Source organism: Pristis pectinata, chromosome 15 (genome assembly GCF_009764475.1).
Source record: "Pristis pectinata isolate sPriPec2 chromosome 15, sPriPec2.1.pri, whole genome shotgun sequence".
NCBI classification, from domain to species: domain Eukaryota; kingdom Metazoa; phylum Chordata; class Chondrichthyes; order Rhinopristiformes; family Pristidae; genus Pristis; species Pristis pectinata.
The window spans coordinates 8,997,941-9,126,942 of record NC_067419.1 but is presented as its reverse complement, the minus strand read 5'-3'; the positions used below and the strand labels follow the sequence as shown (position 1 = coordinate 9,126,942).

At 42.3% G+C, this 129,002-nt stretch overlaps 2 protein-coding genes across 3 annotated transcripts; one reads left to right on the top strand and one right to left on the bottom strand.

The window, feature by feature from the left end:
- Positions 1-20,875: 20,875 nt before the first annotated feature.
- Positions 20,876-106,799, bottom strand: pnpla8 (patatin-like phospholipase domain containing 8). Of its 2 annotated transcripts, XM_052029816.1 has the most exons (10): positions 106,648-106,799; positions 91,608-92,831; positions 88,690-88,839; positions 79,154-79,305; positions 72,152-72,246; positions 57,416-57,587; positions 49,628-49,685; positions 43,933-44,127; positions 25,634-25,829; positions 20,876-21,758 (listed from the first exon to the last, which is right to left on the bottom strand). In XM_052029816.1, exons 2-10 carry the CDS (start codon positions 92,451-92,453, stop codon positions 21,484-21,486), a joined length of 2,139 nt encoding a protein of 712 aa, XP_051885776.1. In that variant the 5' UTR covers positions 92,454-92,831; positions 106,648-106,799; the 3' UTR covers positions 20,876-21,483. The 2 variants fall into 2 exon arrangements, with proteins under 2 accessions (XP_051885776.1, XP_051885777.1); XM_052029817.1 differs by lacking the exon at positions 43,933-44,127 and having other exon boundaries at positions 106,648-106,781.
- Positions 106,671-121,250, top strand: LOC127578533 (isotocin receptor-like). Its single transcript, XM_052030672.1, is given in 4 exon segments — positions 106,671-106,804; positions 115,687-116,081; positions 116,084-116,548; positions 121,054-121,250. Coding segments are annotated over 4 exon segments (1,191 nt in total).
- Positions 121,251-129,002: the final 7,752 nt, after the last annotated feature.

The following is a 129,002-nucleotide window of genomic DNA, read 5'->3' as shown; positions in this document are numbered from 1 at the left end:
AAGAAAAAAAAGACTGTGGGAAATGCCAGACCGATGTGTGAGGCATTTTATCTGCTAGTGTCTCGAGGGCCTCAGAGAATAAGTATTTGTAATGATTATCAAACACATTTTAATTGATGAGTTCAACTGCAAGTCATGCTCAGGTGGTTTCCAAACATGACTTGAATCTGATTAGGTTACATCTTGAATTTGGACTGCTGTCCAGTTTGTTCTTTTTTTGTGAATAATGTGTTAATTTTCTAAGATATTTCTCTTTCAGTTTCAGGTCAGTGGTCAGCTGACAGCGGCTGCCAATTCTGACACCCAACTCAGTGTGATGTTGATCTGTGGGTTTTTCTCCACCACCCAAGGCCGATTGTAGCTTTCAAACCAGTCCTCCGTATCTTCCCTGTTTTTTAAACTAATCCTTTTATGGCAAGCCCATGGGGAGAGGACAAGATTTCTTCAATTTTCTGAGCTCCACTTTAATATTTTCCATGGCAGAGAAAATTATAGACACGGAAAAGGTCGAGTGATTGTGAATTTAGTCACTTGATGAACTTCTTTACTGAAAATTAACGTAGCCAGTCAAAATTAATAGTGCTTCTTATCAAAGAACTTTAAATAGAGCAATTATTTTGGTGGCACAATGGTGTTGCCTCAAAGCCCCAGTGAAATGGATTCAATCCTGACCTCTAGCGCTGCCTGTGGGGAGTTTGCATGTACTCCCTGTGAGCGCGTGGGTTTCCTCTGAATGCTCTGGTTTCCTCCCCCATCCCAAAACATGTAGGTTAAATGGCTACTGGCAATTTCCCCTATTGTGTAGGTGTAGCGTGAAAGGTCATGGCTGTCATGTGACACCATTGAGTACTGGTCGAAAGCGACACCACTGTCAATCAAGGTCTGGCTCCACCCACTCATTAGCACACACTCTTGATCATTGGTTCCTGTGCACACCTCTTGTACCTGTCCATGACCTATTGGACCTGTTGAATTACCTGAGCTAGCTCCACCCAGCTCTCCAGCACTAAAAAGAATGCCACATGTGCGTGGCTCTTCCTCTTTTTGATTGCTGCCAGAGTTGAAACCACGCTGAGGGACCACTGGTAAGAGTGTGCGCTTCCACAGGGGTTTAGGAGCGTCTTAAGTAGATTCCTGGTAGTGTAGAGCTGATGCTTGTCCAGAGTCAAGGGGTTCAGGCACCATATTGCATTTTCACTGATCATTTGTAACTAGTTCACTGTGTGTGTGTGCACTTCACCCCCATTTCGACTCCCCTCACATTTCACGATCACCTGAGTGCATGTGAGTGTGCATCCGTTCCCATTCGTTCTGTTCCCGCGTTTGTCTTTGTAAATAAATTCCTTTTTTAAAATCCAAAGACTGTGTCCAGAGTCCTCTACCTTTGAGACCCCAAAGAACCTCTTCCTACAACAGTAGGTGAGTGGTAGAATCTGGGGGGGGGGGGGGTTAGTTGATGAGAATGTGGGGAAGCAAAGTTTACAGGAAAATCAGTGGAGATTGGGATTGGTCTGTGATCTGGCATAGACTCGATGGATGAAAATGACCTCCTACATTGTAAAGAAATATGTGGGTGGAGCTTTCGATTTAACATTTGGCTGTGATTTCTTTGCCTAATGTGGAAAGCAAAGAGTTGGAAAGAATTCTTCTCTCTTGCTTCATTCCACCACTCTATTTCCATAAAAGATGCATGCTTAATTCAAACTGTGCCTGTTCAATGGTTCTGAGTGACATCCTGTCCACATTTACCTCAGCCAAGGCATGCATCAATGTACTAAACTGATGCATGTGCTGCCATGTACCGTGAGACTTTGAGATGAGGAATGAATTCAAATCAGTTTCTCTTTCACCTTGCTGCCTAAATTCCCATGACTAATCACTTGGTTACAAATAGTTACTATTGCCAATTCCAAGTGATTATTCATGAGTTCAACAGAATGTCAACCGCACAACCGTGCTTTAAATTGAATGGCTTATAGTGGCCAGTGACAGAGTAGCAGTGTGGGGATCTCTCCTTGTAGCCAATTTAACAATGGATTGCACACTCCTTATGTCAAGAAGAACAAGCCAATTAAGCTCTCCTGGCGAGAGATAATCATCTGAAACTTAACTTGATAAGACCCACACAAGAATTAACTAATTGGTCCTGCATTTACATTCATCCTCAAACCAACTCCATCCTTCATTCTCTGACTCATATGTTGATGAGAAGACATTCAGCTGATGAAACAGGCAGCAGAAATTCACCCACTCGTACCAAATCTTCCTCAGAATTATAGAAAGGCTGTAATCTCATCTCCCTTTTCTCCGAGGTTCTATCCAGTACACCTCCCTTTTTCAGTCTATTGGGAAAAAAAGAACCTAGACACAAGGAAAATGATTCAGCCCACTCCATCATTCAAGATCCCACTTTGGAATTGATATGCCAATGCAACAATTGTATCTTTACTTCACACATTTTATGTTACATTTTATACTTGAAATGACACTTGCCAGTACAATAAGTTATTAATTAACACGGTAGAAAAATGTGAATGTAACTTCCAGGTAATGTGTAGTTTCAGTCACTGGACAAAAGTAGTATTAATTAGATTGTTATCATTAGAGGTTTAAATGAAAGTAACACTAATCAGTCAGATCCTGCAAGGGACAGGCAAATCAGTCCTGAAAGGGATATACAACCCCCTCACCATATTTTTCTTCCCACCAATCTATCTCCAGGTAAATGTGCATTGTCATTTCTTTTCTATTCCCTGATATATCTTAAGTCAAAAGCATTTAATGAATCAAATGCTTGGGATGAGGTTGTTGAGTGGGGAGTGGGAGTGGTTGGAGGAGAGAAGTATGCCTGATAGATGTCCATCTCTGAAGAAGACATCCTGTTCCTGCCTCAATTTGAATCTTTATTCGATGAGACAGTTTACAGGTAGAGTAATGAACAAACCCATTCACAAAATTATTGAAATTAGAAAATCAAATGGACCTAACTGTGTAGAGTTCAAGGGCTTTTATACAAACTCGAGTCACCATCATGATATTTTGTCCCATTTTTATCGTGGGGTGTGAACCATATATTGTGTAAGATAACAATGACTGTCAAAGACTATGCAGTGGAAATGGTGGCTGTGTGTGTTCTTTTGCGCTGGAGCTCAACAGTGTTACATCTGGGGTAGCGAAAGCTGAATCTTACAATCCATCCAAAGGCAAAAGGGCTATGTCTGAACTTGAGCAACGTCAGAACTTGCACTGAGCACATGCTGAGGAGGTCCTGCAGCACAAACACAAGGCCTTGTCCTTCCTCTGATGGGATTTAATAAGCAATATCAGGCAATTTTAAGTGAATGCAGAGATTAACACTTTAGAATGGAGATGAAGCAGCTGGACAAACTCTGCCAATTCACTCAGCTCACCGTCCAAAATCACATTGACCTTGACAGCAGCAACCAGAAAGGGAAGTATTTCAAGAAGCACCAATCAGATTTGACTGACGCAAGGCAGAATGCTTTCTTTAATATTGTAAAGAACCTGATGTTTCAGACTCCACATTACCTCATGGGAATAGTACATTGAATTTGGATGAAGCAATACTGGTGGCATGTCAAGATGTGCATTGCTATCTTGTGTTGGAGACAAATTGGCACTGGTGGCTCATATGGACAAGGAAGCTGCTGTGACTGTTGTGCACCCCTTGGTCCAATGCTTGTCATGCTGAGGTACACAAGGTGCTGTCTCCTTGTAATTTCAAGCATGAAGGTTTGAAGCATTTAAGTAAGTGAGTGAATCGCCAAGGTGTAGAAGGCTACGGATCAAGTGCTGGCAAATGGGAACGGTAATAGATGGGTACTTGATGCAGCGTTGACAGATGGGCTGAAGATCTTGTTTCTTTGTTATGACTAAGATCCAAGATCAAATGCATGTCCTTTTTAATCAGCCTAATCATCCCTGAACTCAAGACCCTGTCAGTAGGGCATGAGCAGGCTTCTTAAATCCTCAGGATCTCAGCCCAGGGACCTGAGTAACACCTCTAGGCCATCACTCTAGTGCAGTGCTCGGCTGTGAGATGAGACTCTAAAGAGACTTCACCTCTGCCCTCTCAGGAGCATCAAATTTCTTCTGGTGTCCTGGCCCAGCTGACATCAGTAAGGCAGATTATCTCATCATCTTCCCATTACTACTCGTGGGATCTTGCTGTGCACAAATTGGAGGCCACATGTCCAACAGTGACCATACCTTAAATGTACTTCATCAACTGGAAAGTACTTCAGAGTTCCTGAGGCCATAAAGAGTACAACAGAATTACAAATTCTTCTTTTTATTGAAATAGTGTGTTTGCACAAAATGCCTTGGGTTCCCAGAAAACTAAGGGTTGGCGGGGAGATATATTGTTCCCCGTGGTTCAGCTCACTACAACTTCCATCGTGGTACCATCGGAGTGGAAGCTGCTCTTGAGTGACAGTTTGCACCCAATGTTCTCCCACCTCACCAATGCATGGGACACTTGTGGTTCATACTTTGCCACTCCTTGTTCCATTGTGTGAATCATAATACCTTATATTATGGATCAAAGTCACTGCCTTTTGCCCACAACCCTGCCACCCTTACCACTCCTAAACTCCCTCTTCCTGGCATACTAGGAGCTGATAAAGTGGATTCAAAATACAACAACGTGAAAAGAGATTAGGAGAAAGATTGAAAATATCACAGTGAATATAATTCTAACTGATCTCTTCACCTCAGGTGCCAGAAACACCAAGAATCATTTTGTGCTGCCCTGCCTAGATTGATGATAGCTATAAAATCAGCTGTTAAGCCATTAAATCACGTGGCTCATTTCAAATCTGGGCTCCAGCAGACTCCTGTCTCCCTCATAAATTACTTGGTCTGGCACCCACACATTTTCCTGGACACACTGCGATTCAGATGCTTCCCGAATTATTTCAAAGTCTTCAGGCTTCAAAAATATTTGGAGAGCAGAGAAACAGCACTGTGTTCTTTAGGATGAGAGATGGAATTTACTTCCACCAAAAATAAACTTGCATTATATGCTGCAGTTGATCTCATTGCAATCAGAACTGTCAGAATTTATTTCAAAATTCACAACTTACCTTGTTATATGGCTGTGGAGATCACAAAAGCAAGGCAAAGCAGGCAAAAATAATTGATAGATTTTTGAATTCATGGTGTAATCTGGAGGATAACTTGATGCCACTGTGAAGCATTTAGGAGTTAAATCTTCTCTTGCAGATAAAAATGTATGCTGATGGATTAATAAACATAGTCCTTCAGAATAAATCAGATAAGGTTTATGGTTTGATCAGAATGGTGATTACAATTCGGGATTCAATTTTTGCCTGTACTCATGCTCAGAAAATATGCAGCCTTGAAAGGAAAAGTACATTTGGTTTGGCCAGACTCTGGGTAATAAACACGTAGATTGCAAGTGAGTAAGTTTTCAATATCATGCAGAAATAGGTTGGTTAGATTTGACAGCTCAGTAATTATTAAGAGAAGGGCAAAAGTCAGTTTTAAGCAGGGCTGCAGGAAGACAAAAACACAAATCACTTTCAGATAGCTTTTAGAAAGATGAGAATATCTCTTCTTGAAAATCAAGTGAAACCCAAAGGCAGGGTAAATTGTATCAAAAATAACCTTGATTGAAATACTGAGAAGCATCAAAAAAGGAAATAAACTGTGTGTGCATTTGAGTTCATGTGCAAGTGTGTGTGTGTACACACGTGTAGATATATATATCATTATGATTATTCGTGAAAATTGGGGACAGGCAATTTTGTGGGCAAAGACATTATTTCCAAAATGCCATTCAAACCAATAATACATGAAGCCATGCAGGGCTAAAGAAATGGTTGGACTCCAGCTTGTACCTCAGGAGTTTCAAAGAGTGAGAGGTGATTGGAATTAAGACAGAGACAAAGATTTTTCACTCAGTGGGTTATGATCCTATAGAATTCATTTTCTCAAAGGCAAAGGAAGCAGACTCTGAATATTTTTTGGACAAAAGCAGATGGGTACTTGATGAATAAGGGGTAGGCAGGAAAGCAGATTTGAGGTTACAATCAGATCAGCCATGATCTTTTTAAATATTACTGCTCATTTGTTAGTTCGTATGTATGTGTACTTTCAAGAGTCATTTGAAAAGGGAAGTACAAAGTGTAGAATGCTACTTGTATGTTGATGCTGAAGCAATTTTGGGTGTGGATCAACACAAAACTGGGGTCCATTTGGGTTCTAAAACATGTAAAATCCAATGGTAACAGAACGCTGTTACACTGCACATTCAACCCTCTCCCATGAGGCCAACTTCCAACCATTGCACTTGGCTGATGTGAAACTGGGCTCAGAAAGTGCTCAGGTGGCCTGTTGAATTTTCTGAGAACTTTGCAAGGCCCTTCTCAGATTAGGAGGTCACTCTACTCACTTAACATTTAAAAAGTGATCAGCTTTGATTAAAGCATGAAAACACAGATGTACAGTGTGTGATTTGGAACGACATATGCCTGGGGTTTTACCAGCTGCATGTTTGGCTGGGCAGTTACCAGATTCAGTTCCTAACACCATACAACAATTCATTGGTTTGCTGATGCTCTATTCAAATATTAGTATATTTACAATATTTCTATCAATAGCATCATTAAATCAAATCAGGAATTGAAAACAATCCCAAGTGAGCAACTCAGAACTTTCCAATCATTCTCTCTTCTCTCCTATCAAGCAAGAAGATACAGCAGCCTGAGGGCACGTACCACCAGGCTCAAGGACTGCTTCTATCCCATTGTGATAAGACTATTGAATGGTTCCCTTACACAATGAGATGGACTCTTGACCTCACAATCTACCTTGTTATGACCTTGCACCTTATTGTCCACCTGCAATGCACTTCCCTGTAGCTGTGACACTTTACTCTGTATTCTGTTATTGTTTTTACCCTGTACTACCTCAACACACTGAGTAATGAATTGATCTGTACAAATGGTATGCAAGACAAATTTTTCACTGTACCTCGGTACAAGTGACAATAATAAACCAATAACAATCACTATGAGCAACTATTGATCACTGCTAGTCTTTGGCTGAGGATCTTCTCAGATTCTTTCTGAAAGCTTAATGCATGCTAACCATGGCTAAATTGGTAGCAGTCCCTCCTCTGTGAGAAGGCTCCAGGCTTAGACTCCATTCCCGAGGCATGAGCACAAAAATCTAGACAGGTACTTTGGTGAACGACTAAGGTTGTGTTGCAGTGTTGGAAGAGCTGCCACCTGCAGGAGGTATTAAGCTAAGCCCACCTGTCTTTGATGGATGGAAAAGTTCCCAAGGTACAGTTAGGAAGAACAGCAGGGGTGTTCTCCCTAGTCTCCAGGGCAAAAGGTATTCCTCAATCCACATTTCAAAAACAGGTCATCTAACCACTATCTCATTGCTCTATATGGGAGCTTGTGTTGTGTGGATTAGCTGCCATTTTCCTAATATTAAACAACAATGAATATTGTTCACAAATCTTTTGTTTTTATTACATCCCAAAGAAATATAATAAAATTACCTGATAGATAGCTATTAGGCATCTGAGAAGATTCAACCTGTCCATGAGAATTCTCTCAAACCTCTACAGGTGCACTGCAGAAATTATTCTGACAGGTTGTATCTCAGCTTGGTATGACAACTGCTCTGCTCTGGACTGACAGAACCTGCAGAGAGTGGTAAACACTGCCCAGTCCATCACAGGCTCGTCACTTCCTTCCACCCAGTCTATCTTCATGGTATGTAACTTCAGGAAGGTCAATAGTATTGTCAAGGATGCCTGCCACCCTGGCCATTCCCTTTTCTCTCTTCTACCTCCTGGGAGGAGATGCAGGAGCTTGAAAGCACAAATGTCCAGACTTAAGAACAGCTTAAGAACTGCTATGAGACTCCTGAACCAATCACCTCTTTCCCATCCCCTTCCCAGTGGTGCTGCAACATTCTCATTTTCTTAACTCTACCTCTCTGTTATTCCAGTATTGTCACCTCAGCATTTCTTTTTGCACTACTTCAGATTGCACTACAATTTTGCACCATTGTTGTTTTGCACTTGTCACTCTATTTATTGTATTATTTATTATTACCATATATACTGTTTACCCTGTGAGTTTCATGCAAGCAAGGAATTTCATTGCACCTTGGTATACTAATCTGAGTGTGTGTGTGTGTATATGTGTTGTGTATCTTTGACTGCAGAGAGATTGCAGTCTGGCTCACTCAACATCAACACATCCTCGGCTTCCACTGGGTATCAGTGCGCTGTTTTCAGAGGCCATTTGACTCCATCCTCTCTCTGCTCCAGAGGCACAGAGGCCAAGAATAATGGGTAAATGCTGCCTTGGCTAGAATCATCTAACTCAGTACAATCCATGAATGAAACCTGAAAGCTTTGATAAATGCCCATAATTTCCATAATTGGCAAACTACAGTTCCCTATATCTTCCAAAATTACTGATGCAAAATACCTTGGTTGCTGGAAAATTTCTTCCAAAATCACAGCAGACTTAAAGCAGTTAGCACTATAGTAACCACTTTTCAGCCTTCTGGTTCAATAGTCTGTGAAATATTTTCCCCAGAGTGCCTGTGGATCAGTTCTCATTTCTAACTCCACTCTTGCATTTGCTGCTAAATAAACTTATTAGTTTTTTTTAAATGTCTATATTATTAACTTCCAATTTGTCAGTATATTTAAACTTCCCAATAGGTGAAATCAATGGAAGGATAGTGCCAGTGTTTCTCATTTTGCCACATTATGTCCTATTGTATTACACCTGACTGAATCACAACCCAAGATGTTACTGTGTACCACTGTACATTTTCCAAAATTAAGTCTATTAATCTATTATATCCATTTTATTTCACCAAATTGTTTAATTGCACCACCTTTTACTGCACTGCACCACATTTTTCATTTATCTTGAACATTTGATTGTGTTGGGTTTGATTAATAACAGTTTATATCAACATTTATTTCTTTTCCATTTTATTTATCTATCTATCTATCTATTTATTTACAGCATGGTAACAGGCCCTTCCGGCCCAACAAGTTTGTGCCGCCCATTTTTTAAATCCAAATTGACCCACGGGTACATCTTTTAGAATGTGGGAGGAAACCGGAGCACCCGGAGGAAACCCATGCAGACATGGGAGAACGTACAAACTCCTTACAGACAGCGACGGGACTTGAACCCCAATTGCTGGCACTGTAATAGGGTCGCGCTAACCGCTATGCTACCGTGCCAAATGTCTTCCTATTTTAGGCTTTTCACAGATTGAATTCATTCAAAAAATTAAAAAGTTCACTGTGAAGTACATTCAGGAATAAATGTTCCCTATCAAATCGAAAGACCAACCATGAATTTATGAAATGCATTTCTTATCACAAAGCATTTTTCAGCCGACTGAACCAATTCATTTGTATAGTTATCACTATAATGAAGCAAATACCACAGACTAGGCCAGTACTGTGTATCAGTAAGTGGCTAATGTTATGTTTGCAATACAACTGTACCAGTGAGAATTTACAGAACTGTAGCAGCAAGAAATTTACCCAACCATACTGGTATGAAATTTGCACAACTGTACCAGTGAGAAATTTAAGTTACTTTCACCCCTTCATAACTCATTCATTTTAATAAAAAGACCAAAAATGTTGGATGTGAATCTTCCTTTTTAATCCACAAGCCTGACCAAATTAACCTTATCATTCTGTCCACTGCCTAGGCGTCCCTGCTGATTCTAAAAGTACATCTAGAAACCACTGCCCTTCTCAGAGTGAAGCTCTCATTGGGTTTCAGTAAGAACACAGATTGCAGGGGAAGAGCTAAAACCCAAAACAGTATCACTGAAAACACAAGGTGACCAACAACAACAGTTGATGTAATATTCATAACAGCAGTTTTATTTTTAAACAATCTGCAACATGTACATAAAATTTTATCTTATACTTATAATGGCACAGAAGCCCATAGGGTACATGCCAGCTCCCAGGGAAGTAATCCCATTGGTTCCATTTCTCCTCTCATTTCCCTGTATCCTTACAACTGATTCTCTCTTTCAATATCCCTTTGATTAATTTTGCCATTAACCTACACCAAGGGATAACGTATAGAATCCAGTTAATCTACGGCACGTCTTTGGGATGTAAGGAGAAATGGAGCACTGGGAAGAAACCTACAGGAAGAACATGCAAACTCCATTCAGGCAGCATTCGAGGTAAGGAACAAATCTCGGTCCCTAGAGCACTAACTGCTGCACGACCACACCACCTTCATGCAAACTCACAATGCAGTTAAACGAGGATTGGTCTTCATTTTCCATCATTAGTTCCCAGGCACCATAGTTGTGTTGACAGATACCTACAGGCATGGCAATAGCAGCAGTTTTTAGTTTGGTGGGAAGGAGAAATTGAGATCCGGTAGCAGGACAGCCACAAAGTATTATGGAGCAACTGAGACAAAGTGAATAGGCAAAAATAATTTTCTAAAACTTGGTAAATTGCAAGAAGCCATATAACAAGCGAAAATATCAATTGGACACACTGAATACTGAGAGGCATGTAAGGGGAAGGGGAAGTGAAAGGGCATTGATAAAAATGAAACAAAGGTGTAGGGGGATATGGAGCCTGTGAAGAGTTAATCTGAATTCTCAGCACCTTAAGCAACTTCAGCCTTTCCTAGCTGTGATTGGGTAACAAGATTTCCCACCAGGATTGAGACAAGGAAGCAGACCATTGATCAGCTTTAAGTAACTTTCATTAAGTTGAAAACAAAATAAAACCAGAAAACAGTGCAAATACTCAGCAGGTCGGATAGCATCTACAGAGGGAGCAACAGAGTTAACCTTTCCGGTGGGTGACCTTTCGTGTAACAGCTTTAACAGGAAAGGGTTAATCCCCAGCAGAGGGCATGCATATTGCTGTCAACAAGGATGAATTGGCACTGTTATTTAATTTAGTCAAGGTGACAAGGCTCCAATCCCTTCCTGGAGTGGAGATTTCACTCTAATTGTGGCTCCAGTGAAGAGTTCCATGACTGAAATACAATGGATGATGTGAGTTTGGCCTATCTATCCACTCTTGGGTCAAATGTTCAGGTTGGAATCATTTTGTGAAGCTTTGTGTTACCAGTAGATGATCCCAGTTTGTGAAAGCAGCAAGCAGGAAGTTTTATCTTAAGATTCCTATTCACATTGGAGCTCTCGAATTGCATTTCTACTGCTGCTGTTGGATTTCACTCCCAAGTAGTAACTAACACACAAACAATGGCAGACAATGTCCCACACAGCCGCAGTACCTTATGCAGTATGTCCCACTCTCCACTCCACCATCCTGGGACACACAAAAACAAAAACAGGCAAAGCCCTGGTCAATTAAGGAGTAAAATCCTGGGAAATTCCACCTGGATTTCTGCAGACAATCAGAACTAACCTCAATTAAAGTGTATCGTGCTTAATGTTTGCACATGATGGTCTCCATAAAGCATGTCCCTGTTTGAAGAAATTAGCAAGTTGGTGCTCACTGCACTAATGGTTAGTCTGTTCCATGGCTTGACTATTACCTCAGATGAGAAGAACATCTCAGACAGAATGGACAACAAATGAGCCATTCAGCCCAGATAGCCGAGTTATTCTCCAAACAAGTCTCCCACCCTGCCAACCCCCACCACCACCAAACGGCCATCTAATTCTATCCTATATCCCATTCCTTTCTCACTCAGAAGCCTTCCTACCTTCCCCTTAATCTAAGCTGTTTGCTTCAACTATTCTTACATATTTCACACGCTGACCTCTCTCTGCGTATGATTCTCCAGAATTCTTTATGGATTTATTCATGGCTAGCATTTGTGAACCCTGGTTTTTGACCCTCCCTCAACAGGTAACACTGGGAGCTAAATCCAATAGGCTGCATAAGCAAGAGCAGTAATTGTGAAACACAATTAATCCACTTCTGACAGGTCAGCACTAACTTTGTGCTGATGGCTCATTTTTAATGATTTCAGAATCCAGCCAGCTCTGAGTGTGCTAGTCAGTAGCCTGACATACCAACAGGGCTGTAACTATGTGAGTAGCTAGCTTCTTGTAAAGTAAGTTTACATTGCTCAAAGCTAGCGTACATCTCTTAAAGAACAAACATCATGGAATCATAGTGTCAAACAGCACAGAAACAAGCCCTTGGATCATCGAGCCAATTTTGTCCAGTTCTGGCCCCACACTAGAGGAAGTTTGCAGTTGCACTGGAGAGAATGCAGAGGAGATTCAATGGCATGGTTGCCTGGATGGAAGACTTTAGTTATGGGGAGAGGTTGGATAGGCTGGGTTTGTTTTCCCTGCAGCAAAGGAGTCTGAAGGGTGACCTGATAAGAGGTATATAAAATAATAAGAGACAGAGAGAATAGTCAGGCAGAATATTTTTCCATGTTAAGGGGATTTGAAAACAAGAGGACTTAGGTTGTGAGGAGGAGTTTTCAAGAGGATTTAAAGGGAAACTGAAGGCATGGAGGAACAATTATAAGTCGGTCACAATGAAGGGCAAAACACAAACTGCTGGAGGAACTCACAGAGGGTCGAGCAGCATCTGTGGGGGGGCAAAGGAATTGTCGATGTTTCAGACTGAGACTCCGCATTAGGACACTGTTGTTTGATTCAACACAGCCATCAGCTCAGATGCAGACAGAAAATGTAAGAGACAGGATAGAGGGAGGACAGAATAGCCTTCAGCATGGCCTGGGGCAAGAACAGCTTGGATGCCAGTTTGCCTGAGATTACACACTGGTTCTGCAGCAGAGGGCCCTGATGAGGACTTTGATGTGCCAGGCCACAAATATTAGCTATGCACAAAGAAATGCTTGGGAACCTTACCAGAAAGCCTGTGCTTATTGTCAAGGACCAGGAAGGGCTTTGCACAGAGCTTCAAGCACATTCATTTTAGTTTGGAATTAGTGGCTGACTCTGTTTCCACACACAAAAATAGATAATACTGGAAATGCTCAACAGGTCAGGCAGCTCTGAAAAGACAGAAATAGTGTTAAACATTTCATCAGAACTTTGACCTCATCCAGTTAAGACAAGTGCACACCATTTCTCCAGCACCTCTCAATGAAGAATCAGAATCAGGTTTATTATCACCGACATACATTGTGAAACTTGTTTTGAAATATGGAAGTCTAAGGCTACACAGCATTCAGTGAAATCTAATAACCTCCCACCATTTTAATACTACCTCTCTGGAGATTAATCACACCGATTTACTTGTCTTTTTTTTTACTGAAACGACATGTATTGTCGATTTTATTGATCGGAGAGACTGACCCATAATCCCTGAAACCAATGCAGTTTAGAATAGTTATCTGCACAGAAGAAATCCATTCTCTGTTCTTCACCTTATAAACTTCAGGGGAAGCTGGAGATTTAAACTTTGATGAGGTTGTTTTTTTCAGATGAAGGTTTACATAGCTTAAAGTGGGAATACTCACCACTTTCAAATGTCACACAGGTAGGATGAAGAATATAGCAGCCCACCACATTACTTAGGCAGAGACTCATTGTGGTCAATGCACTCTCAGCATCATCTACAGTAGGTGTAGTACACTGGTATCCTGCAGAGTGCTGATTCATTATATTGCACGGTTTTCCAGTCCAAATGCTCAGGTATATGTAAACCTCTGTATTTAATAAAGATACCTGCTCAGGCTGTGTGCTGCTGTGCCCGGAACCTGGTGCTAATCGCCCTCATCCACTGGGGCTCCCATGGCAAAGAATCATCCATGAGGCTCCCTGTGCTGGGCAGGCTGGGAGTCATGAGACCCTACAGAGCTGGGCTATGGCCCAGGACTGCTGGGGGTAGATCACCTGTGTCCAACGGTGTCTCTCGTTGCCTCCTGTTGGATACGATGGAAGCTGCTGCCTCCTCCTCCCCAGACCAGAGATTTCCTGAAGGCAACACGCTCAACCTCCAACATGTCCAACGGGAGGTGACGAGAGGGCGCAGGATCTGTGCAGTCTGTCAACATACGGAGCAGCTGCTATCACTGTGTTGCCCAGGGTGCAGCCCTGAGCAGCTACACTGTTTGCCTTATCTTGCTGAATAACAGCCCCTCACAGGGCGCTTCTCTGCACACGATGCATTGCTGTAATAGCATCAGCAGGGGTTCACATCAGGTTCTGGGCAGTGCAGCAGCTAGCAGCAGTGGGGAGGACAGGGAATTGCATCCCGTTCCTTCTCAGCAGTAGGCAGCCACGCATCTCTCTCCAGGTTGCATTGACTCTTTCAGTGTTGATGCCATTTCCATGCTCATTCCTGGGATTGCATCCTGAGTGAGGTCCTGGTGTACGTGGAGGGTGAAATGCAGGCACTGCAATTTGTGGTCAGACTTGGAATGCTATTTTGTATCATCGCAAGATGTATAGTGGAGCCAGATCCTGGAGGTCCCTCAACAGAAGTAATAGTTCAGAAATGGTTTTGTTGGAAGCTGATGAAACAAAGTGCAATGAAGGCAAGACGCATTCACCAGGGAGGAAAGGTCATGTGGATTAACATCCTGGGGGATAGAAGAACAAAGAGACCATATTCAAGTAAAGGCTACACAATCTACACTGAAGTTGAAACAAAATTTGTGTGTCATAGCTTACATTGATTAAGAAAACTGCTTTAGACATTTCCAATTGTTACTGAAGAACAACGAGTTGGTCAGACCTGGACTGCTTACAAGTCTGATTATAAATCAGTGCGGAGTTGTCCGATCTCAATTCCAGTAGGGTACCGCAACCGTTCCTTGCATTCCAGTTTGGGGAAGATAAAAATAAAACAACATTCTCATTCTGAACTATATCCTGTGGAGCCAGTTAGAAGTGTGCAGACTGGACAATGAGATTGTGAAGTCCCTTCTGATAGAATAGCTGCAGACACTGTCAAGGCCAACAGAAATGAGTAATGTAAATTCAGGTTAGAAGGCTGAAGATATGCAGCAATGGCAAAGTATCCACATCCCCAGAAAGAGGGGGGAGGAACGGGCAGAAAAAAAGCACTGGTAAAGTCCTATTAGTAACCAAGAACACACATAAACATTATATTGTAGCAGCTAGCTACACTACTATAGAATAATGACACGGAGTCTGTTGCTTGGAGTCAGAGGTCGATTGCTCGACAGGGGCGCGGTGCGCCTTTTAATACTGAAACTCTTCCTGCGCTTCAGTTCCCGCGCTGACGTCATGCGCGGGTCACCTGACCTTCACGCGCGCGGGCTTTCCTAGCCCAACAATGGAGAAGAAAGAGGGCCCCGCACCATCTTGGGTCGGGGCCTCCGACGACGCTCGCGATCTTGGGAGCCGGTTCAATACTGGTAAGGTGAGTCGCCACATAACCTCCCCCCCGGAACCGGCGAAACCGTCGTGAAAACCAGAATTAAATAAACTATGACTTGGGTGGCCTGCCCCTAAGTCGCACTCGCTGGACCACTACCGGTTGGTCCCGGTCTAAATGAGCCGGCTTCAGCCGGTCAATTGTAAAAACCTCCTCGCGCCCCCCAATGTCCAGCACAAACGTAGACCCATTGTTCTTGATGACCCGGAATGGCCCTTCGTACGGCCATTGCAGCGGTGTTCGGTGCGTGCCCCTCCTGACAAAGACAAACTTACAGTCTCGGAGGGACATCGGCATACGGGTCGGGGCCTGTCCGTGTCGTGAGGTGGGTATCGGGGCCAGGTTGCCAAGCCGCTCGCGCAGCCAGTCGAGCAGGTTCTTCCTCTGACCCCCAAGGGGCTGGCAGGAACTCGCCCGGGACGACCAAGGGCATTCCGTAGACCATCTCTGCAGATGAGGCATGCAGTTCCTCTTTTGGTGCAGTATGTATCCCCAGCAGGACCCAAGGGAGTTCATCCACCCAGTTGGGCCCCTTAAGGCGGGCCATGAGTGCCGACTTCAGGTGTCGATGGAACCTTTCCACCAGCCCATTGGATTGCAGATGATAGGTGGTGGTGGTGATATGGATCTGGGAACTCCACAAGTCGGCGACAGCAGACCACAGGCTGGAGGTGAATTGAGCTCCTGAGGTGACATGGGCCGGGACACCGAAACGGGCCACCCAAGTTGACAAAAGGGCCTGTGCGCAGGACTGGGTGGAGGTGTCTGCGAGGGGAATGGCTTCAGGCCAGCAGGTAAAACGGTTGACAATCGTGAGGAGGTACCGCGCTCCTCCGGAGACTGGGAGGGGACCGACGAGGTCGACATGGCTATGGTCAAACCTCCGGCAGATAGGTTGAAAGTCCTGCAGAGGGACCTTGACATGCTGCTGTACTTTCGAGGTTCGGCAGTGTGTGCAGGACCGGGCCCATTCAGAAACCTGTTTACGCAGGCCATGCCAGGCGAACTTGTCCGACACTATCCGGACTACTGTCCGGATGGATGGGTGTGCCAGGCCGTGGATGGAATCAAACACCCATTGATGCCAAGCAGCTGGAACGATGGGGTGGGGTTTACCGGTGGAGATATCGCAGAGCAGGGTGCGCTCACCGGGGCCTACCAGTAGGTCTTGCAGTTGCAGGCCCGAGACTGTGGTGCGATAGCTGGGTATCTCCTTGTCCATTTGTTGTGCCTCTGCCAAGGTGCTGAAATTCACCCCCTGGGACAAAACTTGGATGGTGGGCCGGGAAAGTGCATCCGTGACCACATTCTTTTTCCCGGACAGATGGCGGACGTCAGTGGTGTGCTCTGAGATGTATGACAAGTGCTGCGGCTGCCGTGCTGACCAGGGATCTGAGACTTTGTTGAAAGCGAAGGTCAATGGCTTGTGGTCAGTGAAAGCTGTAAACGGCCTGCCCTCTAAGAAGTATCGGAAGTGTCTGATGGCCAGGTACAACGCCAACAGCTTGCGGTCGAAGGCGCTATATTTGAGCTCTGGTGGTCGAAGGTGTCTGCTGAAGAATGCCAACGGTTGCCAACGTCCTTCAATGAGCTGCTCGAGAACGCCTCCGACCGCTGTGCTGGAGGCGTCGACGGTGAGGGCAGTCGGGACGTCCATACGAGGATGCACCAACATGACGGCGTCCGCCAAGGCCTGCTTGGTCTTGACGAACGCGGTGTCAGCCTCCTCTGACCAAACAATGTCCTTGCTTCCGCCCGACAGGAGAGCAAACAACGGGTGCATGATGCGGGCCGCGGATGGTATGAACCGGTGATAAAAGTTTACCATACCAAGAAATTCCTGCAGGCCCTTGATGGAGGTGGGTCTGGCGAAGTGGCGGATGGTGTTGACCTTTGCAGGCAGGGGCGAGGCGCCGTGTTTGTCGATCCGATGGCCCAGGAAATCGATTGTCTCGAGCCCGAACTGGCACTTGGTTGGGTTGATGGTCAGGCCGAAATCCCTCAGGCGAGAGCAGAGTTGGCGGAGGTGCGTGAGATGTTCTTGGCGGCTGCTGCTAGCGATCAAGATGTCGTCGAGGTATATGAAGACCAAGTCAAGGTCGCACCCAACCACGTCCATCAGTCGTTGGAAGGACTGAGCAGCGTTCTTGAGGCCAAAGGGCATCTGGACAAATTCAAAGAGGCCGAAAGGTGTGATCAGTGCCGTTTTTGGAATGTCATCCAGATGCACCGGGATCTGGTGATAGCCGTGGACGAGGTCGATCTTGGAAAAAATGGACTGTCCGTGCAGGTTGGCAGTGAAGTCCTGAATATGCAGCACGGGGTACTGGTCCGGGGTAGTTATGTCGTTCAGGCATCGGTAATCGCCACAGGGTCTCCAGCCTCCGGATGCCTTGGGGACCATGTGCAGCGGAGAGGCCCAGGGGCTGTCTGACCTTCAGATGATCCCCAACTCCTCCATCCTTTTGAATTCCTCTTTCGCGAGGCGGAGCTAGTCCGGGGGTAGCCGTCAGGCGTGGGCATGAAGGGGTGGGCCCTGGGTGGGGATGTGATGCTGGACGCCGTGCTTGGGCAAGGTAGTGGAGAACTGGGGCGTTAGTACAGACGGGAACTCTGCCAGGACCCTGGTGAACTCGTTGGTCGACATGGTGACGGAGTCGAGGTGTGGGGCCGGTAGTTTGGCCTCACCCGAGAACGTTTAGAAGGTCCTGGCACGTACCAAACGTTTACCCCGCAGGTCAACCAGCAGACTGTTGGTGCGAAGGAAATCTGCCCCGAGGAGTGGTTGCGCAACGGCAGCCAGGGTGAATTTCCAGGTAAAGTTGCTGGTGCCGAACAGGAGTTGCACCAAATGGATGCCAAAGGTCCGGATGGCGCTGCCATTGGCAGCTCTGTGGGTGGGTCCTGGTGTGCGGTTGCGAGTCTCATGGCTATTGGGAGGCATGACACTGACCTCAGCCCTGGTATCTACCAGGAAACGATGGCCGGAACGCCTGTCCCACACATGCAAGAGGCTATCTGGGTGGCCAGCCGCCGTAGCCACCAGTGGCGGCTGGCCCTGGTGTTTCCCGGAAACCTGCATGGTGGCCGGCACCTGCGGGCGTCTGTGCCCCACCACTGGTGGTAGAAACACCATTGGTCGGTTGGTGCCTCAGACCTGGTGGTGGGTGGGGTGTGGTCGATTGCCTGGTCTGGCCTGCTGGGCCGCTGGGCACGTGGCGTGGCAACGCGCTCGACAGACACCCCGCTCTCCTTCTTCGCCTGCCAAAGGACATCAGCACGGGCAGCTACCTTCTGGGGGTCGCTGAACATAGAGAACATAGAACAATTACAGCACAATTCAGGCCCTTCGGCCCACAAAGCTGTGCCGAACATGTCCCTACCCTAGAAATTACTAGGCTTACCCATAGCCCTCTATTTTACTCAGCTCCATATACCGACCTAACAGTCTCTTGAAAGACCCTATCGTATCAGCCTCCACCACCATTTCCAGCAGCCCATTCCACGCACTCACCACTCTCTCAGTAAAAAACTTACCCCTGACATCTCCTCTATATCTACTCCCCAGCACCTTAAACCTATGTCCTCTTGTGGCCACCAATTCAGCCCTGGGGAAAAGCCTCTATCTACCCAATCAATACCTCTCATCATCTTATACACCTCCATCAGGTCCCCCCTCATCCTCTGTCTCTCCAAGGAGAAAAGGCCGAGTTCCCTCAGCCTGCTTTCATAAGGCATGCTCCATATTCCAGGCAGCATCCTTGTAAATCTCCTCTGCACCCTCTCCATGGCTTCCACATCTTTCCTGTAAGTGAGGCGACCAGAACTGAGCACAGTACTCCAAGTGGGGTCTGACCAGGGTCCTATATAGCTGCAACAATACCTCTTGGCTCCTAAATTCAATTCCCCGATTGATGAAGGACAATACACCATATGCCTTCTTAACCACAGAGTCAACCTGCGCAGCCGCTTTGAGCGTCCTATGGACTCGGACCCCAAGATCACTCTGATCCTCCACACTGCCAAGAGTCCTACCATTAAGACTATATTCCGCCAACATATTTGACCTACCAAAATGAACCACTTCACACTTATCTGGGTTCAACTTCATCTGTCACTTCTCAGCCCAACTCTGCATCCTATCTATGTCCCTCTGTAACCTCTGACAGCCCTCCAAACTATCTACAACACCCCCAACCTTCGTGTCATCCATAAACTTACTAACCCCCCCCTCCACTTCCTCATCCAGGTAATTTATAAAAATCACAAATAGTAAGGGTCCCAGTACAGATCCCTGAGGTACACCACTGGTCACCGACCTTCACTCAGAATAAGATCCCTCAACAGCCACTCTTTGCCTTCTGTGGGCCAGCCAGTTCTAGATCCACACTGCAATGTCCCCTTGGATCCCATGTCTCCTCACCTTCTCCATAAGCCTCGCATGGGGTACCTTATCAAATGCCTTGCTGAAATCCACATACACTACATCTACTGCTCTCCCTTCATCAATGTGCTTAGTCACATCCTCAAAAAATTCAATCAGGCTCGTAAGGCAGGACCTGCCCTTAACAAAGCCATGCTGATGATTCCTTATCATATTATACCTCTCCAAATATTCATAAATCCTGCCTCTCAGGATCTCCTCCATCAGCTTACCAACCACTGAGGTAAGACTCACCGGTCTATAATTTCCTGGGCTATCCCTACTCCCCTTCTTGAATAAGGGAACAACATCTGCAACCCTGAAGTCGGCATCCGCCAGCAGCAGGTGGATGTCGTCGGGTAACTGCTCTAGGAAGGCCTGCTCGAACATCAGGCAGGGTTTGTGGCTGTCTGCCAGGGCCAACATCTCGTTCATGAGTGCAGAGGGGGATCTGTCACCCAACCCATCGAGGTGGAGGAGATGGGAGTCCCGTTCGCGTCGGTAAAGGCCGAAAGTCTCAAGAAGGAGGGTCTTGAACTTATCATACTTCTCCTCCTCCGGGGGCGCCTGGATGAAGTCCTCGACCTGGGCTGCGGTGTCTTGGTCGAGGGCGCTCACCACGTAGCAGTACTTGGTGTTGTCCCTGGTGATCTGGCGAATCTGGAACTGGGCCTCGGCCTGGTCGAAACAGACACGTGGCCGGAGGGTCCAAAAGGTGGGCAGTTTAAGGGCTACTGCCTGTACCTCTTGTTGCGCAGACATCGTGGGTCCAAAAACGTTTGGGCCCGTCGGGGTCACCAATGTGGTGGCTAGAGACACAATAAAAACATAGAAATAAAGACATAGAGTCTGTTGCTTGGAGTCAGAAGTCGATTGCTTGACAGGGGCACGGTGCGCCTTTTAATACCAAAATTCTTCCTGCGCTGACGTCACGTGGAGGTCAACTGACCTTCCCGCGCGCGGGCTTTCCTAGCCAACGATGGAGAAGAAAGAGGGCCCCACGCCATCTTGAGTCTGGGCCTCCGACAATGCTCGCGATCTCAGGAGTCGCCACGATATGCTAATTTTAAGCTAGAAAGTTTATTGATATGCACAAGAAAATGGAATTGTACAGTATATTACAATTCTGTCAGGAAACATGGTAAATGAATTATTTGTTAAACAGCAGACTATGCTCAAGTGCCTATATTAATACAGTTTTCAAAATCTCCCGGCCGCAGAAATATTGTGAACTGCTGGGGGCTGAAAATTATGTGGTAGAACAATTTTTCAGGGTAAATTAACAAAGTATACTTTCAACCAGCATGATCGTGTTACTGCTTAAACCATGTTTAATATCATCACATCTATAAATATAGTTATGGCACAAAAGGAGAAATTAATCCAAACCAATGCAGAACAGACTCACTACAACCACAAAATATACTGAGCACCACATGAACATCAGTTGAAGACAAAGAAAGCAGCATTTTACAAGCATGAGGAGAATGAAACCTGATGTATAATCTATGGGATAAGTCACATCGGTATTTTAAAAAAAACAGAGCTAATTCAAGTATTAACTCAAATTCCTTACTGCTCTCAAGGTTTTAAGCATGGATTGAATTTCAGTATGATGGAATTACACTGATGTGACCACTAGCTGGAATCCAGAAATGTGAATTTTAATTTACAACTTGGAAGTCAGAGGAAGACCATCATACATATCTGTTTTTAATTTAAACCAATCAGCTACTTTCTGAAGCAAATCCTTCTCCTGACCAAGTATTTTAGCAGCCTTCTTGAGCTTGGGTTCATTCCGTTCAAGGTACCGTGCCCCATCCATTTGCAGCTGATTCAGCTTCTCCTTACGGTTTTCGTCCAATACTATATCCTCACTCATGAAAGGATTGAAACGGAAATAGGTGTCAGGAGGCAGAAGAGCATCGAGCATGGTATGAACTTCTGAAATAAAAGTTCAGATATAAGAAAAGGTAGTTTCAGAGAGAGAATAAGAATGGCAAGAACACTGAATCAGCTGGCACATAAAAAATTAAAGCTAAGTGTTCTCATTGTATTATTTTCACACTTGCGCACTTTTCAGCATTTGTGTCATGGGTTCAAAGCCAGAGAGTAAATCCACGACAGAACCTGCATTGTGGATTATAGGTTTGATGAGCCAAATGATCTTTTATTTCTTCAGACTCAAGAATATTTTACACACGAGTTACTTTGTCACAATGAACACTCCGAACTCTAATCAAGGACAGATTAAAGCCACATTTTGTTGTACTCCAGCATCTAACTACAGCATCATGATCAGTGCAACATCCTGTACAATAGCTGTCATTGTATCCAAAGGAGACCTGTACCATGTTGCACAATATTTTGATTAATGGACTTATGATTCTACCTCTAGACCATGGGGCAATTTTGTGGTCCTATTTGTTGATCTTTTGACTACAATTTATCCGTTCCATCTTCAAGGCCCTATAACATTGCCCTTTGCCCCATCCCATCTCCTCTGCTGAAATCCTTATTGGTACCTTTTTTTGATTCTACCTCCAACCATGAGCTAGGTTAAAACTGCCAGGGATAATGGCACTAAAAACTATTGCCATTGTCAGAACTCCTCACTCCATCTGTCTAATTGAATTCAAACCAGTCTGAAGAAATAAATGATAAAAGGAAGCTGTTGCCATCAGTGAACTGGAGCACTGAGAGGGTGTGGGGGGGGGGGGGGGGGGGAGGTGGAATCCACACATTTAACCTGTGCTACTACCACCTCTGCCATGGGGAGCAAACTTAGCAATGGCATGAGCTACGTAGATTTTCGGTGAGGAACTAATGCTTTGAAGAATTCTGACGTGGTTGTTGGAGTCAGCACAAATTTTATGTGTCATTCATGTCTGTGGTTGAGGATTCTGGGCTCACTGGTGATGAGGGTGGGGGAGGGATAGCACAAACAGAAATGTTCCTGACTGGCACCATTGAGTCTAAGGCAGTGGGAAAAGCTTGAGTGTATGGAGCAACTAGCCTATGAGCTGATTTACTGAACATTGCAATGCCAACCAAAGTATTACTCAAGAGCATAAGAAACAAGAAGAGAAGGCCAGTCACCCCTCTCGTTTGCTCTGCCATTCAATAAGAACATGGCAGATCCAACACTGGCCTCAGTACCGTATTACTGCTTTCTCCCCATACTGCTCACTTCCTTATAACTCAAAAATCTTTCAGTCTCCAGCTTGAATAGATTCAGTAACTCCACCTCCACAGCTTTCTGTGGTAGAGAATTCCAACGCTTCATGACCCCATGAGAGAAGAAATTCTTCCTTATGTGTATTTGAAAGGGTGACACCTTAATTCTGAAGCAGTATCTCCTAGTTTTAGAAACTCTCACTGTGAAACATCTTCTCGGCATCCACCTTGTCAATCCCCTGTAGAATCTTACATATTTCAATATGTAAGCCTCTCATTCTTGATATGGTCACCTGTCATTCTTCATTACCCCATTGAATAGAAGCCCAACCAACTCAGCCCTGCTCCATACGCAAAAGCCTTCATCCTGAGAATCAACCTGATTAACTGCCTCCAATTCAGGTAACATGCATCAACTTGCAAAGTCAGTGGTTGAAAATAATTTATCAGGCATTTATTATGGGAGATGAGAAGCTCCACCATATCATATAAAAGTTTTCTGTAGTTTTTAATGACAGAAACACAAGTAAAAGACCCTGTCCTGTTCTAAAATTTACAAATTACCATCAGCTACAATTATCTAAATGTGCCCATTCACAGCCTCAGGGGAGTAGAACAAGTTGTAAGTAAAAGATAAATGGAGACAGCCATTGGTATCCAACCCGTAAGCTCCAGACACCAAACTATCCATGGACAGAAATATGAACTAGCAACGATCGGCAAAATGACATAGCAGTTATTAAATTCATTATTACAGGTATATTTCAGTTTGACTTGCAACAAAGATCAGCATGCAATTCTGGAGAAGCATCGCACAATCAGATAAATGCAGCACTCATTCAATGAGCAGGACGTGTTAATGGATTAGTCTTGCTGCAAGCTGAATAATCAGATCTTGAATCCTAGATAGACTAATTCAAAGTGAACTGCAAATTAAATTATAAATTATATTCCTCAATACTGTATTATTGTGGAAATACTTCTTAATTGTCAATAAAACCATTCAAATGGAAAAATATTCTTATCAGTAATATGCACATATTAAAGTCATTTTGGATAGATCACTGAGACTCTGATGAAGTATCACAAGGCATGGTTTTAACTGAATTACACAGGAAGATTATGTGGTTGCTGAAGGATGGTATTATTAAAAAAAGACCAATGAAGGAACACCATTGAAAAATTGAATCTTTTGTGATAATGAAGATCAAGGCAGAAGTGAACTGCAATTTGTAGTACTGTTCTTGCATCTTGTTAATGCCTGCAAGCAATTGACATTTCTTCCATTTCAGCAGTCAGTTATCAATACTGAGTCAATTTCATTATTTTGTCATTATTTATTCAGTTTTCTGGTGCATCAGGGATTTTGTTTTAAAGAATGCTGTATTATATTTAAACCCAAGGAAAAATGGAAAAAAATGGAAAGTGTCTGATGCTTTTATGTCCAGTGAGACCCATTCACAATGAAGTTCCAGAGATTAAAAGAAAACGTGCCAGCCAGTCAATTACAATGAACACAATAATCTCAAAAGACTTGGTTAACATTTATTATCAAGATTTGTTGAAGAAACACTACCATTTTTTTGACAAGTCATTGGATAATAGTGGCCTTGGAAAAAGATAAGATTGTTTCCAGTTTTCAGAAGCAATGTAAAAGAAAAATGAAGGTAAGCATTGCCTTAAGGTAACTCATTACACCTACACACTGGTCTTTGAAACTCATTATCTCATGCCTGTTTGAGGTGTTATTTCGACTGACCAGTTTATTCTGAGTACTTTTTTTTTAGAACTGAAGGTTCAGAAAATACAGTTTGTTTTGCAGTGATGCCTTGCTGATGGCCAAATCCTAATTTAGAGTATCAAGATATCTTAGTGTAAGCAACCTCTGGCCTAATGCAAGTTAATGAGGCCATTGATTTTAAACTGTGTGTGTGGCACACTGACCTGTAAGACTCACAGGACTTTAAGGAAAAATATATGGAAGTAAAAGTGAACAACTCTTTTAAGTTTGGTATACTGCACCATTTATCTAACATGACAATAATTCAACAAAAGGAGGCAGGGATGGATCCTGCATATGAAAGGATTTAGAACGTTGAAACAACTAAAAGGTCGTTTAACATATTCTGAATTCAAATTATAGCTTCAAAAGCCTGCCAATGTTTAAAATTGACATAATGGCCATGAAATATTTTCATGTAGACTAGGTATCATAGGGTTCACAATACATACTTAGATTTTCATTGTGTCCACGTTTGTCCCTAATTTCATGAATCATTTCTCACTGAATCTGGTATGGAAAGAACCAAGTGAGATCTGTAGCTTGGAAATTCAAAAGGATTCCTCTGAAGTTATTGTAAAGGTTCACAGCTTGGATGTGCACAGATATGTAGTTTTTCCAATAGTCATCCCACCTTTTAACAACTCACCATTTTTAATTATTGTCAAAATGATCCCATCTTTTAATTTCATTTTAAGCTGTTTTAAAATGCATCCATTAGTTGGATAGATCTTTCACATATCTGTTATTTATACACTACGATTGCACAAGTTCAAAATTTCAGAACTCACTGTTGGCTGAGTCAATCCACTATTGAAGTCATTTAAAATTACCTTCAGATATTGGTCTCATAGTCACTAACCTTCTGTATCTGTGGCACTGCTTATTACGTTAGTCAGTTTTGTTTTGAGACTTGTATAAGTCACATTGATTTTCCCCAATGTTTCATAGCGTCCAGTTCCAAGAGAGATCACACACTGAAAGGGTGTGTTTGGCCAAAGGCGCTTACACTCATGTATGGCCAGTGCACAAGGATTGTTAATGAGCAAGCCGCCATCCTAATGGAGGGAAAAGGTAAAAATTATTTAATTATAATGACAACAATACAAATAACTACATACTGCACTGAATATTTACTGCTTTCTTTTTCCTGATATTACAAATTCTAAGGGTATACTTCCCTCTCATAGCAAAGATAGGTTGTGGAGTGCCCTGGCCTTCCTTTCTTTTGGGAGTCATTGGATCATCACCAAAGGTGGAAACATTGGCTGTTCCCATCACTCCAACCACAGGAGAACCTAGCCTTGACTGTCAGAATGATAAAATTGAAATTTTCACTTGTTATTTAAAAGACAGTGTTTTATGCCAAAAATCTGAATTGAATTTTTTAAAACATTTCCAGCAATTGAAAAATTAACCGGAAACCAGGATTAAAATTACTTCTGATCTCCTTGTTGATCCAATTAAAAAAAGACACCATTAAAAAGTCCATGGCAACATTAAGACTGAAGCAACAAAACAGAAACACCAATAAATCAGACAGTAAAGAATCTGAATGCCAATCTTGGATTGTAAGTACATCTAATCTGTTTATAGATGGAACACATAATGACATACTGTTCTGAAACACTCTTTAAGGACACTGCGTCAAAACTTTCTCAGAATGATTATAGATTAAATTTATATTTGACTAGGATGCATAGATAATGACTTACATTTATGTGGCTCTTGTAAACTTGAAAATTAATCCTAGTGACTAGAATTGTTGCAGCTCAAAGATCTCATAACATTACAATGTCAGAGGTGGCCACAGAGAGACTGAGGTAGTGGCCGTGGGGGAATTTGAAAATAACAATGAGAATTTTGAAGCTGAGGCATTAATGGACCAGAACCCAAAGTAGGTCAGAGAACTCAAAAAGTGATGGGAGACTAGGACTATCAGAAAACCATATAATTGTTGGGGCATAGAAAACAGCCATTCAACACATTGATTCTAAGCCAGTTGCAAGTAAAAGAATCCTACCTGTCCCATTACCTTGCACTTCCCCCCCATAGCTCTGCAAATTCTCAACCAAACAATTTTCCAATTCTAATTCTGAAAGTGGTGATTCATTTTATAGCCACCATCCCTACAGCATCAAGTCATTTATCACAGCCACTTTCTGGGAACAGAAATTTTTCCTGATGTCTCCGTTGGATCTCTTGCCAAAGATTTTAAATCTCTGTCCCCTAGTCTATGAACAACAATTAATGGGAACTGCTTCCTTTTATCTACCTATTTGTGCACCTCTTGAAAACCAGAGCTTTAAATGGGCTCAATTAACAAAAAGGTGGAAAAATATGCTAGCCAGGGCAGAAATAGAACAGTTGCGTCCCAATGGAAAAGGTGGTGATGAAATGGTTACAGTGGAGGAGCAGAGAATCTGAGGGACGGGGGGGGAAAGAGTGGTGGACAGGGGCGAGTGGCAGGCAGGGGTAAGGACAATGTTATTGAACCTTGGTGATGGAGTGGAAAAATTGTTCTCAGAAAATCATTACACAGGATTTCAAATTTGCAATTGGTCTGATTTAGCCTCCAAGTGGGGGATGGATTCAGTGGCCAGGAAATGGAGCTTGTGGTGAGGAGCCAAAGACACTATTCAACTGCAGTAAACAATATGCTGGAGGAACTCAGTGGGTCAAGCTGCATCTGGGGGAGGAAAGGAATTATCGACATTTTGGGTCAAAACCCTCCATCAGTCTTGCTGAGTTCACAAGAGTTCCTTCAGCAGATTGTTTGTTGCTCCAGGTTTCAGCACCTGCAGTCTCTTGTCTCTCCCACACTGTTCAATTTTTGCTCAATGATCCCAGGAAGTGCACTAAATTATCTAAAACTTCTGTCAATATGAAATATCTATCATACTTTAGCTTTCCTTATCAAATGTGAAGCACAGATATCTAAAACCTAATATTCTTCTGTTTGCCTCGTTTCAAACAAAATAAACACATCAGGTACACAATATCTGTGATCAAGTTTCCTCATTTCCTTTTTGAAATGATCCCCACAAAACACAACGAACAATTAAACTCCATTTTTCACTGAAAGCTTCAGCAAACCCTCATAAACAACTTAAGCAGACAGCCGGTTGCTGATATATTAAATGTTTTTATACTACATTTGATTCAGTTGCTATGTTTTACTTAAGAAGTGATGTGCAAGACAAGAGAAGTTCCATGTCAAACTTAACCATTTAAAAGAAAACAAACTGTATTTCCTTTGCCCTATATACCCAGTTCCTTGGGAAAGAAAATAATCCAAAACTGATCCTCATGAATTCTTTCTGTAACTGTGAAGAGAAATTTAGGGATTTTCTGGTTTTATATTTAAACTGATTAAAAGCATTATCATTAACCGGAATTTAAGAAAAAATTTGGGCTAAATCTCCTAAAGACTCAACAACTCCCTCTGTAACTGGATCCTTGACTTTCTGACCAACAGCCTGCAATCAGTGAGGAAAGGCGGCAATACCTCCAGCATGATTATTCTCAACACTGGTGCTCCACAAGGCTGCACCCTCAGCCCTCTGCTCCCTATATACTCATGACTGCATGGCCAGATTCTGCTCTATCTACAAGTTTGCAGATGATAACACCATAGTAGGCCGCATCTCAAATAACGATGAGACAGGGTACAGGAAGGAGATAGAGAACTTAGTGACATGACAACAACTTTTCCCTCAATGTCAACAAAAGAGCTTGTCATTGACTTCAGGAAAGGGGGCAGTGTACATGCCCCTGTCCATATCAATGGTGCTGAAGTCAAGAGGGTTGAGAGCTTCAAGTTCCTAGGAGTGAACATCACTAACAGCCTGTCCTGGTCCAATCACATAGACGCCACAGTCAAGAAAGCTCACCAACGCCTCTACTTCCTTAGGAGGCTAAAGAAATTTGGTATGTCCCCTTTGACACTCACCAGTTTTTAATCGATGCACCACAGAAAGCATCCTATCTGGATGCATTACAGCTTGGTACGGCAACTGCTGTACCCAGGACCGCAAGAAACTGCAGAGAGTTGTGGACACAGCCCAGTACGTCACGGAAACCAGCCTCCTCTCCTCTATACCTCTCGGTGAAGCAGCCAGCATAATCAAAGACCCCACCAACCCGGGTCATTCTCTCTTCTCTCGTCTCCAATCAGGCAGAGGGCACATACCACCAGGCTCAAGGACAGCTTCTATCCCACTGTGATAAGACTATTGAACAGTTCCCTCATACGACGAGATGGACTCTTGGCTTAAATCTACCTTGTTGTGACCTTTCACCTTATTGTCTACCTGCACTGCACTTCCTCTGTAGCTGTGTCACTTTACTCTGTACTGTTATTGTTTTTACCTGTACTACCTCAAAGCACTCTGTACTAACTCAATGTAACTGCACTGTGTAGTGAATTGACCTATATGATCGGTTATACAAGTTTTTCACTGTACCTTGGTACAAGTGACAATAATAAACCAATACCAATGTTTTCTATTTTGTTGGATTTCCTCATTCATTGCCACCAGAGGGTTTTTCTCCATTGACAAAGGCATTGGTTCTTGGATCTACTATGTTCACAGACTTGCACACAATAACTGGATGGCCAGAATGCTTTCAGACATAACCTAGTGTGGCCCAGTGCAGCAGAACAGTTAAAAAAAAAAGTGGGCAACATAATCAGTAAATGTGTTAAACTGGCAATATTAGCAATATGAACATACCCAATAAGAAATAAGTTTTGTGTGCAAGTGCATGCCTACGAGAGAGCAGGACAGTAGTGAGAATGGAGAGGTGACTACTTACAGCGACATGCAAAAGTTTGGGCACCCCTGATCAAAATTTCTGTTACTGTGAATAGCTAAGCAAGTAAAAGATGACCTGATTTCCAAAAGGCATAAAGTTAAAGATGACACATTTCTTTAATATTTTAAGCAAGATTACTTTTTTATTTCCACCTTTTACAGTTTCAAAATAAAAAAGGAAAAGGGCCTGAAGCAAAAGTTTGGGCACCCTGCATGGTCAGTACTTAGTAAAACCCCCTTTGGCAAGTATCATAGCTTGTAAACGCTTTCTGTAGCCAGCTAAGAGCCTTTCAATTCTTGTTTGGGGGATTTTTGCCCATTCTTTCTTGCAAGGCTTCTAGTTCTGTGAGACTCTTGGGCCGTCTTGCATGCACTGCTCTTTTGAGGTCTATCCACAGATTTTCGATGATGTTTAGGTCAGGGGACCCCCGTGCATAATAACAGTTGGAGAGGTGTTCTTTTCATGAAATTCTGCACCCTTTTTTCTCCAAACTTTCCTGCCTCCTCACCACAAAATTCAGCGTCAGAAGTTTGCAAAGGAACATCTAAACAAGCCTGATGCATTTTGCAAATGAGTCCTGTGGACTGATAAAGTTAAAATAGAACTTTTTGGCTGCAAAGAGCAAAGGTATGTTTGGAGAAAAAAGGGTGTAGAATTTCATGAAAAGAACACCTCTCCAACTGTTAAGCACGGGGGTGGATCAATCATGCTTTAGGCTTGTGTTGCAGCCAGTGGCACGGGGAACATTTCACTGGTAGAGGGAAGAATGAATTCAATTAAATACCAGCAAATTCTGGAAGCGAACATCACATTGTCTGTAAAAAAAAAGCTGAAAATGAAAAGAGGATGGCTTCTACAACAGGATAACGATCCTAAACACACCTCAAAATCCACAATGGACTACTTCAAGAGGAACAAGCTGAAGGTTTTGCCATGGCCCTCACAGTTTCCCAACCTAAACATCATCGAAAATCTGTGGATAGGCCTCAAAAGAGCAGTGCATTCAAGACAGCCCAGGAATCTCACAGAACTAGAAGCCTTTTGCAAGGAAGAATGGGCGAAAATCCCCCAAACAAGAATTGAAAGATTCTTAGCTGGCTACAGAAAGCGTTTAAAGCTGTGATACTTGCCAAAGGAGGTGTTACTAATTACTGACCATGCAGGGTGCCCAAACTTTTGCTTCAGGCCCTTTTCCTTTTTTGTTATTTTGAAACTGTAAAAGATGGAAATAATAAAGTAATCTTGCTTAAGATGTTAAAGAAATGTGTCATCTTTAACTTTATTCCTTTTGGAAATCAGGTCATCTTTTACTCACTTAGCTACTCACAGTAACAGAAACTTTGACCAGGGGTGCCCAAACTTTTGCATGCCACTGTACTTTCCAAGGCCATCTCTCTTCCCATATACAGATTATAATGCCTGAAGTACTGGGAGATGGGTATGGAGTTGATAGCAAGTCATGGGTGCATAACATACCAGTTAGAGTGGGGTTGTCAACTGTAGAGACATTTTTAGAAGATTTGTTCATGTGATGTTCTGATCATGTGACGGTTCATAATTCATGAGAGTTAAATTTGCTTTGCATCTATTATTATGCAAGTTCTTTTGGGCTGTAAATGACCATTTATTGGAGGAGTATGCATTGGTTTCATGCTTGTATTGCAGGGTGCTTGCGTGCATCTGTGCACGTGAAAACTTATTAACTGCATCCATAATACCATTATTCTGAAAATTCACTGCCAAAGGGTTTTGGCATTTGAAAATTTGTTGCAATGCCAAATGATTAATGGGTTTGTATCTCAAATAAAATTCTAGTACAATGGGAAATAACAATGTTTCTTTAACCATAACAAGGGCCATCTATAATGCATTGGTGCAGCTATACAAATAAATAACTCAACGAAGGATAAATTAAGAATCAATGTTAGGTTTTATTATAGCTCTGGGGTAGCTGCAGAAGGAGACATGGCAGATCATACTTACACCACGCATATACAGCATACTTGCCAATTAACTATCGTCCAGAAAGAAACAAGATTCACGGTAAAGGGAGAGTCTAAAACACGCTGTAAATTGTCTGCAGGACCTCACTCAAATGTTACCTGGATTATAAAATATCCATTGATCTAGCAAATGAACTGTAACATGGAATGATTAATGGCTCCAAAAAAAAATAACTTCAGGGCTCCGGCACCATGCATTCAATCCATAAGAGTCGAGAATGAATGGTCTGACATATTTCAAAAGAAAAAAAAGTAATTTGTGACAAATTACCCCCAAAAAATATTGTTTGCAGTAAGGAATGGAAACTACTGCTTATATTTGTATAATAAACACAATTCAAAACATATCCTATACTTATGGGACTAATATTGAAAAAATAGAACAGAATTATGCCATTGTAGCGGTTGCTACCGCGGAATAAAACAAGACTCTACTCGGAGAATTGCCAAACAGAACTGGTTTATTTTCCCACCTTGCGCGGGTCCCTTAAGGGAGAATGTTCCCGCCCAAAACAACCAGCAATGACGTAAGTCCTACGGCATCAGGACTTACCCGCGCGCGGGTTCTCCCCGTCGCTCGGAAAGACGAGGCCCGCCGCCATCTTGGGCCTCGTCGCTCCGACGCCGCGCGACCCGACTGCCGAGCCGGTTCGCCCGACTAGACGGCGAGTCGCCACACCATCAAATTTATATTCTCATAGCACTTTCTTTTTCCAAGTGCAGAAGTTTAAATCTCTACTGACCAAGCTAGAAATAACTAGTTTACAGTGTGCAAGAGGATGATGAATCTGCAAGATCACTACATCAGCAGCATTTTATGACCTGTCTCCTATGCATTTCCAATTGCTAAATCTCTTTATACTACTGTATTAATCTGGCTTTGTATTGAAAAGCATTCTAAATCAGAACAAAATAATAATCCTGGAAACCCCGCATAAAAGTAGAAGTGGCCTACAGATGTTTGAAAAGGGAAAGAAAATGTGCTTTCATCCATACTTTCAAAAACGTTCCTTAATTTTCAGGTACTACCATCCCACAAAAAAAAACAAAGTTACTTCATTGTTTTCAATCTGGATGGCAGTGGACTAGCCAACTGAAAATGTGACTGCACTTATTTTACAGGGAGTTTACATTCAAAAACTCACCATGAAAACAGATCCAGTTACATTTTCAACTGTGCTGTGTATTTAAATAACCGCGTTCTCTTCAGACTTTCCTCTGTCATGCATAAGACTACAAGCATGGATAAAATCAGCAATGTACCACAGCAGGAATGGAAACATCTGCTTGAAGTTATGGCTGCTATTACCAACATGGTTAGTGTTCCTTTTGTGGTTGAAAACTTCTGTAACTGAATGTACTTATTGAACTACAGATTAGTTTCTTCTGCTATTTTATGTGGCAGAACTAGAAAGACAAATGGAATACTGGGTTTTATTGCAAGAGAGATACGTTATAAAAATAGGAAGAATGCAAGTTGAAACCACACTTGGCATTATCGCATTTTTCTTTGGTCTCCTTATTTAAGGAAGGATGCACTTGCTTTAAAGGCAGCACTAAGAAAGCTCATTGGATTGATTACTGGGGCTGTTTTAATAGGAAAGATCGAATAGGCTTGGCCTTTATTCTCCAGAGCCCAGAAGAATGACAAATGAAATTGTTGAAAGACAAGGTTCATTGGGGGCTTGACAAGGCCGATGCTGCGAGGATGTTTTCTGTTTTAGAGGAATCTTTTTTTGAAATTTCAACCTCTTTGTCCTTTCCTTTTTAATCTTTTACTTGTCTGCAGCTACTGTGATCAATGAGTGCAGCAGTGACTACAAATTCTGTATGTATGGCCACAGAAGCTTAAAGTAGCAGGATAGGTCAGTAAAATGATTACAACACAGAAACACAGAAAACCTACAGCACAATTCAGGCCCTTCGGCCCACAAAGCTGTGCCGAACATGTCCCTACCTTAAAAATTACTGGGCTTACCAATAGCCCTCTAGTTTTCTAAGCTCCACGTACCTATCTAAAAGTCTCTTAGACGACCCTATTGTATCCGCCTCCACCACCATTGCCGGCAGCCCATTCCACGCACTCACCACTCTCTGAGTAAAAAACTTACCCCTGACATCTCTTCTGTACCTTCTCCCTAGCACCTTAAACCTGTGTCCTCTTGTGGCAACAATTTCAGCCCTGGGAAAAAGCCTCTGACTATGCAGATGATCAATGCCTCTTATCATCATATATACCTCTATCAGGTCACCTCTCATCCTCCGTCGCTCCAAGGAGAAAAGGCCTAGTTCACTCAACCTGTTTTCATAAGGCATTCTCCCCAATCCAGGCAACATCCTTGTAAATCTCTTCTGCACCCTTTCTTTGGCTTCCACATCCTGTAGTGAGGTGACCAGAACTGAGCACAGTACTCCAAGTGGGGTCTGACCAGGGAGCTATATAGCAACAACATTACCTCTCGGCATCTAAATCCAATTCCACGATTGATGAAGGACTACCATAGCCTACCATATGCCTACTTCACCACAGAGTCAACCTGTGCAGCTGCTTTGAGCATGCTATGGACTCGGACCCCAAGATCCCTCTGATCCTCCACACTTCCAAGAGTCTTACCATTAATACTATATTCTGCCAACATATTTGACCTACCAAAATGAACCACTTCACATTTATCTGGGTTGAACTCCATCTGCCACTTCTCAGCCCAGTTTTGCATCCTATGTCCCGCTGCAACCTCTGACAGCCCTCCACACTATTCACAACACCCCCAACCTTTGTGTCATCAGCAAAGTTACTAACCCATCCCTCCACTTCCTCATCCAGGTCGTTTATAAAAATCACAAAGAGTAAGGGTCCCAGAACTGATCCCTGAGGCACACCACTGGTCACCAACTTCCATGAAGAATACGACCCGTTAACAACCACTCTTTGCCTTCTGTGGGCCAGCCAGTTCTGGATCCACAAAGCAATGCCCTCTTGGATCCCATGCCTCTTTACTTTCTGAATAAGCCTTGCATGGGGTACCTTATCAAATGCTTTGCTGAAATCCATATACACTACATCTAATGCTCTTCCTTCATCAATGTGTTTAGTCACATCCTCAAAAAATTCAATCAGGCTCGTAAGACAGGGCCTGCCCTCGACAAAGCCATGCTGACGATTCCTAATCATATTATACTTCTCCAAATGTTTATAAATCCTGCCTCTCAGGATCTTCTCCATCAGCTTACGAACCACTGAGGTAAGACTCACTGGTCTATAATTTCCTGGGCTATCTCTACTCCCTTTCTTGAATAAAGGAACAACATCCGCAACCCTCCAATCCTACAGAACCTCTCCCATCCCCATTGATGATGCAAAGATCATTGCCAGAGGCTCAGCAATCTCCTCCCTCGCCTCCGACAGTAGCTTGGGGTACATCTCATCTGGTCCCAACGACTTATCCAACTTGATGCATTCCAAAAGCTCCAGCACATTCTCTTTCTTAATATCCACATGCTCAAGCTTTTCAATCTTCTGTAAGTCATCATTATAATCACCCAGATCCTTTTCTACAGTGAATATCGATGTAAAGTATTCATTAAGTACCTCTACCATTTCCTCCGGATCTACACACACTTTCGCACTGTTACACTTGATGGGTCCTATTCTTTCACGTCTCATCCTCTTGCTCTTCACATACCTGTAGAATGCCTTGGGGTTTTCCTTAATCCTGCCCGCCAAGGTCTTCTCATGGCCCCTTCTGACCTAATTTCCTGCTTAAGCTCCTTCCTGTTAGCCTTATACTCTTCCAGATCTCTAACATTACCTAGTTATCTGAACCTTTTGTAAGCTTTTCTATTCTTCTTGACTAGATTTATTACAGCCACCACGGTTCCTGTACCTTACCATAACTTCCCTGTCTCACTGGAACGTACCTACGCCGAACTCCACACAAATACCCCCTGAACATCTGCCACGTTTCTTCCATACTTTTCCCTGAGAACATCTGTTCCCAACTTAAGCTTCCAATTTCCTGCCTGAGAAACTCATAATTCCCCTTACTCCAATTAAACACTTTTCTAACTTGTCTGTTCCTGTCTCTCTCCAATACTATTGTGAAGGAGATAGTGATCATAATTCTATCTCCAAAATGCTCTCCCACTGAGAGATCTAACACCTGACCAGGTTCATTTCTCAATACCAGATCAAGTACAGTCTCTCCCCTTGTAGGCTAATCTACATATTGTGTCAAGAAACCTTCCTGAACACACCTAACTAACTCCACCCCATCTAAACCCCTTGCTCTAGGAAGATGCCAATCGATATTTGGAAAATTAAAATCTCCCATCACGACAACTTTGTTATTATCACACCTTTCCAGGATCTGTTTCCCTATCTGCTCCTCAATATCCCTGTTACTATTGGGTAGCCTATAAAAAAACACCCAGTAAAGTTATTGACCCCTTCCTGTTCCTAACCTCCACCCACAGAGACTCCGTAGACAATCCCTCTACAACACCTACCTTTTCTGCAGCCGTGATACTATCTCTGATCAACGGTGCCACGCACCCACCTCTTTTGCCTCCTTCCGTCCTTTCTGAAACATCTAAAACCCGGACTTGAAGTAACTATTCCTGTCCCTGAGCCATCCAAGTCTCCGTAATGGCCACATCATAGCTCCAAGTACTGATCCATGCTCTCTCATCCACATTGTTCATCATACTCCTTGCGTTAAAATAGACACATCTGAAACCGTTGGTCTGAGCGCATCCCTTTTCTATCACCTGCCTATCCTCCCTCTCGCACTGTCTACATGGTTTCTCTATTTGAGAGGCACAGAATGAAAGAGCAGATTGATTATTATACAACTACATTCAACACTGGTTAGACCACAGCATAGTTTTGATCATCACCTTACAGGAAAGATGCGATTGTACTGGAGAGAGTGCAGAGGAGATTGAAAGGATGTTGCCATGAGAGGAAAAATGCAATCATGAGAAATATTTTTATAAAGATACTGGTCAAGGACACTTACAGCTGCAGAAAGGGTGGATTATATAGAAGGATACATGGGTGGAAGTTAGGAACAAGAAAGGAGTAGTTACTCTACTGGGAGTATTGTATAGGCCCCCTGGTAGCAGCAGGGATACTGAGCAGCAGATTGGGAGGCAGATTTTGGAAAGATGCAAAAATAACAGGGTTATCGTGGGAGACTTCAACTTCCCAAATATTGATTGGCACCTGCTTAGTGCCAAAGGTTTAGACAGGGCGAAGTTTGTTAAGTGTGTCTAGGATGGATTCCTGACACTGTATGTTGACAGGCCGACAAGAGGAAATGCCATATTAGATCTAGTTTTAGGTAATGAACCGGGTCAGGTGACAGATCTATCAGTGGGTGAGCACTTGGGGGATAGCGACCATTGCTCTATAACCTTTAGCACTGTCATGGACAGGGATAGGAGCAAAGATGATGGAAAGATATTTAATTGGGGAAAGGTAAATTATGAGGCTATAAGGCGAGAACTTGGGAGTGTAAATTGGGACGACATTTTTGAAGGGAAATGTACTATGGAGATGTGGATGATGTTCAGGGATCTTTTGCAGGATGTTATGGATAAATTTGTCCCGGTGAGGCAGAGAAGGAATGGCAGGGTGAAGGAACCATGGGTGACAAGAGAGGTGGAACAACTAGTTCGGAAGGAGGCGGCACAATACATAAAGTGTAAGCAGCAAGGATCAGATAGGGCTCATGAGGAATAATAGAGTAGCAAGGAAGGAACTTAAGAAAGGGCTGAGGAGAGCAAGAAGGGGACATGAAAAGGCTGTGACGAGTAGGGTTAAGGAGAATGCCAAGGCTTTTTACTCATACGTGAAGAGCAGAAGGATGGTTAGAGTAAAGGTAGGTCCGATTAAAGACAAAGGTGGGAAGATATGCCTGGAAGCTGTGGAAGTGGGTCAGGTTCTCAATGAATACTTCTCTTCAGTATTCACCAAGGAGAGGGGTCTTGATGATGCTGAGGACAGTGTTGGTAAGGGTAATGTTCTAGAGTACGTAGATATCAAGAGAGAGGATGTGTTGGAGCTGTTAGAAAATATTAGGACAGATAAGTCCCCGGGGCCTGACGAAATATATCCCAGGCTGCTTCGTGAGGCGAGGGAGGAGATTGCTGAACCATTGGTTAGGATCTTTGAGTCCTCGTTGTCAACGGGGATGGTACCGGAGGATTGGAGGGTGGCGAATGTTGTCCCCTTATTCAAAAACTGTAGTAGGGATAGTCCACGGAATTACAGACCAGTGAGCCTTACGTCTGTGGTGGGTAAGCTGCTAGAAAGGATTCTACGAGATAGGATCTACGAGCATTTAGAGAATCATGGACTGATTAGGGACAGCCAGCATGGCTTTGTGAAGGGAAGATCTCGCCTCACAAGCCTGATAGGGTTCTTTGAGGAGGAGGTGACCAGGAAGATTGATGAGGGTAGTGCAGTAGATGTGGTCTACATGGATTTTAGTAAGGCATTTGACAAGGTTCCACATGGTAGGCTTCTTCAGAAGGTCAGAGGCCAAGGGATCCAGGGAGACTTGGCCATGTGGATTCAGAATTGGCTTGCCAGTAGAAAGCAGAGGTTTGTGGTGGAGGGAGTGCATTCGGATTGGAGGGCTGTGACTAGTAGTGTCCCACAGGGATCGGTTCTGGGACCTCTACTTTTTGTGATATTTATTAATGACTTAGATGAGGGGGTGGAAGGCTGGGTTAGCAAGTTTGCAGATGACACAAAGGTCGGTCATATTGTGGATAGTGTGGAGGGCTGTCGAAGCTTACAGGGGGATATTGATAGGATGCAGAGCTGGGCTGACAAGTGGCAGATGGAGTTCAATCTGGAGAAGTGTGAGGTGCTACACTTTGGAAGGACATAAACTCCAAGGGGGAGTACAAGGTTAATGGCAGGATTCTGGGCAGTGTGGAGGAGCAGAGGGATCTGAGGGTTCATATCCACGGATCACTGAAAGTTGCCTCACAGGTGGATAGGGTAGTTAAGAAAGCTTATGGAATGTTAGCTTTCATGTCGTGGTATCGAGTTTAAGAGCTGCGAAGTAATGATGCAGCTTCACACTTAGAGTACTGTGTCCAGTTCTGGTCGCCTCATTATAGTAAGGATGTAGAGGTGTTGGAGAGGGTGCAGAGGAGATTTACCAGGATGCTGCCCGGATTAGAGAGTATGGATTATGAGGAGAGACTAAAGGAGCTAGGGTTTTACTCATTGGAGAGGAGGATGAGGGGAGACATGATAGAGGTATACAAAATATTAAGAGGAATAGATAGAGTGGACAGCCAGCGCCTCTTTCCCAGGGCACCAATGCTCAATACAAGAGGGCATGGCTTTAAAGTAATGGGTGGGAAGTTCAAGGGAGCTGTCAGAGGGAGGTTTTTCACCCAGAGAGTGGTTGGGGCATGGAATGTGCTGCCTGGGGTGGTGGTGGAAGCCGATACATTGGTCAAGTTTAAGAGATTGTTAGATAAGCATATAGAGGAATTTAAAATAGAGGGATATGTGGGAGGAAGGGGTTAGATAGGATTAGGTGTGGTTTGAAGGTCGGCACAACATGGTGGGCCGAAGGGCCTGTATTGTGCTGTATTGTTCTCTGGTTCTAAGCAGCGTTGTTTTCCTTAGAACAGAGTGAAGATTGAAGGGAGACTTATTTGAGGTGTATAAAGTTATGAGGTACCTATTGGCTAAATGGGGAAAAAATACAATTTCCCTTAGCAAAGGGATCAAAACTTGACTTAAAGTAGTTGGTAGATGCATTAGTAAAAGGAAAAATATTTTCTCCCAAATTGTGGCAAGGGCCTGGAGCTCACTACCTGAAAGGGTGGTCAAGGCAGAGACCCTTATCAGGTTTGAAATAAAATGAATGTGTCCTTCAACAGCTATGAACTACAGGGGCACAGACACAGTGCTGGAATGTGGGATTAATCTAGCTCACTCATTTTCATCCAGCCCAGACAGAAAGGACTGTGTGATGACCTTCTGTGTTATGAACTTCTGATAATTCTATGAATTCCAGGTGAGAATCAGGCCAAACACAGTAACTTGATGGGCAGGCGGAAGGAAAGTAGGCAACAATGAGGAAAAGAAGATTGGCAAAGGTAAAGTGAAAACAATAGCAGTTAACATAAAACAGATCCCAAAAGTCTATGGGTAGAAGAACACAAGAAATTGAAGCAGTCAGCCTTCAGCCCGCTCTAGCATTCACTTTAGCCAGGGCCTCAGCACCATTTCCCTGCACCAACCCCACATCTCTCGATTCCCTTGATGTCCAAAGTTTTATCACTCCACGTCCTGAACATTCTTAGCGATTGAGCCTCCACTACCCTTTGAGTTGAACAAATTTTCCTGATCCCTGTCAGGATTGTGATTCCTTGTTCCCCAACCAGGGATATCCTTAATAACAGATTCTACTTAATTGCCTTACTATTTATGTTAGACCGACTGGTCTACAATACCTCCTTTTGTCACTCTCTCCTTCCTTTCGCAACGAGGTTACATTTGCTCCCTTGCAATATCATGAAAGCTATTCTGGAATGTATGCAACTTTAGGAGATTACAATCCATGTATCCACTATCTTCACAACTAACTCTTTCAAAATCTTGTTATGCATGTCATCATGTCTTTGGTATAAGGTGGTGAGATGTGCTTTAAGACCCCCAATAAGGCTAGAATACCTAGTAAGTACTTTGCATGAGTTTCCTGAAGTGAATGCTGATGAAGTATCTTTAGAAATAAAGGTTATGGATGTGGTGAAAATGAATAGGGCCGGAAATGTTGGAAATGTTAGCTGTGCTTCTGGAGATTCTGTCACCTGGTCTGGGTGGCTTGCTACAGCGGGTTGGAGGTTGCAGAAAGACTTGCTGCAATCTTTCATTCTTCTCCAGATCCAGTAAAGTACCAGGGGATTGGAAAGTGGCAGATGTCACACCCTTGTTTAACAAAGGGTGCAAGGACATTTCTAGTAACTACAGGCTGGTTTTCGTTATCAGTGCTGGTTAAGTTTTAAGAGCAATAATCAGAGAAAAAAATGACAGGTGGGTATTAGTTTATTAAGGAGAGTCAGCACAGATTTGCAAAAGACTATCTGAATTGTTCGATGAAGCAACAGGAAAGGTTGAAGCAAGTATGGTGGGTGTTGTCCATATGGACTTTAAAAAAAATCCAAGTTTATTTTACTTTCTTTATTAGTGGTATTTAAACATATTTCTCTGAATCAATGGTGCAGAATTCTAGCTGCTAGTCTAATAACTTAACCACCACCCCTCTGTCCAAGTTTGGGTTTGAAGAGATGGGGTTGTTCTCAGAGTAAAGGAAGAGGAAGGAGATTCAAGATTATGTCAGGCTTAGATCAGGTAGACAAAGAAAAGCTGTCCCCATAACCACCATGGAGTCCATCTGCCTCCACCAAGATAGCAATGACCAAGAATAACCCTGAAATGTCACTGACACGATATGATTAGGGTTTTTAACCCTAGTAAACTATCCAATTATCAGAGCAAATTTAAGGCACAGCCTTTGGATTCTGTGCTTCTGAGCTATACAGCACATTCACATACAAATGTGCAGTCAGTATTAGGCACAACAATTCTGCATGTTTGACTAAATCTCAAATTGAATCATTAATCAATGGATGATAGTTCTGCTAACCTGTTTGTAGTTTAGTAAAGAATGAGATCACTGAAATGATGACACAACAGCAATTACAGAAAGTAACTCCTGCAATGATCCACTTTTAAGAAAATCATATAATTTTGTTTATTTCATTTTGTGTGGTTTAGGTGCAGCCTTTCTTCACGAATGAAGACCGTGAACATTACGACGAGACTAAATGATAGTGGAGCTGCCCAAAGTGCTAAGGAAATGAGTTAGCTGTATCCATGGTAACCATTTTGCAACACCAATTGTAAAAATGCACTCAGCATCCATCAATGACCTAAAACAGTCCAAGAGAAGATCATAGTATTTACTTCAGAACTGGAATTGCTGTATTCTAATCTGCTTTTGTTTTGTCCTCGATGCTGAATTCAAAAATTTTAAATAGGATATCATTTTGCCAAAATATTTTTAATTACTCTTACAATATCATTTGATTGGGATTTGTGTGAGGGCTCTGTGAACATCCATTTAACAGATGAAACAAAAAGTTCATAATGTTTTAAATCCCAGCTTTTCCACTCATCTATCTCTTTGCAATTAACTGTGAGAAATGACAATAATTAAAAAGCCAAGGCATTAGTTAACACAATATGCATATCCGATTGAATTCAAAGCATCAAGATAACTGATAAGTACCATAACTCTCAGCCATTTATTTCTGAAGTAATGATGAACAGGTTATTTTATACAACAGTTTAATAAGGACCAAGTTAAAGGTTAAATCAGTGGAGAATTCTGGCTGTTTCCTTTCAGTCTTTAGGGTACTAACTTATGTCAGTTTAATATCTTACTCAAGTTGCTTATCTTCAGTCATATGCCTGTACAGTGAGTGTTGGAACACTAAGCAAAGTGCACATCAAAGTCAAATTCAAAACTGACCTTACAGAATGACTGTCCAAGTTGACTTCCCACAAGGAAGAGTGGCCTGAAGCTTGACTGAAGACTACCTCATTGAGGTTAGAAATGCCAAAATCTCAATTACTCTGTATCAGCAACATGACAAAATGTTGCATGCCAAAATGTGGCATCAAGTCAAAAGAGGAGACATTAAGACAAGTTTTAAGCAGTCTTCAAGGAACAGAGGCCAAGAGGTTTGGAGACAGAAATTTCGGACGGTGATACTGGATGAGTTTAAGGTAATGGTGGAACAGATGAAATGGGGATGTACAAAGAACCAGCAATAGAGGAGGAGGGGAGCATTCCAAGGTTATTGAGGGATGAGGCCAAGGAATAATTTCAACATATACCCAAGCTGAGATCAGAAAGTTCAACACATATCAGGAAGTGAAATGGCAACCTTTTTCTACTGTGTGATCATCTTAACCAGTGGGGTATCTGTAAACTCTTCATCTTTAACTAAACCTTTCGACTGGACATGGCAGAGCCAATGATATGAAAGTTGGCAACATCTTATTCCAGCAACAACCTGGTTTAAAGGTCAGTGTCAGCAAGCTATTTGACCATTTATAGTAATCAAGTAATCCCCAGCACCGACATTTCACAGGAGTTAGCAAACAGCAAGAGGCCAGGAGCCCTGTAATTTACTTAGGCATTCCAGGATGACTGGGGGCTCATTGTGATATACAAAAATCAAAGAATACTTTAGAAGGCACAGCACAAGTACAAAGAATATATAGGATTGAAACAGGCTTTTTGGCTCAACCAATCCCATCCTTCTAATGCACAGCACAACCCCCTTTTCCATCAAAAGCCTATTTTGTCTCTACTTGAATGCATTAACTAATATTTTCTTAATTGAATGCGGTAAAATGACAACAGATTGAATTACTGTACACTTCTAATTAACTCATCTTTGATTGATCCCATGGCACTATTCGAGGAGCAGGAGGGACTCGTTCTACTCAATATTTATGCTTAAACCAAATACCACGAAATTCATCAACAACCTGCTATTAGTAGGATCCTGCAGTATGTAAAATTTACTACTCTATCACCTACACAGCCACAATTATTGCACTTCAAAAACAACTCATTTGCTGTAAACTGCTTTGGAAACTGTTGATGACATGAATATAAATGTCTGTTACTTCTTATAACAAAATTCCAGAATCACTAACCAGGATCAATGAACAATGGCATATTTATGACTTGAAATTTTGCATTTTTATTTTTGGTTCAGTTCAAGGGTGTTTTTTTTTGTTTTATTACTGTTTAACAAAATCAGGTATAATTAGTTATTTAAAAAATCATCAGAGAATGCATCAACTCTCAGTTAATATAAAGCACAACCAGTCAAAATCGGGAATGATAACAATTACAGACAGGCAAATTATTTCTTCAGGAAAACCTTAATTTTCTATCACATATTCACCAACAGTTTTCTCTTTTGCTTCATTTCCACCTGTGCTTCCAGCCTCTCAAATGTGCTCACCACATTCCACAAACAAATGTCAGAATTGGTCAGTAACCTATGCAAGCATTTGGAAAACCACATGTGCTATTGTTAAAGCAAAATGAATGAAAACAAATTCTGCACAGCTGACATTTATTGCTGGCACAGAGTTTGATTGGAAGAAAAGAAAATGGATTTTCCAGGTTGACAGCAGGTTTTTTTTCCCCTCCCACTTTCAAAATAAAAATCGGTTGAAACTGAAAAATTCAAGACCTTAGTTCATAGCAACTAGCCATACCTGATGAAGGTCACTGCCAATAGCATATTCTTGGAAATAGCCGGGTGCAGCTGAAGATGCTCGGATTGCCTGCCAGAGTTTAAATTTACACCCACCCATATAGTGCGATCTTACACCAGGTAGGTGATTGTAGTTCCTGAAAACAAATGCTTTCAATGGTATCCCTTTGTTCACTATAGTGCTCACTGCTGCTACCTGCAAAGTAAACATTGTCATTATTTAAAAAAATAAATAAAGCTTTCATCTGTTTTTATAATTCATTATGTCCATTTTAGCAACTTATCCCTGTACACAAGGCAGTAATCTGCAGATCAGTTTTCTTTTTAATAGTCATTTCATCATATATTTTTAGGGGTAGCCTAACTTCAGATTCAGACACAGGGTTAATATCAACAAACCCTTGGAAATGAATACTGGAAAAAAAAACTGACAATAACCTCTAACGTGAGAAAAATAGGAGCTGACAAGTGATCCAGGAATACCAAGGCAGGTCTTCCACTATCTGTCAGATACTTGCAGTATCCCACTGAGAGGCCAGCTCCCAGCTCATGGCAATGCAGGACCTCTCCCTGCATGAGTGGCTTGCTGCTCTGACAGAACAGCTTTGACAGCCAGTGAGGCCTCATCCACAGGCTCGCCGGCTGCCATTTAAATTGCACATTGTGAATGTCCTCCGATTTTCAAATATTTAATAAATTGGGGCCAGCTAAAATCAGTTTTTGTTTAAACTTAAGGGACTAAGTTTATGAGCCAGGTTGCTACTTGGTGAATGTCCCTTTAAGGCACCTGGACAGTAGAGTAGTAGTGTGTGGTGTTATCTACAAGACAGCAAGACTATAATTGGAGCTGGACTGGCTGTTTGCACAGAGAGAGTCAAAGAGAGAGACACTGACTGCTGGTCTCTGTACCTATGGATGAGGAACAATAGATGTGTCTGTCATTGCAATCCATATATGGATTTTTGGAGCAATCAAGTGGAGTCCACTTTGTCGTTAACCTATACTGAAAGGCAGGTATTTCTGTGGGCGGCCACGTATCGAATGCTTTCAGGGTGGCAGATTTTTCGAAACAAAGCAATGGAGATCTTCGGAGATTGAGGTGTCGTATGGGTTCCATCGTGGAACATGTGGATTTCGTAAATTCTCTCCACATTCTCTCTACATTTTCTCTTCAGTCAATGGTGGTTTTGCAAAAGCCTTTGCTCACGTTCTACCTTATGACTTGTTGAACTGAACTTTGAGAATGATTCCTAGACTTGGGATTTGGGAATTAGCCACACACACAGAGTTTAGTTTTGGGGTTAATGTTTAACATCTAACGATTTCATTTTTCTTATTATTGCAAGTAGCTATTAATAAAATAGTTTCTAACACTTATACATGGCTCGTTGTGTTTCTATTGTTGCTGGTATGTAACAGCACACAGTCACACTTAAAATATGTAACCTAACTTAATCAAGTAACAAGCCCTCCCTGCAGCTTAAAAAGCTTTTTGCGTGTCTTTCCCTGTTCTGACGAAGTGTCTTCCTCCTGAAACGTCAACTCTTTTCATCTTCCAACAGATGCTGCCCGACCTGCTGAGCATTTCCAGCATTTTGTTTTTATTTTAGATTTCCAGCATCTCTCCTTACCTTTCTCCTGTTAGCTGAATTATCCCTTTGATTTCAATGGGCTTACTGTACTTACACTGGGTTAACCAGTGCAGGAACAATGGGCAGATTTACCAATATGAGAGTGGGGAAATCAGTGGAGATTTCCACTGCCCTGTTGAACCACAAGGCATAGCACAGGTATCTGTAGCTGTCACACTACTGAGTGCTACAGCCTCTATTCAGGAATAACACAGTTATGGGCAAATTTGTGTGGATCTCAGTGCAAGATAGATTCATACGTGTCGCTTAGTTTAAATACATACTGAGGCATTTTAGTAAAAGTTGATCAACAAATAATAACTTTTTGACTCAATTTTGGGCAGTCACTTGGGATCAAGGATGATTTGTTCCAGTTTAGTTCCATCATACTGCTGTTGATGCCAATCTACTCCAGACAGGACAAAGTACCAGCGGGTTGGGTGAGTAAGTAGTTTGGGAAATGATACGTTTCTTCCACACTGGGCTTTTGTGTGCTCCTGACACATAAATTCGAGGTAGTGACTAACACACAGGATGTTCCTTCTTCACTTTCAGTGGTTGTCGGCCAAGGATACCCAGCAGATAGTGGGGATATTGCGTTTTTAAGCTTTGAGAACATTTTTACATTTTTTTTCCCCTCTATCCACCTGGTAATCTCTTCCCATGTCAGAGTTCAGAACAGCGTCAGTTTTGGGAGTCTGGTGCCGGGCATTCAAACGAGCAGTTCTGCTCAAATGTGTTGACTGAGTGCAATTAAGACCTCAATAAGGGGACGTTGACCTGTGAGAGGACACTGATACAGGTTTGCTTATGCTGCCAGTGTACTTGGAGAACTTACCTCAAACTTGTCTGCCCACAGAAATAAGTCTCCATTTCATATTTTCTTCACACAAGACTTGATCCTAACCAGCCAGGTTCACACCAGAGCTAATCTCAATGCAGACTGGTGTCAAGCAAGGCAGAATCATTGTCACTTTTCTCTGTCTTTCTCACTGACATGTTGCACCTCACTTCCAACAAGCTTCCTGATGGAGTGGAAATAGCCCAGATGATCAATGGAAAGCTATTCAACCTATGCCACCTCAACTTCAAAACCAAGGTCACCCCAACCTTCGTGGTTGAAGCGCAGCATGAAGATAACTGTGCTTGAAGACCAAACTCCAAGCATCATCAACTCGTTCACTGAAGCATCCAAGAAGGGCCTTGCACTCAACATCTGCAAGCCAAAGATCCTCAACCAACCTGTCCAGCCTGTACAGTATTACCCTTTGATAATGATGGCTCACAATGTGACCATGGATAAGTTGGATCCATATCTGAGGAGCCATGTATCAGCAAAGGTAGATGTTGATGATGAAATTCACCATCACCTTCAGTGCATCAGCATAGCCTTTCGCCACCTGAGGGAAAGGCAGTTTGATGGTTTCAAAAGATTGTTGCTAAACCCCATCCAGCTCACCAACATTCTTCCAGGAAGGAAATCTGCCCTCATTACCTGTTTTGGCTTCTATACCTCTCAATGTGATTGACTCTTATGTGCTGTGAAACACTTGAAATACATGTGAAAATATTGGTTTGCTGTGAGTATTCTTTAAAGCAGTTGGCAGCTCTGATTTCACGACTATTACAGAACACTGGGAATTCCCTTGAACTGAGCCCTGACAGCAACCAATGCAAGAAAATGGGAAGCTCTCACTAGAGAGATTGCTAGATCTTCCTGAGCTTTCAAGGTCAGCAACAAGATCCTAGACAATGGCTTGAGGGAATAAAGAGAGCCAGATGAAAATTTTATTGCCATCCCTTAGATTCAAGGTCAAAACACATTAAAGCATTACCTGAGATATATACAACATTACACCTTCCACACACAATCTGTATCACACGTGAAAACTTGTCATATTTTATCCATACAAATATCTGCTTCTGAGGATCTTGTGGGTTCTGCAGTTGAGTCTGTGAACACTGGAGACACAAGAGACTGCAGATGCTGGAATCTGGAGCAACAAACAATGTTGTGGAGGAACTCAGCATCTGTGGGAGGAAAGGAATTGTCAACGTTTCGGGTCGAAACCCTGCATCAGACCCGAAACGTCGACAATTCCTTTCCTCCCACAGATGCTGCATGACCCACTGACTTCCTCCAGCACATTGTTTGTTGATGTGGGAACACAACTCTTTATTGATGCTGGCATAACCAATTTATTATTTCTCTCTAAATGGGAAATCAATTTAGCCCTCACTTTGTTCAGCATAAACATTAGCAGATGAAATCTTTCTAATTATCAACTAACATGGCTCTCCAGAATGCTGATGACACCAATTTCTCTTCCTTTAAATCTTTCTGCACTACTCAGTAGCCAATAACAAAGACAAATACTTTGACTTCAACACATTAGTTTTCCCTCCGTGGTTCACTAAGTGACTAAGTATATTGTTTTTCTGCTTGGAACGTTAAATTAACAAGTATCAAGAGCCCTAACAACCTTTGGCACCTGTTAAGTCCAGCAGCATCTTTACCACTGAGTTACTGTAGCTCCCTTGTCTTGGGGAGGGAGGATAAGATCTTGCAATTCAGTCAACTTGTAATAAGTAACTGTGCAATTACCCAAAGATACTGGAAGCAACAATGCTGACCATACATAGCTAGCCTTAAGTTTAAACGTTTGACTTAGTAATATTAAAAAAAATGTATGCTTAAAATAAATTTCCTTTAAAAAAAACCCCAACACAACTCATCTCTGTAGTTACATAAAAATGATTGATAGAACATGGGGGAGCATCGTGCTAGAGATAGGGCGTGCTACTTTTAGGGAGACGCATCTGGCAGTTGTTCCTTGGGGCTCCTTGCTTCAGAATGTATTTGGTAACATTGTGCAGAAGGTCAAGAATTAATCTTCACAACTGTCTATCCTAGATTTTACAATTTATGTTATGTACAGTGATTTCCCTCAGATCTTACGACCCACCAAATGATGTCACAATTCTCTTTGGAAAATATCACTCATTGGGATATAACACCAGACAAAACACTCCTGCAGGAAAAAAAGAGCCCATCTAAAAGGCAGCCCAAGATGTAATAATGGCATATGATTTGGTGTCGACATTTATAGGTTAACAGGAATGTAAAATTTTGATCAAGGCAAAATATTAACAACATATTTATAAAAAAGTCAGATGCATAAAGATTAAATTTCAATGCTCATGCACAAAGCAAGCTCCATGGGATCAAAGCTGAAATGCTAATCTTAAAATTCTCATCCTCAAATCTCTTTCAGCTACACCTCCTCCAAATTCGGTCACCTAAAGTTGCCCTTTTCTTGTATTATTTAGCCTAGACACTGCCATGTAATTGTCTTAATTTTTTTTTGTTCTAATTACAATTTTTTTATATATATCTGAAGACCTTAAGCAGCTCAAGTTTTGAGCTAGAAAAACATTCTTCACTGTTTAATCTATTTTGGAACATATGCCTTTGATATACATTACTGCTCAGTTTTATTGGCCACTGATTTTGAAAATTCTGTGTTCATTCCATTTTCTCTCCCCATGTTCATTTACTTGCAGTAACTGGGTTTTATTATGGTCAGGTTTCTACCTATACCTTCTGCATCAAGATTAGTCATGTACTGAAGTAAAATGCTATGCAGAGGAGCATTTACGAAAATCATCACTGCTAAGCTCATAGAACACAAGATAGGCGCAGGAATGGGTAACTCAGCCCTTCAAGTCTGGTCTGCCATTAAATATGATTATGGCTGATCTATTCCAGGTCTCACTGCCTCTTATGTGCCATTTCTCCATAATTCCCTGATCTTTCAAAGGTGTATCTGCTTCCTTGTTCGATACCCCCAGTGGTCCAGCCACAACTCTCTGGTGCAGACAACTCCAGAGATTCACCACCTTCTGCAAGATGACAAAATATCATTATAGTATTGATGAGATTCAAGGCCAAGTGGCTACTATAAAAATTTTTTCATGATGGCAATGGTTACAAGAGTATGCAATGTGTTAATGCACTTTGTCAACAAGCCAATCACTTTCGATCTGAAGTACAGACCAGCTCACCTTCGGGCTTTTTGGATTCCTTGCGGTTTGAATTAAAAGATCTTCACCCATTCTTTCCCTATAATCGAGAACATTAATCACAGTAAGAAACATCTTAACTTCAAGCTAAATTTCAATTACAAAAGACTTTGTGAACTGTATTACTGATTCAGTATGTACTCTATGATTCAGTATGTTCTCTATGTACTGTATGAATATGATTGACAAACTAATGTGACTGAACTGCTAAAGTTAGTTTATTCTTTTACTAATGTAGGTCTACAAATGGAAACAAAAAAATGCAGCTCAGGAGATTCTCTTCACCCTTAGAGAATCAAAATTTTTCATGCAAAATGTTTTTTTCTAACAGTTCGGGGATAGCAGGGAGTAACTGCGCAGGCGCGTGATGTCAGTAGCGCGCAAACAGTTTAAAAAGACCGCCATATCCAGCGGGCAGTGTTCGGAGTGGGCAGCTGAGTGAGAGGGAGCCTAGTGATTGGGCTTTGGCTCAACGGGCTTCAGCAGTAAAGGGGTAAGGCGCATGAGTAGCTGATAAGTAAAGGTAAGGTTTACCTGTTATTGTTATAAATTTTAAGTAGGATAAAACTAGGTAAGGAAAGAATAGTTCAGATGGAGGACATGGTGATGACATGGTGAGGACATGCAGCTGCGTGATGTGGGAGCTACCGGACCCTGCTGGGGTGCACGGTGACCACTTCTGCAGTAAGTGCTGGAGGCTGGAGGAACTTCGGTTCAGAATTCATGAGCTGGAGTCTCAGCTTCAAACACTGCGAAGCACCAGGGAGGGAGAGAGTTATGTAGATGCTGTGCATTGGGAGGCAGTCACCCCCCCCTTAGAGCAGGTACTTCTACGGTCCAGGAAGCAGATAGAAGGGTGACTGTCAGGGGAGAGAAAAAGTAAAAGAAAGGGAACAGGCAGATAGTGCAGAGGACACTGGAGGCTGTTCCCCTCAATAACAGGTTTTCTGCTTTGGAAGCTGTTGAGGGGGTTGACTTGCAGGGATCAAGCAGCAGTAGCCAGGTCTCTGGCACTGGGACTGGTCCTGCTGCTCAGAAGGGAAGGCAGGAGAAGAGGACGGCAGTAGTGGTAGGGGACTTGATAGTCAGGGAAACAGATAGGAGGTTCTGTGGAAGTGAGCATGAATCCTGGATGGTATGTTGCCCCCAGGTGCCAGGGTCCAGGATGTCTCTGATAGCGTCCATAGTATTCTTGAGCGGGAGGGAGAACAGCCAGAAGTCGTGGTACATTTTGGTACCAACGACATAGGTAGGAAGAGGGATGAGGTCCCAAAAAGTGAGTTTAGGGAGCTATGCAGAAGGCTGAAGAACAGGACCTCAAGGGTAGCAATCTCAGGATAGCTGCCAGTGCCATGTGATAGTGAAGGTAGGAATAGGAGGAGACAGCAGATGAATGTGTGGCTGAGGAGTTGGTGCAGGAGGGAAGGTTTTAGATTTTTAGATCATTGGGATCTCTTCTGGGGAAGGTGGGATCTGTACAGAGAGGACAGGTTACACCTGAACCCGAGGGGGGCCAATATCCTTGCATGAAGGTTTGCTAGGGTGATTCAGGAGGGTTTAAACTAGTTTGCGAGGGGGATGGAAAGCAGAGGGGTAGGTCAAAGGAAGACATGAATATGGAAAAGTCAGATCTAACATTTAGAGAGGCTTTGAGGAAGGAGAAGCAGAGTACAGGGGATAAAAGTAGAAAGGTGGATGGGCTAAAGTGTATTTACTTAAATGCAAGAAGCATCAGGAATAAGGGTGATGAACTGAGAGCTTGGATAAATACATGGAACTATGATATTGTGGCTCTTGCAGAGACTTGGCTGTCTCCAGGGCAGGAATGGATATTGAAAATTCCTGGATTCCTGGATTTCAGTGTTTTAAAAGGCATAAGGAGGGGGGGAGAAGAGGAGGAGGGGTGGCGTTACTGGTCAGAGATACTACTACAGCTGCAGAAATGGTGGATAATGTAGAAGGATCCTCTCCAGTGTCAGTATGGGTGGAAGTTAGGAACAAGAAAAGAGCAGTTCCTCTACTGGGAGTATTCTATAGGCCCCTGGTAGCAGCAGGGATACTGAGGAGCAGACTGGGAGGCAGATTTTGGAAAGGTGCAAGAATAACAGGGTTGTTATCATGGGAGACTTCAACTTCCCAAATATTGATTGGTACCTGCTTAGTACCAAAGGTTTAGATGGGGCAGAGTTTGTTACGTGTGTCCAAGACAGATTCCTGTCACAGTATGTTGATAGGCCGACTAGAGGGAATGCCATATTAGATCTAGTATTAGGTAATGAATTGAGTCAGGTGACAGATCTCTCGGTGAATGAGCATTTGGGGGACAGTGACCACTGCTTCCTAACCTTTAGCATTGTCATGGACAAGGAGAGGGGCAAAGAGGACAGGAAGATATTTAATTGGGGAAGAGCAAATTATGAGGCTATGAGGCTAGAACTTGCGAGTGTGAATTAGGATGACATTTTTGAAGGGAAATGCACTATGGGGATGTGGTCGTTGTTCAGGGATCTCTTGCAGGATGTCAGGGATAAATTTGTCCTGGTGAGGCAGAGAAGGAATGGCAGGGTGAAAGAACTATGGGTGACAAGAGAGGTGGAACAACTAGTTAGGAGGAAGAAGGCAGCATACATGAGGTGTGGGCAGCAAGGATCAGATAGGGCTCATGAGGAATACTGGGTAGCAAGGAAGGAACTTAAGAAGGGGCTGAGGAGAGCAAGAAAGGGACATGAAAAGGCTGTGATGAGTAGGGTTAAGGAGAATCCCAAAGCTTTTTTCACGTACATGAAGAGCAGAAGGATGATGAGAGTAGGTAGGTAGCACTGATAGGGTTCTTTGAGGAGGAGGTGACCAGGAAGATTGATGAGGGTAGTGCAGTAGATGTGGTCTACATGGATTTTAGTAAGGCATTTGACAAGGTTCCACATGGTAGGCTTCTTCAGAAGGTCAGAGGGCATGGGATCCAGGGAGGCTTGGCCATGTGAATTCAGAATTGGCTTGCCTGTAGAAAGCAGAGGGTTGTGGTGGAGGGAGTGCATTCAGATTGGAGGGCTATGACTAGTGGTGTTGCATAGGATTGGTTCTGGAACCTCTACTTTTTGTAATATTAAGTCATGGGTTAACCCATAAATTTAAATGGGTTAGCAAGTTTTCAGATGACACAAAGGTCAGTGGTGTTGTGGATAGTGTGGAGGACTGTCGAAGTTTGCAGAGGGATAGCGATAGGATGCAGAGCTGGGCTGCCAAGTGGCAGATGGAGTTCAATCCGGAGGAGTGTGAGGTGGTACACTTTGAAAGGACAAACTCCAAGGCGGAGTACAAGGTTAATGGCAGGATTCTGGGCAGTGTGGAGGAGCAGAGGGATCTGGGGGTTCATATCCACAGATCCCTGAAAGTTGCCTCACAGGTGGATAGGGTAGTTAAGAAAGCCTGTGGGATGTTAGCTTTCATAAGTTGAGGGATCGAGTTTAAGAGCCGCGAGGTAATGATGCAGCTCCATAAAACTCTGGTTAAACCACACTTAGAGTACTCTGTCCAGTTCTGGTCGCCTCACTAAAGGAAGGATGTGGAAGCGTTGGGAAGGGTGCAGAGGAGATTTACTAGGATGCTGCCTGGATTGGAGAGTATGGATTATGAGGAGAGACTAAGGGAGCTAGGGTTTTACTCTTTGGAGAGAAGAAGGATGAGGGGAGACATGATAGAGGTATACAAAATATTAAGATGAATAGATAGAGTAGACAGCCAGCGCCTCTTTCCCAGGGCACCAATGCTCAATACAAGAGGGCATGGCTTTAAAGTAATGAGTGGGAAGTTGAAGGGAGATATCAGAGGGAGGTTTTTTTATCCAGAGAGTAGTTGGTGCACGGAATGTGCTACCTGGGGTGGCGGTGGAGGCAGGTACATTGGTCAAGTTCAAGAGATTGTTAGATAAGCATATGGAGGAATTTAAAACAGGGGGATATGTGGGAGGAAGGGGTTAGATAGTCTTAGGCGTGGTTTGAAGGTCAGCAAACATGGTGGGCCGAAGGGCCTGTATTGTGTTGTATTATTTTATGGAATTAACTATCAAAGTATTTCCTAACTCCAAATTTCAATTTCAATGTATTGACTATCACAAATATTTATTTATTTGTCACATGTATATCAAACAGTGAAATGCGTCTTTTTGCATTACTGAGAATGTGCTGGGGCAGCCCGCAAGTGTCGCCACTCTTCCGGTGCCAACGTAGCATGCCCACAGCTCCTAACCTGTATGTCTTTGGAATGTGGTAGGAAACCAGAGCACCCGGAGGAAACTCCTTACAGACAACAGCAGGAATTGAACCCAGGTCGCTGGCACTGTAATGGTGTTATGTTAACCGCTACACAACCATGCTGCCCAATTGGTTTCATGGTTGCTAAATAAAGCTCGTAACATTCAATGCTTTTACATGCTTTACATTTTCGAGCAGCATAAGTATCTGTTACCAGACTCTCTCGATCTTCACTTTCCCATTGTTAAATTTTCTCTAAACATCAAAGGACAATACAACTTTTGTAAGAAAATTCATAGGCTGAAAAAGTATTGTATAAAGTCCACTGCTATTGTGCAAAATATTTTATAGCAATAAATACAGAACAGCAACATAAAAGGGAAGAAACTCTTGTATTCAAACCCTAAACCTGAGGGTAGAGGATTAATATTGCCAACTGACATGGCAGTTATGATCAGGATCACGCTGGAGACAACAATGTTATCTGCATAACAGCATAGGGTGAATGTTGGCCAATCAAATTTAATTTACATTCATGCCATCCAAAAATATGTTCATTTTCTACCAGAGGTTCCAAAAATTCTACCAGAGGTTCCAAAAATTCTGAGTTTATAATCATACAGACAGAAATTTGGAGTGCAGGTCATTCTCAATCTTGCCTCCCTTCTCAGGACAAGGAGGAAGGAGCACATCCATATTTCATTGATACCATTCTGAAGTTGGGTTTTGCCCATGACCAGCCAGTTTCCCTTTTGAAATATACAAGATCTTAAGGGAGGCATGACAGAATAGATGTTGAGGTATTTCTCCTTGTGGGAGAGTCTTGACTGAAAGGACAATTACAAAATAAGGGGACAGTTGTTTATAACTGAGCCGTGTCAGAATTTCTTCCTGCACATGGTGGTGAATCTCTGGAATTCTCTATCCCAGAAGCAAGATCATTGGAAGTATTTAAAGTAGTAGATGAATTTTTGAAAGATCTGGGAATTGAGGGCTATGGGGAACTGACACAGAAGATGAGTTGAGACCTGGGGCAGTTCAGCCATAATCATATTGAATGGTAGGGGAGGCTTGAGGGGCCTGGTGGTCCACTTGTGCTCCACTTTTCCTTTTTCAGACTGAAACTCCAATATCCGTCGTACCAATTCTCTAGTGGGACAGATGACAGCACTACCTCGAGTGTTATAGCACACCACATTGGGTGCACTGCCTTTCACTACATTGTTCCACTTTGCCTTTTAGAGAATCTTTTTCCAGCTGCGAGTTAAAAGATTTGGTTTTGCCATGTAAGGCAAAAATCAGAGTTTTATATACATTGAAAGATTTGGCTGCAATACTTTGTACCCTATGGACTGTGTGGTGGACCAAAGTTTTCATTATACAGGATCCAGTCATCCCCCATGCGTGCTAACTCATGATGAGGAGTTGGTTTTTACAAGCCCCTTGTTTATCCAGGTTACTGTTTTTTGTATGAAACCTTATATAACATGTGTAAGCAGGATATTGAACGACTGAGATGAAGCCAGAGGCAGATTCTGCATGCATATGAAGCATGAGGCATGGACGATCAGGAATAGGAACCCCAGCTTCTTTTTAACTCCTTGGATTGTTAAAAAGACCAGCCACTTGAATGGGCAAGGCACAGAAGTATACATACATAATGTGGACAAATGGAATTACTGTAGATGGGCAAAAAGCATGCCAAGGTCATAGTGGGATGAAGGGCCTGTTTCTGTGCTGTACAACTCTATGAGTCTCCTTCACATCCCAGTGGAACTGAATGCAATGACATGAAACCTCTCTGTATCCTCCTTACAATCCAGACCATCACCCAGCTTCACACCATCAGTAAACTTGTTCATCTTGCATTTATTTAATACCCTCATTCAAAATAGTGTGAACATTTGGGGCCCAGCACTAATCCCAATGGCATGCCAATAGTCATGGTCTCTAAACTGAAAAATGACACCTTTATTCCCATTATATTTTTTCTGCCCTTTAACTGATCCTCAATGTACCTCAGTATATTGATCACAACCCCATAGGTCCTAATTTTGTTTAAGAACTTTTTGTAGCACCTTACTGAGTGGCTTCTGAAAGTACAAAAATACCTCATCCATTGCGTCTCTCTTAATTATTCAGCCTGTTACAATTTCAAGAAGTTCTATCAGATCTGTCAAACGTTTTCCCTTTCACACATCCACGTTGACTCTGCCCAATCTTTTATCAAAAAATTGTTGTGTTACCATTTTGTTAATGGTTGATTCTCGCAATTTCCCAACTACTGACGCAAGGCTAATTGGTCTGTAGTTCCGTGTTTTCACTCCCCTTCCTCCTGAGGGCTTACACTTCCTGCCTCCCAGTCTGTGGGAACCATTCTGGAATCAATGGAATTTTGGAAGATGATTAATGCATCCATCATCTCCATGACCACCTCCTTCAAAAGCTCAAGATGCAAGTTATCAGGTCCTGGGGATTTATCACCTTTCCGACACTTTAATTTCTCCAACACTTTTTTGTTAAAAAACTCATTCTAACTTTTTTTTCAGCTCCTCGTTCACTCTAGACCTGTTCTGTACTACTTCCAGGTTTTGTGCATCTTCATCCATGAAGATACATGATTTTTAAAAAATAAATTATTTTCCCTTACTCTCCACCAAAACATCTCATGTCTTTGTCTGCAAGACAGACATGTTAACTTTAGCTAATCTTTTCCTTCAACTCTTTTCTTCAATTTTCCCTGTCTTTTTCAAAAGTTTAATTTCCAGCCTTGGTCACTTTGCAGCCACATCTCTGCAATGGCTCCTTAGGCTATAATTGGACCTATACTGGTATGCTTATATGCTTTGTCTCTTCCTAAGAGACTCCTGTTATCATTAACACTTTGGCTGCTCTACATTATCACCCCTTTTCTTTAAGTTACTAAATCCCCCCTCAACAGCACCCTCTTCCTTCTGTTTCCCTAACTAATTAGTTTAAAGTCTTACCCATGGAATAGGCTTATGACAGGCAGCCTATCATTTTGAGCCTTAAAGACTGCACTAGCTGTAATTGTTAAAAAGCAGCCGAAAACAAAGAGGGCACAGCTGTTGAGGGAGCTGGTAATGATGCAGCAGGTTTTAAAGGGCTGTTACTTTTACAAGAATGTGCTAAACAAAATGCTTTACTGGAGAACACAGGAAGCAAAATAAAACTAAATGCCAATGTTCCAAAAACATTCAAATTTGTCAAAAAATGGACGATTTAAAAAAAAGACCATTTCAGTAGGCATAGATTACATAATTGGCACAAGAAGTGCGATATGTGTTTGCCACAAATCATTAATTTCAACATGGGTCATCCTTATACTAACTCCTCGACCGCACAATCCAAAAGTCCTTCTTTAAAAGATATTAAATCACACACATACACTAAGAAGTTGGCACTATAAATAAGAACCTAAGTTGTTATACAGTTGAGTGCTAAGGTGAGAGATATTGGGGAATCATTAGAAGAAAATGCAAGGATATCTGATACTTACTTCAGTACTTTTTCCCATGGCTCACTCTCATAAAAGGCATGGCTCCAGCCCATTTTCATTGTTCCCACTATTACATTCTGTTTAAATACATCTGTCCCTATCTTTCGGTACATTTCCTCACAATCATCCAATGGAATCTGGAAAAACCCCAACATGAAGGCGAGTATGGCACCTGCAGATGACAAAAAAAACAAAGATCAGCTCAACTGCACCACAAATAACTGATCGTTCAATCTTGGATTTTAAAAGTTAAATATGAAAAACAATTTGAATTGTGCAAAGCAATCTCGGGAAGGCACAGAAGCACACAAGTTTGCATTGGCACATTACATACAATTGGCTAAAATGCAGCTTTTCCTAGAACAGATTGGAACCAATATGCTAAATGACCTACAAACAATCTGATGGAGGAACTCAGCAGTGCTCACTGACAACATGCAGCCTACTATTATGGTGATCAGCTTTCCTAACCAACTCTGCAAGAAAGAACACATAAGGGAGAAAAAAAATCAACTGGAATTTCCTTGCATCTTGTACAAGGGACCAACAGCCATTTTGGCCATGAGCTAACTGCTTGGAAATTGAATAGCATCAAAGGCCTTTCCCTTGCACGTTGTGGAGGTAGAGCAAAAGATTTAGCAAGAAAGTAGGTAAATAAATCATAGCAAATGTTGGTATCTGCTATCAGTGGTGGCTGGGGGACGGTGAACACAGGGTGGGAAGTCCACAACCTCTGGTTTGGGAGACTGGGGGTGTGCTCAGTTGTAAGGTACTGCTATTTTATTAAATTCAAGATTTTGCATATATATCAATCAGCTGTTTAAATCAAGGTGTGAAGTAGAGGCTGTGGTTTTCTTATCAAATAAAATTATGACAAAAGATAAACTTTTTTTTATTGGCAAGGTGTCAAGACACATGGAACAAAGACTGGTAAACAGAAGTGAGTTAGTGGAATATGAGGAGGCAACTGAGAAATTAAACATTTGACTTAGACAAAATAGTTGGGAACCACAATGATAAAATTGAATACAAAGACGAGCAGAGGAAATTCAGGGAACATTTTCTGTGAGTGGTGCTATAATATAAGGATGAAACTAAAAAGAGACTCAAGAGTCTGTGGACAATGGCCAACATGTTTAACTTCTGTAACATAATAATCAATAATCCATAATGAAGGATGTTGTGATGGAACACCACAATAACAAGGATTGGGAGAATCAACATGGATTTATGAGAGGGAAATCATGTTTCACTGATCTATTAGAGCTTTTTCAAGATGTGACTCATCAAATAGACACAAAGAAATTAGTGGATGTGATGCATTTAGATTTTCAGAAGGATTTTGATGAGGTTACAAACAAAAGGCTGGACAATGAGGTTAGAGCACAAGGAACTGGAGACAATATACAGGCATGGATTGAGAACTGCCTGCCTGATGGGTTAACAGACTGTGACTTTGGGTACTGTGTTGCCCGAGCATGGAACAGAAAAGAGGTCCACATCTCCTGTGCATGACAGGTCCAAATGCCTAACGCTCTCCATTATTTCCATCAACCTGTCCCTAAAAGATCAGCATCAACAGACGCACTGCTGCAAGAAAATCATTGTCAAGATTATCAAGGACATCACAAAGATAGCTCTTCTTAGACCACTTCAACCAATCAATTCCCAGCCTACAGGACCCATGAAGTGTCCACACCTTATGCCTTGAAATTAGCATAATTGGGTCCTGCAAAGACACTCACAGATTGACTACTAAGTAGAACCAGACCTGATGAGAATAACCAGGAGATCAAGCAGCAAATCAAATGCAAGCTGAAGTCATTTCTGGATTGGAAGCTCCACCATTCCTCAAGATAAAAGGAACAACTCAACAAGCATCCAAAGGTAGAGGTCCATCAGAAACCAATAACCTAAAGAACAGATGGTGACAGAGAGAGTGCAAGAGGCTGAGCAATGCACTGACAGTCATGACATGCACAGGTTCTTTGATACTTCAAAAGTCATCTATGGCCCAAATATCCAAGCCCCACCAAAAGGACCACTTCAAAATCCCCCTCAATTACAGTTTGTCCCTAAGATGAGTACCACAGAAGCAAATACTGGCTAACCGCGTGCTACCCGACCAGCAAGAAGTTGAAAAGTCTACAGTTCGTGACCAAGAATTCAAGGTCTTATCTTCAACATCTGGCAAGAGGAGAAATTCGCAGAAAATATCAGAGATGTCATAATTGTGAACATCTTCAAGGAGACAGGGCTGTGTATGGTAACTATAGAAGGTATTCCATGCTGTTGTTGCCACAGGAATAGTCAACACCAGGGTTCTTTTAAAGCGCCTCTTCCCAGCAACAGAAGAGCTGCTCCTGAGACCCCCAGTGGAGAGTCAATGGACATAATCGTCACTATGCCACGAAAGTACAGCAGCAGCAACTATGAAATGCAGCCTTTTTTCAACTTGACCATAGCCTTTGACTTCAATCAGGAGGGACTGTGGAACACCCTCCTCAAATGCAATTGTCCACAGAAAATCACCTCCATATTTGCTCCAAAATATGGTCAGGAAACCAAGTGCTATATTTCCAAGTTTGCTAACGATACTAAACTAGGTGGAATTGAGACAGGGGAGGAGGATGAAGAGACTTCATGGGAATAGAGACAAGCTAAGTGAGCAGAGAGAACAGAATGTGGAAAAATGTGACATCACCCACTGGTGCACAAAACAGAGCATTTTTCAAATATAGGACACTGTGTTCTGGGAGGGAGGATTGCATTCCTAGACAACAGATCACATCGTGACTTTCCGTAACATGAAGCCACGTCATCTGTGCATACGTCAAGAAACGAGTTGAAAAGAAAATGCATTTTGTGTTTATTTATTTACTTCTTTCACATAAATTTTGGAGAAAGTGAATTTTGTTGTGTTTCTCAAATTTTTGGGTAGTTATTTGTGAATTCCATAAGGTCAAATGTTCATTACCTGAATGACTCTAAAGTGAGGGTCACCTGTGAATGAGAGGTGGTGATATAATTTAAGGAACCAGGGTGTCCTTGTACACAAGTCACTCAAAACTAACATGCAGGTGTAGCAAGCAAGTAGGAATATAAACAGAATGTTAGCCTTCGTTAAGAGAGAATTTGAATATAAAGATGTCCTATTGTAATTATACAGCATCTTGGTGAGACTGGACCTGGAGTACTGCAGACAGTTTTGGTATCCATACCCAAAAATGAATTTATTTGCCATAGATAGTATGCAACAAAGATTCACCAGAATAGTCTCTGGGATGGCAGATTTACCATACAAGGAGTATCACAACAAGGGAGGACATCCTGGAGGGATTGTCTACTGAGTGTGGGTGGAAGTCAGAACCAGGATGGGAATGATCTCTCTATTGGGAGCATTCTACAGACCCCCCCCCCCCAAGAGCAGCAGAGACACTGAGGAGCAGATTAAGAGGCAGATTTTGGAGAGATGCAAAGATAACAGGGTTGTCGTCATGGGGATTTCAACTTCCCTATATTGATTTGCACCCCCTTAGTGTAAAGGGGATAGATGGGGCAGAATTTGTTAGGGTATCCAGGAAGGATTCCTGACACAGTATGTGGACAGGCCAACAAAAGGAGAGGCCACAATGGACCTGGTACGAGGCATTGAGCCTGATCAGGTTTCAGATCTCTCGGTGGGAGAGCATTTTGGAGACAGCAACCGTAACTCCTTGACCTTTACCATAGCCTTGGAGAGGAATAGGAGCAGACGATATGGGAAAGTATTTAACTGGGGAAGGGCAAATTATGATGCTATCAGGCAGGAACTTGTGAGCATAAATTGGGAACAGATGTTCTTGGGGAAATGCACAGTGGAAATGTGGAGGTTGTTTAGGGTGTACTTGTATGGGGTTCTGGACAGGTTTGTCCCACTGAGGGAGGGTAAGGATGATAGAGTGAAGGAACCATGGTTTACAAGAGACATAGAATGTCTTGTCAAGAGGAAGAAAGCATGGATCAGGCAGGGCTCTTTAGAGTTACAAGGTAGCCAGGAAGAGGCCTAAGAATGGACAGGAGAGCTAGAAAGGGGGCCTTGATGAGTAGGATTAAGGAAAACCCCAAGGCATTCTACAAATATGTGAAGAATAGGAGGATGACTAGAGTGAGGGTACGGCCAATCAGGGATAAGAGAGGAAACATGTGCCTGGAGTCAGAAGAGGTAGGGGAGGTCCTTAATGAATACTTTGTTTCAGTATTCACCAATGAGAGATACCTTGATGTTTGTGAGGATGGCCCACAACAGGCTGATATGGTAAGGCACATCAACGTGAAGAAAGAGGATGTGCTGGAACTTTTGAAAAAATATTAGAACAGATAAGTCACCGGGGCCGAACAGGATATATCCAAGGTTATTACAGGACACGAGGGAAAAGATTGCTGTATCTCGGCAATGATCTTGACCGCAGGAATAGTGCCAGATGATTGGAGGGCAGCAAATGTTGTACCTTTGCTCAAGAAAGGGAGTAGAGATAACCCTGGGAATTACAGGCCAGTGAGTCTTACTTCAGTGGTGGGCAAATTACTAGAGAAGATTCTTAGAGACAGGGCATTTGGAGAAGCATAGGCTGATTAGGGACAGTCAACATGGCTTTGAGAGGGGTAGGTTGTGCCTCATGAGCCTGATTGAATTCTTTGAGGATGTGACAAAGCACATTGATGAAGGTAAAGCAGTGGATGTGGAGTACATGGATTTTAGTAAGGTGTTTGATAAGGTTCCTCGTGGAAGGCTCATTCAGAAAGTCAGGAGGCATGGGATCCAAGGAAACTTGGCTGTGTGGATTCAGAACTGGCTCGCCCATAGAAGGCAGAGGGTGGTTGTATTCTGCCTGGAGGTCAGTGACCAGTGGTTTTCCACAGGTATCTGTTCTGGGACCCTGCTCTTTGTGATTTTTATAAATGACTTGGATGAGGATGTGGAACGGTGGGTTAGTAAGTTTGCAGATGACATGAAGGTTGGTGGTATTGTGGATAGTGTAGAAGGTTGCTGTAGGTTACAACAGGATATTGATAGGATACAGAGCAGGGCTGAGAAGTGGCAGATGGAATTCAACCGAGGAAAAGTATGAAGTGATACACTTTCGAAGATTGAATTTGAAGGTAGAATACAAGGTTAATGGCTGAACTCTTAGCACTGTAAGGGAACAGAGGGATCTTGGATCCACATCCATAGATCCCTCAAGGTTGCCGTGCAGGCTGATTGGGTTGTTAAGAACGCGCATGACCTTCATTAGTCGGGGTATAGAGGTCAAGAGCTGCAAGGTAATGTTGCGGCTCTATAAAACTCTGGTTGGACCACACCTGGAGTATTGTGTTCAGTTCTGGTCACCTCACTATAGGCAGGATGTGGAAGCTTTAGAGACGGTGCAGAGGAGATTTACCAGGATGCTGCCTGAATTGGAGAGCATGTCTTATGACGATAGGTTGAGTGAGCTAGAGCTTTTCTCTTTGAAGCAAAGGAGGATGAGAGATGACTTGATAGAGGTGTACAAGAAGATAAAAGGCATGGATTGAGTGGATAGTCAGAGACTTTTTCCCTGGTGAAAATGGCCAACACGAGGGGACATAATTTTAAGATGATTGGTGGAAGGTACGTGGGGGATGTCAGAGGTAAGTTTTTTTTTAAAAAAACAACATGGTGGGTGTGTGCAGCACACTGCCGGCAGAGGTGGTGGAGGCAGATACATTTAAGAGATGTGTACATAAGTGATAGAAAAATGGAGGGCGATGTGGGAGGGAAGGGTCAGATAGATCTCAGAGCAGGATAAAATGTCGGCACAACATCATGGGCTGACAGGCCTGTACTCTGCTGTAATGGTCTATGTTCTAACGAGAGTGTGAGTTGACCCAGCCTGTGTAGCCCAGAGGTTAGAACAACACATCTCACTCTGACCCATCCGTCTGTTGCCTCCTGCACCGTTATAATAAGGCACAATGCAACCTTGAGGAACAGCACTCATCTTCTGTCTGGGCATGTTGCAACCTTCTGGACTCAATTCAACAATTCAGGTAACTCGCTTTCTCTGTTTGTATCAGAACTGGTCAGTTTTGCTGAATATCGCCCATCTCTATTGGCTCTCTTCACCCTGACCTGCTGGGCATTTCCTACAGTCCCACTTTTTACAGCTTTTACTTTCCTTTGTGTTGTTTTCTCTCTAACTTCCCTCATTAACCTACAAATCAGATTGTCATAGAAAGTGCAGCTCAATACAGGCCCTTCGGCCCACCATGTTATGCCAACCTTTAAACCATGCCTAAGACTATCTAACACCTTCCTCCCACATATCCCCCTATTTTAAATTCCTCCATATGCTTATCCAGCAATCTCTTGAATTTGACCAATGTTCCTGCCTCCACCACCACACCAGGCAGCACATTCCATGCCCCAACCACACTCTGGGTAAAAAAAAACCTCCCTCTGATATCTGCCTTCAACTTCCCACCCATTACTTTAAAGCCATGCCCTCTTGTATTGAGCATTGGTGCCCTTGGAAAGAGGCTCTGGCTGTCTACTCTATCTATTCCTCTTAATATTTTGTATACCTCTATCATGTCTCCTTTTATCCTCTTCTCTCCACAGAGTAAAGCCCTAGATCCCTTAGTCTCTCCTCATAATCCATACTCTCTAAACCAGGCAGCATCCTGGTAAATCTCCACTGTACCCTTTCCAATGCTTCCACATCCTTCCTACAATGAGGCGACCAGAACTGGACACAGTACTCCAAGTGTGGTCTAACCAGAGTCTTGTAGAGCTGCATCATTACCTTGCGGCTCTTAAACTCGATCCCATGACTTATGAATGCTAACATCCCATAAGCTTTCTTAACTACCCTATCCACCTGTGAGGCAACTTTCAGTGATCTGTGAATATGAACCCCCAGATCCCTCTGCTCCTCCACACTACCCAGAATCCTGTCATTAACTTTGTACTCCACCTTGGAGTTTGTCCTTCCAAAGTGCACCACTTCACACTTCTCCGGATTGAACTCCATCTGCCACTTCTCAGCCCAGCTCTACATCCTATCACTATCCCTCTGCAATCTTCGTCAGTCCTCCACACTATCCACAACACCACCAACCTTTGTGTCATCTGCAAACTTGCCAACCTACCCTTCTACCCCCTCATCCAAGTCATTAATAAAAATCACAAAAAGTAGAGGTCCCAGAACCGATCCTTGTGGGACACCACTAGTCACAGCCCTCCAATCTGAATGCACTCCCTCCACCACAACTCTCTGCTTTCTACAGGAAAGCCAATTCTGAATCCACACAGCCAAGCCTCCCTGGATCTCATGCCCTCTGACCTTCTGAAGAAGCCTACCATGTAGAACCTTATCAAATGCCTTATTAAAATCCATGTCGACCACATCTACTGCACTACCCTCATCAATCTGTCTGTTCACCTCCTCAAAGAACCCTATCAGGCTTGTGAGACATGATCCGCCCTTCACAAGCCATGCTGGCTGTCCCTGATCAGACCATGATTCTCTAAATGCCCACAAATCCTCTAAGAATCTTTTCCAACAGCTCGGCCACCACAGACGCAAGGCTCACTGGTCGATAATTCCCTGGACTATCCCTACTTCCTTTTTTTTTTGAGTAAGGGGACAACATTTCCCACCCTCCAATTCTCCGGTACCATTCCATGGACAATGAGGACTCAAAGATCCTAGCCAACGGTTCAGCAATCTCCTCCCTCACCTCACGGAGTAGCCTGGGGAATATTCCGTCAGGCCCCGGGGACTTATCTGTCCTAATATTTTTTAACAGCTCCAATACATCCTCCGTCTTGATATCTACATGTTCCAAAACATTAACCTCACCAACACTGTCCTTAGCGTCATCAAGGCCCCTCTCCTTGGTGAATACTGAAGAGAAGTATTCATTGAGGACCTCACCCACTTCCACAGCTTCCAGGCACATCCTCCCACCTTTGTCTCTAATCGGTCCTACCTTCACTCTCGTCATCCTGTCTCTCAAGCCAGATAGGATTCTTTGAGGTGGTGACCAGGCAGATTGATGAGGGTAGTGCAGTAGATTTTCTCTACATGGATTTTAGTAAGGCGTTTGACAAGGTTCCACATGGTAGTCTTCTTCAGAAGGTCAGAGGGCATGGGATCCAGGGAGGCTTGGCTGTGTGGATTCAGAATTGGCTTTCCTGTAGAAAGCAGAGAGTTGTGGTGGAGGGAGTGCATTCAGATTGGAGGGCTGTGACCAGCAGTGTCCCACAAGGATTGGTTCTGGGACCTCTACTTTTCGTAATATTTATTAATGACTTGGATGAGGGGGTAGAAGGGTAGGTTGGCAAGTTTGCAGACGACACAACGGTTGGTTGTGTTGTGGATAGTGTGGAGGACTGTCAAAGTTTACAGAGGGATATTGATAGGATGCAGGGCTGGGCTGAGAAGTGGCAGATGGAGTTCAATCCGAAGAATTGTGAGGTGGTACACTTTGGAAGGACAAACTCCAAGGCAGAGTACAAGGTTAATGGCAGGATTCTGGGTAGTGTGGAGGAGCAGAGGGATCTGGAGGTTCATATCCACAGATCACTTAAAGTTGCCTCACAGGTGGATAGGGTAGTTAAGAAAGCTTATGGGATGTTAACTTTCATAAGTCGAGGGATCAAGTTTAAGAACCGTCAGGTAATGATGCAGCTCTACAAAACTCTGGTTAGACCACACTTGGAGTACTGTGTCCAGTTCTGGTCACCTCATTGTAGGAAGGATGTGGAAACATTGGGAAGGGTGCAGAGGAGATTTACCAGGATGCTGCCTGGTTTGGAGAGAATGGATTATGAGGAGAGACTAAGGGATCTAGGACTTTACTCTTTGGAGAGGAGGAGGATGAGGGAAGACATGATAGAGGTGTACAAAATATTAAGAGGAATAGATAGAGTGGACAGCCAGCACCTCTTTCCCAGGGCACCAATGCTCAATATGAGAGGGCATGGCTTTAAGGTAATGGGTGGGAAGTTGAAAGGAGATATCAGAGGGAGGTTTTTTTTTTACCCAGAGAGTGGTTGGTGCATGGAATGCACTGCCTGGGGTAGTGGTGGAGGCAAGTACGTTGGTCAAGTTCAAGAGATCGTTAGATAAGCATATGGAGAAATTTAAAATAGGGGAATATGTGGGAGGAAGGGGTTAGTCAGTCTTAGGCATGGTTTAAAGGTCGGCACAACATGGTGGGCTGAAGGGCCTGTATTGTGCTGTATTGTTCTGTGGTTCTATGGTTCTAACTTCCACCCATTCTGACTCTAGAGAGGATCCTTCTACATTATCCACCCTTTCTGCAGCTGTAATAGTATCCCTGACCAGTAACGCCACCCCTCCTCCTCTTCTCCCCCCCTCCCTATTCCTTTTAAAACACTGAAATCCAGGAATATTCAGTATCCATTCCCACCCTGGTGACAGCCAAGTCTCTGCAAGAGCCACAATATTGTAGTTCCATGTATTTATCCAAGGTCTCAGTTCATCACCCTTATTCCTGATACTTCTTGCATTTAAGTAAATGCACTTTAGTCCATCCACCTTTGCTACTTTTATACCCTGTACTCTGCTTCTCCTTCCTCAAAGCATCTCTATACGTTAGATCTGACTTTACTTCTTCTACTTCCTCCGGTTCCCATCCCCCTCGCAAACTAGTTTAAGTTAGTTTATGTGTAGCTTATCCCCACAGCAACCCTGGCCTCACCTTAGAGATACCTCCTTTGTCCTATCCATCCCAACCTCTGCAACTTAAAACTAATTTGTTTACTCTTCTGACAAATGGGCTTTGACCTGAAGAGTTAACTGTTGCTCTTTCCACAGATACAATCTGATCAGCTGGCTGTCTCCAGCATTGTCTGTTCTTGTTTCAGTATACAAGCCAACTTAGGCTCATAACTAAAGAAATCAGTCAGTCACAATCTAGTGGAGTGGATGACAGCGCCCAAGGGACCAACATCCTGATTCTATGATTAGACCACAGCTTCAGCATTCTGCCCAGGCACATAACAGAGATAAAAATTAAAATAGTAAAATGGGACTAACTGCAAATGGATAAAATTAAAATTAGGTCAGATATCCGAAAATTCATCGCAAGTTTTCAATAAGGAATGCATCAGGATGGAAAGACAGAAACAAAAGAAAATCACTGGAATTATTTAACAATTGTATGCTTTCTTTACGGGCAAATGAAGTCAATTGGGCAGATTATCCATGCTTGTTTGCAATTATCCTGTGAGTAAAGGCAGGCAAATATGGTTCAATATACTCCAACAAAAACTGAGGGAGGCATTGACTTAGTAATTATAGATCAGTTTGCATAACACAGTGCATTCACCACCTCAGGACATCTAAGTGCTTTAAATTAATGAAATGCTTTTTGCTTTGAAGTCAGTGAAAAAAATGTGGCAGCCAATTTATATCCAAGTTCCCTCAAACAGCAAAGCACAAATGAAAGAAAATACTTTTACCCGACATTGATTAAGGGATAATCAGAGGCATGACAACAGGACAGATATTCTGATGACTTGCAAGCTGCTGAGTTCCTCAGTTGCACACCATTTCTACCAGTACCCCAATCCCCAGTTACAAAAGGCAAGCAGCATTAGGAATGTTCATAATAGTAATAAATAGGAATGGATTTCATGTGAGAACTTTGAGGGAAAAGACTAGGAGAATTTTTTTAATAAACACACAGCCCGCCTGTTAAGAATAAACCACGTCAACTGATGTATTGTAACCCCTGGCGTCACAAGCAGCTGTTCTCCAAAACCAATTGTCTTCGTCGGATCATAGAAGATGGGCCCTTCAGCCCATTGCATCCATAAGAGTTGAAAAAAAGCAACCCAGTCTTACCTCAACTCCCAGAACTAGATCTGCAGTCCTGCAGATCATAACTCTTAAAATACACATCCAACTATTGTTTAACTGTGATGAGGATTTCTGCCTGCATCACCCTGAGGCAGTTCATTCCAGACCACTCCCATGCCCTGGATGAAAACATCTTTCCTCAAAACCTTCTAACAATTACTTGAATTTGGTGCTTCCTGGATTTTAACTCCTCTGCTTTGGGAAATAGGTCCATATTTCCATGCAACGTCAGAGGCCATTTCAGCCTATTAATTCTATGCTGGCTCACAATTTCTACCCCACTAATTTTCCCTGTCATCTACAGCATTCTCCCTTCATTCCTGTTCCCACCACCTCCCAGGTCCTACCATTTCCCTGCATATTAGTGGCATCTTACAGTGAACAATTAACCTATCAATCCACAGATCTTTGCATAGTGGGAGAATTCTGGAGTACCCAGAGAAACCCATACGGTCACAGGAAGAACATGCAAATTGCATACAGACAGCACCAGAAGTCAGGATTGAACCAGAGTAACTTGTGCTGTGAAGCATCTTTAATCATATATTTAACTCCAAATCATTTATGTATATAGTACAAAAAGTCAAAGACCGATTATCGAGGCCTGTGGAAACTGACTTGAAACAGTCGTCCAGTCGGGGAAAAAAAACAACTAACCTTGACCTTGTGATCCCTGCACTGAGTAATTCTTGCATCCTATTTGCCACTCTCCCTGCCTGGGTTTCTGCCAGACTTGCCACATGAGACTTTGTCAAAAGCCGTACTAAGTTCACATAGGCTACATCAAATACACTTGTCCTGCATCCAAAAGCCCCAAGTTTATTTCTGTTTCATAGATTATTTAGGGACTTGGGACTTCCTACTTATATCTACCTTTCACCACAAAGATAATAAATTTAAAATAAATATTACTCAAAACATCCCTTTATTGAAAGAGTTTCAGTTGCTCCCCAGAGAACCGTGAGCCAAGGGCAGTAACCACTTGGACGGGGAGGATGAGAGGTTGAGGTTTCCTCCTCCTCCATTAATAGAACTAAAGCTCAGTCCAGCCTTTCCTTTCCTGAACACTCTCTCCTCTTGGCCATACCCAGGTGACGTTGCAAACGGGCACAAACTCATTCAATCATTTCCTGCCTCTAGCAACGGTTCAACTTGGTGCTGCCTGCACTACTGGTCAAAGTCAAAGTCTAGTTTATTGCCATATGCACAAGTACATGTAAGCACAGGTGCAATAGAAATCTTAATTGCAGCAGCATCACAGGCACATAGCATCATATAAGCAGCATTCACAAGAAAAACATAAGTTAAACACAATTTGTACAAGAAAGAACATGAGGGCCAGGAAAGTCTGCTGGCACACAGATATAGCGGCACTGCAGCAGAGGCCCCTGCTGGATTGAGGAGAGTCCGCCCAGAAATGAGTAAACAGCTGCCTGTGTTGCAATAAAGCCCATAACTCCCAGCAGGCTATCACAAGGTATTCCCCTACTCATCTCCCAATAGTGCCATTACCAAAGAGGTCAGCGTCATCCTCAGGTTACCACATCATCTAACAGCTACATTTTTGACAGCGCAGCATTCTCTCAGTACCGCACTGAAGCACTGACCTAAATTATGTGCTCATGTCGCTGGACTGGGAAATGAATCCAAAACCTTCAGACAAGAGTGCTGCCAATTGAGACTTGGATGGCATTCCACAGAATGTATTTGAAGAATACAGATGTTATGGGCACCAGTCAGCACAGGATCAGAAGTAACAGATAGCAAAATATTTTTAAGCTTTGAACAGATAGGAATTCACTTAGATTTCCAAAACTATGTTTGACGAGTTCCACATGCAAGGCTAATAAGGTATATTTAAAGTAAATTGAGTATTTGACATTCATTGAAGTGAATCAAGAAATGTTAACAGTGGAGGTCTACAGGGATGTTTTCTCATATCCTGCTATTTATCACATTTGTGAATAATATAACAGCATTATTAAATTCCTTAACAGCACCAATCTCTGGTGGAAGAAATGACTATAATGCAAAATAGTTTCAATATGTGAGATTGTCAATACATAGTTTGAGACGTTAAAGATAATGTGGATGAATATCAGATCATGCATTTAAAGAAGAAGTAATTGTAAATGTAAATAAAATTTTAAACAGTTACTCCTTTCAATATTTGGTCCCTGCATTGGACCCAGGTCAAGGGATAAAGGTCTCGCTTGTCTGTCAACTGGATGGGTATAATTGTCAACCAGGTTTTCATTAGTTATCAACTGTGTTTTAAAAGCATCCAGTTGATATTTTAACCATGCAGGATATTAGAGGAACTGAGAGGCAAGGTTTTCCCCACACAGAGGGTGGTGGGTATACAGAATGAGTTTCCAGAGGAAGTGGTTGAAGCAGGTACAATTACAACATTTAGAAGACATTTGAACAAGTACCTGGATAGGAAAGGTTTAAGAGAAATATGGGCCAAATGCAGGGAAATGGGTCTAGCTCAGGAAGACGCCTTGTTAGGCATGGACGAGTTGGGTCGAAAGCCTTGTTTCCATGCTGTATGACTTCTTGGGGGCGAAGCAGAAAAGAAATTGATAATAACAACCCCACAAAGCAACTAGTCAGCATGAGACTGGTATTAAATGAGGTAAATGCAAAATTATAATTGGCCTCAAACTGTGAATGTCATTCTGATATTAAGATTGTACAGTTAAGATCAAGGTGGACAGTTTTGTTTACTTAAGAGGAACCCATTACAATTGCAGGCCAAAAAAGATTAAATGATCAAAGACCTCAGCAACAAAATTCAACTTTTTGGGGAGATACGAAAACAGAAGCCTCCCAGGTTGAACTGTTAACAACCAGTGCCCTCTAGTGGTCATGACAAGCACTTAACATGAAGTTTGCAGAATCCATTTTAAGTTGGCATCTCACTACAGGTACAACTAAGTTATAAAAGGTTTATCATATTACATGTAAAAATCACTTCTTCACATTTGACATTGGTGAAATGCTCGAATGTTAGACTCTGAAGAGAAACAACAACTCAGTTTAAAGCTATACACACAAAATGCTGGAGGAACTCAACAGGTCAGGCAGCATCTATATAGTTCCTCCAACATTTTGTGTGTTTTGCTCCAGATTCCAGCATTTGCAGAATCTTGTGTCTCAGTTTAAAGCTATCCAATTATACCAAGCAAACTTCTTTAGTACTAGTGGTGAATGGGATGAGGGACTGGCAATTTTTTTTAAACCAAACTTAGTATGCCGTAGTTGATCTTAGCAGCAAGAGCTCGTTTTCATTCAAATTCTTAAAGCAGTGAAATAGCTTTAAATATGTGAAGTTTAAAAGTGTAACCAGTGTAAATGATAAAGAGGACAAAGATATCATCACCCCAGCCCTCTTCACTACCTCTTTGGTCATTATGGAAAGGACATTGCCTAATGTAGCAAATCATAAGTAATTAAAAGGGTTCTAGTTTGCAAGAACTCAGCAAACATTAGCCACAGCAGATCCCAGTGAGTGTTGGAATCTGGAGCTGTTATCCTTGGAAATCACAGAATGAAGAATAAATGACAGAGCATAATTACCAGAGTCACCAGTTACATTCAAATTATCTGAAGCAAAATTTTAAATCAATGCCAGTAAGTTCTACTCCACAAAGATCAATGGCGTGTCATTTTAGGTGCAACAGTGGAAGTAAATTCCTTGGAACCAAAAATCATACAAGGAACAGTTTTATAATTGGAATACTGGGCTACAATGGACTCAACAACTTTATATCTATACTGATGCTCACTCAAGATTCGATTTCCACACCTCCTTGAATCTCCTCCCAAACTCACTCACCTGTGCTAACTCCACAGATGTAGTCAAAGAGTTGGTAGGCTTGCTTTCCTGTCAATTCTTCAAGTTTACGAAGGGTCTGAAGAGCAACCAGTCCCCTATGATAAAAGAAACATTTTAATGCTTTATATTGAAGTTCATGAATTCTTTGTAAAAACAAAAATAAAAATCACCAAATGTCAGTGTACCAAATGCTTGCTAGATTCAAATTTATTTTATTTACTGCAAATAAACATTGATTTTTTTTTAATGCTGTCAACTCAAGCTGTGCAAATTTAATGACATACGAGTTTCCATTGGTGAAAGCTTGAAACAAAGCAACTTTTAAGTGATCGTTAATCACAATGGCCTCAAACAAAGAGTTTTGGAAGTAGAATACCATGCACAGCCACTACAAATTACATTTCAGACAAGGGTATTTTATTTAGTAAAACACACAAAGAACAGAGCAGGTAATAACAGACAAAATGGTGAAGCAGTCAGATGGTCAAATGGGATCCACTTCATCTCAAAAGGAGTCTAGTACCCAAGTGGAGAGTCAACTTCTTAGCTCCCCAGGTTCAGTCCAATTACTAAAAAGCTCTACAAGGTCAGATTCCAGTAGTGCACAGTTCCCTAGCAAACTTCAAACAGACGAGTCTAGTCCACTGAGTCTGCCCCATCCAGAATCAGAGTGCAATTATTTGATTGTAGATTTGATGGTCACATCACCTACCAATTACATAGAATGCAGAACAGTAATTTCTTTCCACCAGGCATCACTCAATGCCACCTCCATGATTAAAAAAATTCCAAAAATATCTCCCTGGCCCTCAACCAAACTTCTCAACAGATAACTCACACCCATCCAAGATCAACAATGGAACTAAGGATGGCAAAAGCAATGCAGAAGATAATAAATTTTTAAAATTATGTCAAAGCCTTGGATTTTTAAAAAAATCCAAAATGATTAAATAGATAATGTGCCTGTCAAGTTTGATTTTGGCTTTTGGGCCAACAACCTGTTGCTTCAGATAAATAACTTATGCAGACAATCTGAATAAGTGACAATGTACAAGGACAGGTTACCCTCAGGTTGGAAGGGAACCAATATCCTTGCAGAGAGGTTTGCTCACTCAACTTGGGAGGTTTAAGCTAATTTGGAAGTGGGGTGGGAAACTCAGTAGCAGTGTGGCAGGTGGGGAGATTGACCCAAATGTAGAGGATAAAACAAGTCCAGTGGGCAGAGCAGGTAGAGGCAGGTTAGGAAGCACAGGGGTGCTGATAGGCTCAACTGCATTTATAATGCAAGGAGTCTCACAAGCAAGGCAGAGGAGCTGAGAGCATGGATCGGCATGTGGAATTATGATATTATTTCAATGATGGAAATGTAGTTGAGTGAAGGGCAGGACTGGCAGCTTAATATTCCAGGGTACAGAAGTTTCAAATGTAACAGAGTGGCATACAAAGCTGGAGTGGGAGTTGCACTTCTGATTAGGGAGAACATCACAGCAGTATGTAGAGAGGATATTCCGGAGGGATTGTCCAATGAGGCCATGTGGCTGGAAGTTAGGAATAAGAGGTGATCACTTTTCTGGGCTATAACATAGGCCTTCCAATAGTCAGCAAGAATTAGAGGAACGAATATGTAAGAAAATCGCTGAAAGCTCTAAAAGCAATAGGGTTATTGTAGTAGGGGATTTTTAACTTTGCCAACATTAACTGGGATTGTCCCAGTGCAAAGAGCTTAGATGGGGAGATTAGCTGCATCCAACATTGTCTGTCTATCTACATATTATCTCAACAAACTGAGAAGGGGCTGCAGTTGACGTTTTCTTTGGAAATAAAATCAGGCAGGTAGTGCGTGTCCATTGGGGAATACTTTGGAAACAGTGACCATAATTCTGCACGTTTCAAGTTAATTACGGAAAGGGATGAGGTTGGTCCTCAAGTTAAGGTCCTAAATTGGGGAAAGGCTGATTTTGATAGCGCAAAAGGCGACCAGGCAAAAACAGACTGACAGCAGATGCTTGAAGATAAAACAACATCTGACAAACGGGAGATTTTGAAAAGAGGGTTAGCAAGAATTCAGGTTCTGGTAATGTTCTGATAAGGGTGAAATAGCAAGATTAGGGAACATTGGATGACAAAGAATATTGAAGGTTACATGAGGAGGGAGAAAAAGAAAGCAAATATCAGGACCAGGCAACTGGAATCAAGTGAATCTTTTGAGGAATATAGTGTAGGAGAGTACATTAAAGGTATCAGGAGGGCAAAGAGGTCATGAAATATTCCTGGCAGACAAAATTAAGGAGAATCCAAAATCATTGTCTGGATTATATTAGGAGCAAGATAGATAGATAGGGAAAGAGTGAGTGACTTCAGGTTCCAAAGGATTAATCTATGTGTGGAGCCACAGAATGTGGATGAGGACGTAAGTGAGTACTTCTCATCTGTATTCACCAAGGAGAAAGACATGGAGGATAGCGAGTTCATGGAAGGGTGCATTGATAGTCTGCAGCATGTCATTTTTCAGATGGCAAAGGTGTTAGATATCTTGGAGTGCACGAGGGTGGATAAATCCCCAGGGCCAGATGAGATCTATCCCAGAATGCTACAGGAAATGAGGAGATTGCTGGGGTCAGGACAGAGATATTTGCATCTTCGTTAACCACAGATGAGGTACCAGAACACTGGAGAATAGCTTTGTTTTTCCTTTAAGGAAGGCAGCAGGGAAAAGCCAGTTAAGGACAGGCTGGTGAGCCTTGTCAGCAGTAGGGAAATTTTTGGAGAAAATTCTTAGTACATTTGGCAAGGTAGGAACCATTCAGGGATAATCAGCATGGTTTTGTGTACTTGCTGGGGGGGGGGGGGGGGGGGGGGGACACCAAAGGAAATTGATTCAGGCAGATAGGCAGACATTGTCCATGTGAACTTTAATAAGGCATTTGACAAGTTCCTACATGGTAGACTGGCCCAGAAGGTTAAGGTTGGCTGACTGGATGCAAAATTGGCTTGGTGATTTGAGGCAGAAGGTAGTGGTGGAAGGATGTTTGTCTAATTGGATGTCTGTGACTAGTGATGTACTGCAGGGATTGATGCTGGGATCTTTGCTGTTTGTGATAAATATTAACAACTTGGAATGTGAATGTAGGAGGTACGATTAGTAAGTTTGTAGATGGCATGAAAATTGGTGATGGTGTGGATAGGGGGAAGATTGTCCAAGGCTACAGCAGGATATAAATCAGATAGAAATGTGGGCTGACCTTTGGCAGATGGAATTTAATCTAGAGAAGTGTGAGGTGATGCATTTTGGGAAGTCAAATAGATGTAGGACATGTACAGAAATGGTAGGACACCAAAGAATGTTGATGAATAGAAAAACTTCGGGGTCCAGGTTCATAGTTTCCTGAAAGTGGCAACACAGGTCGATAGAGTGGTGAATAAGGCATATAGAATGCTTGCCTTCATAGGTTGGGGTACAGAATACAAGAGCTGGGACATTATGGTGCAACTTTACGAAACAGTGGTTAGGCTACATTTGGAATATTGTGTGCAGTTCTGGTTGTCGCACAGTAGGAAGGGTGATTATGCTGGAGAGAGTGCAGAGGAGATTCACCAATGACATTGCCTGAATTGGAGGACTTTAGTTCTGAGAGAGATTGGATAGGCTGGGCTTGCTAAGGCATTTGAGAGGTGACTGGATAGAAATATAGAAGATTATGAGGGTTATAGATAGCCCTCCTAAGGGAGGAAACAAAAATGACTATCAAAAACAAGAGGGCATAGATTTGTCAGAGGAAAGAGTTTTAAAAGGGATCTGAGGGGTAACCACCCCCCCCCCCCCCCCCCCCACCACCACCAAGGGCAATTGATATCTGTAACTCACTGCCAGTAGTGGAATCAGACATAATTACTGCACTTAAAATGTATTTAGACAGACTCTAAAATAGGCAATGCACAGAAGGATATGGTCCTAATGAGGGCAAACAGAATTAGTGTGGATGGGCTAAAAGGTCAGCATGGACATGGTGCACTGAAGGGCCCATTTCTACCCTGTACAGCTCTATAGCTTTAAATGCAATATAAACATGAATTTCATGTTTTTTTTGGAATGGGTCAATAAGTAGCTGTAATGAGTAGATCTTGTTTGGAATACTGATGTTGTTTAGAAGATTGACATTTTTATACAATTATTTTCCATAAAAGTTAGAACAGGTTTTGACTTTATATGAAAATTGAGACAGGTTTTGACTTTATATGAAAATTCCATCCCTATCCCATTAGGGAAGACCTGTTCAAACAGGTTTCCAATCTAGCTTTTGATTTGAAGGGCTTCAGGTTCATTTTCTAATTCACTTGAATGCATTTTGTGCCCTAAACATTATAACCAGAATGAACTCTGCAGAGCCAGAAATGCCAATGTTGCAAATTTCCACAACATCTACAACTGGTTGATTATTTTGGCTGGGGACACATGAGACTGCAGATGCTGGAATCTGGAGCGACACACAGGTAGCTGGAGGAACTCAGTGGGTCAGGCAGCATCTGTAGAGGGAGACAGAGATGCAAGGTTTCAACCCAAAACGTCAACAATTCGTTTCACCCAAAATGCTGCTCAACCCACTGAGTACCTCTAACAGTTTGTTCGTTGCTCTGTGGAGGGACATGGAGAGTCGACACTTCAGGTCAAGACCCTTCATCTGAATTGAAAAATAGAGGGGAAATAGCCAGTATAAAGAGGTGAGGGGAAGGGGTGGAGCAAGAGCTTGCAAGCGATAGGTGGATCCTGGTGAGAAGGGGTATTTTGGCTGCACAGCATAAAACTACAGAAAATCAACTGCTGGACTGCCGTAAAAAGAGTAAAAAAAGTCTTATTAGCTGGATGCATGCAACAATCCACTCACAGGCACAGAGGCTCATAAGAAGTGTAGAGTTGCCCACAGAAGATGCCCTTAGCAAAAGGAACAATACGCAGGAACAATCTGAATTCTAGCAATTTTCAGTGAGGCGTTTTCTAAAATGTGACAGGTTTGTAATTGCTGAGGAAGAATAGATGAGTTGTCACAGGAACATGTTGTACATTTATTCTCTGGATACAGTGTCTCTGATAAAGCAAGCATTTTTGCCCATCCCTAATTGCCTTGAGAAGGTGATGGTAAGCCATTTCTTGAACTGTTGCAGTCAATGCAGTAAAGGCAGTCCAACAATGCTGTTAACTAAGGAGCTCCAGGATTTTAGCCCAGCAACAAATTTCTTAATAAGTATACTGGATAATGTGGAGTTGGATGTTCCCATGCACCTGCTGTCCCATTCTTGGTGGAGATTGTGGTTTTTCTAGTTCACTTCAAAGAAGTTTTGGCAATTGCTGCAGTGTCTCCAATATTTAGAACACACTGCAGCCAAGGTGCACTGAAGGTGGAGGATATGTGGATTTCACTGGTTTATCAAATGTTGATCTGGTGAAGATCTTGGTTCTGGATGGTACAGAGATTCTTGAATATTGCCATACACGTTACCATCCAGGCAAGTGGAGAGTATTCCACTGTATTTCTGACATGCCTTGCCGATGTAGGATCTGAAAATCAGCCACTTACCACATCTTTCTTAGCCTCTAACCTGCTTTGGTAACCATAACGTTCAGATGGATGATCCACTTAATTTTCTGCTGAACGTTAATGTGGAGATTTCAGCAACGGTAATGCTATTAACTATTATTATATGCTCAAGACAAATCTTAAAATTTATTCTCTCATTTGACTGAGCTTCATTGCAATTAACCAATTTTCAATTGTTAACTCTTTATGGATTCATTTTTAATATTTCAAACACAGACAACAGCAATGTTTTCTTAACAAGAATCTTCCATCACTCATATATTCAGCGGAGAAGAAATCCTTTTACTAGAAGCAGACCAAGACTAAGGATAAAGAACTGCTAATTTCAAGTGGTACAACTCTTGTATAATAGGGATAATATACACACTTCAATGTTGTTATCATAACTTGACACACTTTGTCTCAGTGTGTTTGTAATGTTTTGATTAGCAGCACTTTGCATTCAAGTTTCAGTAAAAAGCAAGTACGTTCTGTTCCTCCTGTTGCTTCAAAATTAATACTGAAATTACTTGTTCAGGAATGGAAGAGCTAGCAGCAAATAGCTTCTAAGACAAAGCTACCCCCAGGGCTCAGTGAACTAACTAATGAAGAGGAATAAATCTCTCCTCCAACTGCATCGAACCTCTGCAGTGATTAAGCTACAGGGTATGAAATTCTTCATGTTAAGCATCAGTTGAATTAAATCCAGAGAAGAAACAAAAAAAATTAACTAAAATTTAGCTATAACCACTCCCTTTGCCCATGCTTAAATACATAATGTGTTTGCAGTTTGTTTGTAAAATGAGGGAAATATTAACATCGTTGCTTTTAATAAGCTTTTCTATGTTGCTTTAAGTAAAGCTGATGCTGAGTGTTGATTGCTTTACACCATTTAAAATTCTGAACTTCATGTGAAACAGGCTCCAACTGCTTTCCATAAAGTAGCCCCATCTTTACACTTTTTCCTCTCAAGGATTCTTAGTGTACATTTTTATACTTTTTAATACCAGCATTCCTGAGTGCATTTGAGCCTCATTGCCTATTTGTAACCAAATGCAGATACTTTTCACCACAAGCCCATACCAATGAGATTGCTCAAGCCCTGTTAACGCAGAAGCCTTACAGAGATGATTGGGAAATTACCAAACCATCAGTAAAAGTACAATGTAGTTAAAAATCTTCTTTTGACGACTGCATAAACATCACTACAAATTAAAATTATTTTGCCATATAAATCATTCAGGCAAAAATTAAACAGTATCAAAAAAAGATGGATATAACAAACAAAAAACTAGAGCTGCCAGAAAACCTGGGCACTATCTGTTCAATGAATTGGTCAGTCATATGTTATTTAGTGATGATAAAGGAGGAACATTACTTTGATGCAACATTAATAACTGCAATTTAAAAACATTAGTAAAATAATTACCTTGTTCCGCCTCCATCAATAGCCAAGACTCTAATACCACGGCCTTTAACAGGATCCGAATACCCAATTAATGCCAGAGTCTCTCTGACTGCACTCTGAAGGGTTTCATCATTTGCCTGCCTCAGACGTAACAAGCGAGGAATTAGCTGTTCCTGTTTAAAAATATAAGTTGTAGAAAATGGTTGAAGTATTCATCACAAGAATTATAATACATGTGTAATGGAATAAAAGTTATCTTTAGCTGGCTTTCAGACAATGTTGTATGAAACTTCGATGAAAATATTCATTGGAAAGGCAGCACTGATATTTTATGCAATATCTTGCAAGTGAATACTTAAGTACTCAAATATGTTCTACAAAATGCAATGGCAGGACTTAATGACAACCACTGTGTGTTGCAAAGGAGGCTAATATTTTTTGCTGAATTAGATAACTTAACAAGAGGTTCCTAATTTTTGACTGTGGGCCCATTTCTTAATTTCCTTAATTTCCATTCCTTATTTAAAGACCTTGATTAGTACTTTTTCTATTCCAAAAAGGAAAAGAAAAGAATGCAATGTACCAAATGCTCTGAGAATCACAGAACTGTACAGCACAGAAACAAACCTTACAGCCCACCAAATCCACACTGACCATTTACATTGATCCTGTGCTAATCCCATTTTATTCTCTCCTCATTCCTATCACCACCAGATTCCACTACTTCACATACACACTGGGGGCAATTTACACTGGCTAATTAGCCTACCAACCTGCACATCTTTGGGATCTGGGAGGAAACCTCGCACAGTCACAGGGAGAACATGCAAACTCCACACAGACGGTACTGTTGGTCAGGATTGAACCTGGATTGCCGGAGCTCTGATGCAGCAGCTCTGCTACACCCCAAATTACTAGACTTATTGAATCTAATTTCCCAGCCTTTGGTGAGATTTAGAAAGACCTCTATACGTCACTAGACTACTGTACTATACCACTCTACCATCTTTTCCCATTCTTTACAATATCACCAGCCTATTTAATCCATGACAATGCAGCATTTTATTAATATCTGGGGTAAATTAGGGTGGGGAGGAAATAGGGAAGACCCCATACTCAACCCAATGTGTGAAACTTAGCTCCCATACTTCCATTCTCATTTCATCACCTCCTGTTATTCAGGCCATGACCACAAAAGTAACAGCACATACAGCCAAAGGGCCTTGGGACTGACATTATGTGACTCAAATCTTTTAAGGCTTAGTTCTGGAATGCCAGTATCTAGAATGTTGTATCATTGGGTGTTTTCAGTTCAATTAACAAAAAGGCCCACAACCATGCCATTAGCATAACCGTAATACCAATTATTAATCAAGGAATGCAAACATGCAATCAGGAAAAATTCCTCATTTGCTGTTCCTATGGTGTTTCCCCACATCATCTGCATCCACATCCTCACAATTCCATTCTACTTTTAAGTAGCATTTCACCATAAACCTGATGCAGCAATCTAAGGGAGGAGATTGTTGAACCGCTGGTAAGGATCTTTGAGTCCTCATTGTCCACAGGGATCGTGCCAGAGGATTGGAGGGTTGCGAATGTTGTCCCCTTGCTCAAAAAAGGTAATAGGGATAGGCCAGGGAATTATAGACCGGTGAGTCTCATGTCTGTGGTGGGTAAGCTGTTAGAAAGGATTCTAAGGGATAGGATTTATGAACACCTAGAGAATCATGGACTGAATAGGGACAGCCAGCATGGCTTTGTGAAGGGAAGATCTTGCCTCACAAGCCTGATAGAGTTCTTTGAGGAGGTGACCAGAAAGATTGATGAGGGCAGTGCAGTGGATGTGGTTTACATGGATTTTAGTAAGGCGTTTGATAAGGTTCCTCATGGTAGGCTTCTTCAGAAGGTCAGAGGCCAAGGGATCCAAGGAAGCTTGGCTGTGTGGATTAGGAATTGGCTTGCATGTAGAAAGCAGAGGGTTGTGGTGGAAGGAGTGCCCTTGGATTGGAAGGCAGTGACTAGTGGTGTCCCGCAGGGATTGGTTCTGGGACCTCTACTTTTTGTGATATTTATAGATGACTTAGATGAGGGGGTGGAGGGCTGGGTTAGTAAGTCTGCGGACGACACTAAGATCGGCGGTGTTGTGGATAGTGTGGAGGGCTGTCGGAGCTTACAGAGGGATATTGATAGGATGCAGAGCTGGGCTGACAAGTGGCAGATGGAGTTCAATCCGGAGAAGTGAGGTGGTACACTTTGGAAGGACAAACTCCAGGGCAGAGTACTGGGTAAATGGCAAGGTACTTGGCAGTGTGGAGGAGCAGAGGGATCTGGGGGTTCATATTCACAGTTCATTGAAAGTTGCCTCACAGGTGGAAAGAGCAGTTAAGAAGGCCAATGGGATGTTGGCTTTCATAAATCGCGGGATTGAGTTTAAGAGCCGCGAGGTGATGATGCAGCTTTACAAAACTCTAGTTAGGCCACACTTAGAGTACTGTGTTCAGTTCTGGTCGCCTCATTATAGGAAGGATGTGGAGGCATTGGAGAGGGTGCTGAGGAGATTCACCAGGATGCCGCCTGGATTAGAGAGTATTGAATACGAGGAGAGGCTTAAGGTGCTAGGGCTTTATTCACTGGAAAGGAGGAGGATGAGAGGAGACATGATAGAGGTATATAGAGGAATAGATAGAGTAGACAGTCAGCGCCTCCTTCCCAGGGCACCAATGCTCAAGACAAGAGGGCATGGCTTTAAGGTTACGGGTGGGAGGTTCAGGGGAGATGTCAGGGGGAGGTTTTTCACCCAGAGAGTGGTTGGTACATGGAATGCACTGCCTGGGGTGGTGGTGGAGGCAGATACATTGGACAGGTTCAAGAGCTTGTTGGATAGGCATATGGAGGAGTGTGGGATGGGGGGATATGCAGGAGGAAGGGGTTAGGTAGTGTGAGGGTGGTTTGATGGACGGCACAACATGGTGGGCCGAAGGGCCTGTTTTGTGCTGTATGGTTCTATGGTAAGTTTCAGATCTACCCGCAATTTTATATCTAACCACCAAGTGACACTGTAGAGCAATACTCAAAAATATTGTGGAGCCGACAGATCCCAAGGACTTAAATGATCTGTCCTAGAGTTTAGAGAGGTATCGAGAGAGACAGGTGTAATCTGGCAATTATGCCAATTGTACAGATTCTGGAATTGTTCCTATGGATTGGCAGGTAGCAAATATTAACCCACTATTTAAAAAAGGAGGGAGAAAACTTGGAACAACCAGTCAGTAGTGGAGAAAATGCAGGCATTTATGACATAAGATGTTATAAACACAAAATGTTGAAAAGAATAATAGGATTGAGCAGAGTCTGCACAAATTTATGAAAGGAAAATTTGACTTACCCGCTGGAATTCTTTGAGAAAGTAAATTGTAGGAAGAAACTAGAGGGCATGTTGTATTTTGCTTCTGGAAGGTTCCACAGAAGAGGTTAGAGCACACAGATTTAGGGATAATGAACCAACATGGATTGAGAATCAGTGCTCAGACAGAAAGCAAAGAATGGAAATGAATAGATTCTTCTTAGGGTGGCAGACCGTGACTGGTCAGGTAATGTAGTGATCGGTACTGGCACCTCAGCTATTCATAATCTGGCTGAGGGAACCAAATGTCATATTTCTAACTTTGTTGACCATATTAATGAGGGTAAGATTAAGAATATGGAAGAAAAAGTAAAAAGGCTTCAAGGGGATCTAGACAAACTAAGTGACTGGGCAAGACCATGATAGATGGCAATAATGGAGGCTTTGCCTTACCCAACTTTAGGTTTTATTACTGGGCAGTCGATATATGAAATCTTACATTTTGGTTACATTATATTAATCATGAGGCCTGTCCAGTATGGGTTTCTTTGGAACCTAATTCTGTTAAAAACTTTTCTATTATTTTTTTGCTTGGCTCTTCACTTCCTTTATCAATAATAAATTAACTGATAATTTGGTAGTTAAACATGCTTTGAGGATTTGGTTACAATTTAGAAAATATTATGGTTTATTGAGATTTTTTGTCTAGTCCCATTTTTGCTAATTGTTTTTTTAAAACCTTCCATGATTGACGTAATTTTTAAAGAATGGGATAGATTGGGTATTACTTGTTTCCAGGATCTATTTGTTGGAGGAAATTTTGCAATGTTTGAACAATTGTAAATTAAATAGTTTGCCAAAAACTCACATTTTTCAATATTTGCAAATTAGAGATTTTCTCTGATCTTACTAGATGTAGTTTTTAATTTGAAGCCTTTTTATGATGGTTCAGTATCCAAGATTTATGGTAGGTTATCAGGAACGAATAAGGTTCCTTTAGACAAAATTAAAAATGCTTGGGAACATGACCTGCAGATCTCAATTTCTGAGGAAACTTGGAATCAAATTTTTAAGCTGGTTAATACTTTATCATTATGTGCATGGCACTCCCTCCTTCAATTTAAAGTGGTCCATAGAGCTCACCTGTCCAAACACAAGTTATCGCATTTCTATTTGGATATATCTCCTTATTGTGATAAATGCAATAATAGAGAGGCTTCATATGTTTTGGTCATGTCAGAGTCTGAAAAAAATACTGGATAGAGGTATTTCAAACCTTTTCTGTGCTTTTTAAAATAAATTTTAAGCCAAATCCTTTAACTGCATTATTTGGGATTGTTGGAGAAAAAAATATAATTCTGGAGACTTCCGACTTTATTTCTCTTATAGCCAGGAGGGCTGTGTTGCTTAAATGGAAGGAAGTTACTCCCCCCACTCATGTTCAATGGTTACGGGATGTTATGTCATATCTAAATTTAGAGAAGATCCATTGTTCTATTTCTGGATCTATTCTGAACTGTCAAATATTATGGGGACCTTTTTTGAACTACTTTCAAAACCACTGATTTGGTGCTTAAAGTACAGATATTGGCCAATACTATTATGTCTTTAGGGTGGGTTTTTTTTTCGTCTTTTTTCTTACCAAACAGCTTTGGTTTTGGTACTGGGGTTAGACTTTTTTTTATAATATTAATAAATTGGAATAATTTTATTAATTAGTTATCATTTCTGTTTATCAATATGAAGTATTGTGATTTCAAGTGTGATTCAATACAATGTATTTTGTAACATTTTGTTTCTTTTGTTTCATGTACTTTAAATTTTCTATTTGGAATTAATAAAAATATTAAAAAAGAAAAGAACATGATAGATGGAAATAGAATGTGGAAAAATTTAAGGTCATCTACTTCATTGCACAAAACAGAAAAGCAGAGCATTTCATAACTGGTGAGTGGTATAGATATTTATAGGTACTTGTATGCTTGTACACAGATCAATGAAAGCCAACATGCAACAAACAATTGAGGAAAATTATCTGTAAACCTTTATTACAAGAGGATTTGAATAGAAAGTACAACTGGAATTGGATAGGGCTTTGGTGAGACTACATCTGGAGTCTCGTTTATACTTTTAGTCTCCATACCCAAGAAAGGATGTACTTGTCAGAGAGAGTGCAGCAATGGTTCACTACTGGTTTGAGGGATGGCAAGTTTCCCATATGAGGAATAGATTATATCTGTATTCTCTGCAGTTTAGAAGAATCAGAGGCGATCTCAGTGAAATTAACAAAATTACCATACAAAGGCTTGATAGTATGGATACAGCAAGGATGTTTTCCCTAGATGAGTAGTCTAGAACCAAACTTCAGTCTCACAGAAAGGAAAAGGGTATTTAGTACCACAATGGAGGTGAATTTTCTTCACTCAGAGGGTGCTGAATCTATGTACTTCTCAATCCCAGAGGGTTGTGAAGACTCAGTCACTGAGTTCATTCAAAACAGTAATTGATAGATTTCTGCACAAGAAGGGAATCAAGGGATGTGGGGATAATGCAGGAAAGTGGCACTGAGACAGAAGATCGGACATGACCTTGATAAATTAGGGAAGTAAGATTGAAGGGAACATGGCCTGCTCCTCCTCCTAACTGCTAGTGGGAGAATCCCTGTCTCAGCATGGAATTGTAGGATAATGATGGCCAAGCTGTCAGGACATAGCATCATTTCCTGGTTTAAGTGACAGTAGCCTCTGTATTTCCATGTATGCCTAAATGAATGTGGAAATCCCAAAGCTTTTATCAGTGACTTGCTGCAGGGCTGTAGGCCACATGCAGACACTGGGGTATAGCTTGGGAGAAAGAACTTGTAGTCAATGGTCACCAGTGTTTTGCACTTGTTCTAGAATGCTAACACCAGATCCAAAGATATGCAAGGGAGACCCTCCTCTTGATCCTAACAAAATGGAAAGCAGTGCAGAACAGAAAAGATTACCCATTTAAAAAAAGTTAGATAGAAAGGTTAAGAAAAATTTAAACTAATTTTAGAATATTAAATTTACCTTTCTCAACAAAAGGTTCTTAAGTACTTACGAACACTAAACATTACGTATTTGAAAGTCTTTCTTTTAAATAAAAGGCAAAAATTTCTTTTAAATCGCAAGTTTCTGAATGTATTTGTCTAGGAGATTTCAGTCACGTCTGGGAACTTCACAGCCAATTAGCGATTTTTTTTTGCATTTCATGGGTTGTTTTGGCACTCAGTGTGACACCTCTTATGACTCAAGGCTCTTTTCAATATTGTTATTGAGAATAGTTTCAACTACTTCCATAACTCCCCATTAGGATAAATGCTGGGATAGTGCTCGCAACCAACTACAAAATCTGCTCCAATGCCTTGAAGGATTTTCAGTTAAACTATAATTAATTAAATGATATATATTTTCTCTTTCAAACAATCTCTCTCCACCCAGACCTCTAGTTATTCTCAAGTCAGCCTGAGAACTTTTCACGTAGTTTAATGTTAATATCAATTCAAGCAATTTTTCCCCTCAACTATGTCATTTTAATACTTTGCACAAACATTTTAGGTTTTCATGGTATTATTACTGGCCAACTCTTAGGCAGCCCATTCACAGCATAGGAATAACAGTTACTCAGCTACCATTGTTGGAATATTCTTCGTCTTTTGTGGACCTACACAACAAAGATCTGATACAACACCTACTCTTTTTCTGACTCTACAGGAGCATTGTCTTTGCAACTAAATTTCTGCCTTGCTCCCTCCTAGTCTTAACTCACCAACACACAACCTTCAATGGAATTAAACATTTATCCTCTCATTTGACAAGATTCACTGATAGAACATTCAGGACACTGAATTGCAACTACCACTTGTGCCTTTCCAGCAACTACGTTCATATAAAAATCACAAGACGCTAGATTGCTTCTACTTCTGCAATTCCTACTCATTGAAGTAGGATGGTATCTTGGAGATGGGATTGCTACCATCCATAACTATTTTAGTTATAACCCCTACCCCTGAAAAGATCAAGCACCTAATTGCTTCTACCCCCTTTCAACATAATCACTCTGCTTCGTATATCACTATTCAGCCCTATCCCCCTTGAACTAAATCTAATTATTGTTACCATCTCTGGTATTGCTCGAGTTAAGTTTTGAGCAAGGTTGCACTGGCACTGGCAATGCATCTGCCAATGAGTTCAGGACTTCTGCATTAAAGTAGAAATGTACACAAAGCAGCTGCATCTGGTCACCTGCACTACCCTTACTTGCCACAAGTCCAGGGGCGATCCATAGATACTCTACCTTGGGGGCCAGACATACTTTATATCCATCCACTCAGCTTTACACCAGCCATAGGTAGCACATTTAGTACAACCCCATTCTTCTGAACAGGTCCCACGTTAACTAAAAAGGTAATTGAATGTAACTTTCATTTCATGACTTCAATTACTGTTAATATTTTAATCAATTTAAATGTTGGATGTGGTTAGAAAACAATTATATTTTAAATATTGTATTAAATATTTAGAAACTAGAATAGAGTCATCAGGTCATATGGCCCTTCGACCCAACTCGTCCATGCCAACTGTGTTGCCCAGTGAGCCCACGTTCACCCCATAGCTCTCTAAACCTCTCCTATCCAAGTACTTATCTAGATGGCTTCTAAATGTCGCAAGTGTGCCTGTTTCAGGCACTATTTCTGGCAGCTCATTCCAAATATGCACCACCCTTTGTGTGAAGAAGCTGCCCAAAGTCCCTTTTAAATCTCTCACCTCTGATCTTAAACCTATGCCCTCTTGGTTTTAGCACCTCCCATCTGGAAAAAAGACTGAGCTTTCACTCTGTCTATGCCCCTCATTATCTTATATATCTCTACGAGGTCACCCCTCAATCTCCTACATTCCAGGGAATAAAGTTCTTGTCTACGCAACCTCTCCTTGCAACTCGCCACCACACCCCCCCCCCTTTCCTGATCCATAGGTGGGCCCTTAGTTTGTGCCACCTCCGGTCAGCTACTAGTTACAGACCCCTGTACCTCAGAGTGGTTGCCGCAGCAAAACGACGGACATTGGAAGCTGCGCAACCAGAAGCATTCCATGAGAAGTGAACATGAGGCACAGGCTGGGTCTAGCTCATTATAGAAACACAGAAACCCTACTGCACAATTCAGGCCCTTCGGCCCACAAAGCTGTGCCCAACATGTCCTTATCTTCGAAATTACTAGGCTTACCCATAGTCCTCTATTTTTCTCAGCTCCAAAAGTCTCTTAAAAGACCCTATCGTATCCGCTTCCACCACCGTTGCCGGCAGCCCATTCCACACACTCACCACTCTCTCAGTAAAAAACTTACCCCTGAAATCTCCCCTATACCTACTCCCCAGCACCTTAAACCTATGTCCTCTTGTGTCCACCATTTCAGCCCTGGGGAAAAGCCTCTGACTATCTACCCGATCAATACCTCTCATCATCTTATATACCTCTATCAGGTTCCCCCTCATCCTCTGTCACTCCAAGGAGAAAAGGCCTAGTTCACTCAACCTGTTTTCATAAGGTATGCTCCACATTCCAGGCAGCATCCTTGTAAATGTCCTCTGCACCCTCTCTATGGCTTCCACATCCTTCCTGTAGTGAGCTGACCAGAACTGAGCACAATACTCCAAGTGGGGTCTGACCAGGGTCCTATATAGCTGCAACAATACCTCTCGGCTCCTAAATTCAATTCCACAATTGATGAAGGACAATACACCATATGCCTTCTTAACCACAGAGTCAACCTGTGCAGCTGCTTTGAGCGTCCTATGGACTCTGACCGCAAGACTCCTCTGATCCTCCACACTGCCAAGAGTCCTATCATTAATACTATATTCTGCCATCATATTTGACCTACCAAAATGAACCACTTCACACTTATCTGGGTTGAACTACATCTGCCACTTCTCAGCCCAACTTTGCATCCTATCTATGTCCTGCTGTAACCTCTGATGTCCTTAGTGCAGTGCCAAAGGAGGTCAACTAGTAACAATTTTGCAATGTTAAAAAAAAAATCACTTCGTTCAAACCAGGACCGTTGCATAGTGGAACAGAGCAGCAAGGCTGGTGGCGGAGGGATAGTCAAAAGTACGTTGTAAGTTTCACTTCTCAATAAAAACGAACAAGAACCCCTCCCCTCCCCCCCCCCAACCTCTCATTTACCTTGACAGCCACTGCCCTGGTTTCAGGGAATTCGAGAAGGTGGTAATTCAGTTCTTCTACTCGATTGATGTACACTCTAACATCAGAAGCTCTACGTAGTGCCTGCACCAAAGCTCTTGTCCTGTTATCCACACTGAACTTGGCAATGATCTAGACAAATTAAAACGTAGTACCATTTTACAAGCGAAAGAACATTTGCATCATGTCACATTCATTCTTTTGATCTTGAAGAGACACAGCTTTCCCTCCTGAAAACTCTTCTTTTGGAAAAAGTAAAAAAAAACAGGCAAAGGTATTCAAAAAATTTTTAACTAAATTCTGAAGATAAAATATGTGAATACAGGACCATTTAGGAAAGAATAATTTTTCTATTTAATAGCTAACAGTATATATGATTTATGGATCTCATGGAAAGAAGTACACATCTTTACATTGTGTGGTGCAGCCGAAGCATTAATGTTATAGGTCTTACTCCTTCTAAACCAAAACAATTACATTTAAAAAGTTTAATGCCAAACAACTAAATCTGTTAAGAAAATTTGATTTTATAACCATTGACGATGTAACCAAGGACCTATAAACAAGTTAGCCGAGACATGCAAGTGGGAAAACAAACAGCAAAAATGTATCTTTTTTCAGGCATATAATCAGGCATCATCCATGATGGAGAAATACTTGAGATTAATCACCTAGATTACATACAATCAAAACTATGGAGTGGTTAAAAAAGTCACATCTTGAGGAAAAGAACAGCTTTGAGGCTTTATTAGGTGGACTCAATAATCCCTCCACACCTGGAAGAAGAGAAATGCCATTCTCTCATGACCCTGGCAACTACAGGCCTATCAAATTTGCATCAATAACAGGTAACATAATACAATTCGTGCAAGCCAGAGAAATAATTTTTTTTTAATATATAAAAAATAGAAATACAGAGTATGAATCTCAGAAGGATCTTGAGTAATCTGCCTCTATGACCACCAAAAAGATTCACCATAATGTAGCATAACTTGATCAGAAAACTTTGACTAAGGGCTTACTTAAAAATAATCCGTAGTGATGAGGTGAAACAATGAATGCAATGGAAAGTACAATACTTGCAAACAATTTTTATTATTCCATTTTCATGATCTAACTACAAGAACCAAGATTGAGTTTGAGTGGTAGATACTCAAGACAAAATAACTTTAACAGGGAATGAAAATGGACAATGAACGAGTTGTAATTCTCACGTGAATTGTTTAGTACTTTCCCTCTGGTCAAAAATCTCACATGAAGAATACATGAGACTGAATGGGCAACCAAGAAGTGATAAATCCATCTCCCAATGTCTTAACAATGTATTATACTTAAAGTGAATGCTCTTTAAGTGTGAATGTTAGACGTATTAAAATGGCACAGGCAATGAGGAAAAAAAGTGAGAAAGGCCAGGATTGTTAATGGGAACTTTAACACAGATTTTTTCATTTCTTCGGAGTCTAGGCATCACTCGCATGACCAGTACTTATTGCTCATCCACTGTTGAAGTTCCAGGACTTAAGGATGATGAAGTAGAAGCAACATATCCAAGTTAAGATGGAGAAGAACCTGCAAGTGGTGGTGATACTATGCACTTGCTGTCCTTGTTCTTCTTGGTGGTAGAGGTCACAGGTTTGGGAGGTGCTGTTGGAATAAGTCAGTAACTGTAGTATATTTTGCAGATGGTACATACAGACTTGACAATGGTATTGCCATTGAATGTAGGTGAGAGTGGGTGTTTGATCATCTTGTGTCAATTTTGTGGCATTAATATTACTTGGCACTAAGAAGCTATATCTGTATGTTGTCCAAGTCAAGATACATGCAGACCTAGGCTGCTTCACCTGCTGAGGAGCTGTGAACAAAATTAACTATTGCACTATTAGCGGACATCCCCACTTTTGACCTGACGACAGAAGACCATTGATGACACAGTTAAATATAGTAAGGCCTAGGACCGTGTCCTAGGCCTGGCCATTGAGGTGACTTCAAGTTGAAAATTCTGATGAAGTAAGTTTAGAATCACGCAATTTGATTCCTGACTAAATTGGCAAATCATGCATCAGATCATGACTGATGACAAATCAATCATCCTAGCTCAGTTGCCTTCTGGCAGCCTCCGAGGTCTCAGGAGTTAGATAAATGGATTACGTTCCTTCAGAAAGTGATAGGACATTCCAAGCATAAACATGTGGATTGTTGAATATTTGAGAGTCAAGTATACGTTTGTGCGTATCAGACACCAAACATCAAGCTGACTTTAAAAAAAAAATCCACTGTGATGATTCTTTACCTCTCGTTGTCTTGGTAAAGCAGCCAGCATAATCAAAGACCCCACCCACCCAGGACATTCTCTCTTCTCTCCTCTTCCATCGGGTAGAAGGTACAGGAGCCTGAGGGCACCTACCACCAGACTTAAGGACAGCTTCTACCCCACTGTGATAAGACTATTGAACGGTTCCCTTATACATGATCTATTACCTCACAATCTACCCTCATTGTGACCTTGCACCTTATTGCACTGCACTTTCTCTGTAGCCGTGACACTTTACTCTGTACTATTATTGTTTTTACCTGTACTATATCAATGCACTCTGTACTAATCCAATGTTTCAGCATTGTGTAATAAATTGACCTGTTTGATCGGTTTGTAAGACAAGCTTTTCACTGTACCTCTGTACAAGTGACAATAATAAACCAATACTAATTCTATAAATCATAAAGCAAGTATTAGAGTGCTGGTGTATTTACATTTGTTAGAAATTATGTTTAAAAAGGAGGGCAAAAATAATGAAAGTTGAAATTGCAATACAGAAGACAAAGAAGAAAAAATTCCTCACTGTTCAATTTGAACAACATTTTAAAAATTGTACTTATGAAGCAAATCAACTTCAGATTACCTTTTCTCGCTGAAGAGCCAAATACTTGACTTTATCATCCACTGGCTTGGCTTCTCTGTCATCGTTTTTCTCATTGTCTTTCATTGCACTTTCACCCTTCTGCTTTTTATTCTTAATTTCAGCGTTCTCTTTCATTTCAGTTCGTAGCTTGGGAACAAAACTACCAAAGCAGGTATCCACAAATGCTTGAACACTACTTGTTGGATATGAAAGTAAGCTAGCAAAACTCTTTTTTGTCGATGCAGTTGAAGAGGATGTGCCAGGTGCCGCAGTATAACCACTGCAGGTACTTAAACCGTTGATTCTTTTATCATCTACTCCACTTACTTTTGATTTAAAAGCTGGTGTCCATATGGGTTCAGTCTTAGACCCACCTTTTTGGTCAAAAAAAGGTAATTTACTGTCTTTTTCTGTATCTATTTGCTCCACATTCCCAAAGTAACTATTGATATGACTTGCCACATAATTGTATGTTTCACCAAAATTTGTAGTGATGGAGCTGACGTGGAAGAGGTTTGGTTTTTCATCTCTCTCTTTATTAATTGCACCATTACTAAATGATTTCTTGTTGGAATTATCTTCGCGTTCTGAACCAATAGGAGAGTTGGAAACTGAATGAAGGGTATTCTCTGTTGTCTGGTTCAGATCCAAACCATCCTCAGCTTCATTAGACTTAGTGGTGGTTAGTTTCTCTGAACTTTCACGTGGCACGCCTATCTCAGTTTCTGAATGTTTCACTGAAATACTTAGAGTGGGTTTCAATCGTACGAGTTTCCCAATGAGCTCGGTGTGCGTGTTACTGACAGCTTTCGACACAGAGTCTAAAGTGCTCTTGATGCGCGACATGCGATAACTCAGGGGTGTTGTTCCCTTTTGAGGGGAGGTATTTTAATGCAAAATGCAGTTGTACAAAATAAATGCAATTCTTCAAGTAAATGTTGATCACCAATATGTGCTTCTTCTCTTCTGATCCATTTGCAGTAAGTTGGAAGATTCTTCAGTCTTATTGAATGGTGGATTAGTTTGATAGTGGTCTAGAATGAATTTAATAATGTACTTGTAAAGCAATTCTCACAGGCAGAATCCTCCTAGATGACGGCTTAAACAAAAGTTAATATATACACATGCTTCAAATATCAAAGACCAAACCAGGAGGGCCGCAGTGCTTTCTTAACTCTACTTTGATCCTTCGAACTGCACGTCACCTGGTCTCCCTCTGTGTTTCTGGGAAACAAAACAAAAAAAAAATCAGCCATGGATTTCTTTAAAAGTATTGAGGCTGGACTCAATAGAATACACTAACAAAGACCAAATTTGCTTGGATTCTACGATAAGTTTAAACCAAAATAGGGGTTTTTCAAATTCTGGAAGACAGTCATTTCAAATATAAACTGTAAACAATCAGTAACAAATACAAATTATTTAATAACTAGAAATGTTACAAAGTGTCCTTTGCCCTATTTCAGTGGGAAACTTGTACGATTGAAACCCACTCTAAGTATCTCAGTGAAACATTCAGAAACTGAGATAGGCATGCCGCGTGAAAACTGAAGAAGTCCCACTTGGGCTATGGTTCAAAATCTACAGGGCACCGTCAGTAAAATTTTCTCAAACTGTGACCCTTCACAATTGATCTCACAAATTAAGTGATAGCAGGATACCTGACTGCAATAGCCAAATCCCTGATATCAACATTTATATCAAGCTACCTGTACTCAAAAGATGAAACTTCTGACCAGGTCCAGAAGTCCTTTTTGACACTGCACAGAAACCAAGACCAATTCAGCATCTCAACAACTGACCAACTTGGTAACAACTGAATCTTTGGTTGAATAACTCACAAGTTATCAGATTTTGCATTTACCCACAAAGCTATTAATGAAACAGAAATAGTAAGGAATCTGACCTTTGTTTCATTATTACCTGAACATGCTTTGCTATCGTAACAAACAAAAAAAAAATCAGTAAACCATGATGGCAAAGTTCAATTGGTTTCTAAATGGCAAACACTGACATTTCAGGAGATTAATCTTAAACCTACTTCAGTCTTCAATGAAATTGAAACTAGAGGTCATTTCACAATTACAAACTGATTTCCAATGTCTCAGTCCCAATGTTTACAGAACAGCATCAAATGATTTTTGAATATGAAGGAAAAGATCAAAACTGTAGATGCTTGCAACATTATTACAGATTCAAATAAATTTTGCAATTGTGTCAGATGAACTGGTGGAACAAATGGAAATAAATTGGTACCTTCAAATAGCTATTACAGACAATTGCTAAAATGACCAAGACTGGGAAGTAAATACTCCATTATCCTTAACTTTTGGAAGAGATAGGCACAATGAGAAAGGAAGAGGGGCAGACGTGATAATAAAGGATGAGATAAAGGCAGTGGAGGGAAAGGACCTTGCCTCAGAAAATCAAGTGAGATAATCAGATTGGGTGGCGCTAAGAAACAGCAAAGGGCAGAGAATATTGTTGGGAGTTGTCCACGAGCAGTAGAGGTAATTGACGGCACAGTATAAACAAGATTAGAGATGCACGTAACAAGAGTGATATATTAATCTAAACATAGTCTGGACAAACCAAAGCAGCAGTAGTACATGAAGGATAAATTCACAAAGTATACGTGAAATGGTTGTTGAGATCACGATGTTGAGGAACCAGCAAGGAAACATACAGCTTTACATCCAGAGTTGCGCAATGAGAAATGATTAATCAATCATCCACTGAGGACCCAAAGCAAAGTGTGATCACAAATGATAGAATTTATATGAACATTAAAAGTGGTTTAATTCAATCTGAAACCAGGATCTGAAAATTAAAATCAAACTACAAAAAGATACGAGGTGCAAGTTGGCTGAGGTAGATTGGGAAACCAAGTTAAAAGATAGGAAGTAAACAAGCAACATATGACATTAAGATATAGTTGATGAGAAATACACGTGCCATGTAACCAGGTTTCTAACTCGGGAAGTTGCGAAGGTTTTAAATTAAATAGTGGGGTCAAGGGATCAAAGTTGCACAGATGTGATAAATTAATGTGAAGATATGGCTAAAAGGAAAATGATAAATGGGAAATGATAAACAGAGTGACCGGATGGAATAGAAATCTTAAGAGTAAAATCAATATTTAAGGCTGGAGCCATAAAAATAATAAAAGAACAAAACTAAAGCTCCATATCTGAATGCATGCAGCACAGATAGAAACAAGAATGACCTGATCAGCCATTATAGGCATGGTGGCAGAATGACAAAGTAAATGAGTATGAATTTCTATGAATTTTGTTTCCAAAAAAAAAAGTGAACAATGCAAGTGTTGGTCCTATAGAAAGTAAGCTTTGGGAATTAATAATCAAAAATAGGATGTGGCAGGTGAATTAAAACTTAAAAGTAGCAGTAAGATAATTAATGCATTGATTTTAATTTTCTAAAATTCCTTCATTTGGGGAAGGCTCTGTCAGATTGAAAAATAGCAAATATAACGAGAGAAGGGAGAAAGAAACTAGGAAAGTACAGGCGAGTTAATGAAAAATAGCAAATATAACGTGAGAAGGGAGAAAGAAACCAGGAAAGTACAGGCAAGTTAATGTAACATCTGTCACGGGGAAAACATTTGAAGTTATTAAAATGTTATAACTGAAAGATTCAGGGTCTTCAGTCAATGTTAACATGATTTTGTGAAAGGGAAATAATGTTCAATCAACTTATTGGCGCTCCTTGAAGAAATTACATGTGGATAAAAGGGAATCAGTGGATGTACTATATATAGATTTTCAGAGGGCATTTTACAAGATGCCACATCAAAGATAATGTGGAAAATAAAAGCCGTAAGGTAACATATTGACATGGATAGAAGATTGGGTGACTAAAAACAAACAGAGTAGACATAAATGGATCTTTCTCTGGCTGGCGAGATATAACGAGTTGTCATTTACACAAATGACTTGAATGAAGGAACTAAAGGTATGATTGCTAAATTTGCTGATGCCACAAAAATAGGTACAAAAGCAAGCTCTAAAGTCAACATGGAGAAACCACGAAGGATCATACAAAGATTATGTGAATGGACAAAGATATGGCAAATGAAGTACCAGTCAGCAGAGAACCACCAGGAAATTATTAAAGAAATTAGAATTGGAGAGTAAGCTATCAAATGTGCATCTAGTCTCCCTACTCAAGGAAGGATATACTTGCAGCAGAGGCAGACTGATAGGAGGTGGTGTTCAGAGGGGCCTGGGCATCATGGTACACAAAACACTAAAAGTTAACGTAGAGGAACAAAGGACTGCAAATGCTGGAATTCTAAGGGATAGCATCCTTGCAAGAGATGGGGTTCTAAAGGATAGTATCATTTCAGGGGACAGGGTTCTGAGGGATAGCATCCTTGCAAGAGACATGGTTTCTTGTAACTAAAAGTTAATGTGCAGGTACCGCAAGCAATTAAGGTGGCAGATAGTACTTAGGCCTTTACTACAATTTATGTGTAAGAATTAAGGCCTCTTACTGCAATTATATTGGGCCCTGGTGAGATCACATATAAAATATGGTCTGGTCCCCCGACACAAGAATGGAAGGTGATCTCATTGTACAGTAGTGTAGCAGTTAGGGTAACGCTATTACAGCACCAGCGACCCAGGTTCAGTTCCGGCCGCTGTCTGTAAGGAGTTTGTTTGTTCTCCCAGTGTCTGCGTGGGTTTCCTCCGGGTGCTCCGGTTTCCTCCCACATTCCAAAGATGTACATGTTCGGAGCTGTGGGCATACTATGTTGGTGCTGGAAGTGTGGCAACACTTGCGGGCTGCCCCCAGAACACTTTAGGCAAAAGATGCATTTCACTGTGTGTTTCGATGTACATGTGACGAATAAAGAAATCTCTTATCTTATAAAATTCTTATTGGGCTTGACAGGACAGAGGCAGGGATGCTGTTTTCCCCTAGCTGGGATACTTAGAACCAAGGGTCTCAGTCTTAAAATAAGGAGTTAGCTATTCCAGACTGAGATGGAAAAAAAATTCTTTGCACATTGTTGTGAATCTGAGCACTTCTTCATCCAAGAGGGCTTTGGGGACTCAGTAGCTGAGTACATTCAAGACAGAGACCAACAGATTTTTTTTTAACATTTAGGGAATCAAAGTGGCAGTGCATGAAAGTGGTGTGGTTATCAAAGATATAACATGATCTTACTGAATTACGATCTTACTCAATGTACATGGAACAGGCATGAAGGGCTGAATGTCCTGCTCCTGCTTTTATTCCTTATGTTCTTACTTGTCCTTGAAAGAGAATGTAGAACCCAGCTATTCTATTAAGTACAATATAACATTGTTTTAAAACTTAACAACTATAGTGAAGGTAAATCACACAGAACACTCCCACGACGCAAGTAAAGATATCATCCATTATAAGTGACAGTGAAGCGTAATTGTATTGACTTATGTAGATTTGTGACATTTGATTGATAACTTGTAGTGCATCATTTTTAGCAAATGCTTTTTGCACGTCTACATGCACAACATTAATCTCATCATCCTTTTTCTGTCACTTCATCAAAGTACTGAGTGGCTGGTATTTGATGAGTCATATCACTCTAATCTTCTTTTGACCAGAGCTGTAAAACTTGATATCATCTACTACTGTGAATCGGAAAAATGTGTTCCTACGCAATTTCCCACTTCTTAGCAACCTAGAATGCATCACATCAGACTTAGAACACTGCCAACTGTTTCAACACCTCCACTCTTATCCTATCCTCATACTGTTTCAATATTTAGCAAAACTGCAAACTAAAAATCCAAATGCAAAACCTGTAACTGTTAGAAATCCAAAAGGAAACCAGAAACTGCTGGCAATTATCATAGTCATAAAGTAATACAACACAGAAACAGGACCTTTCGCCCAACCATTCCATGCTGAACAAGATACCCGTCTAAGCTAGTCCAATTTGCCTGCTCTTGGCCCATATCCCTCTAAACCTTTCCTCAACCACTTCCTCAGGTAGTTGGTTCCATATCACACCATCCTCTGCATGAAGAAGTTATCCCACAGGTCCTTTTTAAGTCTTTCCCCTCTCACCTTAAAGCAATACCATTGAGCTTTTGATTCCCCTTCCCTGGGAAAAGGACTGCGCATTCACCCTATCTATGCCCTTCATAATTTTATACACCTTGGTAAGATCATCCCCCAATCTCCAATGAATAAAGTCCTAGCCCACCCAACCTCTCCCAGTAACTCTGGCCCTCAAGTCCTGGCAACATCCGTGTAGATCTTCTTTGCACTCTTTCCCACTTAATGACATCTTTCCTATAACAGGGAAACAAGATCTGTGCACAACCCTCCAGGTGTGGCCTCACCAACATCTTGTACAACTGCAATATAACTCTTGCCCTGACTGATAAAGGCCAGCATGCCAAATGCCTTCTTCAACAGCCTGTCTACCTGTGACATCACTTTCAGAGAACAATGTACTTGTACTCCTAGGCCCTACCATTCACTGTGAAAGTTCTATCCTGGTATGACTTCCCAAAATGCAACACCTCATACTGATCCAATAAGAATGCCGTTTGCGGGGTTTGTGGGGGGCGGGGGGAGGGTGTGGAAGAGGGGAAGAGAGCTGGAGGGCAAGACCAAGTAGTGGGCCGCTGCAAGGTTAAAAATTTTAAGATGATAAATGGGTAGTAAGGTTGAAGGGTACTATGATTTTTTTTAAAAAGTGAGTGTTAAGAGCAAAGGGTTTGATGAGATCCAGACAAATCTGGGTGTTGGATGGCTTAAACAGTTATGGATCAGTTAGGCCCTTGTTATGTCAACCATGGCTCAGTTGGCAATGCTCAGAAGGTTGTGGATTCCAATCTCACTCCAGGGACTTGACCATAAAAATCTATATATACATTAAAAGATACCATCTTTCAATGAAGCTGTTAAACTGAAACCTCATTTCCCCTCTCAGGTTATATTATTGTCACTTGTACTGAGGTACACTGAAAAACTTGTCTTGCATACCATTAATACAGATCAATTCATTATACAGTACAGGGTAAAAACAATAACAGAATACAGAGTAAAGTGTCACAGCTACAGGGAAGTGCATTACAGGTAGACAATAAGGTGCAAGGTAGATTGTGAGGTCAAGAGTCCATCTCATCGTAGATGCAAATCATCCCATGGCACCCTTTAGAAGTTCTCTTTGATGTCCTGGACAATATTCACTCCTTATCATTAGGGCTTTTTTCCTTAGGTGTGAATCAGGAGCTGAGAGGCCAAGGAGCAGTGGGTCTGTCACAGGTCTAGGCTAATTTAGAAGGGCCATTAAAAAGGTCGTGTCAAGCGGAATGGCCATTTTGGAGCAACCATTGTCAGACTGGACAGAATCAGAGTGAGTGGCTTTGGCACAACAGGCTTCAGCATCAAGAGGTGGAGGCTATCTGCAACAACACTGGTGAGTAGCTGGTAAGTAAAGGTAAAGTTTACTGTTATTCTTATAACTTTTAAGTAGACTACAGCTAGATAACACAAAAAAATAGTTCAGATGGAGCGCAAGGCGATGTGCTGCAGCTGCATGATGTGGGAGCTAGTGGACCCTGCTGTGGTGCATGGTGACCACATCTGCAGTAAGTGCTTAAGGCTGGAGGAACTTCGGCTCAGAATTGATGAGCTGGTTACGCAGCTTTAAACACTGTGAAGCATCCGGGAGGGAGAGAGTTATGTAGATGCTGTGCATTGGGAGGCAGTCACCCCCCACCCCCACCCCCAAGAGCAGGTACTTCTAGGGTCCAGGAGGCAGATAGATGGGTGACTGTCAGGGGAAAAAGAGAAAGGGAACAGGCAGACAGAGCAGAGGACCTCGGAGGCTGTTCCCCTCAACAACAGGTATTGACCTATGGGGATCAAGCGGCAGAAGCCAGGTCTCTGGCACTGGGAATGGTCCTGCTGCTCAGAAGGGAAGGGAGGAGAAGAGGAGGGCAATAGTGATAAAGGACTCGATAGTCAGGGGAACAGATAGGAGGTTCTGTGGAGAATCCCCAATGGTATGTTGCCTCCCAGGTGCCAGTGTCCAGGATGTCTCTGATCAGGTCCATAGCATTCTTGTGCGTGAGGGAAAGCAGCCAGAAGTCGTGGGACATGTTGGTACCAACGACATAGGTAGAAAGAGGGATGAAGTCCTGAAAAGTGAGTTCAGGGAGCTAGACAGAAGGCTAAAGAACAGGACCTCAAGTGTAGCAATCTCAGGATGGCTGCCAGTGCCACGTGATAGTGAAGTTAAGAATAGGAGGGGATGGCAGATGAACGTGTGGCTGAGGAGTTGGTGCAGTGGGCAAGGTTTTAGATTTTTGGATCATTGGGATCTCTTCTGGGGAAGGTGGGACCTGTACAGATTGGATGGGTTACACCTGAACTCAAGGGGGACCAATATCCTTGCAGGCAGGTTTCCTAGTGTGGTTCGGGAGGGTTTGAACTAGTTTGCGAGGGGGATGGGAACCAGAGGGATAGGTCAGTGGAAGAAGTGCATAGAGTAAAGCCAGATCTAACATATAGAGAGGCTTTGAGGAAGGAGAAGCAGAGTATAGGGTATAAAAGTAGTAAAGTGGATGGGCTAAAGTGTATTTGCTTAAATGCAAGAAGCATCAGGAATAAGGGTGATGAACTGAGAGCTTGGATAAATACATGGAACTATGATATTGTGGCTCTTGCAGAGACTTGGCTGTCTCCAGGGCAGGAATGGATATTGAATATTCCTGGATTTCAGTGTTTTAAAAGGGATAGGGAGGGGGGGAAGGAGAAGAGGTGGCGTTACTGGTCAGGGATACTATTACAGCTGAAGAAAGGGCAGATAATGTAGCAGGATCCTCTCTAGAGTCAGTATGGGTAGACTCTGAAGAAAGGAGCAGTTACGCTACTGGGAGTATTCTAATAGGCCCCCTGGTAGCAGCAAGGATATACTGAGAAGCAGATTTTCAAAAGGTGCGAAAATAACAGGGTTGTTATCATGGGAGACCTCAACTTCCCAAATATTGATTGGCACCTGCTTAGTACCAAAGGTTTAGATGGGGCAGAGTTTGTTAAGTGTGTCCAGGACGGATTCCTGTCACAGTATGTTGACAGGCCGACTAGAGGGAATGCCATATTAGATCTAGTATTAGGTAATGAACTGGGTCAGGTGACAGATCTCTCAGTGGGTGAGCATTTGGGGGGGGGGGGGGGCGGGGGGGACAGTGACCACCATTCCTTAACCTTTAGCATTATCATGGACAAGGATAGGAGCAAAGTGGACAGGAAAATATTTAATTGGGGAAGGGCAAATTATGAGGCTATAAGGCTAGAACATGCGAGAGCAAATTGGTATGACATTTTTGAAGGGAAATGTACTTATGGGGATGTGGTCGTTGTTTAGGGATCTCTTACAGGATGTTAGGGATAAAATTGTCCCAGTGAGGCAGAGAAGGAATGGCAGGGTGAAGGAACCATGGGTGACGAGAGGTGGAACATCCAGTGAAGAGGAAGAAGGCAGCATACATAAGATTTAGGCAGCAAGTATCAGATAGGTCTCTTGAGGAATATAGGGTAGCAAGGAAGGAACAAGAAGGGCTGAGGAGAGCAAGAAACTCTCCTCAGAGCTCTCTCAAGGGGCTGAGGAGAACATGAAAAGGCCTTGGCGAGTAGGGTTCATGAAAACCCCAAGGCATTTTTCACTTAAGTGAAGAGCAGAAGGATGATGGGAGTAAAGGTAGGACCGATAGGGCTAAAGATGGGAAGATGTGCCTGGAAGCTGTGGAAGTGGGTGAGGTCCTCAATGAATACTTCTCTTCAATGTTCACCAAGGAGAGGGGCTTTGATGACGCTGAGGACAGTGTTGGTAAGGTTAATGTTCTAGAGCATGTTGATATCAAGAGAGAGGGTGTTGGAGCTGATAGAAAATATTAGGACAGATAAGTCCCCGGGACCTGATGGAATATTCCCCAGGCTGCTCCGCAAGGTGGAGGAGGAGATTGCTGAGCCTTTGGCTAGGATCTTTGAGTCCTTGTTGTCCACGGGAATAATACCTGAGGATTGGAGGGTGGCAAATGTTGTCCCCTTATTCAAAAAAGGTAGTAAGGATAGTCCAGGGAATTATAGACCAGTGAGCCTTACGTCTGTGGTGGGTAAGCTGTTGGAAAGGATTCTTAGAGATAGGATCTATGGGCATTTAGAGAATCATGGTCTGATCAGGGACAGCCAGCATGGCTTTGTGAAGGGCAGATCATCTCTCACAAGACTGATAGTGTTCTTTGAGGAGGTGACCAGACGTATTGATGAGGGTAGTGCAGTAGATGTGGTCTACGTGGATTTTAGTAAGGCATTTGACAAGGTTCCACATGGTAGGCTTCTTCAGAAGGGCAGAGGGCATGGGATCCAGGGAGGCTTGGCCATGTGAATTCAGAATTGGCTTGTCTGAAGAAAGAAGAGGGTTGTGGTGGAGGGAGTGCATTCAGATTTGAGCGCTGTGACTAGCAGTGCCCCACAAGGATCGGTTCTGGGACCTCTGCTTTTCGTGATTTTTATTAATGACTTGGATGAGGGGCTAGAAGGATGGGTTGGTAAGTTTGCAAACGACACAAAGGTTGGTGGTGTTGTGGATAGTGTAGAGGATTGTCGAAGATTGCAGAGGGACATTGATAGGATGCAGAGCTGGGCTGAGAAGTGGCAGATGGAGTTCAATCTGGGGAAGTGTGAGGTGGTAGACTTTGGAAGGACAAACTCCAAGGCAAAGTACAAAGTTAATGGCAAGATTCTTGGTAGTGTAGAGGAGCAGAGGGATCTGGGGGTCCATATCCACAGATCCCTGAAAGTTGCCTCACAGGTGGATAGGGTAGTTAAGAAAGCTTATGGGGTGTTAGCTTTCATAAGTCAAGGGATCGAGTTTAAGAGCCGCGAGGTAATGATGCAGCTCTACAAGACTCTGGTTAGACCACACTTGGAGTACTGTGTCCAGTTCTGGTCACCTCTTTATAGGAAGGATGTGGAAGCTTTGGAAAGGGTGCAGAGGAGATTTACCAGGATGCTGCCTGGTTTAGAGACTAAGGGAGCAAGGGCTTTACTCTTTAGAGAGGAGGAGGATGAGGGGAGACATGACAGAGCTGTACAAAATATTAAGAGGAATAGATAGAATAGACAGCCAGCACCTCTTTCCAAGGGCACCAATGCTCAATACAAGAGGACATGGCTTTAAAGTAATGGGTGGGAAGTTCAAGGGAGATATCAGAGGGAGGTTTTTTTTTAAACCCAGAGTGTGGTTGGGGCATGGAATGCACTACCTGGGGCGGTGGTGGAGGCAGGTACGTTGGTCAAATAGGTATATGGCAGAATTTAAAATAGAGGGGTATGTGGGAGGAAGGGGTTGGATAGTCTTAGGCGAGGTTGTGGGCTGAAGGGCCTGTATTGTGCTACTGTTCTCTCTTCTACTACCTAAAGCAGATTATCACATTACTATTTGCTGAAGTATACTATGCACAAATTGACCATCACATTTTTTGCATTACAATGTTAATTAGACTTTCCACCCAATTTCATGAATTACTTTTGAATAACGATATTCAATTGCGAGGAGGACTGCAATTTCAATTGCAGTCTGTCAATCTGAAACACTTCTGAGGATCACTCATGCAAACATACAAGTCCTGAACTCATTAAACAGTCATTTTAACTGCACCCAAACACTGGAGTCCTCGCGGAGCCAGTCAGAAGAGCACCAGCTTCTTGCATTTTCCCAGCATCGACACTGAGAAATCTGCTTGCTGAACTTGTCATGTTTAAACCTGCCAAAGGTTCAGTAACTCCATTCATTTCAACGAAGAGGCGTTTCAGATAATTTGCATTCTTTGTTCATTCATTGTATTGTCTTTCTGAACAATATAGTTATGTTTTTCCTTGTATTTTGTTTCAATTATTTTACTTTTTAACATACCAAAAGTTAAATTTGGCATTTATGTTTCTTCAAAGTCTTGGCTTCTAATGAGGCTACAGGCATAGTTTACTCTGCTGTCAAAACTGTGCCAGCAGATTGTATCTATATATTTTTATGTGCCTTTCAAAGGTGGGGGGGGGGGGGGGGGTGTGGAGGGGGGAAAATCAACTAAGATTCGTCTTGTTTCTTTTTCCCATCAATTAATCTTAGATTCATAAGAACAAGCATAAGCAAAACAATCTATTGAGGTTCCATAACCCATACAAAGAAAGGAACAATAAAAGCTGCAATTAACAAACTGGTCAGTCTCCCTTCACCATCAAACACAGTCAGTTTACTGAACACGTTGTAACACTGAACAACGTCTCCTTCTACTTCACTCACTTTCGCACGCCAAAGGTGTGGTTATGGAAACACACAGACCCATTCTCTTTGTGGGATACGATGAACAATCCTTGTTTTACTCCAACTAAGGCCCCTCTCCCTCAACTGATTTTACACTGATAACTGTATTGATGCTGCTTCCTCCATTTGCACAGAACAGAAAAATGGCACTACTTGTGCTTCCAATTTACACTCTATTCTCACTTCAACATAATCTATATCTGACTCTTCCCTTTACTGAGTTCTCGATTTCCATGGGGAATATGCTCGTGTTCAATACACAGTCAGATTCTTGCAGCAAGGAAGCAGGCCCGTCAGCCCAACTGGTGCTTGCCAACCAAGATGCCCATCAAATCTAGTCCCATTTGTTTGTGAACCTCCCAACTTCTATACTCATTGCCCTGACTGATAAAGGCCAGCAGGCCAAAAGCCTTCTTCTTCACCCTGTCTACCTGTAATGCCACTTTCAGGGAACCATGTATTTGTACTCCTAGGTCCCTCTGTTCTATAACACTCTACTATTCACTGTGAAAGTCCTCCCCTCATTTGTCGTCCCAAAATGCAACACCCCACACTTATCTGAATTAAACTCCAATTTCCATTCCTCAGCCCACTTATCCCTCTAATTCCTGATAACCATCTTCACTGTCTTAGACACTGCCCATTTTAGTGTCAAATGCAAACTTACATCATTGATATAGATGACAAATAGCAATGGGCCCAGCATCAACCCCTGGGGAACACCAGCTTGTATTCCACAAGCCTCCATATTCAATGGGTCATCTGCCATTATTTCCACCACCTTCAACGAGGTTCCATCACTAGTCACATCATCCCTTTGAGCATTCTGAAGGGATCATTCCCTTCATGATTTCCAGATCTGCTCATCCAACTCCACCAATCACTCCCCTTCTTATGGAACTTTCTGTGGAACCACAGGAATTAAAGTGTGTACTCTTTCACAGTGTGCCTTCCCACCATCCAGTTACCCAAACAGCCCTTCCATGCGAAGCAGCAATTCACTTCTTCCTATTTAGTGTACTGCATGTGGTCACTTCCACATAATAAAAAAATTCAGACTGAGTGATTGCATTGCAGAACACTAACTAGGAGGAAGTGAATTGCTGCTTCATGTGGAAGGGTTGTCATGCCTCAAGTGCAACACCAAGTTTCCACAGTCACCCATCACTTTAATTCACTATCCTCACATAGTTCCAACAAAACCTCATAATCTTAAGGAATAGCACCTCATCCTCCATTTAAACACACAGCAGCTTACAGCACTCAAACTTGAATACAAAATCTTCAGATAACCAGTCTTTCCTGTTTGTGTTAGAACTGGCCTGTTCTATCAATTTCTCCTCTCTTCGTCAATGCTTTCTGATCTGTTGTGTATTTACAGCATTCTCTTTTGTTTCAGATTTCCATCAACTGCTGCGAGGTGCCAGTTCACAGCTCCAGCATATTATTTTATTTTGTTTCTCTCCAATTGCTATCATTCATCTATGAACTAAGCAGCTCCAAAAGCATCGTCATCTTGACAACCTTCACCTCCACCCTGTGGTAGACTCTCCCAATGTTCTCTCCACCCTTCTTCCCTCTCTACAACTGAAAACACTTGTTTTCTCACTTCTTCAGTTCCAGTAAAGACTTTTTGACCTTGTTTCACTCACTGCATAATGCTGCCTGACATATTGAGTATTTCCAGCACAGTACTTTTATTTCAGGTTTCCAGCATTTGCATTTTTTAAAATATTCAACTTTTTGATCACTTCTGAAAACAAGGTTAAAACTCAGCAGGTGGAGTGTTTCCTGCTGTGAGACACCAAGACGACATCAGTGTGGGAAGGCTTCACCAAACAAGTGAACGCAAACCCATTGACAGCTGAGGCCACCAACGTTGAGAACAAAACATTTGCTTTTAATGCCTCTAAAGGCTTTGGTGGATACAGCAAGACATAGCTTTTAATCTGCATCATTGACAATTACTATGTGCGCCTGCAAGAGCATCCAGAGGCTGGACACACTCTTGCCTTAACAGAGACCATTGGAATAATTATTGGAAGGGGAGATCAAGAAAACTTTTTTCACCCAGATTGGTGGAACTCTCTGCCTGGGAAAGTGGAGGAGGCAGGAACTCTCTAGTTAAAGAATACTTGGCAGTGTACTCTAATGACCTGCAGGGCAACAGAGAGGGTGCTGGAGGGTGGGACTGGACCGAGCAGTTCTTTAGAGTGGCCCCCTTCTGTGCTCAGATTTTCTCTGATTCCCAGAACCATTCCGAGGTGCAGGAAGGCGCTACATAAATGCAGATATGCTTACTTTTCTCAGACGTCGGGAGCCTCCTGGTAAGCCAGGCCCGGGTCGGGGTGGGGCTCCAACACCCCAACAACCGCAAGGTGTGGCCCGGACACCAGCACTGGTAGCCACTGCCTGCCCAACAGCAGAGAAAGACCAAACGGCCCACTCTTGCTCCTGTATTGTATCTTTTTATGCAAATATAGGCCCCGTACTTGGGGGGTGGGGACGGGGTAGGGTGAGGAGGGAATGGGCAGGGAGACAGGGCGAGAGGGGGGACAGGACAAGGGAAGAGCTGGACGCAGGCCCGGCCCAAAGGGAACCGAGCGGTGGGATCTTCCTCTACCCACCCCGAAAATTTCCAGAACCCGCCCGACCTCGGGCCTGCGGATAACGGCAGCAAGGAACACTTACCCGCCGGCTGCCCCGCGACGGGCATGGCCATCCCCTTCCCCGGCCGCTTCCCCCAGCGGATAGCCACTTCCTCGCACAAGCCAGGGCCTCCTCGGGATCTGGCCGCTCGCAGTCAATCACCCGGCGACGGCGCGTCCGATTGGCTGCGCCAGGAAAGGTACCGCCTCCTTTCTCCAATTTGAAAGCAGTGGCTGACGTAACGCAGGCCGGATGTTGCCTGCGACGTCAGTCGGGCGGGTTACTGTCGGTCAAGGGTGGATCCGCAGGCAGGCTGGTCTATCTGTGGGGGCTGGCTGCATCCTTGCACGCTGGCTGGCTGGCTGGCTGTGAGGTAATGCTGTGCACACAGTGAGGAAATGCTCACGTCTCTCTTTCCAATCTGAGAGCAAAGGGTAAAAATTTCAGCAGCCCTCCAGGATTATATGCTTGCGTTCCAGTGTTGTGGGATCTGAGGTGGCAGATGGGGACAATATCGAAACAGCGGTCTCTTCCACAGATGTGCGGGAAGTGCCTGACCGGATGGGCAGGTGGTTGTGAAGTGGTGCACTGCTTCCACCATGCATAGACTCGAGGTTATCAATACCACCCTGCGTCTTCCCAAATTTGAGCTTTCATGCGCCAGGCATTCCAGGAGGGAGTGTGGGTATAACATTTCTTCAAGGAAGTTGTGACAGCAGATTTATAATATCAGTGAAGAAAAGAAAGTTAACGTTTAGGTCAAGATCGACCGAAAAGGTTAACTCGTTTTCTCACCACAGATGCTACCTGGTCTGCTGAGTATTTTCGGTTTCATTTAAGATTCCCGTCATTTGCAGTATTTTGATTTTGGATAATAATTTATTCTGACAAATGGGACCATTTGGCCCATCGAGTCCATGCTGGCTCTTGGACTATTCCCCAAAAAATCATTCCCTGTTAACCCTTCTCTCTGGAGTGCACATCAACCTCCCCTCCCCCCAATTATCATGCCATCCACCGACATAAAGGGGCAATTTATAGTAGTCAATGAACCCTTTGTGATGCAGGAAGACGTCTGGAGGAAAGATACACAGCCTCGAGAAGGACATACAACCTCCACACAGACCACACTGGAGGCCAGAACTGAACCCAGATTGCCGGAGCTGTGCCACTGTGCTACCCTTAGGCTTTAATATAATAAGTTTTCTCACATCTGTTTCAGCTTGGATCATTGCTTTCAAATAATGTTTGTACTGATCTACATTATAAATCCATGGCTATCAGTTCATTTTATTTCTAGTTCTTTGGTATCACTTTCACCTCTGAGACTGAAATCTGTTGGTTTAAGCCAAATTCTGGGATGCACGCATAACCTGGGATCTGATTGCACTGTAAAATCAAGAAAGTACCAACCTTCTGAATAAGACATTGAACCAGACTCCGTTTCCTTGCTGAATGTAAAAGGCCTAAAAGAAAAGCAGGAGATAGTTCCTGGTGTTCTTACCAATATTTAGGAAACATGCCTTTGAGACAACTGTGGCTCAGAGTTGCCACTCTTGCTAGTGAATTAGAAGTCCATCGGTTCAAGGTACACTCCCACAATAAGCACAATCATTTTCTGTGCACTACTGAGAGAGTGCTGCACTGTTGGAAGTACCAACTTTCAGAAGAATTCGAAAGATACCCTACCTGGCTTCCAAGCTGGGTGTTACTTAGTTGTTGAGATGCAAGAGAAGTTGTTCCTGGTGACCAAGGCCATATTTACCAATCAACTCAAGTCGTTAAAAAGGTGGAATTTGCTTTATTCTTTCACAAAATGTGATGTCCCTGGCAAGGCCACCAATAATTATCCATTCCTAATTCCCCCTGAGAAGGTGATGGTGAGCTGCTGTCTTGAATCACTGCAGTCCACTTTGTAAAAGTACCCCAAAATGCTATTAGTTATGGAGTTCCAGGATTTTTACCAAGAGACAATGCCCTATATTTCCAAGTAGGTCTAATCCAGAATTGACAAAGAGGCATGTAACCTAACCCCACTCACCTCTTACCTACTGATATACAATGGTTCAGTTCCATCAAAAGCCTTGAATGATGGCTCTCCAGAATGCTGATAATGGAGGGTTTGGAAATAGTAGTCCTATTGACTGAAGGGGAAGATAGTCAAAAACTTGTTTGAGGTAGTCATTGCTTGGCACTTGTGTGGTGCAAATGTTACTTCCCACTTAACAACTCAAGCATGATCTCTCTAATTATCTGAGGATCTATGTATGGAAGTGAACATTGTGCGATCATGAGCAAAAGTCCCTTCATCTGATCTTATGATGGAGGGGAGATCATTAATGAAGCTTTTTAAAATAGTCAGATCAAAGACACTGGTCTTAGAATTACCAAATGATGTCTCGCCTCCAATAATCACAATGATCATCCTCTGCCCAAGGTATGACTCCAATCAGTTAAGAGGTTTCTTCCAAATTCCCATTTGGTTATTAACAGCTTGGCTAAAGGCATTGCAAGATCTGGCATGCAAATCTTCAGCAACTGAGTGAAGATGTTATTGGGACCCATAGTCTCTCATAGATTCAGTGCTCTGAATTGTCTTTTGATATCATGTAGAGTGAATCTAAGTAGCTGGCAACAGGCATCTGTGACAGTGAGGATCTCAGGAGAATTCTGAAACCCAGTCAATACTTCTGCTGAAGATATTTACAAATGCTTCTGCATTTTGCTTTGCACTAGCATGCCGAACTCTACTTTCACTGTGAATGAAGATGTTCACAGACCTAAGGGGATGGGCAGAAATTTAAATCTGACCACTTTTGGAGGGGCTGAATAAATAAAGTCACATTATCTACCTATGTACATGTGCATGGCTCCCTAATGTGCTTAATAATTTATGTAGTTGCCATGGGGGGAGGGAGTATATTCTGTGATTAATACGGCAATCCTAAACTACATATGCCAATGATTTTTTGTTTAGTGGGTATTGAAATCCCCCGCCCAGATTACAATCACAGTTGGATGTGGCAGAACTGCAGAGTGTTGATCTGATCCATTGGTTCCTGAGCTCTACTTATCCAACTTCAACTATCGTTTACCACTTCATTTTTAGATTCTCACGGTGCTATTCCTTGAATACAGGTCTGAACTCCTTTTGGGTTCGTAGTTGGTCCTTTGGCTTTGTGGTGGTCAGAATGAGGAATATGCCAGACCATTAGATACAACTTGTGATTGTTTACAATTCAGCTTCTATTGACTGCCTGTGATGCCTGACTGTTGTAGATAGTGTAAGCCACTTTATTCAACCATTTCAGTCTGTATTTTGAAACTGTAAGGTAGGCAATTTCAGGATTCTGACCCAATAACAATATAGGAATGGCAATACATTTCCAAGTGAGGAACATGTAATGGATAAATGCCATTCATAATCCAGGAACTCCCATTAATGATCCATGAGTTTCAATCTATCCTGTGCTTTCAGTTAAGTCAATTATTTTGCAGTCTTAAAAAAAGCTAACATCAGCAATAGTGAACATGAAACTATCTGGTTCACTTGTCTCATTTTATGACGATAATCTGCCTGACTGAAGTAATAGGCTTAAGGGACAAATGGCCAACTCACTTCTATGACATATTCTCATGCCTTTAAAGCAATGGCAATGTAGCTGCCTTTTAACTAATCACTGGACTGGTCAAATGGGCTTCTCATTTGTACTGGAGAAACAAAGGACTGGAGAAACAAAACAGATGCTGGAATTTTGATGAAAAACACTCTGATGCTGGAGGAACTCAACAGGGCATGCAGCATCCGTGGAGAAAAGCAGGCAGCCTGTTGTTGTTTTTCATCGATTTTTAGACCTGAATTGATCTGGAGTAACACATTAGCAGTACACCTAGAACTACAATGTAACAGTGGGAAAGTGTGTATGGATCCGGATGAAACAGCAGAGGTACTTAACGAATAATTTACTTCAGTATTCACTATGGAAAAGGATCTTGGTTATTGTAGTGATGACTTGCAGCAGACTGAAAAGCTTGAGCATGTAGATATTAAGAAAGAGGTTGTGCTGGAGCTTTTGGAAAGCATCAAGTTTGATAAGTCGCTGGGACCAGATGAGCTGTACCCTGGGCTACTGTGGGAGGCAAGGGAGGAGATTGCTGAGCCTCTGGCAATGATCTTTGCATCGTCAATGGGGATAGAAGAGGTTTCGGACGATTAGAGGGTTGCAGACATTGTTCCTTTGTTCAAGAAAGGGAGTAGAGATAGCCCAGGAAATTATAGACCAGTGAGTCTTAGTAAGTTGATGGAGGAGATCCTGAGAGGCAGAACTTACGAACATTTGGAGAGGTATAATATGATTAGGAATAGTCAGCATGGCTTTGTCAAGGGCAAGTCCTGCCTTACGAGCCTGATTGAATTTTTTGAGGATGTGACTAAACACATTGGTAAAAGAAGAGCAGTAGATGTAGTGCATATGGATTTCAACAAGGCATTTGATAAGGTACACCATGCGAGGCTTATTTAGAAAGTAAGGAGGCATGGGATCCAAGGGGACATTGCAATGTGGATCCGGAACTGGCTGGCCCACAGAAGGCAAAGAGTGGTTGTTGACAGGTCATATTCTGTATGGAGGTCAGTGACCAGTGGTGTACCTCAGGGATCTGTACTGGGACCCTTACTCTTCGTGATTGTTATAAATGACCTGGATGAGGGAGTGGAGGGATGGGTTAGTAAGTTTGCTGATGACTCAAAGGTTGGAGGTGTTGTGGATAGTGTGGAGGGCTGTCAGAGGTTACAGCAGGACATAGATAGGATGCAAAACTGGGCTGAGAAATGGCAGATGGAGTTCAACCCAGATAAGTGTGAAGTGGTTCATTTCGGTAGGTCAAATATGATGGCAGAATATAGTATCAATGGTAAGACTCTTGGCAGTGCGGAGGATCAGAGCAGAGGGATCTTGGGGTCCGAGTCCATAGGACACTCAAAGTGGCTACACAGGTTGACTCTGTGGTGAAGAAGGCATATGGAGTATAGTATTTCATCAATCGTGGAATCAAATTTAGGAGCCGACAGATAATGTTGCAGCTATATAGGACCCTGGTCAGACCCCACTTGCAGTACTGTGCTCAGTTCTGGTCATCTCACTACAGGAAGGATGTGAAAGCCATAGAAAGGGTGCAGAAGAGATTTACAAGGATGTTGCCTGGATTGGGGAGAATGCCTTATGAAAGCAGATTGAGTGAACTCAGCCTTTTCTCCTTGGAGGATGAGAGGTGACCTGATAGAGGTGTATAAGATCATAAGAGGCATTGATCATGTGGATAGTCAGAGGCTTTTTCCCAGGGCTGAAATGGTTGCCACAAGAGGACACAGTTTTAAGGTGCTGGGGAGTAGGTACAGAGGAGATATCAGGGGTAAGTTTTTTTACTTAGAGAGTGCTGAGTGCGTGGAATAGGCTGCCAGCAATGGTGGTGGAGGCGGATACGATAGGGTCTTTTAAGGGACTTCTGGATAGGTACATGGAGCTTAGAAAAATAGAGGGCTATGGGTAAGCCTAGTAATTTCTAAGGTAGGGACATGTTCGGCACAACTTTGTGGGCCAAGGGGCCTGTATTATGCTGTAGATTTTCTATGTTTCTATGTTACAATGCTGGTTTACAAGCAACTTTCCAACTAGAGAGAAAATTTTCCATATATCTGTATTGAAATGTGTACTGAGTATTTCAGCCAATAATATCCGAATCTTGATTTTGAGTCAGTCTACACTTGTTATTGGATGCACGCACACAGCTAGCATTCCAGAATGCTGATACTTAATGCTGTGAGGGCAAGGTAGAGTGGGAGGGGAAAACCAAAACTCTCTAATCAGCTGGAATGGGGGTGGGGGGGGGGTGGTCTTAGAACTCCAAGCTTTACTGCAGTCATCAGACAATCACCATCTGACTATGTTTGTCTTGTTAAAGCCCTGGTTCTTGCTTCACAGCAAGTGTTGGGCAATTGGATGGGTGAAGTGGTGGGGCGGTGAGAGGAGGGGGGAGGTGGATGCTTTGATAAAAGTTTGCATTAATGAAATTCTTAGCAGGCAGAGGAGAAGAATTTAACACTCACAAATCTTGCAATAGGCATGGTGGGTGTAAGTAAAACCTGAAAGGTGAAAGATAATTAAACCAGAGGAGAAAAGTAAGGGCAGAAGTTCTCAGAAGGTGGCACCCAAATAAATATTCTTAATGTGAATATTTAGGGCATAAGAAACAAATTGGAAGTGAAAATTTGGTATGGCATGATGCCTGTGATGGAGACATGGCTGCAAGACTATTTGTACTGGGAATAAATATACCAGGTTAGAAGATGGGGAGATGGTAGATGATAGATGGGGAGAAATAGCGTTAGTGATTAAGAATGGGAAAAAGGAGATAGCAAAAGGACATCATATAGATGTTTTGTATTAAATTAATAACTAGTTAAAGTTGCTGTGAGATTTGTGTGCATGCCCTGGGTGGTGACTGGAATGAGAAAGACAGTATAAGCTTGTAGTGAAGGTAGATTGTATTTTTTTATGAGGGATTTTAACATTGAAATCATTATGTTGACTACTTCATGTCAGGAGGGGCATGAATTTCCTGAGGGTGTTTATGTCAGCAAAGTAATTGAGAACCAACAGGGAGGAAGGCTGTGTTCTGTGTTACAATGAGAAAGGACCTTTATTTAATTGACATCCTTGCAGTGCAAAACATTTATCTGAAAGGAATCATAATATAATTGATTTTAACATGCTGCTTGAGCAGGAGAAACACAAAACAAGTGCTAATATTCTAGATTTAGGGAAAGCTGACTTCAAGACAATGAGAAACTGTGGTTAACTGGATAAATCTATCAATGGGCATAATAAATAACAGAAGGCTGGTGGAAGGTGTGACACAGAATCATAGCAGGAGCTTTGCACATGAAATAAGAACCATGGACAAGTAAAGCTGCAAGGGACAACATAAAACTAAATGAAAAAACATGCAGAGTTTCAAAATCCAGCACCTACTGTATACTGGTGACTGAGATGCGAAGAACAACAGAAGCTGGCAAAACAAGGTCACTACAAGTGGAGGTGAAGTAAATTGTAAGTGGCATCAAAATCAACATAAAAATTATTTACAATTATTTGGGGATAAGAAGTGGTCAAGAGCAATGTGAACTCATGGTAACAGTGATTCTGTAGATTAAGTAACAGCAATCACTGTAAATAAGCACACGGTGTCAGATTTATAGAAGAGTGTGATGGACATCTGAAGGAAACCAAACTGATTGGGGATAGAGGTTTATCAAAAGTAACAAAAGAACAGTAATTAAGAAAATAGTGGCACGAAAGAATGACATCCCAAGAACCGCATGGTTTACATGTCAGAAAGAAGGTGAGAACATTATAGATGCATTTAATTTGATAAATGAAAATTGTGTTTGTCACCCTGTTACTTCTTCAGCTTAAGAGAGAAAACCTTGGGAATTTCAAACCATTTTGCCTGGCATCTATTTGTGGGATAATGAGTGAGGGGTTAAACAGGATTGATGAGATCCGAGGTAGAATTCAACTGAGCAGATAATGAGATAGATTCATTGAGTAATACAGCATGGAAACAGGCCATTTGGCCCAACTCATCCGTGCTGAACATGTTCCCCACCAAGTTTGCCCATATTTGGCCCATATACCTCTAAACCCCTCCTATCCATGTACTTATCCAAATCACATTTTTATTTGGTAACATTAAAAAAAACTCCGTCCAAATGCATACATTGAGAAACACTGCAGCCACTCCGTTCAAGTGGGATGTAATTGCTGGATAACATAAATTTAAAGGCACCTGATCTTTCCACTGTCACCTCTAAACTGCATGGGGCTCTAATTTCTTTCTCATCACTCCGCTAACCATCTCCCACTCACTGTTCTCAGGCAGTCTGTACAGGTAAAAATAAAAACAGGAAACGCTGGAAATACTCAGCAGGTCAGGCAGCACCTGTGGGGAGAGCAACAAGAGTTAATGCTCAAAACAGTCTGTTCGTTGAGCTGAAGTGTCAACTGTTTTCCCTATCTCCACAGATGCTGTCTGACCTCCCGAGTATCTCCAGCACTTTCTGTTATTATTTCAGATTTCCAGATTTATTTGCTTTTTTACCCAATGTGTTCAGGATGTGTTCAACATTTCGCCCTCCTTTCCCCTCAGAAAGCTTAATAATATTAAAATACCCAGAAGCGTTTTAAAATGCAAGTCTTATATTAGAGAATCAGATGTTAGACAAATCATATTATGGACAACCCCAGAAGGCTATGGTCCGTTCTGTACTCACGCCCATAAACTGTTTCCCATGTCAGTATTTCTTTCTTACATTCACAGAAGCAAACAGTGCATTCCCCTGGCCGCCACACCCGATCAGTATAATTGTTTGCTTCATTTCTCTCAGGTAGCTTTCAGTAAAGAGAAAGAAATCTTGCAAATGTAAGGCATGATGTCAAGTAAATGCGGGACTTCTGCTCACATCGGCGATGAAAATGAAAATCACGATATATCTTTAATCATTGTGCTGACCGTCGCTTCGCTGGGTAGTTCCTGGGGGATTTGGTTAATCCCACTGGAGATCCCTGTACCTGGAAGCTTTACTGTTCTAATAGCATCATATGGTGAAAGTATTTGACATCGATAGTACATAAAATACAAATAAGTCAGTTGTCCCCGCAAATCCCGATCTCCCCCTCTCTTCCCGAGAGGAGTGGAACTCCTCGAGTCTAAATTACCTCCTTCGCTCCGATTGGTACATGTGGCGATGACATGATGCTAAGTGCCCCTCCTGTCTGAGGGTACAAGAACCTTCCTGCCAGCAGACAGATGCTGAATGAATAGAGCAGGAACCTTGCTGATCTGACAGAGCCCGCCGTTTGCAGCAACAGGGAAAGATCCAAGCGAGAGCCCAGTCGGCAGAATAAACCGATGGTTTAGAGGACGCGCACTGCTGTTCCAGGCGAGGTGAGGAGGCTGCTGCGAGCAAGAAGGTCCTTCCAAGCAAGCCATGTAGAACCTGTCCTTCACCCTGAATCGTAGCGATGGGTGGTACCTGCTTCCAAATGGCACAGGTCCTTCGGAAACCCTCAGCATCCTCGAGAGGAACGAGAGGTTGGCCAAAGCCGAGATCGCTGTGCTGGGCACGATGTTCATGATGGCCACGGTGGGCAACAGTGTGCTCATCAGTGTCCTGTGGAGCAGGAGGCAGAGAATGTCCCGCATGTATGTCTTCGTGATGCACCTCAGCATTGCCGACCTGGTGGTGGCCGTCTTCCAGGTCCTGCCCCAGCTCATCTGGGACATCACGGAGATCTTCATGGGGCCAGATGTACCGTGTAAAATGGTGGCTTACCTACAGCTCGTGGGGATGTTCGCGTCCACCTTCATGGTGGTGGCCGTGACCGTCGACAGGTTCCAAGCGGTCTGTTATCCCATGTGACTTTTCGCAAGAAAAGAGCACGTTGGAATGCAGCCATAAGCACGAGTTGGGTCTTGTCTCTCATCCTGAGTGTCCCTCAGGTCTTCATATTCTCCAAGAAAGAGTTACTCCCAGGGAAAGTGCAATGCTGGGCAGAGTTCATCCAGCCATGAGGACCCAAGGCTTATGTGACCTGGATCTTCATGGTCATTTTCTTCATCCCCACCACCGTTCTGACCATGTGCCAGGTCAGAATCTGCAGGGTCATTCGACTGAACATTTACACCAAGACTCACCAGAACCTTGAGGTGACCAAGATCCAGACAGTCCATTCGAGAGCCAGTAACATTAACTACATCTCAAAAACAATGAACAAGACGGTGAAAATGGCAGTGGTCACAGTGCTTGCCTATGTGCTGTGTTGGAGTCCTTACTTTGTAGTGGAGCTGTGGACAGTTTGGTGTCCCACTGACATCAATCAGGGTGAGTCCTTCTATCTTCTTTTCCCCTCAAATAAAAGGACTTCCCTTAAAAGAAATCCCACTTGGCTTGCTTTCTGCTTCGATCTTGCTTACCCCATTAACTTTCAACATGGCACATGAGACCATCACATGAGAACATGGTAATTGGGAGCAGGATTAAGTCATTCGGCCCTTCGGTTATGCTCATTCACTCAATACAATCATGGCTAATCTTCCACCTCAGCTCCTGTCCTATCCCTATGTCCCTTGATTGCCTTAATATCCAGAAAGTTATCAGTCTCTGTTTTCTACACTTTATAATTCCAAGTTCTTCCCTTGGAAAGTATTCCCAAAAGTTTCCAATTTAAGAGAAAATAAACGAATGTAACTCTGGAAATATCTTTGGTGTTCTCAGTAAACGCAGATGGGAATTTCTGTAGGATTCAGACATGTTGGAGGATTTATCTTAACCCCACAGTCAAAATAGTGGCCGAAGGAGATCAGCACAGCAAGTGTTCAGCGTGGCAGACATTACTTGTGCCTCCTTTCATGTCCTCGTGGCGCCGAGAAGCACTTTAGTGGGTTTATAAAATTATTATGGATTGCCAATGTGCATATATCAAAGTCCCACAAATAATATTGTGCCAATAACCAGATTACCAATTTTCAGACTTAATTTGGGACAATTATTTGGTCAGGGCAGGGAGGGAAGTCCCCTAATCTTTTTTTCCTCCAATTGTGCTACAGGATCTTTGACATCCATCATGCGTTAACATCTTATTCAAAAGATAGAAACGTAGAAAATCAGAGCAGGAGTTGGCCATTCGACCTTCCAGCCTGCTCCGCCATTCAGTGTGATTACAGCTAATCCTTCGAACCCCCTGTTCCCGCCTTCTCCCCTTGATAACTTCAGCACCAATCTTAACCATATCCAGTGATTTGGCATCAATTGCCTGCCATGGGAGAGAATCCCGTGGGTTTACCACTCCCTGATTAAAGAAGTTCTCCTCCTTAACCCTTAATCTTTGAGTGTGGTCCCTGGTCCTTGACAACCTCTGACAACACAGCATTCTCTTGTTATGTGCTTTTGTTTTGGGGAAAACACACTGCAGATGATTGCAGTCCACAGAATACTTTGCTATAGTAATTTGATAATCACACCAGCACATACTTTTCCTCATTAAAGTAAAATCTGCTTGCAAATTAAGGTTGTAAACCATGCAAAATATGTTTAGCAGTTGGAAAAGGAAAGATATAAGTTATTAAGCCCGTTCATCATTATAAATCCCGGACATGCAATAGAACTGTAAATGCAGACTTCCTTTTACACACAGACCATGAGAATGTGAACACTTCACCTGTTGCGCATTGATCTGACTATCTACTTATAATTAACTTGTTGAGAATTAATGAATAACAAAATCCATCAAATAATTGAGACTAAATTGGTTTTAAAAATCCTTATGGATTAGGCGTTTTGAGTGCAGAAGGGTGCAGTACAATATCTAAATGTTGATTCAATAGATGTGTGAGAAACAACGCCTGCAGGTATCTATATTTTGTCCCTGTGTGTTTTAAATCCTGTAATGGAACACTAAATGTGTTGACAAAAATTGGCACTTAATGCCCATCTCTAATACCCCCGAAGCGAGTGCTGAACCACCTTTTTTGAACAATCGCTGCCCTTGCAGTGAAGGTGCTGCCCGTACCTACCACTGCTTGGTCGGGAGTGCCAGAGTCTTGAACCATTCTAATGAAGGGAAGGTAACACACACACAATGGAGGCTAACACGGGACATAATTTTAAGGTGATTGGAGGAAGGTGTAAGGGGGATGTCAGTGGTAAGTTCTTTACACAGAGAGTGGTGGGTGCATGAAACGCACTGCCTGCAGAGGTTGTGGGGGCAGGTACATTAGCAACATTTAAGAGACTCTTAAATAGACATGAGTGATAGAAAAATAGGGGGCTATGTGGGAGGGAAGGGTTAGATAGATCTTAGAGCAGGATAAAATGTCGGCACAACATTGTGGGCCAAAAGGCCTGTACTGTGCTGTAGTGTTCTATGTTCTAAGTAACTCAGCAGGTCAGGCAGCATCTGTGGGCAGAAATAAACAGTCGACACTTTGGGTCGAGACCCCTCATCAGGACTGGAAAGGAAGAAGGCAGAAGCCAGAATAAAAAAGGTCGGGGGAGGGGGAGGAGCACACGCAGGCAGGTTATAGCTTCTGCCCTCTTCCTTTCCAGTCCCGATGAACGGTCTCAGCCCAAAACATTGACTATTTATATCCCCCCATGGATACTGCCTGACTTGCTGAGTTCCTCCAGCACTTTTTGTGTGTTGCTCCAGATTCCAGCATCTGCAGAATCTCTTGTGTCCAAGGAAAGGCAATACATGTCACTGTCAGGATGCTGTGCCATGCAGGGAGTTTGAAGGTGTGGTGTCCCCATGTGCCTATTGCCCCTGTCATTCTAGGTGGAGGAGATCACGGATAAAGGAGACGCGGCCTTGGATTGTGGTAAAGGCAGTGGAAACGTTTCCTGTCCGATAACTCCAGCGATATCATGAAAATGAGACAGGCATTGTTGTCTTAATAATAGCATTCTGGGGATATGGATGTCACTGGCAAAGCCTGTATTTAACACCCGGTTCTAGTTGGCCTTCAGAAGCCATCAATGCCACAACTTAATCTAGCACTGTCCCCATGCTGAGGCAGGGAGCTCTAAGCTTTTGACCCAGTAGAGAAGACGACGGGTGCTTTATGACTTGAGGTTCAGAGCCCAGTAAGATGTTCACTGAAAAGGTGAGAGACCCTCCCGTAATTCAAACACAACAGACCCCAGCAGAGTCTTCCCCAACCAAAGCAAATTCAATGTATGCCTACCTTCCACCTTGCCTAAACTAATTTATGAGAATGTCTTATGATGATAGGTTGAGTGAACTAGGGCTTTTCTCTTTAGAGAGAAGGAGGGTGAGAGATGACTTGATGGAGGTGTACAGGATGATAAGAAGCATAGATCAAGTGGACAGTCAGAGACTTTTTCCCAAGGGCGACAATGGCTAACACGAGCGGGCATAATTTTAAGGTGATTGGAGAAAGGTGTCAGGGGTAAGTGTTTACACAGAGAGTGTTGGGTGTGTGGAACGCACTGCCTGCAGAGGTTGTGCAGACAGATACATTAGAGACATTTAAGATACCCTTAGATAGCCACATGAATGATAGGGAAATGGAGGGCCATTTGGAAGGGAAGGGTTAGATAAATATTAGAGAAGGATAAAATGTCAGCACAACATCATGGGCCAAAGGGCCTGTACTGTGCTGTAGTGTTCTATGTTCTAATTCACTGTATACCTACCCGCCACCCAGAACGTACTTTTTGTTGTTCACCATCCTTTACCACCTTCACTCCACCAACACCTCCGCCAAACCTGCTTCTCAATCTTTCCTGGTTTCCACCCTTGGCAATCATTCATAAGCCAACTCCAAACAACAGGGTTCCTTCATTCAAGCACAACTCAGTTGAAATGGGACTTTGGGAGCGGCCGTGCTTCCTGCACGACAGGCTTGCTGGGTGTCATTGTGGACACTGGGTCATGAGAGCTCATCCACCAACTCACGATTTTTGATGAAAAACATGACAATGCTGGAGGAACTCAGCAGGCCAGGCAGCATCCATGGAGAAAAGCAGGCGGTCAATGTTTCGGGTCAGGACCCTTCTTCAGGACTGGCGAAGGGGAAAAGGAGAAGCCCAAAATATAGGAGGGAAAAGCAGAGCAGTGATAGGTAGACAAAATGGGAGGTGGGGTGGGCACAGGGAGGTGATAGGTAGATGCAGGTAAGAGATACTGATAGGCAGGTGCGGGGGGAGGAGGGGAGAGCAGATCCACCTTTTGGTCTCTCTTTTTTCTACCCCTCTTTTTTTTCCTCCTTACCCTTGACCCACCCTCCAGTCGATCTGCTCTCCCCTCCTCCTCCCCCGCACCTGCCTATCACTATCTCTTACCTGCATCTACCTATCACTACCCTGTGCCCACCCCGCCTCCCCTCTTTTGTCACTGTTCTGCTTTTCCCTCCTATATACTAGGCTTCCTCTTTTCATATCTTCAGTCCTATCAGAAGGGTCCTGACCCAAAATGTTGACCGCCTGCTTTTCTCCACGGATGCTGCCTGGCCTGCTGAGTTCCTCCAGCATCGTAGTGTTTTTCATCTAGATTCCAACATCTGCAGTCTTTTGTTTCTCCAGTATTAGGATTCTTGCTCCTTTCAGAGCGCACAATGCTCAGCTGATGTGTGTGCTGAATCCCACTTATTTAAGTATCAAAGACAATGCAAATAGAAAACACACATTCAAAAATGTGCCCATGCACCTAATTAGAGATGCACTGCATTTTGCATACAGCCTCAAATCCGTCTCTCGCTAAGTTCCGCACAAAACGCTGAGAATTCAGACCCACAGTTCTGGCTCACGCATGCATATTCCGACTGAAGACGTTGACAGCTACGATCACCGCACTTCTCTTTCCACAGGCTCCGTATTTACCATCCTCATGCTTTTGTGGAATTTAAACAGCTGCACCAACCCCTGGATATATATGTATTTCTGCGGACAGATCCCGTGCTGCACGAAATGCAAGTCGAGCTCTTCGGCTCAAAAAGAGTCCACCGCCATCGTCACCGTCAACCTGGCTGAAAAAGATGTTGGATATGCCTTTACTGCGGTTTAAGGCGGCAGAAAATCAATACGCGGTTACTGGGCAAAGCAGAATTAAGAACCATTGAAATCCAAAAGGTTCAGATAGACTTGTATTCCCACCAAAATGCCTTTTTTTTCCCCCTGTAGCTGTATAAAACTTCGGTTGGGCCACATTTGGAACATTGCATGCAGTTCTGGTCGCCACATTACAGGAAAGATGTGGAGACTTTGCAGAGGGGGAAGGGGTTTTGATTGGATTCGAGAGTATTACAAGGAGAGGCTGAACAAGTTTGGACTGTCGTCCTCTGGACCATCGGAGGCTGAGGGCTGACCTGAGAGAGGTGTAAAAAATGATGAGAGGCATGGACAGGGGAGACAGGGGAGTCTTTTTCCGGGGTAGATATATCAAATACTGGAGGGCACTTCTTTAAGATGAGAGGAGGGAAGTTTAAAGGAGAACCAGGGATTCACAGAGAGGACACTCCCTTCAGAATGCTGAAGGCAGAAAGGTGTGTCTGGTGGAGGCATCAAGTAGGAAGTGTCACAAATTGTGGAAGCTGATCCATTGAACCTGGGGCCTGGTTGGGTGGAAGATAAAGACAAAGGGAACCCAATCCATCTTCCAGATGGGAGGAGAGGGAGTGAGAGCAGAAATGTGGGACGTTTGTGAGCCCTGGCACATACAATGGAGAGGCTGAGGGGAAAAGGAAAATAAATCAGAGGAATACACAAAAAGTGCTGGAGGAACTCAGCAGGTCAGACAGAATCCATGGAGGGAAAAATAAATCAGAGGCATTGTTGTGGAAGTACAAAAGCAAAGGATCTGGAGAAACCGGAGAATGGAAATGGAGACCTTACAGGCAGCAAGGTTAGATGAAGTGTAGTCAAGGTAGATGTGGGGGTCTATGGGCTTGTAATGGATAACCTAACCTCAAATGGAGACAAGTCAAAAAGTGGAAGGGAAGAAGAGACAGACCATGTAAAATGGCAAGCTGTGTGGAAATTGACAGCAAGGGGCAGCGAAACTTTGGAGTTCTGTACGAGAGCCAGAAGCAGCACCAATACAGTCACTGAAGTACCAAAAAAGCAGGGAGAGGGGAGGCCTGAGAAGGACTAAATTCACCTCTCCAAACAAAGAATCGGGAACAGCTTTGGAACCAGAATGATCTCCAATTCCCTGAGCTACAGCACTGATGAGGAAGCAAATTAAGTGAAGGGAGAAATCATTTAGAGTGAGTATGAGTTCAACCAGCTGAAGGAAGGGGACGGTGGAGGGGGAGGGGGGCCTGGTTGGGTCTTTGCTCAAAAGAAAAGCCTGGTGTGGGGTAGAGGTGTAGATCAGATTTGAGGTTTTCTATGTAGCATTCTGTCCCAACAAACACACATTCAATTTTCCACAGAGGAAGTCCCTACTGGAACAGTTAATTCTTGATATATACATATTCACAGATAATTAAGGATGGTCATTCAGTGTTACTGTTCTAAACATTTAGATTACGAATACTGAAGGACAGGTTCAGGGAATAAGACTTGAATTCAGGCTTGTCTGATCGTTTCTCTGTGGTGTGCCAACTTAGAAAGTGAAGATTTGAAATACTGATCTCAGTGCGGGCATTTAAAAATAAATGAAAAGATGCCACTTTTAATTTTCCTGGATTAAATTTGTGTTCAAAGAGCTTAACAAATGAGAGGGACTTGGTAAAACTGCCACAGAGCCCCATGCATAAGCTAAAAAGTAATGTGACCATGGGATTAAACTGGAAATATTAACTCTTTGACATGTATTGTGTTCATCAAGATTAGGGTTGATTGACCTATATACTGGACTACTTTCCTTTAACAACAATTTGTTGTCTAACAGTAAGTAGGCTCTCTCCAAATGTCCTACCATTGTATTTCATATTCATGCTATTTTACTATTTATGTTCTTATGGCTATCTGAGTTAAATTACCAATTATGCATGATTTAAAAATGTGCATGTAACACCATTACAATGGATTGAGATGGTGAAATTATACAGATGGAGCCAACAAACTGAAATGACATTCCACCTGTGTAAAGACGCTACACAGTTGAATCCCTGAGATTCAGATATTCAGTTGCTAAGCCAGAATTTATCATCAAAATAATGACGAAGCGAATAGCATTTATCAAAATTTGAATGCAAATCAACATGCAAGTAAAGCAGACGAGTTTTGAAAATCAGTGAAGTACTGCTTAAGAAATGATGTGCATTTTTCGCTTCAACAAAACACCATCCATTCAAATACAACTGCCAAGGTAGAAGGAAACTAATCTCTTACAAGTTAGGATTTCCTCTTCAGTTTAAATATTCTGATTAAAAGCATCATAAATCTTAATTACTTCCAAACGTTCTACCTAGCTGAAAAATTACACATAGTGTCCTATTTTTCCCAGCTTTTAATTATTGAGATAACCATTTTGCACTTTTTTTTCCTGTTGAACTTTTTTCCTCTTAATCCAGTCTTTTGTTCTCTCTCTTTCACTGTCTGATTGCAATGATTCACTATTCCAGCTTCTCGGTTCAGTCTATGTGTTATTTGCTAAACTTCAGTTGGATTGGCAGGAAATGCATGCATTTATTTTCCCTGTTCACCAAAATGCCCTGAAGACTCTCTGCTGCCTCCAGTGCCTCCTCATGGAAATTGTGTGGGCAAAGCATCATACTGTATGTCTGTTCTCTACAGTAAAGTTTAGTCCATTGTTTGTGTAAAATTTATTGAAAATGGGTTGATAAAATGAACATCAGACTGGATGTTGTAAAACAGCCTATTCATTTCCAACTTATGGACATCCTGATAAATCAATTTCTCTCAAACCTGAATATAATTTACTTGTTTACAAGCATTAGGCATTCTGGTTCCTTAAATACAGACCAAATTCAACTCCAAATTAACAGAAGAGTAACAAATGGCATATTATTTAGCATAATACCACCATCATTATAAAACAGAGTATCATGAATTACCATGAACAGACTATGGCAATCAACTCACTTACCTTTATTAGCATACATCGGTGAATATTATTGGAATGGTTGTTCCAATGGGCTTATTTTGAAGCATGATATTCTAATGTTCTGCTTTTGTATAATCTTTGTCTATTTCCACAGATTAGAAGTGTATTACATGTGTGTATATTGTGTATGATTGCAACTTCACTTGGCATTACAATGAAACAAAAGATTTCCTCATTCGCACATCCTTGTAATATTTTGTAACTATAAGTTTTAAGTACAATCTATTGTGTGCTTTCAAAGTAGGTATCCAACAATTGCAAGAGGGTGGTATTCAAAGTTCCTCAGCTATCCACTAAGTTACAATGTGAAGTCTAGATTGGTGTCAGAGAACCCTGTTATTCTCATGTTTTTGTCAGGCTTCTGTTGCTCAGGTTAAGGCAGCTGGAAGGTTCTAACTGCTATCTCTTAGGAGACTTTCAGCCACATAATTAGGCTTTCCCTCCCTAATGCTTTCCTTGCATGTGCAACTGAGCATCATCACCACAAAACAGACCAAGTCTCTAGGGGATTGGTTAACAGATATAATCAACACCATTTGACATAAATGTGGAATATGAGGGACACTCACCACAGTGTCCTGGCACTTAGGGTTTCAGGTAGCTTGTTGACAGACAATTGCTTACAGGTTAAAACTACTGACTGCCTGACACTGATAAAATGATTCACATGAAGAAAAATTGCAAAAAGTATGTTCAAAATAATTAAAACCAAACTAACAAAATCAAATCTTACATTTGCTATCCAGTAAAATAAAAAGCAGGGAAGTTTTGATCCAACTTTACAGGGGGCTGCATTGTGAGTATTGCACACATTTTTAGTCTCCATATTGAAGGAAGGATTTGCAATGCATAGAAGGTTCACCAGGCTGATTCCTGGAATGCAGAGGAAAGGTTGGGGAGGGTGGGCCTCTACTTATTGGCATAGAGAAGATGGAGAGATGACCTGATTGAAACATAAGAAATCCTGAGGGTAATTGCTAGGGTGGATGCTGAGAGAATGTTTTCCCTAGTGGGAGGTATCTAAGACAAGGGGACATTTTTCAAAATAAGACAGAGATGAGGAGGAGTTTCTTCTCTCATGGGGTTGTGGACCTTTGGAATTCTCTATCCCAGAAAACTCTGAAGGCCGAGTCACTGAATGCAGTCAAGGTGAGATTGACATACATTTGAATCACAAAGGAGTCAAAGGATATGGGGAGAGTGGTGTTAAGGTAAAGACTAGATCTCAGTGAATAGCAGAGCAGAATCGTGGGACTGATTGTCCTGCACCTGCTCCTCTTACCTATGTGACATTGTTAAAGAAAGACTTGGATTTATAAGCAAATGTCATGTTGCAATCAGGATCACCCATAGTCCTTCAGAATGAAATACTTTTTAAAGTACTTATAAAGCAACATACTGCAGATGTTGGAGATCTGAAATAAAAGCAGAAAGTACCAAGGATACTCAGCAGGTCAGATAGCAACTGTGGACAGAGAAACTAAGGGTCATCAATCTGAAATATCAATGGTGATTCTCTGTCTGTAGATGCTGCCTGATCTGCTTTGTATCACCAGCATTTTCTATTTTTATTATTTTTTTAAGCTACAGCAATGTTGTGAAGTAGGAGAGAAACAAAGGACTGCAGATGCTGGAATTTAGACGAAAAACACGATGATGCTGGAGGAACTCAGTAGGCCAGGCAGCATCCATGGAAAAAAGCAGGCGGTCAATGTTTCGGGACCTGACCCGAAACGTTTGACTGCCTGCTTTTCTCCATGGATGCTGCCTGGCTTACTGAGTTCCTCCTGCATCATGGTGTTTTTCATTGTGAAGTAGGATAGATGGCAACCAAATTCTCAGGCAGCAGTTTCCCATAACCAGCAATATAATAATGAGCCAGATAATCTGTTTCAATGATGAGAATTGAGGGGTAAATATTAGCCAAGTTACCAGGGATAACTCCTCCAGCTGAGAGAACAAGCAGGCCCCCAGTTTAAGGTCACCTCTAATAGTATTGCTCTACATAACATTGACAAGCTAGATCCTTGGGCTTAGGTTTCCATGGAGGGACCTGAACCTGAATCTACTAAGGCTCAAGAATGCTATCAAATGAGACACAGCCCACACAGATTGTTTGTTATACTGTCTCTTATAGTAAGCACACACTTAATTTTTGATAAAGTTCCATCTGCCTCCACACATATTGAGACTGAAGAGATTAAGCACCATAGTTCACAGAGCAGGCCCTTTATTTGTAAGATTATTTTCCTTTTCATATGGAAGCAATCAGACTGTCTATTACAAAACAGTTTCAAAGCAATTTCACATTATATTAAAAAATGTATTCATGGCCCAGAGGTCATTCCAAATTTCATTTTTTGACATTTCAGAACAAGTGAAATTATATTTTCTTTCAGACTGTTTGCCATCAAGATGAATTGGTAAACTTGACAATGAGGACAATCAGAATGATTAATCCTATCATGGATGGAAATGTTAATCAAAATCCATTTTGAACAGTTTATCTGATTGAAGCGTTTGATAGGGTAATTGTAATGAAATCATCCATTCAAACAGCTAGGGAAAATAGGGAGAACTATCTAAAAATCTCACAGCTGGCTCAAGGCCCAAACACAAAACTGACTGAAAAAAATTCCTATTTCCGTGGCAAAGGTGTGAACAAGATCCTGTTGTTACTTGCAGAGGATTCATCTCTGCCGAGACAGTAATTGGATAAGATTGCTTTATTAGTCACATGTACATTGAAACGCACAGTGAAATACATCCTTTGCTTAGAGTGTTATGGGGCAGCCCGCAAGTGTCGCCATGCTTCCGGCGCCAACATAGCATGCCCACAACTTCCTAACTTGTTCGCCTTTGGAATGTGGGAGGAAACCGGAGCACCCAGAGGAAACCCATGCAGACACAGGGAGAATGTACAAACTCCTTACAGACAGTGACGGGAATTGAACCCGGGTCGCTGGCACTGTAATGGCATTACGCTAACTGCTACACTACCGTATCGTACTGATACTGAAATTCCTCACAGCAGTCATACATGACTGTAGTTCTCTCAAAGAAATGCATCTGTAGTTTTCAATAAAAGAATTAGACAACATATTACAATATTAACTCAATAGTTTTTGGACATCCAGAGTTTCTATGCATTTATTACAGTTGTATTAAAAATGCTGCATGGTTTTATGTGATGCTATAAAGCAAGGGAGGCCAAACAAGGTGCATGTGACTCTTGCAGTTTGAGTGTGGCTCTCAGTGACTCTCACTCAACACACTCCTTAGTGCTTAAAAGACAATAAAAAACTGCAGATGCTGGAAATCTGAAGTAAGAACAGAAAATGCTGGAAAAACTCAGCAGGTTGGGGAGCATCGGAGACGTTTCCAATTCTGAAGAAAGATCATCGATCTGAAATGTTAACTTTGTTTTTCCTTCCATAGATGCTGCCCAACCTACTGAGTGTTTCTAGCACTTCATTTTTATTTTGCTCCTTAGTGCTCCAGTTCTTAACTTCAGCAGACACATATGACATTAAGACCAGTGCCTTCTAATCTCTGTAGGCTGTCCATAAAACATCCACAGTGCACAACAATATTAGAAGGCCGCAGATAGACTTTATTCAGCCACTTTGGTCATTGCACCTGAAGTACTTATATATAAAAGAATAAGCACAGTGCAAAACGTCTTAAATTCTTAGTGTCATTTGGTGAGTACACTCAGTAGTGTTAACACTTCTTTTTAAAACCATAGCGCCATTGCCACATGGGTGCCCCTGGGGTGATACACCATTTCATTGTTTGAGGGGCTTCCCCACCCAACTCAGCCCCTCCATGTCCAGTACCAGGAGGAGTGTAGACTGTGGTCCTTCCCCACAGACCCTTTGTATTGGCTGCACCCAGCTTCAGTGCATCCCTCAGCATTTACTCCTGCAGCCTGGAATGTGCCAGTCGGCAGCATTCCCTTACGGATGTCTCGCTGTGCTGGAAGACACTTCCTGCAGAACTCCTGCAGGGCCGGAATATTACAGCCTGGGTTCATTTAATGAAAGGGTTAGGTGTTAGCAGGCACACATTGATTTTGTGGATGACAATAGAATGATCAAACTGAAAGAAATGCAGGTATGCAGGAGAAAACGGAAGGCCCAAGCAGAATGGGAGGAAGATTTTGCATTCATTGCTGAAGATAGCAAACTACTAACTTGATTGAGTTTTTTGAGGAGGTGATGAGGATGATTAATGAAGGTAGAGCTGTGGATGTTGTCTACATGGATTTCAGTAAGGTGCTTGACAAGGTCCTTCATGGGAGGCTCATCCAGAAGATAAAGATGCGTGGAATCCACTGTGAGTTGCCATTTAGAATCAGAATTGGCTTGCCCATAGAAGACAGAGGGTAGTGGTTGATGCAACTTATTCTAGCTGGAGGTCTGTGACTAGTGGTGTTCTGCAGGGATCCGTACTGGGACCTCTGCTGTTTGTGATATATATAAATGACCCGGGTGAAAATGTAAATGGGTGGGTTAGTAAGTTTGAAGATGATATGAAGATTGGTGGTGTTGTGGATAGCATAGAAGACTGGCAAAGGATATAGAAACATAGAAACATAGAAAACCTACAGCACAATTCAGGCCCTTCAGCCCACAAAGCTGTGCTGAACATGTCCCTACCCTAGAAATTACTAGTCTTACCCATAGCCCTCTATTTTCCTCAGCTCCATGTACCTATCCAACAGTCTCTTAAAAGACCCTA

Bases quoted from the DNA above. Each gene is read 5' to 3' on its own strand.
- pnpla8 (XM_052029816.1), bottom strand. From the start codon at position 92,453: ATGTCGCGCATCAAGAGCACTTTAGACTCTGTGTCGAAAGCTGTCAGT. The intron at 79,306-88,689 runs GTAAATGAGAGG...ATTTTTAAACAG, and splicing joins CCAGGGCAGTGGCTGTCAAG to GAACAGCTAATTCCTCGCTT. The intron at 44,128-49,627 runs GTGAGCTGGTCT...TTTACTTTGCAG, and splicing joins GGAATCCAAAAAGCCCGAAG to GTAGCAGCAGTGAGCACTAT.